Genomic DNA, 144,179 nt, shown 5'->3' with positions numbered 1-144,179 from the left:
CTGGACCCTATGATAACTTCACTACATAGCTGATGCCTGCTGGACTGTTCATTAATCACGGTACTCCATTTTGTTTATTTTTTTGTTTATCTGTCGACCCCAACTCAGGCCCTGTGTGTGGTTAACTGACCCTCTCTGCCCATTCATCGCCATTTTACCTGTTGTTGTTGTCTTAGCTGATTAGCTGTTGCTGTCTTACCCGTTGTTGCCTTAGCTAGCTTTCCCAATCAGCACCTGTGATTGCTTTATGCCTCACTTTATGTATCTCTCAAATGTCAATATGCCTTGTACACTGTTGTTTAGGATAGTTATTATTGTCTTAGTTTACTATGGAGCCCCTAATCCCACTCAACATGTCTCAAATCCCACCTCCCACATATGTGATGATCTCACCCAGCATAACTAGCCCGTCCAGAGACGCAACCTCTCTTATCATCACTCGGTGCCTGGGGTTACCTCCACTGTACCCGCACCCCACCATACCCCTGTCTGTACATTTTGCCCTGAATCTATTCTACCACGCCCAGAAATCTGTTCCTTTTATTCTCTGTCCCCAATGCACTAGACGACCAGTTTGATAGCCTTTAGCTGTACCCTCATCCTACTCCTTCTCTGTTCCTCGGGTGATGTGGAGGTTAACCCAGGCCCTGCGTGTCCCCAGGTACTCTCATTTGTTGACTTCTGTAACCGAAAAAGCCTTGGTTTCATGTATGTTAACACCAGCACCCTCCTCCCTTTGTTTTACTCAGTGCTTTAGCACACTCTGCCAACCCTGATGTCCTTGCCGTGTCTGAATCCTGGCTAAGGAAGGCCACCAAACATTCTGAGATTTCCATCCTCAACTTCAACATTTTCCGTCAAGATAGAACTGCCAAAGGGGGAGGAGTTGCAATCTAATGCAGATATAGCCTGCAAAGTTCTGTCATACTTTCACGGTCTATGCCCAAACAGCTTGAGCTTCTAATTTTAAAAATGAATCTCTCCAGAAATAAGTTTCTCACAGTTGCCGCCTGTTGTAGACCCCCCTCAGCTGCCAGCTGTGCCCTGGACACCATATGTGAAATGATTGCACCTAAACTGGGATATGCTTAACACCCCGACAGTCCTACAATCTAAGCTAGATGCCCTCAATCACACACAAATGATCAAGGAACCCACCAGGTACAACCCTAAATCTGTAAATCTGCACCCTCATAGATATTATCCTGACCAACTTGCCCTCCAAATAAACCTGTGATGTTTTCAGGATCTCAGCGATCACTGCCTCATTGCCTGTATCCGCTATGGGTCTGCGGTCAAACGACCATCCCTCATCACTGTCAAACGCTCCCTAAAACACTTCTGCGAGCAGGCTTTTCTAATCCCTCATCCCGTCAGTCGAGGATGCCTGGTCATTCTTGAAAAGTAATTTCCTCACCATCTTAAATAAGCATGCCCCTTTCAAAAAATGTAGAACTAAGAACAGATATAGCCCTTGCTCCATTCCAGACCTGACTTCCCTCGATCAGCACAAAAACATCCTGTGGCGGACTGCACTAGCATCGAATAGTACCCGCGATATGCAACTTTTCAGGGAAATCAGGAACCAATACACGCAGTCAGTCAGGAAAGCAAAGCAAAGGATAGCTTTTTCAAACATAATATTGCATCCTGTAGCTCTAACATCAAAACGTTTTGGGACACTGTAAAACCCATGGAGAATAAGAGCACCTCCTCCCAGCTGCACACTGCACTGAGGCTAGGTAACACTGTCACCACCGATAAATCCATGAAAATCGAGAATTTCAATAAGCATTTCTCTACGGCTGGCCATGCTTTCCTCCTGGCTACCCCTACACCGGCCAACAGCCCCGCACTCCCCGCAGCTACTTTCCCAAGCCTCCCCAGCTTCTCCTTCACCCAAATCCAGATAGCAGATGTTTTGAAAGAGCTGCAAAACCTGGACCTGGACAAATCAGCTGGGCTAGACAATCTGGACCCTCTCTTTCTAAAAGTATCCGCCGCCATTGTTGCAACCCCTATTAACAGTCTGTTCAACCTCTCTTTATCGTCCGAGATCCCTAAAGATTGGAAAGCTGCCGCGGTCATCCCCCTCTTGAAAGGAGGAGACACTCTAGACCCAAACTGTTATACCTACTGTATATCCATCCTGCCCTGCCTTTCTAAAGTCTTTGAAATCCAAGTTAATAAACAGATCACTGACCATTTAGAAACCCGGTTTCCGAGCTGGTCACAGGTGCACCTCAGCCACACTCAAACTAAACAATAGCATAACCGCCATCGATAAAAGACAGTACTGTGCAGCCGTCTTCATCGACCTGGCCAAGGCTTTCGACTCTGTCAATCACCGTATCCTTATCGGCAGACTCAACAGCCTTGGTTTCTCAAATGACTGCCTCGCCTGGTTCACCAACTACTTCTCAGACAGAGTTCAGTGTGTCAAATCTGTTGTCCGGACCTCTGGTACTCTCTATGGGGGTACCACAGGGTTCAATTCTCGGTCCGACTCTTTTCTCTGTATATATCAACGATGTCGTTCTTGCTGTGGGTAATTTCCTGATCCACCTCTATGCAAACGACACCATTGTGTATATATCTGGCCCTTCTTCGGACACTAAAGCCTGTTATGGCAAGGCGATCCCCGAGGGGAACTCCACCCCCCCATTCAGCTGAAAAGGTGGGGCAGGGAATTCAAAAATATTCTTTAGAAATATTTAACTTTCACACATTAACAAGTCCAATACAGCAAATGAAAGATAAACATCTTGTTAATCTACCCATCATGTCCGATTTTTTAAATGTTTTACAGTGAAAACACAACATATATTTGTGTTAGACCACCACCAAATCAAAGGAAAAATGCAGAGTCACAAAAGCAGAATTAGAGATAAAAAATGTGAAAATCTTCATCAGATGACACGCATATGACATGTTATACAATACATTTATGTTTTGTTCGATAATATGCATATTTATATCCACAAATCTCGGTTTACATTGACGCCATGTTCAGAAATGCCTCCAAAATATCCAGAGGAATCATAGAAAGCTACGCCAGATAACAGAAATACTCATCATAAACTTTGACTAAAGATACATGTTCTACATATAATTAAAGATACACTGGTTCTTAATGCAACCGCTGTGTCAGATTTTTTTTAAACGTTATGAAAAAAGCCTACCATGCAATAATCTGAGACAGCGCTCAGACGTAAATATATTTCTCCGCCATGTTGGAGTCAACAGAAATACAAAATTACATCATAAATATTCCCTTACCTTTGATGATCTTTCATCAGAATGCAGTGCAAGGAGTCCTAGTTCCACAATAAATCGTTGTTTTGTTCCATAATGTCCAATACTAGTGTCCAATTAGCTGCATTTGCTGCATTTCAGCTCACGTGCCCAAAAGCTGACGCTGGTCCAGGACAACTCGCACGAAAACTTCAAAAATATATATTCCAGGTCGAATAAACTGGTCAAACTAAGTAGAGAATCAATCTTCAGGATGTTATTTTCATACATATCCAATAACGTTCCAACCGGATCATACGTTTTCTGCTGCAGCCAAATGGAACGACGGTGGCACCCACAGAGAAATGCAACACAGGGAAATTGCATTCTGCCAAGACCGTGACTATTTCCCCACCCATTCGGTCAAAGTTCACACCAAAAGCTCCATTCCACGTTCTACTGGCTCCAGGTCATCTACAAGTCCATGCTAGGTAAAGCTCCGCCTTATCTCAGTTCACTGGTTACGATGGCAACACCCATCCGTAGCACGCGCTCCAGCAGGTGTATCTCACTGATCATCCCTAAAGCCAACACCTCATTTGGCCGCCTTTCGTTCCAGTTCTCTGCTGCCTGTGACTGGAACGAATTGCAAAAATCGCTGAAGTTGGAGACTTTTATCTCCCTCACCAACTTCAAACATCTGCTATCCGAGCAGCTAACCGATCGCTGCAGCTGTACATAGTCTATTGGTAAATAGCCCACCCATTTTCACCTACCTCATCCCCATACTGTTTTTATTTATTTATTTTTATTTTTCTGCTCTTTTGCACACCAATCTCTACCTGTACATAACCATCTGATCATTTATCACTCCAGTGTTAATCTGCATAATTGTAATTATTTGCCTACCTTCTCATGCCTTTTGCACACAATGTATATATAGACTCCCCTTTTTTCTACTGTGTTATTGACTTGTTAATTGTTTACTCCATGTGTAACTCTGTGTTGTCTGTTCACACTGCTATGCCTTATCTTGGCCAGGTCGCAGTTGCAAATGAGAACTTGTTCTCAACTAGCCTACCTGGTTAAATAAAGGTGAAATAAAATAAAAATAAAAAAACTGAATGAGGACATCTAGTGGAAGGCGTAGGAAGTGCTACCAGATCCATATCTTGTTGGGAAAGGAAGGGGCGATGACGTCAAAGTTGACCCACATTCAGAATTTCACTTCTTGTTTGGAAGATTTCCTGCCCTATGAGTTCTGTTATACTCACAGACATAATTCAAACAGTTTTAGAAACTTCAGTGTGTTTTCTATCCAATAGTAATAATAATATGCATATATTAGCAATCTAGGACAGAGTAGGATACATTTCACCATGGGCACGCAATTAATCCAAAGTGAAAATACAGCCCCCTATCCTCAACAAGTTTTAATGAATGGAGCAAATTGCAGCAGTTTTTTTCCTGTGAGGGAGGAGTGGTTTTTAGTGGAGCGGTTGGAAAGGACTTGGAGCATGAGCGATGAGTGGGATTTCCGACCGCTTTACTCCACTCACATGCTCTGGTTGGGTACAGAGATGAGGAAGTCATTCAAAAATCATGTTAAACACTATTATTGCACACAGAGTGAGTCCGTTAAACATATTACGTGACACATTTTTACTCCTGAACTTATTTAGGCTTGCCATAACAAACAAATACTAATTGACTCAAGACATTAAGCTTTTCATTTTTTATTAATTTGTAAACATTTTGAAAAACATAATTCCACGTTGGTATTATGATGTGTTGTGTGTAGGCCAGTGACACCAAATCTCAATTTAATCCATTTCAAATTCAGGTGTATCACAACAAAATGTGGAAAAAGTCAAGGGGTGTAAATACTTTCTGAAGGCAATGTAGCAATGCTTCAAGAAATACATCTGCTCCAAAAGGACTCATATAGAATAGAGAACCATTTGTACAAACTGGCAGTTTTTTTATCAGCCCCCCAAAAAACTAAAGATGTAATCATAATGATACATAAGCTCAAAATCACCATCTCGGTTAAAGGCAAAGACCAAGAAGGCAGAATCAGTTTCCTTAAAAATCTCCATAAAGGAAAGAAATGTCATTTGTTAATGTGTACGCTTCAAATTCATCTGATCCTAAGTTTTGATTCTCTGAACAGCATATTGTTAGAATTAACTGAATTCCATCTGGTTATTGGAACAGACATTAATGCCATTTTGGACATGCGGAACAAATCTAATTAGACCAATTACAATCCACAGGCAACCAAGGCTCTCCAACATATACTCTCTGATTACAACCTCATTGATGCCTGGCGAGCTCATAATCCTAAAGCAAAAGAGTACACTTCCAACTCAGACAAGAATAAATCATTCTCTCAAATTAATTTCATACTATTATCTACACCTCTATTTTCTTTAACCCCCTAAGCCGTTGGGGGGTTCAAACCGACATATGGAATTGTTTTAAGATGGTCTTACTATGGATCATTTAGCTATTTGATTTAGAATTTCAGGAATCCTTTAGGTACAAAACAAATATATACATACAGTGGGGCAAAAAGTATTTAGTCAGCCACCAATTGTGCAAGTTCTCCCACCTAAAAAGATGAGAGAGGCCAGTAATTTTCATCATAGGTACACTTCAGACAGACAAAATGATAAATAAAATCCAGAAAATCACATTGTATTTTTAATGAATTTATTTGCAAATTATGGTGGAAAATAAGTATTTGGTCACCTACAAACAAGCAAGATTTCTGGCTCTCACAGACTCACAACCTCATGAAGCTGGTTGAGAGAATTCCAAGAGTATGCAAAGCTGTCATCAAGGCAAAGGGTCGCTACTTCTTTAAGAGGCTCCTCTGTCCTCCACTCGTTACCTGTATTAATGGCACCTGTTTGAACTTGTTATCAGTATAAAAGACACCTGTCCACAACCTCAAACAGTCACACTCCAAACTCCACTATGGCCAAGACCAAAGAGCTGTCAAAGGACACCAGAAACAAAATTGTAGACCTGCACCAGGCTGAAGACTGAATCTGCAATAGGTAAGCAGCTTGGTTTGAATAAATCAACAATGGGAGCAATTATTAGGAAATGGAAGACATACAAGACCACTGATAATCTCCCTCGATCTGGGGGTCCATGCAAGATCTCACCCCATGGGGGGGGGGGGATTCATAATATGGTTTAAAATGTACCAGTCAAAAGTTTGGACACACCTACTCATTCATGGTTTTTCTTTATTTTTAATATTTTCTACATTGTAGAATAACAGTGAAGACGTCAAAACTATAAAATAATATAACTTACTCTGGGTCTTCCTTTCCTGTGGCGGTCCTCATGAGTGCCAGTTTCATCATAGCGCTTGATGGTTTTTGCGACTGCACTTGAAAAAACTTTGAAAGTTCTTGACGTTTTCCGGTATTGACTGACCTTCGTGTCTTAAAGTAATGATTGGCTGTCAATTCTCTTTGCTTATTTGAGCTGTTCTTGCCATAATATGGACTTGGTCTTTTACCAAATAGGGCTATCTTCTGTACTCCATCCCTACCTTGTCACAACACAACTGATTTGATCAAACACTTTAAGAAGGAAAAGAACATCCACAAATTAACTTTTAACAAGGCACAGCTGTTAATTGAAATGCATTCCAGATGACAACCTCATGAAGCTGGTTGAGAGAATTCCAAGAGTATGCAAAGCTGTCATCAAGGCAAAGGGTCGCTACTTTGAAAATCTCAAATACAGTGCCTTGCGAAAGTATTCGACCCCCTTGAACTTTGCGACCTTTTGCCACATTTCAGGCTTCAAACATAAAGATAGAAAACTGTATTTTTTTTTGTGAAGAATCAACAACAAGTGGGACACAATCATGAAGTGGAACGACAATTATTGGATATTTCAAACTTTTTTAACAAATCAAAAACTGAAACATTGGGCATGCAAAATTATTCAGCCCCTTTACTTTCAGTGCAGCAAACTCTCTCCAGAAGTTCAGTGAGGATCTCTGAATGATCCAATGGTGACCTAAATGACTAATGATGATAAATACAATCCACCTGTGTGTAATCAAGTCTCCGTATAAATGCACCTGCACTGTGATAGTCTCAGAGGTCCGTTAAAAGCGCAGAGAGCATCATGAAGAACAAGGAACACACCATGCAGGTCCGAGATACTGTTGTGAAGAAGTTTAAAGCCGGATTTGGATACAAAAAGATTTCCCAAGCTTTAAACATCCCAAGGAGCACTGTGCAAGCGATAATATTGAAATGGAAGGAGTATCAGACCACTGCAAATCTACCAAGACCTGGCCGTCCCTCTAAACTTTTAGCTCATACAAGGAGAAGACTGATCAGAGATGCAGCCAAGAGGCCCATGATCACTCTGGATGAACTGCAGAGATCTACAGCTGAGGTGGGAGACTCTGTCCATTGGACAACAATCAGTCGTATATTGCACAAATCTGGCCTTTATGGAAGAGTGGCAAGAAGAAAGCCATTTCTTAAAGATATCCATAAAAAGTGTCGTTTAAAGTTTGCCACAAGCCACCTGGGAGACACACCAAACATGTGGAAGAAGGTGCTCTGGTCAGATGAAACCAAAATTGAACTTTTTGGCAACAATGCAAAGCGTTATGTTTGGCGTAAAAGCAACACAGCTCATCACCCTGAACACACCATCCCCACTGTCAAACATGGTGGTGGCAGCATCATGGTTTGGGCCTGCTTTTCAGTCCAGACCTGAATCCAATCGAGAATCTGTGGAAAGAACTGAAAACTGCTGTTCACAAATGCTCTCCATCCAACCTCACTGAGCTCGAGCTGTTTTGCAAGGAGGAATGGGAAAAAATTTCAGTCTCTCGATGTGCAAAACTGATAGAGACATACCCCAAGCGACTTACAGCTGTAATCGCAGCAAAAGGTGGCGCTACAAAGTATTAACTTAAGGGGGCTGAATAATTTTGCACGCCCAATTTTTCAGTTTTTGATTTGTTAAAAAAGTTTGAAATATCCAATAAATGTCGTTCCACTTCATGATTGTGTCCCACTTGTTGTTGATTCTTCACAAAAAAATACAGTTTTAAATCTTTATGTTTGAAGCCTGAAATGTGGCAAAAGGTCGCAAAGTTCAAGGGGGCCGAATACTTTCGCAAGGCACTGTATATTTTTATTTGTTTAACACTTTTTTGGTTACTACATTATTCCATGTGTTATTTCATAATTTTGATGTCTTCACTATATTCTACAATGTAGAAAATATTTTTTTTAAAGAAAGAAAATCCTTGGAATGAGTAGGTGTTTCCAAACTTTGGTACTTATACTGCAATTATATTTTCTAGTCCATTGCTCTGTCCTCCTGCTATATGAGCCAACCCAAGGCTGGCTGTGTGGTAGATTCTGGCTTTATTTTAGCTAAGTTGCCAGCGTCCACCTGTCCTTGGAGCATTAAGAGCATGAGGTCTAGGGCCAGGAGGGGGGCATTTAGGGGAGGGCCAGCCAGCGGTGGAGGACCAGTGGAGGCAGAGGGGGTATGAGGCAGCTAGGGCTGACTCAGTGCTGTCCTTCTGCTAATTTTGGCCCTGAGATATTATTGTACCCCGGGTCCAGGTCAGGCCTCAGTAAGGTTACAGTGCCCCTCTTAAACCTGTTGTTATCATGGCACTCCATAAATATAACACCTCATAAATATGGCCCACTTTGGGGTTGGTTTACCTTGGAAAACGCCAGCTCTGAACTATGCCCTTTGAACTCATAGTCACTTTGGTCCACCCCTCTGCCTGCCTGCCTGCTTAACTGTCTGCCTGCTTGCCTACTAACTACTTGCCTGCCTGCTAACTGTCTTATTTTCACAGACATAGAAGTCAGTTCAACGTCTAGCTTTAATTTACATTTGATTGAGTTGTCAACTAACGTGAATTCAATGTGAAATCAAATGATTTAGGTGTCATTGGATTTAGGTCCTGAGGGGAACAGTGGTCTAAGGCATTGCATCGCAGTGCTAGAGGCGTCACTACAGACCAGGGTTCCATCCTGGGCTGTATCACAACCGGCCGTTATCGGATGTCCCATAGGGCGGCGCACAATTGGCCCAGCGTCGTCCAGGTTAGGGGAGGGTTTGGCCGGGGCAGGCCTTCATTGTAAATAAGAATTTGTTCTTAACTGACTTGCCTAGTTAAATAACGTTTAAATGAAAATAAAGTAGGTTCAAATTTGTGTCAAAAACAGACAAAAGACAAATTCCCGAAATTCCCCAAAACAGACAAATTCCTGAAATTCCTTTTTCACACCAATTCAATGTCGTCACATAGATTTTTTGTTGTTGTTGTTGAAATTACGTGGAAACAATGTTGATTCAACCAGTTTGTGTGCAGTGGGGTCTGCCTCTCTGACTGCCTGGCTGGCTGGCTACACTGGAGTAGGGGAGCATGAGAACAGGGGACAGAGACAGCTGAATGTGTGAGATCCTCTGTCTGACTCTTCTCTGAGAGGTGTACAGGTGCAGTGTTAATGGGATCACCCTCTAAACTGTCAGTTGTGATTACAATCCCTTGCTGAGGTACACATGGTAACATCACAAGTAAGCTTCCTGATATTGGTATTTATTTTTTCCCTCTTAGTCTAGTGCCGCGTTCACGTGTTAGTCGAGACTCTGAAATTTCCGAATTGCTAATTGGACATTTCTGAGTTACCTAGTTCCGACTAGCATGGGAACGCGGCATTAGTAAAGGTTCATTGATATATTATTTGTATATCAAAATACATTAAATTGGAGAATATTGCATTCAGGTTCAATGCCAATGTATACAGATGTAGGATCTTAATTTGATCACACTAATGCGGGAAATGTTTAACTTGTAGTGCATTTGAGGTTTTAAAAGGCTTCTGAATGAAAGAAATCTTCAACACTGTATCATATTACCAGGCCTCGGGTCAAATCACAGCCCATGTTTTCTTTTTATGCATCATAAAGAGGAGTAAAGAATGGGGTTGATTTGTATCATACATGACTCCCTAGGCCATTGTGGATCACAGACCTCTTTCCAATGCACACAGAAACACACTTTTACTCTCAACCTCAACTAATGAAATAGCCTGGACTTGGCCATAACATTCATGCGTGTCCTATCCATGTAACAAGGCTGATTTTAATAAGGCCTTATTTGTCATTAAGGTGAGTAATGAGGATACTGGCTGAGAGGGCCCAGAGGGGAGCATCAAAACAGTTTATATTGTTTTAGACCATATTTATTCAGCTGCAGAAGCCTCATTACCAAAGTCCTTTTTCCCCCTCTCTCTCTCCCTCCGTTTTCTCCTTCTTTCGCTTCTCAGTGCTTTACGTGGGAACAATAGGTGTACAATTAACGTGTGCCGGGGCCGGAAGGGCGAGTGTTTGATGTCCCCTTGGAGTGGTTGCTGTGGTGGTGAGGCTATAGGAGGACCAGGGATGTCTGCCTGGAATCCTGCTTTACTGGTTTCTCTGAAGCATTATTAGCTCCCAGCACACAAAAGCCAGGCCATAAATAAGCTGCTGGAGGCCACAATATGGCAGAAATAATGTTTATCTTTCCCTCCTGAAGCACAGGGCCCTCATTATCTCCCGGGGGCGTAGGGAGAGAGACGGGAGCCGCCATTCAGCCACTTTACCCCCTCTGCCCTCTGCTCCTCTTCACTGTCATCCTCCTATCTCTCAATTTCCCTGTCATTAGACGCCTCTAGTGTGGTGTAGTGCTGGGAGTAGTGGTGGTGGTGTGATACAATAGAAGTAACTGTGGTAGTGGTACTGGGATGGTGGTGATTCTCTAACTACTCTGATATTCAAACATTCATATCCAGGCTTCCCATTTAAGAGAAGAACCTTATTTAAATAAATGAATAAGTACAGCTCCAGTACATGTCCCATAAAACCATTGGTAAGCATAGAATGGATTTTCCTGGCAGAAGTACATGACCGAAAAAATACTCCATAATTTTGATTTTATATTCTTCCCAAAACAATATCATCTCCCATCAAATTACACAGAAAGCTTTACTGCATTGAAAGTATGGTGATTTATTTTGTGTGTAACCCAAAGATGCTCTATCACATTTGTTACCGGTTACAGGATCTGAGCATTTTGATGCCAGTTCCTACTTCACAGTAGGGATGTTTGAAAAAACGTAGAAATGACTTCTTGAACATGGGAAATTTCATGCGCCTTAATTACAAACTTGTATGGGATCTGTAAATGAGCTATACATACTCTGAGCTATACATTGAGAAAGAAAGGATACTTCCTGGATAGTCATGATTGGCTGCGATAATGTAGTGGTTGGACATACCAAGAGATGAGTCCTGATTGGTCTGTCATGTCACAGGCTTCTGTCTATAACAGAATGGAGGCTTCCCTGGGCAGTATATAGATCATATTTGCTACCTGCAGATTTTTGGGAAGATGTAGCGTTGGACAACTGCAAAACAGTTGCTAGAGGTCTCAAAAACATTGCTGTCTTGAATTTAGCTGGGTTTAACTAGAGAGACTACTTTCTGGAGGACAATGCCATGCTACGGCTTAAGAGGGTGTGTGAACAATGTGAACAAACCTGAATGGGCGTGAACAAAGAACACTTTAGGAACTGTGAAAATCTCATCAAAATCTTTCAAAGGGCATTTCTCATGCTTTTCTCAAGTTGGATAACAAGTTGATCACCTTTTGAAGCGGCATTACTTTCCCATGTTTCCTCCAACTACAGTTTATGGTATACCCTTTGGAAGCTACAAAGGGTGTCCTTTCATAAACATCACTTACAATTGATATAAGTCCAAATAGAGAAATCCGGAAATATTTCACAGTCGTACCTAATAGCTAAAAATGTAATCTGACATTTAATTAATTGATCATGTCAACCCCTTTCAAATACTTATAGTCATTTATCGCTGTGATTTACGCCATCACTGTGGCAATAAGACCATACATAAGACCATACTAGCGGCACCCTGCACATACGGGCGGTAATTCATTGGAAATGACTCATTCAATTCATTGTTGTGGACCAAATTCAATGATTTGATAAGACTACCATGAACCCATAAGTTAAACAAAATGTGTGTAACAGGCCTAGGTCAAAATAATTTGGTTGCAAATGAAACTGAGGTCATGTAAATAAATAACCTTGTGTGACCATGAAAGTCTATAAGCAATGTGCACTGTAAAATCTTGTGGCTGCCCAACTACACCATAGAAGGCTCCCGAGTGGTGCAGCGGTCTAAGGCACTGCATTTCAGTGCTAGAAACACCCTGGTTCAATTCCAGGCTCTATCACAACCGGCTGTGATTGGGAGTCCCACGGGGTGGGGCACAATTGGCCCAGCGTCGTCTGGGTTTGGCCGGTGTAGGCCGTCATTGTAAATATGAATTTGTTATTAACTGACTTGCCTAGTTAAATAAAGGTTACATTATAATAATAAAGAGGCCCATGGTCTTACATCAGGTGGTGTCACTCTTATCCAACACTCATCGCTCAACTGACAGTACAGGCAGAATTGTTGTGCTATCTGACATAAGACAATGCCTTCACCATAGAAATAAAAATGGCTATTGATGCATAATTGTCATGGTAATTTGGAACGATCAGTCAATGAGCATTGTGGGTAATGTAGTCATTCTACAGTTTCCAAATCGGCATATGTTCTATGCATTGTGACAGCACTCATACAAAGTGCTAGTTGCATGTCCCCTGACGACGAGCCTAAAATGAAGAAAATTGGCACATAATTGTAGGATCAGAACCCGCCGCAAGTGTGGCCTACAGTATTATAACATAGATCATTATCACAACCCCTTTCAAATCTTTACTACAGTCATTTATCTCTGTGATTTACGCCACCACTATGTCATCACTGTGGTAATAAGACTCTGTGTTTGAATAGTAATCACGTTCACCTGCTAATAGCCTGATAAGTAGCCATATCCCTGTGGGGCTCAGATGGCCTGCCCTGCACTGACATCCCCAATGTTCTCCATCAAAAGGCCAACCATTCAGAGCTAAAGGCCAGGGTGGGTCCCAGCCAATAGGTTGGAGCAGGATTTCGCGAATGGAAACTCAGGCCCGTAACAGGGCCAATTCATGGATGAACGTGAAACACGGCAAAAGGAAATTGAATTGCATGCTTTGTGAGCGCACAATGACGTCCTGTAACATTTTAGGAGCCATGTGAATTGGTCTGAAGCGGGCTGTTGGAAATGTGCAGTGTTCAGTCCCCATCAGCTTCCCTGGCAACGGAGCACCGGAGCATTTCCATCATCATGGAGGCCAAGTTCATGGGATTTGTTGCATGACAGGGCCCATAGGTTTACTATCATACACATGGCACTTTTGTGTGTGTGTGTGTGTGTGTGTGTGTGTGTGTGTGTGTGTGTGTGTGTGTGTGTGTGTGTGTGTGTGTGTGTGTGTGTGTGTGTGTGTGTGTGTGTGTGTGTGTGTGCATACACTGCCATTCAGTCTTACTGGTGAAACAGGGTACGATCAGCACTGGCAGTTTTATTGTCAAATTTTTCACCACTGTGACCATTTCATGGTGTAATCATACCGTAATGGATTGGAGTGCTCCAATCACTGTAAAGTCAACTGTAATAGTAAAGGAGGAGAGAGTGTTTTCTACTTCATATTTCAGCTAGATAGGTGAAAAGTAGTGTGTTAATGTAAATATCAAGTAAGTGATCCATCCCTGATCATATGACTTTGGCTGATGCTGCCAGTGCAATGATATGCTACATGCGGAAGCAGTTCATGAGGAAAATATGTTTTGTGGTCAATTGATCATATCTGACATTGATGATAATCAACATCTGACATTAATGATAATCAACATCTGACATTAATGATAATCAACATCTGACATCGATTATAATCAGCATATGACATTGATGATAATCAACATCTGACATTAATGATAATCAACATCTGACATTGATGATAATCAACATCTGCATTATGCTTTGCTTGTGTGTGAGTGTGTACGTGTACGTGTATGTGTGCTCACTATATGTGCACGTGTGTATGTGTTTATGTGCATGCGCAGGGAGCTGCTCTGAGTAATCCATTGTCGGCTAATTCATGTCAATCATCTGTCTGAAAAAGCCTTACACTTATTTTAGCCTAGCTTTGTGTGACACAGAGTCTGGCCTCTGTAGAGCTGAAGGTTGTGTTCTGGCTGAACTAAAGAGCCATGCAGCGCACACACACACACACACACTTAAAGTTTAGTGGTGCCGGGTGTTTGTTATAAATTTTGCTCTAACTTCAGTGTGTCTTTGATCTGCGGTGCTGCTGACGGGAGACAGTGTGGGGGAGCGTTTGATTTTGTAAAGGCTGAGGGAGGATATAGAATATGGTACATAAAAGCTTATTTGTTGGGAAAGCAGAGGGAGAGAGTATGGTGTATTGAAGTGCTGGGGTGATGAGGACGGTGTTGAGTCATTCTTCCCATACACACACGCACACTCAGAAACACTCACACACATTGGATGGAGACCTTATTGAGGGGAATATTATAGATGGACCCTGTCTGCCTAGTATCCACAGAACCAGGACTGCGCCTACCTACTTCACAATACCGGCCCAAACAAAGCTTCAGTCGCCCTCAGCACAAGTTGATTGAATTTTACACTGATGGTAAGGAGAACACGCAAGGCAGGAGAGAATGCAATAAAGGCCACCGTGGATGACAAAGGAAAGTGTGATGACATTGAAGGAGATTAAACATTTCAGTGCATAGCCCACAGTGGGCAGTGTTTTTTACCAGGGAGAATGTTTTTTCCGCATGGTCCATCTCTTAAGTGTGCCTAAGAGTTTCCATTCCCCTGTCACATTCTATATTTTTCTTCTCCTCCTTCCAACCCATCCACTCTGGAAGATCCTCTCTAGGCTGAGGTGTGGCCCTTCTCTGGCATATGGGCAGGGTACTGGGGGTCAGGAAGGCTGGAAGTGTGGAATACCTCCTCATGATGGGTTTTATTACTGCAAGACAGGCAAGAGAGAGGGAGAGAAATTAAAAGAGAGAGAGAGAGAGAGAGAGAGAGAGAGAGAGATATACAGTACCTCCATACTGATGTTATAAGGTGTAATTGCACTCAAAGCCACAATGCACAAGAAGTTCAGAGTGCAGTATGGAATGCATGGGTCACCAATACACACAACACAAACTATGAAAAGAAAGCTAAAGTACTGAAGACCATTATACTGCAGTATTATTCAAAACACAACACCACTGTCATGTGCCAATGTTTTCTTCATTATCAGGCGAGGGAGAGGAGGAAAGAGAGAGAGGCTGCCCCCACTCAGGCAGTCCAGTCCAGTACAATCTCTATAATAAATCAGCGTATGCAGCTTGACAACAACAATCCCAAAGAGAGGATTGATTGGCAGGGCCCAAACAAACTAGGAGATGGAAAAACTATGATGTACTTTGCATATGTTTTAATGAAACTAGCTCTATTTGTATTATTGGTGCCAGCTGTTGGACTGTGTACAGAGGTATAAATCAGGAGTCAAATGCCAATACACCCTCTAGCCAGATCTCTCAACCTGATGAAACACAAGAATAATCAGATTTGGAGAGAGGCTTTTCAGAGTGGAGGGTCAGGGTCGCCAAGTCCTGGATGATGATATGTCTGTAGACTGAACAAGAAGTACTTTTAAGGAAGACAGTCCTGGGTAGGTTTTCCTCCAAGGGGGTGTATTGTGACTTGTCACTGAATACAATCCTAAACATAATCTTAAACATAATCAAGAAAACCAATCCAAGAAAACAGGGAAGGGAAAAGCAATGCTGTAGCAAGGGAGCAACCTGAGGTTTTGTGTGCAGATAGGAATGGCAACTTTAAGTTGAGTTTGTGTGTTTGAAAATACGTACACTGTACAGGGTGTATTTTGTGGATATACAGTGCTTTCGGAAAGTATTCAGACCCCTTGACTTTTTCCGGATTTTGTTACATTTCAGCCTTATTCTAAAATTAATTCAATTCAATTCAATTGTTTTTTCCCCTCATCTATCTACACACAATACCCCATAATGACAAAGCAAAAATAGTTTGTTTTTTTTGCAAATGTATTGAAAATAAAAACTTTTGTATTACATTTACATAAGTATTCAGACCCTTCACTCAGTACTTTGTTGAAGCACCTTTGGCAGCAATTACAGCATTGAGTCTTCTTGGATATGATGCTAAAAGCTTGGCACACCTGTATTTCGGGAGTTTCTCCCATTCTTCTCTGCAGATCCTCTCAAGCTCTGTCAGGTTGAATGGGGAGCATTGCTGCACAGCTATTTTCAGGTCTCTCCAGAGAGCAGGTTTTCATCAAGTATCTCTCTGTACTTTGCTCTGTTCATCCTTGCCTTGATACTGACTAGTCTCCCATTCCCAGCCGCTGAAAAACATCCCCATAGAATGATGCTGCCACCTCCATGCTTCACCATAGGGATGTGCCAGGTTTCCTCCAGACATGACGCTTGGCATTCAGGCCAAATCTTGGTTTCATTAGACCAGAGAATCTTGTTTCTCATGGTCTGAGAGTCTTTAGGTGCCTTTTGGAAAACTCCAAGTGGGCTGTCATGCCTTTTACTGAGGAGTGGCTTCCGTCTGGCCCCTCTACAATAAAGTCCCAATTGGTGGAGTGCTGCAGAGATGGTTGTCCTTCTGGAATGTTCTCTGATGTCCACAGAGGAACTCTAGAGCTCTGTCAGAGTGACCATCAGGTTCTTGGTCACCTCCATGACCATGGCCCTTGTCCCCTGATTGCTTAGTTTGGCCAGGCGGCCAGCTCTAGGAAGAGTCTTAGTGGTTCCAAACTTCTTCCATTTAAGAATGACGGAGGCCACTGTCTTCTTGGAGTCCTTTAATGCTGCAGACATTTGTTGGTACCCTTCCCCAGATCTGTGCCTCAACACAATCCTGTCTCGGAGCTCTACAGACAATTCCTTTGACCTTCTGACCTTCTGACTTGGTTTTTGGTCTGACATGCACTGTCAACTGTGAGACCTTATATACTGTAGAATGGTGTGTGCTTTTCCAAATCATGTCCATTCAATTGAATTTACTACAGGTGGACTCATCTCGAGGATGATCAATGGAAACTGGATGCACCTGAGCTCAATTTTGAGTCTCCTAGCAAAGGGTCTGAATACTTATGTAAATAAGGTATATTCAGTGAGCACTATAATTCATTGGACAGTGACAATGTTTTTGTTATTTTGGTTCTGTACTCTAGCACTTTGAGTTTGAAAGGTTACAATGACAATGAGGGTGAAGTGCAGCCTGTCAGCTTTAATTTGAGGGTATTTTCATACATATCGAATGAACCGTTTATAAATTATAGAAGCTTTTGTACATAGTCAACCCCATTTTCGGGCATCAAAAAGCATTGGACAGTTTAACATAATGTAGAATAAAGTATTCACTGTTAATATTTGGTCGCATATCCTTTGCATGCAATGACTGCTTGAAGTCTGCTATGCATCGACATCACCAGACGCTGGGTGTCTTCCCTGGTGATGCTCTGCCAGGCCTGTACTGCAGCCATCTTCAGCTCCTGCTTATTTTGGGGACTTCAGCCTCCTCTTCAGCATGTAAAATGCATGTTCAATTGGATTCAGATCTGGTGATTGACTCGGCCAGTCAAGGATTTTCCACTTTCTGGCCATCAAAAACCCCTTCGTTGCTCTAGCAGTATGTTTAGGGTCATTGTCTTGTTGCATGATGAAGTGCCGTCCAATGAGTTTGAAGGCATTTGGTTTTATCTGAGCAGATAAAATATTTCTGTAGACTTCAGAATTCATTGTTCTACTTCTGTCTGCAGTCACATCATCAATGAAGACAAGTGAGCCTGTTCCACTGGCAGCCATACAGGCCCAAGCCATAATACCCCCTCTACCATGTTTCATGGATGAGGTGGTATGCTTTGGATCATGGGCATGTCTTTTTTTCTCCACACTTTCCTCTTTCCATCACTTTGGTACATGTTAATCTTTGTCTCATCTGTCCACAATTCTTTTTTTCCAGAACTCTTGGGGCTCTTTTAGGTGCTTTTTAGCTAACTGTAATCTGGCCTTTCTGTTCTTCAGGCTTATCAGTGGTTTGCATCTTGTAGTGTACCCTCTGTAGTCCTGCTGGTGTAGTCTTCTACGTATGGTAGACTTTGACACATCTACACCTGCATCCAGGAGAGTGTTTTTGATCTGTTGGACTGTTGTCAGGGGGGTTTTCTTCAACATGGTGAGTATTCTCCAGTCATCCACTACAGTGGTCTTCCTCAGTCTACCGGGTCTTTTGACATAATTGAGTTAACCGGTTGTTTTTTCTTGTTAATGATGAACCAAACTGTTGACTTGGGCATGCCCAGGGTTTTTGTAATGTTCCTGATTGATTGATTTTCATTTCTGAACCTTATGATGGCCAGCTTCATTTGCATCGACACTGCTGTCTTCCTCATGTTGCCACACCCCAACCACAACCTCCAAAGGCAATAGCAAAGTCTAGAATCAATACTATTCATCAACAGCTCTCCTGCATTCACTAACGATACAAATGAATACACCTGCCTAACGACACACATCTGTGAAGCCAATTCAATAAATACTTGTAGTACCTTAAAATGGGAGGACCATGTACAAAAGGTGCTATCATTTCTAAATGGTTCATTAGATATGTATGAAAATACCCTCAAATTAAAGCCGACAGTCTGCACTTCACCCTCATTGTCATTGTATCCTTTCAAACTCAAAGTGCTTGAGTACAGAACCAAAATAACAAACAAAATGGTCACTGTCCGATTAATTATGGTGCTCACTGTATACTGTATTTTGACTGATCTGTACAGGCCATGTTTAGCTTTTATTCTTCATTGTGATCATGGCCTATGTAGTCTTTCATTCAGGTACTTAGCCAATACATGATACAATTGTCCTTTGTCTATTGCTTGGTTTAACCTCTTCTGGGCACATCAGGACTGGTGTACTTTATGGGGCAAATTCAACTTAATATAGACTTTGGGCTCCATTCATTTCAACCTGTTATAGGGAAGTATGTGTGGAAAGACTTCACAACACTGGCAGAATATTATTTTGCCTTATCTGAGAATCTTGATAATAACAGTTTTGATACAGGGCCCAATCCTGAAAAAGATTGTGCTAGGCTACACAATGTGACAGTGTACCATAAAACAAGTCACATTCAGGAGAGGTTTTCAGGTGATGGCAGAGTAACCAATACTGTCTTTGTAACCAATGTTGATCCATTCTGCTTAACTTGATGAATGAGAGAGGAGAACTAGAAGGAGAGAGGGGAGGGGAGGGAAGGGAAATGGAGGAGGAGATGGGAGGGGAAGGGAGGGACGAGAGTCGGAGAGATTCCAGGCGATTGTAATTCGAGGAACATCATTCTGTGGGAATCTGTGATCATTTCTGGGGAAAGATGATTTGGAAACTTGCTTATATCTATCTCTCACACCAAAGTTACTGCACCACCGTGGACTTTGATGTTAGGGAGGGGAGGGCGTTCTGGTTTTCATGCCTGAGCGTGGTGTGTCTGGGTGTGTGTAGGTGAGCAGTATAATGTACACAGCAAAGCAAAGCAAAAGAGCAGAGGTCTTGGCTCATAAAATCTTTGGTGTGGCGCATTTAGAGAGAGAGAGGCAGATACCCAGAGAAAAAACATGTCAAATCTCTTTCTGCACTGTGTCAGATCTGGTTTATAAAGACATATGCCATTTTAACCTGAGACAGGGGATTTAGAATTATGATGCTCAATGAAAGCGAAGGATTGACTTTAAGCTATTGTACTGTATATTTGGGACTGCTATAATAAGAAATAAGAAAAGTTTTGAAAATAGTACCATGTTGAAGTAATGCCCAATAAAGTCAATAGATGGATTCAATACATTGATGCCATTATTAAGGTAAACATAAACATGGGATCATAGGTCATGTATTTAAATACAAAATACATTATTCTTATGTGGGACTTGCCTACATTAGCCTATAGGCTACATCCAGATTTCTTGCTTATATATAGGCATATCGATGTTTGTATTTTGGGGGGCTTTACAAAGGCATAGCCAGAAAATGTGTCTACTTTTTTCCTGTACACTTGACAAACAACAACAGCTAATTAAAGAGTAGACATATAAGGAATATGATTCTTTACATAACAGGGCCCACAATCTATAGACCTTATTGTGACAAAATTCAATATAACCAGCAATGAAAAAACAATACTGCTCTTTTTATCGATCATCCATCCATTAGAATATATTTAAAAATTCAAGATTGGCTTTTAATTTAAATTGCACATTAACACTTGTCAATGTCAAAGTAACCTATAGTCTACCATGACGGCTGCCATTTCTGACACTTGCATTAGTAGCCTTACTAATGATCATTTATATTAGTAATAGTAGCAGTATGGTTTTTGTTATCATTTGGTATGCTATGTGTTTTTCATATGTATGTATGAATATGATTATGATAATATACGGTGCCTTAGCGCCATGCAGTGGTGAGATACATTTTCAAATACAATACTTTTCAGGGTTAGAGACTATGTACATGAACATCTAGTTGATTTATTGAGCACGCGTGTGTAACCTGTTTGTACGTTTTTTTCAAATGAGGTGTAATCTAATTTAATGTTATTCATTCACTTTAATAATGATTTTAATCCGATCTATTAATTTATAATTTATCTAAACAAATATTAGATTGCCATTAGTTTGGATTGTTAAACAGTAGGACTATAGCCAGTATTTGTTTCAATGAATTTTAGGCTATGTAGTTGGTTGAATAGTTTACACTTTTCAATTCATCTTAAATACGAAAGAACACTGTTCTATTGAATTCTACAATTTTAAGTGGATTTAAATGTCCATTAAAGTGTTTCATGAAAATAATCTAAACAAACGTTGATTTATGCTAAAAGTCGACTTTGATGTTGGAAATCAAAAGCTAGTCCTTTGTAAAAATCCATCTGAGAAAAATGGGGTCGATCAAGTATAATTGTTACAATAACTTCACCTCTTCCTGGCCTTTACAAAGAAAACTCAGAAAACCTCTGCCTCGTATATAATGAGGCAATTTTCCTTCACCCCGACACCGCTCCAAAAGTCATTTGCTAGGGAAAGGAGTAAAATGTTAAACAGGACCATTTGAGAATATGTTTTTTTTTCTCAAAATAATTTTAACAAGTTGAGATGCCTCGCTCTCGGAGATCGTTTGAAAATCTGTCTTCTTCAATTAAAGACGACTGCCATTTTGGTGGGCGACTGGGGGTTACAGCAACTCTTGCTTATAATTCTGACACGAGCGCGTTAAACAATGCAGTTCTAACCCGACTGGATTTTACAATTCTAATACATGTCTGGATTAATATAATGTAATATTGCGAATTATATTAGTTACATGATTGTTTTTTTTATTAAAACATGAATGTCTTTATTGTAGGCTATTGTAGCTTATATTTATTATTTTAGCATAGGACAGGGGAATTTTTGCTCGTTTATTTTGCATGTCCTGATTGTTAAATAAATAAGCAGTTGTGATATCAAAATGTCAGTGATATATCTTCTCACACAGCAAAGATCAAAGTGTCCATCCAGAATAAGCAAATTAACCAACTACATATCAAAGGAAGATACTATTTAATTTCGTTTAAGCCTATTAAATGTTAAGCTAATTAGCAATGATAAATTAACAATAACTAGGTCGTGTTGCCTAATGCAGTTTCTCATGCATTTTTTTAATGGTATTAAAACAATAATTGAATCATCGAATTGGAAGCACCGCTAGCAATAATGAAAAGGAAGAATCTCACCGTGAACTATCATTTAGCTCCTGTAGTTATTGACAAGCCAATACTGTATGCTTGGAGCTCCTCTCTGGCCGCATGCCCTGGGTAAATATTTTTTTCTGACCCAGTTTTACAATCAATTGCGGCACAGCCATTCAGGTATCTAATAACACCCTCAGCGTCGTTTTAACTGTCTAACTCTAGACATATGATGCGATGTGAAACGTTTTCTAATTAATAATAGCGAAATAGACCAAAATCTGTTTTAAGAAAAATAGTATTGAAAATTTTCATATATGTACGTGTCTTTAAAAAAATACATTTTGGTCATGTATTTTCCCATACAAAAAATAGAAACAACCGACATAGGATAAAATAGAGAATTATGAGGCATACATGCATCTTGTGGAGGATATAGGCATGAAGTAACCACTTTTTAAAATTCTGGAACCAAGGTGATTCATTTCAGGACAGGTCAAAGTGAAATGAAAACAACAGTAAACTTATAAACTTATCTATCTTCTCTTGATACAGTATATAATTCATTACAACCACGACACATCATGCAACCTAGGGCCCTGTGTATACACTGTATTATACAGTATACACACTGTGCATTAAATACACGTAATTCATACTCTGCTAGATGAGCTATGAAGTCACACAATAATAACCTCTAATATATCAAATGCCTTCAAGTTTTTCTCTGGATTGCGTCTTTGTTCGAGACAAATTAATTAAATGACTCGTCAAGTAGGCCACAAACAGTAAACAGCATTATAGTTACACCCCCCCCCCCCCCCCCCCCCCCCTCTTATTTTTCAGTATATTTTGGACATGGAAAAGTTATCAATTTAAACTGTTTTCACACCATTAGAAGTAGATGTGGAATGGAGCAGAGTAGTTTTGAGTCTGGCGACTATTTCTCACCACATTCTAAAAAATGCTGGGTTAGACTCAACCCAATTTGGGTTATTTGGTAACCCAACGCTGGGTAAATATTGGACAGAACACACACTGGATTATTTTGACCCAGCCAGTTGGGTTGCTGAATAACTCAACACAGTTTGGTTGATCCAACAGCTGGGTCTTTTTTAATGTAATCTATAGGTTATTTCCAGGAAGCATGGCCTATTAGGGGTCTGTCTTTCAAATAATCCATTTTAAACTCCCATACGAGTAAATGTCATTCCTGTTCATCAAGTTAAGTTTATACACTACAATTTTATATATTTTTTCACATTACATATTCTAATATAAAATCCATGTCATTATTATTTACATATCCAACATTTGGATGTGCATAGCCTCTTGAGGAACTCATACACTTGTATAAGCCTCATTAAAGCTTCAAAAGTGTCAGTGTACAACCTTAACATGTGATAGCAATACAACAGAACAGATTAACTGGAATTACATTTACTTTCACGGGTGGCCAAAAATAACTATCTGAAAGCTACGCCCTACTAAGCCACGTCTCCAGTCTTATAAGCTGACCAACTGGGTCATATCTCAATAACCCAGCATCAATATCCCAGCGCTTTGGTCAACCAAACAGCCCAGCATGTGTAACCCCTGGCCAGCCGGCAGAAAGGAGAGACTCCCATGTGCAACTGTTTAAAAGAAGAGAGCTCTCCATCTTCCTTTGTCGGAGGCCCTACTGTTGGTCGGACACATCCATAGAAATAGAGACAGATTACTAAAATTATAGGCAGTCAGAAAATCTAATGTCATGGTAGAGTACGACATCCAAAACCTTAACCTCACTGTCCAACATGTACGAGATAAGATGCTAGAATCTCCAAAGTCTCTCCTTTACCTCTCGCTTGCATCATGCACAGTATACTGTACATCAACTATCGAGCAGACTTTGTTTTCTTTAGATGGTGTGTGTGTTAGTCTGCTGCTGCGGCTGCTGTGTGTGTGTGTGTGTGTGTGTGTGTGTGTGTGCACGCGCGCATGCATGTGCGTGTGTGTCTGAATGCATTCATAGGTGTGTGTAGCTCATCCATGCAGGCCTACAGTGTGTGAGCAACTGAAGCTACCATGTCTACAGTACTGTTTGTTTTCTGTCTTTAATAATCACCCCCTTGCCATTTGATCTGGGAGCAGAGAACCTTTCCTTTGTGTATGTTCCTTGTTGTGTTTGTCCACTTGAGTGAAAATGAATTTTTATGGGCACATTTCACCTCTCAGTTTACGCTACAACGGCTGCTTGGTGATGCTTTTTTGATTAAAACGGCCAAATGAGAACCAGAGAAGGCAGAGAAGAGAGAGAGAGAGCAGAGAGAAGGGAGCTACAGTAGACTGCTAGAAAGCATGAGAAACAAGGCACGGTCGGTGGGACGGATATTTCTGTTATCAATGATGAGTTCTTCTCTAATGAAAGACAAATGGATCTTGTGTTATTGTAATGAGTGTAGACTTTCACTTCAAAGTGCTTTTAGACAAACGGCAAACAGTGGGGCGATGGCACTCCAAAGAAACAATGTATTTTGTTGTTGAATGTCAGCAATCATTGTGGTCACCAAGGCACTCTGGCAACAGTAGTGTATCAGGTGAAATGATTTTGACAAACATTAGTGTTGTTTTACAGTGTAACGGCAAATGCCAACCCAAACGAGGTATAAAAAAAGAAGCTAATGTTCTCTGCTTTCAGTCATGCTGTCTTAGTTAGTTGATTTATCTTTGAAATATAGTTCTGTAGAATATACAAGGAGACAAACCTAGATAATAAATCATTATGTATTCATTATTGTCTATCTATGTAATGATCAGAAGAAGATCCTGGCTTTGATCCACGTTTTCAAATGCAACTTGAATGGACTAGCAGAGAGACAGAGGAGGGACATATTTTTCAGGAGATTGTAGTGTAAGTGCCTGCAGCGAGACCTTGTATTTATGTGGCACTCTGAATTGTTTGCAGCTCTCTCTCACTCTGTGTGTCTGTGCGTGTGTGTGTGCCCGTCCATGTGTGTGTGTGTGTGTGTGTGGGTACGCCGATTGGTCATTTCAAATTTCATTAATTAGAAAGGAAATCATGCGAAACAACTTGATTACCAGATAGCAAGGTGATGATTATTTCTAAAGGAATCCTATCCACTGTGGCTCATCGAAACATAATGGCTCCTCTGTCTGGGTGTGATCTGTTGAACGACAACTCTCCCTTGTGGAGAGATGAAGCACTGTTGGGATATAACACAATGCAATCCTCACAGTCAATTCTCCTGTGGTCTCAAAAACAGAACCTTTAGGATCCAATTCATATGTCAAATTCACATGTCAAATCCATTCAAATACTTGATCTTAAATGAGTATGCATGGTACAATGGAATGGAATAATCCCCAAGGTGCAAATTCCAAACTAAATCAAGCTCATTTGAATGTATTTGACTGTTGTTTTCTAATAACAGGGCTGCTCTTGTTACTGATTTGAGTTTTAAAGGGTTTTCCCTTTACTTAACATCTGTGAAAATCTTGATGTGCAATGTTGGTGTAAAGATTTACTGTAACATTGTACACATTGTAATCTTCACCATCTCAGGAGCACACCCAGGACTGGCCTGATCAAATCCAGTATTTCAACTATTTATGCTTGGCTGTTTAAATTAATTAAATTCCCTGACTCCTTTCAACAGGGGCACAACTTTGGCTTTAGGGGGGGGGGGGGGGGGGGGGGTCTGAGGGTCCTCCCATTTTTGTGGGCATCTAATGCTAATTTCCTGAATTTCTACCTGATCAACTATGACCCATGGCCCTTATAGCCGCCTCTATTTAGAACAACAAAAAGTAAGCCAAAATGCCCTCAGTCATCAAGCTAGGTAAGAGACCAATAGCCTAACAAATTAACAATTCCTACAATTCCTAAAGTACAGACTTAACTTTTGAATGTCTTTAAGACATCCACTATTTCACACTTCAGCCAGACCGCCCAGCCAGCCTGAGCCGCCTGCATGCCCGACCCCCACCTGTCTAGTCAATAACTCTTTAATAAGAAAGTCCACCAACATAGGAATGGCACAATCAAAAGGTACAACGCCCTCGACAACAGAGAACCCATACAAACGCACGGAGGAACAAACAAAGTTCCGACACTCATATACTTCAGAACCCGTGAAAACAAATAACGGTAATACCTTACCGAGCACCTCACAATAAACGACTAATCCCGCACAAATTTAGGCAGGCAACAGGTTACAATTATACACACAGAAATTAACGCAAATGAAACCAGGTGTGAAAAAGAACCAAAGACAAAACAAACAGAAAAGGAAAAAGGGATTGGTTATAGACCGGCGACGCTGACCGCCGAGCGCCGCCCGACCAGGGAGAGGAGCTACCTTCGGTAGAAGTCGTGACAGTACCCACCCCTGACGCACGGCACCCACAGCGCACTGACGCTGGCCTCGAGGACGACCCCGGAGGACGAGGCGCAGGGCGATCCGGATGGAGGCGGTGAAACTCCCTCAGCATAGGTGGGTCCAATACGTCCTCCACCGGCACCCAGCATCTCTCCTTCGGACTGAATCCACGAGGTACTGAAGGCCCCCCACCCGATGCCTCGAGTCCAGTATGGACCGAACTGCATACGCCGGCGCCCACTCGATGTCCAGGGGGGCGGAGGGACCTCCCGCACCTCAGCTTCTTGAAGCGGACCAGCCACCACGGTCCGAGGAGAGACACATGAAACGAGGGGTTAATACAGTAATATGGGGGGGCTGTAACCTGTAACACACCACGTTTATTCTCCTCACGACTTTAAACGGCCCCACAAACCGTGGACCCAGCTTCCGGCAGGGCAGGCAGAGGGGCAAGTTTCGGGTCGAGAGCCAGACCCGGTCCCCCGGTGCGAACACCGGGGCCTTGCTGCGGTGGCGGTCAGCACTTGCCTTCTGCCGCCCCTCGGCCCGTTTAAATATGCAACCAGAGGGAAAAAAACTCTAGACCACCTTTACTCCACACACAGAGACACATTCAAAGCTCTCCCATGCCCCCACATTTGGCAAATCTGACCATAATTCTATCCTCCTGATTCCTGCTTACAAGCAAAAATGAAAGCTGGAAGCACCAGTGACTAGATCAATAAAAAAAGTGGTCAGAGGAAGCAGATGCTAAGCTACAGGACTGTTTTGCTAGCACAGACTGGAATATGTTCCGGGATTCCTCCAATGGCATTGAGGAGTACACCACATCAGTCATTTTCTTCATCAATAAGTGCATCGATGAAGTCGTCCCCACAGTGACTGCACGTACATACCCCAACCAGAAGCCATGGACCAGGCAACATCTGCACTGAGCTAAAGGCTAGAGCTGCCGCTTTCAAAGAGCAGGTCTCTAACCTGGAAGCTGAAAAGAAATCCCGCTATGCCCTCTGACGAACCATCGAACAGGCAAAGCGTCAATACAGGACTGAGATCAAATCGTACTACACCGGCTCTGACGCTCATTGGATGTGGTAGGGTTTTCAAACCATTACAGACTACAAAGGGAAGCACAGCCAAGAGCTGCCCAGTGACACGAGCCTACGAGCTAAACTACTTCTATGCTGAAACCAGCTGTTCCGGAAGACTGTGATCACGCTCTCCGCAGCCGATGCGAGTAAGACTTTCAAACAGGTCAACATTCACAAGGCCACAGGGCCAGACGGATTACCCGGATGTGTACTCAGAGCATGCGATGACCAACTGACAAGTGTCCTCACTGACGTTTTTAACCTCTCCCTGTCCCTGTCTGTAATACCACCATGTTTTAAGCAGACCACCATAGTGCCTGTGCCCAAGAACACTAAGGTAACCTGCCTAAATGACTACCGACCCGTAGCACACACGTCTGTATCCATGAAGTGCTTTGAAAGGCTGCGCATGGCTCACATCAACATCATTATCCCAGAAACCCTGACCCACTCCAATTTGCATACCACCCAAACAGATCCACAGATGATGCAATCTTTATTGCACTCCACACTGCCCTTTCCCACCTGGACAAAAGGAACACCTATGTGAGAATGCTATTCATTGACTACAGCTCAGCGTTCAACACCATAGTGCCCTCAAAGCTCATCACTAAGCTAAGGACCATGGGACTAAGCACCTCCCTCTGCAACTGGATCCTGGACTTCCTGATGGGCCGTCCACAGATGATAAGGGGTAGGTAACAACACATCCACCAAGCTGATCCTCAACACAGGGGCCCCTCAGGGGTGTGTGCTCAGTCCCGTCCTGTACTACCTGTTCAGTCATGACCGCACGGCCAGGCACAACTCTGACACCATCATTAAGTTTTCATGATTACACAACAGTGGTAGGCCTGATCACCGAAAATGACGAGACAGCCTATAGGGGAGGAGGTGAGAGACCTGGCCGTGTGGTGCCAGGACAACAACCTCTCCCTCAACGTGATCAAGACAAAGGAGAGGATTGTGGACTACAGGAAAAAGAGGACCGAGCACGCCCCCATTCTCATTGACGGGGCTGCAGTGGAGCAGGTTGAGAGCTTCAAGTTCCTTGGTGTCCACATCACCAACAAACTATTATGGTCCAAGCACACCAAGACAGTCATGAAGAGGGCACGACAAAACCTATTTCCCCTCAGGAGGCTGAAAAGATTTGGAATGGGTCCTCAAATCCTCAAAAGGTTCAACAGCTGCACCTTCAAGAGCATCCTGACTGGTTGAATCACTGCCTGGTATGGAAACTGCTTGGCCTCCGACCGCAAGGCACTACAGAGGGTAGTGTAAACGGCCCAGTACATCACTGGGCCAAACTTCCTACCATCCAGGACCTCTATACCAGGCGGTGTCAGAGGAAGGCCCTAAAAATTGTCAAAGACTCCAGCCAGCCTAGTCATAGACTCATAGACTCTCTACCACACGGCAAGCGGTACCGTAGCACCAAATCTAGGTCCAAGATTCTTCTAAACAGCTTCTACCCTGAACTTCTAATCAAATGGCTACCCAGACTATTTGCATTGCCCCCCCCCCCCCCCCCTTTACACCGCTGCTACTCTCTGTTTTTATCATCTATGTATAGTCACTTTAATAACTCTACCTACATGTACATATTACCTCAACTAACCGGTGCCCCTGCACATTGACTCTGTATCGATACCCCCCTGTATATAGTCTCACTATTGTTATTTTACTGCTGCTCTTTAATTACTTGTTACTTTTATTCATTATTCTTATCCGTATTTTTTTAAACTGCATTGTTGGTTAGGGGCTTGTAAGTAAGCATTTCACTGTAAGGTCTACACCTATTGTATTCTGTACATGTAACTAATACAATTGTATTTTATTTTATTCGTATCAAAGTGCAATTATAAAAGTTGGGCGAGGGACAAAAATGCAATTTAAGAATGTTGGAGGGTCATGTCCCCCCCGTCCCCAGTGAAAGTTGCGCCCCTGCCTTTCCCTGCGCCCCTTCCTTTCAATAACACCAGGAAAACAGAAACCAGCTCCTTTGCCAAATGTGCAACCTGAGCCCCTGATTCACCTCAGATTTGTGTCAAATGCCATCCTTCATCAAGAATATCAACATCACAGCTGTCTCAACTGTACCTCTCATGTACATTTTCACACTCATAGAAAGGATTCATTCACTTCAATATTTTATTTCCAAAGGAAATGACAGATTGTTTTTGCGTGGGACCTATTTGATGTTGGCGCAGGAGAAGCTAATACTCTGGGCTTTGAAGTCCCCAGCGCTGTTATCTCCCTCTATTTACTTTGGCTGAAGTGTTAAGTGGAGTTTTCGTTTGGCCTGAAGGATGTAATGCACTGCGAATGAGAGATTTACAGGAAGGGAAACTGCGACTCTGCCGCTGCGTACTCCTTTTAGGCCCCGAAACAAAAACTATTTATGCAAATGTGTAGCAAAGCCCGAAAACACTCTCAGACAAAATCAGATGTTTTCCAACAGGCTGCTGAGTTGGCAGATGTTCTGTCGCTTCAACAGGGACCCTGTAAACAAAAGCTGTTGATGGCTCTCTACTTTAAGTGGAAGCACTGCCAGGAGCTAGACCTCCTTGTAGCCATCTGGAAGATAACAGGCCCTAGTCTGCCTGGCTGGCAAGCCACACACAGGGAGACAAGCTCCTTATTGAAATGATGAGAGAGAGAGAGAGAGAGAGTTACATTTAGGATAAGCAATTTACAAAAAGGAACTGTCATGACACTTTTGAATAACAACACATTGATGTTCATAATCTTATATCATATCAAAGCCTATAGAAGGTGCAGAGGTCTGATCCTCTAGGTTATGCTTTACAAGTTGATGGCTGACCATCTTACAACAGTAGCGATTCTAACTGGACATATCAGTTACATAGTAGACATTGGGTCAGGGAGAATGGCCAGTCCCAGAAAGATTGATGACAGTAGTCATCAGTCTTCTTATCAGGCCCTTCAAAGATGACATTCTGGATCTACCTTCCCACAGCGTTGCCTTTGAACAGCAACATCTAAAACGTGTCTGTGCAATATATATGATTACAATGTGAGGCATGGAGGAAAAACCTGCAATGACTCTAAGCAGCGGTCCCTCCAGATCTTAACTCCAGATGTCCTGTAGCAGTCAAGTCCAGGGTGTGTGGTGGGGTGGGGCGGGATGGGGTGTGACTCACAGAGACCAGAGCAGCCTTCTAGCCATGGCTACCCTGACACCGTGTCTCTGTCTATGTGTGTCTGTCTATTTGTCTGCATGGGCGGCCCTTTGGTGTTGGGCTGATGATGAATCAGAGTCTGCACCTGTCACCTTATAAACCCCACAGAGCCCAAACTACTCCAGCCCAGACCCCAGACTACCCATGCCCCCCCCCTCCTGCTATGAACAACGAGCATGACCTGCCACATGGCTCCAGTCCCTCCTCTGACCTCTTGGTGACCCCCAAATCAGACCCACCACGTTGTCCCCGGTGACGAGTGGAGGGTTGCCATGACAGACACCACACAGATATCCGGTAGTGGGGGAGATCCCTGGCTCTTGACTAGACAGACAGACAGACCACCAGCTCTAAAGTGTGTATGTTTGTGGGGGGGGGGGGCAAGCCCAGTTCATCCCAGGTTCACCGCATGACTGCTGTAAGCCAAACACACACACAGATGCACACACACGGGCACAGATACACACACACACACACACACACACACACACACACACACACACACACACACACACACACACACACACACACACACACACACACACACACACACACACACACACACACACACACACACACACACAAACACATACACCTTCGTGTCCATCTCCACACCATAACAGTGAAGCTACAGCCCCCAGCTGCCTCCACATCTGAGGAAGAGGAGATGTCAAAACAGCACACGGCTCTCTCACTAAAGTCACGCCTGGAAGTGAAGCAGTCTCACAGACCATCTGGAGCGACAGCCTGCCTGGCTGAGGAGAGGACAGCATCTCTGTTCACTTCAGGCTCGGTCTGGGAACAATGTAGCAGGCTGGATGGAGTACAGTGCAGTGTACTCCACTAGCAGAGAGAAATGTGTCTAGAGGGAAACAACGTTGTTTTGGAGAAAACTTATTGAAATGTGACTGTCAGGGCAGTTAGTTTATCACAAAGAGATTGGACCCAGATGGGACAGAGTTGCTGCTGATCTGTCTTATCTTCACCTAGCTTTTGACACCAACACTATTGTAGGTAACATGTATGAACAAAGGTCAGACTTCAATCAAATAGTCCCCTATCGATGGTCTATAGATGATACATATCAACAAACTACCAACTGCAAATCTGTTAACATACAACAGCTTTAGGGTAAGGGTTAGGGTTAAGGTATGTATTACTGCTGTAAGTACAATGTATTACCATTCTAAGGGTAGGGTTGGGGGTAGTGGACAATTAGTGGAAATTTATAGTACAAACTATCTTTAGGGGACTTCCTTATTTCAGAAATTGTTCCTTGTGTTCCTGCACTTTTAAATACATTTATATTCTAAATACACATGATCTATCCACAATGAATTCCTCTTTTGTTGGGGGAGGGGATAAAAAGGGCTAAAATGATTGAACCTCTATAGTGACCTCATAAGGTACCATTAGAGAACCTTGTCCCTTTGTTAAGGCCCACATTTGCAGAATGGGATAAAATATAATTGAGTGCTAATTGTATTTGCGCTAATAGCCACATTTTCAGGGACGCTGCTTGGCTCCATTGTCCAGTCTGGAGGCCATTTGGCTGCAGCCGAGTGGTGGTGAGGCAGATAGCAGGTGAATGGACATGGTCTAATAGGCCATCTGTGGATAACGCAACAACTCAATTAGTCATCTTCCTCTTGGGGTGCGGCTGCACAGTGGCCATTAGACAGTCTTGCCACTCCGGGAGTGACTCTTCAGCGCTGGGCTATTCAGTGACCAGTGCCTTTTCACTAGACCTCCTCATCCTCCACTGCTGCCATACAGCTTGAATTTTGTTTGCTCACCATTTTCATGTGATGGCTTCTTTGAAACGCAGGCCCTCTTGTCGAGTGGGCGCTTTCATTTGACCCTGATGCTCAAATGGACTGAGTCTCTGACCTCGACGAAACACTACCGCACTCCTCCCCTCTAACCTGCTCTCTAAAGCCAGAGGATGCGGTGCTTTAAAATAAGTAGATACACTGACAAAGCGTGCACCTTGAACACAGCTGGTCCTACTGAATCAGTTTGTATTTTTCCTTTATCTGATTGATTGATTGATTCTAATATATTTGATGGACATGATCTTACTGGGCTTGTGTGATTCAACACAGCGTGTCACCAGCTCGGCAGCACCACACAGCGTTGTTACCGACCAACCCTCTTTTGTGTGATGAGTTGAAGACATTCAAAGGCAGGACAGCATCTCAATCAGCAAGTTGTTGACTTAATCAAATTTCAGCGGTGCCGCTGTGCCTGGAGCTTTCAGACGCCTTCAGCTGGGTTGATGGATGGCCTATGAGGTAAGTTGTGACTAGCTGGCATTTGGACGTGGCATTGATGTGGGCAAACCTTGTTTTGCATAGAGCGCGTGTGGCACTGACCAGGCACTCTGTCTGTCACGGACATAGACAACTGTCTCTCAGTGTCACTGCTAAAGCGAAGGTCAGTGTAACCACAAAATTATCCCCCAAAAACATGAAATACTTACCACAAAAAAGGAAAGGAGCTATAGTATATAACCTTAGTCCTGATCTATGGCACAGAAATACTGATCTGTATGTATAGGCCCAGCCCCCGAAGTGACTCTTATCAACACTCTACGCAATAAGGTTGTATTTTCTTCTCAGGAATTCAGCCTTCTCTTTGTTCATCTCTTCAAACCCATTCTGTCACAGTTCTGTGAAGCAGTGTGTGCCAGTGGCCATCGAAGGTGAGCATTTTCCCAATGAAATCAGTTACAATGGCGAACTGCAGTCAGGTCAAGACCCTGGTGAGGATGACAAGCAAACAGATGAGCTTCCCTGAGATGTTTTCTGAGTTTGCGCAGAAATTCTTCCGTTCTGCAAACCCCCAGTTTAATCAGCTATCTGGGTGGCTGGTCTCACACGATCCCGCAAATGAAGAAGCTGGACGTGGAGGTCTTGGGCTGGCGTGGTTACACTTGGTCTGCAGTTGTGACGCCGTTTGGACATACTGCCAAATTCTCTAAAACGACGTTGGAGGTGGCTTGTGGTAGAGAAATGAACATTCTGGTGGAAATTCCTGCAGTCAGCATGCCAATTGCACGCTGACTCAAAACTTGAGACGTCTGTGGCCTTGTGTTTATAGTGGCCTTTCATTGACCCCAGCACAAGGTGCACTTGTGTGATGATCATGCTGTTTAATCAGTTTCTTGATATGCCACACCTGTCAGGTGGATGGATTACCTTGACAATGGAAAAATTCTCACTAACATGGATGTAAACAAATTTGTGCACACAATTTGAAAGAAATAAGCTTTTTGTGCAATATTTTATATATATACAGTGCCTTGCGAAAGTATTCGGCCCCCTTGAACTTTGCGACCTTTTGCCACATTTCAGGCTTCAAACATAAAGATATAAAACTGTATTTTTTTGTGAAGAATCAACAACAAGTGGGACACAATCATGAAGTGGAACGACATTTATTGGATATTTCAAAACTTTTTTAACAAATCAAAAACTGAAAAATTGGACATGCAAAATTATTCAGCCCCTTTACTTTCAGTGCAGCAAACTCTCTCCAGAAGTTCAGTGAGGATCTCTGAATGATCCAATATTGACCTAAATGACTAATGATGATAAATACAATCCACCTGTGTGTAATCAAGTCTCCGTATAAATACACCTGCACTGTGATAGTCTCAGAGGTCCGTTAAAAGTGCAGAGAGCATCATGAAGAACAAGGAACACACCAGGCAGGACCGAGATACTGTTGTGAAGAAGTTTAAAGCCGGATTTGGATACAAAAAGATTTCCCAACCTTTAAACATCCCAAGGAGCACTGTGCAAGCGATAATATTGAAATGGAAGGAGTATCAGACCACTGCAAATCTACCAAGACCTGGCCGTCCCTCTAAACTTTCAGCTCATACAAGGAGAAGACTGATCAGAGATGCAGCCAAGAGGCCCATGATCACTCTGGATGAACTGCAGAGATCTACAGCTGAGGTGGGAGACTCTGTCCATAAGACAACAATCAGTCGTATATTGCACAAATCTGGCCTTTATGGAAGAGTGGCAAGAAGAAAGCCATTTCTTAAAGATATCCATAAAAAGTGTCGTTTAAAGTTTGCCACAAGCCACCTGGGAGACACACCAAACATGTGGAAGAAGGTGCTCTGGTCAGATGAAAACAAAATTGAACTTTTTGGCAACAATGCAAAACGTTATGTTTGGCGTAAAAGCAACACAGCTCATCACCCTGAACACACCATCCCCACTGCCAAACATGGTGGTGGCAGCATCATGGTTTGGGCCTGCTTTTCTTCAGCAGGGACAGGGAAGATGGTTAAAATTGATGGGAAGATGGATGGAGCCAAATACAGGACCATTCTGGAAGAAAACCTGATGGAGTCTGCAAAAGACCTGAGACTGGGACGGAGATTTGTCTTCCAACAAGACAATGATCCAAAACATAAAGCAAAATCTACAATGGAATGGTTGAAAAATAAACATATCCAGGTGTTAGAATGGCCAAGTCAAAGTCCAGACCTGAATCCAATCGAGAATCTGTGGAAAGAACTGAAAACTGCTGTTCACAAATGCTCTCCATCCAACCTCACTGAGCTCGAGCTGTTTTGCAAGGAGGAATGGGAAAACATTTCAGTCTCTCGATGTGCAAAACTGATAGAGACATACCCCAAGCGACTTACAGCTGTAATCGCAGCAAAAGGTGGCGCTACAAAGTATTAACTTAAGGGGGCTGAATAATTTTGCACGCCCAATTTTTCAGTTTTTGATTTGTTAAAAAAGTTGGAAATATCCAATAAATGTCGTTCCACTTCATGATTGTGTCCCACTTGTTGTTGATTCTTCACAAAAAAATACAGTTTTAAATCTTTATGTTTGAAGCCTGAAATGTGGCAAAAGGTCGCAAAGTTCAAGGGGGCCGAATACTTTCGCAAGGCACTGTATATACATTCTATAGATACTGTACTTTTTTAATGTTTCAATGGAACCAACCAAAATCATACAATTATTTCATACAAAATACATTTCACCAAAATCAAGATTTCATAATTATTGGCACTCCTCATTTAGTACTTAGTGCCACCACCTCTGGCAAGGGTAACAGCATGGTCTTTTCCTGTAATGTTTAACAAAGTTAAGGAACGCATTTGGAGGGATTTTGGACCATTCCTCTATGCAGATCCTTTCAAGATCCTTCACATTCTTGGGTTTGCACTTATCAACTGCCCTCTTCCACTCAGCCCACAGGTTTTCGATTGGATTGAGGTCTGGCAACTGAGATGGCCATGACAGAACATTGATTTTGTTGTCACAGAACCATTTCTGTGTGGATCTTGAGGTATGTTTTGTGTCATTGTCTTGTTGGAAAGTCCACATACAGCCAAGTTCCTGCCTTCTGGCAGAGGCAACCAGATTGTCAGCCAAAATTGCGTGATACTTGGTGGAATTCATTATGCCATCAGTCTTAACCAGTGCCCCTGGACCTCTGGAATTAAAACAGCTCCAAAACATCACTGACCCACCACCATATTTCACTGTGGGTATGAGGTGCCTCTCCTTGTAAGCATCTCTGTTTCGACGCCAAACATTCCGATAATGTATCTGACCAAAACGTTCAATTTTGGTCTCATCTGACCAGAGCAGATTACGTTTGGCAAACTCCAAGCGCTTGCGTCTGTGTCTAGGGGTCATTAAGGCAACCCTGGCAACTTCTGGCAACCCTTCCAAAGAGCCTGTGGTTGTGGAGGTGGCGTCTGATGGTGCTTTTTTAAACCTGGTGATCCCAAGACGCCACCAAGGCCTGCAATCCTTTCACAGTGATTCTTGGGGATTTTGTTGCTTCTCTCACCAAACTCCTCCCTATCCTGGGGGGCAAAATGCATTTGCGTCCTCTACCCGTGAGGTTTTCAACTGTTCCATATCTTTAGAATTTTATTTATTTCCTGGTTTAATTTTGGTAGATGTTATTTACAATAATCTTTAAGGGTGCCATTAATTGCGAAACCTTGATTTGGAAGACATTGCTTTTTAATTAAATCAATAAATTATTTTGTTGGGTTCCATTGAAACATTCATAAAGTGCAGTATTTTTCACATGTTGTTATTTTGAGTTTATCTCTATAGTTATAGTGTTTTGTTTTTTTAAAGTATTGTTTGTGCATTGCCAGTCATGGGTGCCAATAATTTTGGAGCCCACTGTATATATATATATATATACAGCACCAATCAAAAGTTTTCTTCAAAGTAGCCACCCTTTGCTTTGATGACAGCTTTGCACAATATTGGCATTCTCTCAACCAGCTTCATGAGGTAGTCACGTGGATTGAATTCCAATTAACATGTGTGCCTTGTTAAAAGTTAATTTGTGGAATTTCTTTCCTTCTTAATGCGTTTGAGCCAATCATTTATGTTGTAACAAGGTACAGAAGATAGCCCTATTTGGTAAAAGACCAAGTCTATATTATGGCAAGAACAGCTCAAATAAGCAAAGAGAAAAGACAGTCCATCATTACTTTAAGACACGAAGGTCAGTCAATACCGGAAAATGTCAAGAATTTTCAAACTTTATTCAAGTGCAGTCGCAAAAACCATCAAGCGCTATGATGAAACTGTCTCTCATGAGGACTGCCACAGGAAAGGAAGTCCCAGAGTTACCTCTGCTGCAGAGGATAAGAACATTAGAGTTACCAGCCTCAGAAATTGCAGCCCAAATAAATTCTTCACAGAGTTCAAGTGACAGACACATCTCAACATCAACTGTTCATAGGAGACTACAAGAATCAGGCCTTCATGGTCGAATTGCTGCAAAGAAACCACTACTAAAGGACACCAATAAGAATAAGAGACTTGCCTGGGCCAAGAAACACAAGCAATGGACATTAGACTGGTGGAAATCTGTCCTTTGGTCTGATGAGTCCAAATGTGAGATTTTTGGTTGTAACCGCCGTGTCTTTGTGAGAAGCAGAGTAGGTGAACGGATGATCTCTGCATGTGTGGTTCCCACTGTGAAGCATGGAGGAGGAAGTGTGATGGTGTTGGGGTGCTTTGCTGGTGACATTGTCAGTGATTTATTTAGAATTCAAGGCACACTTAAACAGCATGGCTACCCCAACATTATTCAGCGACTCGCTATCCCATCTGGTTTGTGCTTACTGGGACTATCATTTGTTTTTCAACAGGACAATTACCTAACACACCTCCAGGCTGTGTACGGGCTATTTGACCAATCACCCAAACTCAACCCAATTGAGATGGCTTGGGATGAGTTGGACCGCAGAGTGAAGGAAAAGCAGCCAACAAGTGCTCAGCATATGTGGGAACTCCTTGAAGGCTGTTGGAAAAGCATTCCTCGTGAAGCTGGTTGAGAGAATGCCAAAAGTGTGCAAAGCTGTCATTAAGCCAAAGGGTGGATACTTTGAAGAATCTCAAATATAAATATTTTTTTATTTGTTTAACACTTATTCTACAATGTATAAAATAGTAAAAATAAAGAAAAACCCTGGAATGAGTAGGTTTGTACAAACGTTTGACTGGTACTGTATATAATATACTTATGAATCAAATATTACCCCACTACAATACAGATATATGAATGAAACCAGCATGGTGCAAGGAAACACTATCATTCATGTTTCTGTTTTGTTTCAATAAGTTAGAAGCTGACATATGCTACAACAACGTTCTCAAGATTGTGACAGTGTTAGTGAGCGAACAAGTCATGTCTGGACTTCTACAGTACCATGACAGAGCAGCTCTCAGCATGTCTCCCACATAGTCTCCAATAAGGAGGGCAGATGTGATCGGGGGTCCGAGGTGTTGATCCAATTCACAGGTCTCTGTGGTGACAGGACAAGGGGAAAGCATTGAAACATGATAACAGGCCCTCTCCTCCCCTCTCCTCTCCTCTACACAAATGCAGATAGCAGAGCATTGACGCGCCAGACCATTCCAACCACATCACATGTAGTCCCTTTCACAACATGGCAATGGAATCAATGTCTGAGACTAATCATGCAGCTTGTCTCAAATTCAATGAGTGATCTGAATGGCACTGTCCATAATCATATAAAGATATCAAAAGATTAAAGATTTTAAAGACTCCAGTTTCGAACAAGATAGCATAGAGAACACACACTCAAAGGGAGTTTTTTTTCAAGAGTTTTAATAATTTACTACAAAAAAAGAGTGTAAAAGTCACAGATCTCTTCCCCAAGATAGATCTGTCTCATATTCAAAATGATGGCAGATGTCACAAATTTGCAAACTTGCCCTCTTTTGTACTTGAATGTACATTTCTTGGCAAATACACCCGTGGCTGTATTTTGAATGAGACTTCATATGTATATATTTATATTTAAAAAAGCCCACAGCAAAAAATACTTTATAGGAATCACTTAAAATAAAGTCAATTAAACCAGCATGAAATGTACAGCTTTGAGAAATTCGAGAAAAAACCCAGGTGAAAAGTGTATATACAAACATGCTAGGAATTGTACAAATAGCAGGGCTGTTTGAGTGGAGCTCAAGAAATAGGCTTTTCTGATGGTTTGCTTGACATCATTTAGGACCACCACTGATATAAAGCATATTAGTTAAATATACAACACTCATGTAATGCTCAAATACATACCATTGAAATCTATTGCCTATTTCAAGTTTATTTAGCAGGAGAAGAGAGACACTTCATAAATATATCTTTCCTACAATATTAAGCTCCTTAACTTAAACTCATTAAATAAAACGGCAAAAAGTTGACATTTCAATCATTGAAAAAAATATAAAAGTATAGAACTAAAATACATTTTCTTTGATAAAAGATTTATACTGTATTTGCCTCTTCAAAGAGAAAGTTATGTATAAACCACTATCACCATCATGTGGCTGTTTTAGAGAAGTAATATATGTATATACACACACACATATACATATATATATATATATACACAGATATATACACATATATATATATACACACACACATATATATATATATATATATATATGAGTTTATATGCATGATATACTATATATAAATATGAAATGTTATAATTTTTTTTTATTACAATTTGCTTCAAAACGTCAATTTCCATTTCCGACCCCAAGGTGATTGATATTACATTTGGAAAAGACCTTGATACATTTTTTTCTTCAAAATGTAATTTTAAATATTAAAAATAATTCTAAATTCTTCACAAATGTCAGTTTAACTCTATAAACAAGAACCTCTGTTCATTATTTGTCAAATAGTATTCAGTGTGTTCATATGTACAGCAATAAAATTGTAACTTCCAAAAGTAAGGAAAAAGTGCCATTATCAAATGCTTTGACCTCACAGGAAATTGTTGTGTTCTACGCCCTTTTATGATTGTTGGTATGAATTTCATTACTAAACCGCGAGCCAATGAACTCACAACCACAGTTCCTTACAAACGTGTAAAAGTGTTATTGAAGGTAGGAAGCTGCTGTGTTGCTATGGTCAGTTGGTTCCCTGGTTGTTGGAGTGTGGGGCAGATACAGGACACCTATGCAGGTGACTCCCAGGCTCCCATCCTACATGAGGATGTCTGTATCTCCCAGGGTATCCCTGTTATGGCTGGTAAGGGGGATGGTGCAAGTCTTCATGCAGGACCACACTACAGGTCACATAGTGCACCCTTTAACATGTTTCCTCCATGACTTCAAAACAGTCTGATCTGATAATGACAAGTGTAACACGGAAATGTCCTATTATGACAATAAAAAGGGCATAGCTGGATATCTCCATCTTCTCTCTCAGACGGTACGTGCCTTTTCAGATGGTTGTTGGCACATCACCGCATCTTACAATAACCGTTTTTAAAGGTAAGAATTGCACTGGACTGGTCTCATGGCTGACCATACTGTTCATGTTCAAAGGTCTCTCTGTACTGTACATAGGCGTTTGTTTTCCCAACCAAGGACCAGCACAATCTGTTGTCCTACTGCCACCATTTTGGCCATCAATCCACTGAATTAAAGCCATGATTTGATCACAGATCACATGGTAATACTAGGTATAAAAGAGGTCCATAAGTCTCACCCTATCTGTCCGTTCTGAATTTTGTTAACAGACCTCTGGCTCTCTCTGGTGTCCCAGCAGAGACATTGCAGGCAGGCAGGCAGGCACACATGACCTCAGAGGCCATGGATTGTACAGAACTCAGTTTCCTCAGCTGTCCATTAGTAAGTCCCATTGCTAGAGCATGTTGAGGACGGCATTGTACATCTGTGTGAGCACAGCCAGGTGAACGGGCAGGCAGGAGCGGCGGTCCTGGGTGGCAGGGTTACACGTCAGCCACGAGAGGGCGTTGTACTGCTCCAACACAAACCTACAGCAGGACGCAAGACATGAGCACCAGGGTTTGGGGTTAGAGAGCACATAACATGAACATACATCACACTAAATGAAGTGTTGACCTTTATAGCCTTCAAATGATCCCTGCACATACTCTACTACTTCATCACAGAGGGCAAGTTAGTGACAATAACAACCAATATGACAGAGTAAGAAGAGGAGACGATAGGGTGTTATACAGTAGAAGGTAGGATGGGATGGGTAGTGGATACTGGGAGGGTTTCAGAATTCTCTGGTTTTCCAGAAATCCTGTTTTAATTTTGAGAAAGTTAATGGAGTTTTGTAACCATAGGTACTGGGCATATAGCATAACCTACTAACCTGAGCACGTCAGAGGTGGTCTTGGAGTCCAGAGGGTGAGGTATCCTCTTGGTCGTCTTGTCTGAGCTTGTCTGATTGGGTTCATCTGATTGGGCTGTGGCAATGGCGATGTGGTGGTGTAAAGATGCCTGTAGAGGAGAAACAGGGGTAAGTGTCTGAACACACACTTACACACACACATACACAAAAGTATTCACCCACACGCACACCCATCCCACCCCCCACCCCACACACACACACATACGCACGCATCCCCACCCTCACACACAAAATCAACAAGTACGTGGATCCCTTACCTTGAGAAAGAGTGGACACTGGTTCTGAGCCTGAGGGCAGGAGGCCCAGAACCAGTGAGGCAGGCTGTCGGCCTGGGCAGTGGAGACGTAGTATCCCAGGGCTAGAGGCTGCTGCTTCAGCTCCTCCGGAGGGTTCTCCCTGGACAGAAACCTCTCTCCCTGACTCTGGAGGACAGAGGGAATATGAAGGATATATGGCCACCAACAGTGGATAGTTCAGATGAATTGAGTCACTTAGCCTGGTTCCTGAACTCACCCTGTTATGCTGGAAGTGTGAGCTTCCCCCCATGCCAGAGGGGGAGCCAGGGGAGGGTACGGGGGAGGTGTTGGGGGAGGGGTGCAGGTTGAGAATGTCATGTCCTATGTCATTCTCCAGCTCGTCAGGGAAAGGCAGGTCGAACATGTCGTCTGGAGACAGAAACACAGCAGAGTTATCTATCTAGTCAGTTACATATACATATTCCTCTGAGCCTATTCCAAACAATCCTGAGAGAATTGTACCCTCTGGTGGGGATATTTGTGAACTTCACACAACTTAAATCCAGCAACAGTTACTGTAAAATGCTAATTGCCCATATTAAGCCTTCCAGCTCAAGTATAGATTTTAGATATAATGTTATTGCCGCTAACATATTGGTTGTACTGAATAAACTTGTACACTGCATTCAACATGGAGGTCTAATGTGGAGCCCTTACCGGCGTTATCCTCTGTGGGGTAGGAGCTGGCAGCCAGCTGTGTGGTGGCGGAGGTGGGGAATACCAGGATGTGGGTACAGGAAGCGTCTTGAGGGGTGTTCAGCTGGGACGTCTGCAGGTTGAGGGCTGTGCTGCGACCAAACACCGAGCCCATCGTCACTGCGTCTGCACACGCACACACACACACACACACACACACACACACACACACACACACACACACACACACACACACACAAAAGTGCCATGTGTATGATAGTAAACCTATGGGCCCTGTCATGCAACAAATCCCATGAACATGGCCTCCATGATGATGGAAATGCTCCGGCGCTCCGTTGCCAGGGAAGCTGATGGGGACTGAACACTGCACATTTCCAACAGCCCGCTTCAGACCAATTCAGACCAACTTATTATAAATAGTATGTCATGTAAGATTTACCTCAATAGAGCTTAGTGTGTGCTTGGCAATGACATCCTTTGAGTGTGTTAGTTTGAATTGCTGTGCACAATGTGCTACAGTGCAGTCTATACTGTAAAATCCACTCGGCCTAACCTTACCTCAAAATGCTGCAATCGCCATTATGCCTGCATTACTGTGAGCTGTGAAGTGAGTGTGGCAGCTCGCAGTGCTCCCTGAGTGTGTGGCAGCTCGCAGTGCTCCCTGAGTGTGTGGCAGCTCGCAGTGCTCCCTGAGTGTGTGGCAGCTCGCAGTGCTCCCTGAGTGTGTGGCAGCTCGCAGTGCTCCCTGAGTGTGTGGCAGCTCGCAGTGCTCCCTGAGTGTGTGGCAGCTCGCAGTGCTCCCTGAGTGTGTGGCAGCTCGCAGTGCTCCCTGAGTGTGTGGCAGCTCGCAGTGCTCCCAAAGTGTGTGGCAGCTCGCAGTGCTCCCTGAGTGTGTGGCAGTATTGGGGTTAAACACACTATTACACTGTTCACCCTTAGCTCATAACATCATGTTGTATCTGCAACTCCAGGGCTTACAGAGTGAGCTCCTATAACATCTATTAAATATGTCTATTATATCTGGAAGGTTCACTAAACACATCATCCATGGGCCCAGCAGTGCTGCTGCTAACCTGGCATCACCACGATGGAGCCCTGGGGCTCCATGGCAACCAGGCAGGCACTGAGGATGGAGGGGGAGTCGGCGGAGGAGATGCCACACATACGACATGCCTCCTTCAGCTGGCGACTGATGGAGTGGAGAGAGTGCTCCCCCAGGAGAACGCTCCAGTCTGGAGGGAGGGAGGGAGACTCAGATCAATACAGTGAATTGTTCTACAGTCTACTGTCATCTCCTCTGGATCAACTGAAATACTGAGGCCGAAAATATCGAAACAATAGTTCCAGCAGATCTCACCTTCCACCAAACACCAGGGATATTGAAACAGAGTTAGCTGCACTACGCTGAACTCACCTTTCAGTTCACCATGTCCTAGTCTGCCCAGCCGACCAATCACGATCCTCCATGGGAGTGAGGTCATCTGGATGATGCCGACACACCAGTCCCATAACTTTTGCAGTCCCATCTTCCTGGCTGAGACCTTGGGCCACCGCGCTCTGAGGAGGAGCAGGGAGTGACAAGAAGAACGTTTGGTAATGTCTATATAGCATCATGAACTGTATAAATATAAAGGTTCTGAAATGCTACATTAAAGTGTATTACTTTACTCAATATAATATAGCCTAGCCTACTATACATAATAGATATTATATGATATAATTTAATGAACGACAGGATGAAAGGATTTGACATTATCTAACATTAGCACAGCATCATCAACACCTCATAGATATCCCACACCCTCCCAGACCCTGAGTGATTGAGTAACTGACCTGTTAGGCACATCGATGTTGATGATGCAGGTCTCCAGTAGCTCTCCCTGTTGGTCGGTGCAGGAGACCAGGATCCAGCGCTGGTCGTGGGACAGGCAGTAGCCCACAAACAACACGTTGTACCTGGGAGGGATCTCTGCCCACACCTCCCCTGGCTCCGGTTGCTTGGCACGGGTAGGACCCAGAATGTACGGGGGAGAGTAGCCCTGTAGAGGGCTGGGGTGCTGGGGAGGGGACAGGGGGAGAGAGCGGGACGGGGAGTGAGGAGGGAGGGGGAGAGAGTGGGATTGTCAGACATTTGGAGCATTTACTAATCAGATGAGATGTGTAGGTAGGGTAGGCCCCTATGTGTCTGAGTGATTGTGTTTGAAGCCTGTGTGTGACTTTGAATGGGTGTACATGTCTTTAAATGTGTGTTTGTCCAAGCCTTACCTCTGGGCTCTTGAGCACAGATTCTAGGGTGGAGGCGGGGCCAAAGCCGGTCAGAGACTTGATGTGTGTCTGTGTGGGTAGGATGCGTCTGCACTGGGAGTAGGCTGAGAAGGCCAGGGAGCGCAGGTGCTGCAGGTACAGAGGGCTCTCACCACTGGCTGGCTGGAGCAGGTACTGACATGGCACCACCTGGACAACCCATACAGAATGAATGAGCACTCTTGTATGAGCAGATCCGTGGTAGGACACCCATACAGTGTCTTCTGGCACTCTATTCCATATATAGTGCACTCCTTTTGACTAGAGGGCTCTTTTCAAAACTAGTGCACAATGTAGGGATTAGGGTGTTCCCCCACAGTCTCAGTCACTCATCCATACAGCCATTAACATTGAACCATACAGAAGCAAAGCTATAGGTGGTGTAGGAGGGAGTACAGTACAGTATATGATCCTACCTGTAACACCAGTGCTGGTCTCATGCTCTCCGGCAATGTCTGTAGCATCTCTGTGTAGCAACGCAGCAGCCCTAGTAACCACACACTGCCTGCCTCCACCTCCTCACCCTCCTCCTCCTCTCCTCCATCCCTCGCTCGGCCCAAGCACAGGAAGGGGTCCACCACGTAGATCACGATGGCAGGGGGGTGGGCGTGGCTATCGGCCGAGTCCGCCAGCGTGGGGATGCCGATTCGCTCCCGCTCCGCCACACTGGGACAGGGGGCGGAGACATATATCATGATAACATAGAAAACTGAATAATAATATAGTAATACAATAGTAATAGAGCAGCATAGATGCCCTGGGTCCTCACCTCTCAGGGGTCTCTGGCTGGCTAGGTGGTGGTGGTGGGGCATTGGGGGTATTCTTGACCTCAGTGGACCCTCCTTGGGTGCTCTCTGCTGGACCTGGCTGGCCCGAGGCTGCTGCTGCTGTGGGGGTTGGGGTGCTTTCTGAGCTGAGGGCCACTGGGGGGGCTGTTGCCTCTCCCTCAGCAGGGGCCCCAGGACCATAGGGGGGCTGACTGGAGGAGGGGGCAGGCTGGGCTGAGGAGGGCGTAGGGGCTGGAGGAGGCTGAGGCTTGGGGGGTAACAACAGACTGCTGTCCAAAGACAGGGCAGACAACTGTGGACCTGGATGAAGGAAAACATAGAGGAAGATTTAGAGTTGAAATTAATGGAGTAGTTAGTGTTTAGGGGTGGGGGTGTTGCAGCACTCTCAGCACCCCTACTTCCTGCGGCAATGGTTAGTGTATATACATACAGTACCAGTCAAAAGTTTGGACACACCTACTCATTCCAGGGTTTTTCTTTATTTGAACTATTTTATACATTGTAGAATAATAGTGAAGACATCAAATCTATGAAATAACACATATGGAATCATGTAGTAACCAAAAAAGTGTTAAACAAAGATTCTTCAAAGTAGCCACCCTTTGCCTTGATGACAACTTTGCACACTCTTGGCATTCTCTCAACCAGCTTCATGAGGTAGTCACCCGGAATGCATTTCAATTAACAGGTGTGTCTTGTTAAAAATAAATGCTTCACAGAGTTCAAGTAACAGGCACATCTCAAAATCAACTGTTCAGAGGAGACTGCAAGAATCAGGCCTTCGTAGTCGAATTGTTGCAAAGAAACCACTACTAAAGGACACCAATAATAAGAAGAGACTTGCTTAGGCCAAGAAACACAAGCAATGGACATTAGACTGGTGGAAATCTGTCCTTTGGTCTGATGAGTCCAAATGTGAGATTTTTGGTTGTAACCGCTGTGTCTTTGTGAGACAGAGTAGGTGAACGGATGATCTCTGTATGTGTGGTTCCCACCGTGAAGCATGGAGGAGGAGGTGTGATGGTGTTGGGGTGCTTTGCTGGTGACATTGTCAGTGATTTATTTAGAATTCAAGGCACACTTAAACAGCATGGCTACCACAGCCTTCTGCAGCGATAAGCTATCCCATCTGGTTTGTGCTTACTGGGACTATCATTTTTTTTTCAACAGGACAATGACCCAACACACCTCCAGGCTGTGTAAGGGCTATTTGACCAAGAAGGAGAGAGATGGAGTAATGCATCAGATGACCTGGCCTCCACAATCACCCGACCTCACCCCAATTGAGATGGTTTGGGATGAGTTGGACCGCAGAGTGAAGGAAAAGCAGCCAACAAGTGATCAGCATATGTGGGAAACTGTTGGAAAAGCATTGGTGAAGCACAGGTGAAGCTGGTTTAAGAGAATGCCAAAAGTACTCATATGTCTCAACTGGTACAATGTCCCTTCATCACTTCAGACAATTTCAATCATAAAGTTCAGTGTTTCACCTAGCTGCTTCCTGCAGGTGCGCGCATAGAGTTTGAGTTTTCTGAGGTTGTCGCTGTGTTGCTGTCCAGCCCAGGGCCCTGTGAACCACTGGTCTATCTTCTCCTCCTCATGCCTCTCCTTCTGTTTCTCCTTATCGGTCTCAGTTTCTGTCTCTGCCCCCACACGCACCAGCCCATCTCTGGAGACCTTTGCCAGTGGTCTGTGTTTCCCCAACCGACACGTCTGAAAATGACAAAAAGTAGGGGTCAAGGGCTATAGAGCACATACACAGTATCCCACCCAGTGTCTTCAAACATTCACAGGAGGTGGAGACATCTAATTGGTAATTGTATATTCTGAAGGAATCAACAACTAAGGAATTGCTAGAGGAGAGGTTTGGGATATAGTAGTATAATAGGACTTACCTCGTAGACAGCGCTGAGCTCCTGGAAGAAGGCCTGTGCCCCGGCCAGCAGGGTTTCAGAGTTGGGGCAGAGCACCAGGAAGGCCACGTCCCTCTGTCCCCCATATGGTTCCAACAGCAGCTTCTCCCAGAAGGGCAGCGCCAGGGGTGACAGCGCCAGGAAGTTACGGTCATAGTTATCGTAGTAGCCCAGCAACAGGGTAGGGATGGGAAGGGGCTCGGGCGACTCCTCTGACCCTGGTGAGAAGAAAGATGAGAAGATTTATGGAAGGCTGGATTGGACTGAAAGAGGTCAGGTGATTGTCATGTTCGATTACATTTCGCCAGTTACCCTTTGTACAGCAATATTTAGGCGGCCTACCTGAAATGTTGACATCAAATATAATTTACACAAAAGTGAAGTCACAAACAGTTAATGGGAAATCTATCAGTACATTTCAAATATCTACTGTAGATACGTCAATAAAGAGTGTCCCTGGTGGCTTACCGTAGGATCCCCGGCCGGCCATCTTGTGGAACTGTTGCCATGTGAGTGGACCCTGGACATGCTGGATGTTCTCCCAGGTCCGGCCCGTTCGTTTCTTCTGGATGGCGTCCTGGAGGAAGGGCTGCAGGGACAGCAGCATACGCACCACGTCCTGGGACGACAGAATACTGATGTCCAACACTAGGGAGAGACAAGGACACACACACACACGAGAACACACACACGAGAACAAACACACACACACAGAAATACATACATGACATAAATGAACATTAGGCATCATACACATTGAACGTCACATTGGGGCGGCAGGGTAGCCTAGTGGTTAGAGCGTTGGACTAGTAACCGGAAGGTTGCAAGTTCAAACCCCTGAGCTGACTAGGTACAAATCTGTCATTCTGCCCCTGAACAGGCAGTTAACCCACTGTTCCTAGGCCATCATTGAAAATAAGCATTTGTTCTTAACTGCCTTGCCTAGTTAAATAAAAAATAAATAAATAAGTCTGTATCTAACATGGATTTAAACTTTGGTTTGATCTTTTTTAATTTTCCATTCTAAGAAACAATAAACGACCAAAAGTATGTGGCTCATCTAACATCTCGTTCAAAAATCCTGGCCATTAATATGGAGTTGCTTGCTACGCCCTTTGCTGCCTTAACAGCCTCCACTTTTCTGGGAAGGCTTTCCACTAGATTTTGAAACAACGCTGCGGGGACTGCCACAGGAGCATTAGTGAGGTCGGGAACTGATGTTGGGTGATTAGGCCTGGCTCACAGTCGGCGATCCAATTCATCCCAAATGGGGTTGAGGTCAGGGCTCTGTGCAGACCAGTCAAATTCTTCCCCACCGATATTGACAAAACAGTTCTGTATGGATATCGCTTTGCGCACGGGGGCATTGTCATACTGAAACAGGAAAGGGCCTTCCACAAACTGTTGCCACAAAGTTATAAGCACATAATTGTCTAGAATGTCATTGTATGTTGTAGCATTAAGATTTCCCTTCACTGGAACTAAGGGGCCTAGCCGGAACCACGAAAAACATTATTCCTCCTCCACCAAACTTTACAGTTGGCACTATGCATTTGGGCAAGTAGCATTCTCCTGGCATCTGCCAAACCCAGATTCGTCCTTCAGACTGACAGATAGTAAAGCATGATTCATCAGCCTAGAGAACGCGTTTCCACTGCTCCTGAGTCCAATGGCAGCAAGCTTTACACCACTCCAGCCGATGCTTGGCATTGCACATTGTAATCTTAGGCTTGTGTGCAGCTGCTCGGCCATGGAAACCCAATTCATGAAGCTCCCGATGAATAGTTCAGTTCTGCTGACGCTGCTTCCAGAGGCAGTTTGGAACTCGGTAATGAGTGTTGCAACCGAGGACAGACAATTTTTACGTAATACGCCCGTTCTGTGAGCTTGTGTGGCCTACCACTTCACGGCTGAGCCGTTGTTGCTCCTAGACGTTTCCACTTAACAATAACAGCACTTACAGTTGACCGGGGCAGCTCTACTGGTCAGAAATTTCACAAACTGAATTGTTGGAAAGGTGGCATCCTATGACGTGGCCACATTGAAAGCCACTTTGCAAGTCACTAAGCTCTTCATTAAGGCCATTCTACTGCCAATATTTGTCTATGGAGATTGCATGGATGTGTGGTCTATTTTATACACCTGTCAGCAATGGGTGTGGCTGAAATAGCCAAATCCACTAATTAAAAAGGTGTCAGTAAACTTTTGTATAGATAGTGTATTTATAACTGTAATCAGTTCACCGCAGATAGACAGCCACTATCAGTTCTATCACCACTGTCATCCCTACTGTCATCCTCCAATTACTATCACCCCTTGGCATCCTTCTATCATCCCAGCCGGATCCCTCCTCCTTACCGTTGGTGTGAGGCCAGGAGTGTAGAGCGCTGCTCCTCACAACAGCCGGATCTACTTTCCCCCCGGCGGGGTTATCCACATACTGCTGCCCCTGAACCAGCGCGTTGTAACACTCCACACACGCATCACTGCCATCCGCCCACTGCTTGTCAGCCATCCAGCTCTGGAGCAGTGCCCCCTGGCGGCCGTGGCAGGAGCAGGCAGGAGGGAGGTGTAGGGAGGCCAGGGAGGAGATGGGCTGGGAGCACTGCTCCTGGAGGAGCTCCATGACAGAGGAAGGGGCGGGGGAGGAGTCCTGGGGGCGCTTGGCCCGGGGGTCTCCCATGGGTGGGTCTCTGCGGCACAGCGCCAGCCTCCTCTCGGCTGCCAGGCCCACCTCCGAGCCCCTCCCGAAGATGTCCAGCTCGTCCTCCAGGAAGAGGCCCGTGCCATGGGCCAGCCGGCGGTTGACGATGGCGCTGAAGCCGCACATGCAGCGGTACTGGTCCTCGAGAGTGGAGTCGGGGATGTACACGCCCACGTCGGCGCCCTTCACGTTCATGTTGCAGGCGCAGATGCAGCAGCTGTCAAAGTTGCGATCTTTGAAGACGTTGAGGACTGAGTCAGAGAGGAGCAGGGCGGCGTACAGGCTGTGGGCCTCGGGCAGGGCGGGGCAGGACGCTTGGGGCTCAGTCAGGGAGCTCATAGGAAGGCTGGTGGAGGGCGTGGAGGCAGGGGAGCTCAGCTCTGTCCCGGTGCCCTCCTGCTTCACAGAGCCCTGCCCGCTGGCCGTGCCAACGCCCTTTGGGGTGCGCGGGGTACGAGGGGTGGGGACGGAGAAGCGGGGGGTGGCAGGGGAGGGAGAGGGGAGGATGCCACCGGTGGTGCCTATGGATAGGGCACTGGCACTCATCTGGGCATACTCCTGGTCCCCAACACTGGGGACGTTGCTGGAGGACACACACACACAGTAAACTCAACGTGGTAATGTTTAAGGTACATTTTATGAACATCCATCCAGCTGTAATAGAACCAACCCTGGTACAGTACTTACACATATCCATCTCTGATGAAGGAGGGCGGCAGGGAGGAGTAGTGCTCCATCTTGGGCAGCAGGGCCCAGGAGGGCCGGTAGTAACACTGGTCAGGCACCTTGATGGGGGGCAGACACTGACTGGGGAGGGTCCGCAGCGGCGCAAACATGGAGCAGCCCATCTGTGGCTGGACAGACGGAACACGGTACACAAATGAGAAGTCCTGCAGAGGGGGATGGGGAAGGAGAGCTCATTGTAAATGTGTTCCCACAGTATCACAATGTGTCACAGAGAGACAATTAAGCACTTAACAACGGCACAAGTTGAAACAGGCTGTATGGTGAGGAGCAGTTCAGGTATTTGGTTCCACATACCAGTGAGTCCTCTAGCAGGCCAGCAGGTATAAACATGCTACAGCAACATCAGTCAAGATCAAATGAGACGCTAAAGTTTACATTAACACTGGTAGGCTGCACAGTGCCCTGTAGCTACTTTATTTGAAGCATTTTCACTATTATAACATTCTTCATACGACCACCAGTGTTGGGGAGTAGTGAACTACATCTAGTTCAACTAGTAATGTAACTGTAGCTGTAGCCTGGTGGTAGTTGAATTACAGTTGGCATTTAACACTGTAGCTTACTACTGGAACTACACATGACTTTTTCTTCAAAAAGAAAAAGAAAATGGGGGAAGTAGGCAATCATTTCCTTTCTTTTTTGGTGTCAGACCTGACTAATTCTCACTTGAAACATATGTAGATTTAGAGTTTAATAGGCTAAATTACACATTCTGTTAACATATGACCCCTAAGTGATCTGTCTTGCAATTTGTAGTCAATGACATTACAGAGTTACATATTTTTCACATAAACATACTTTTCACAAAGTGGTTTGGATGTAGTGAACTACTTTTTCAGAGTAACTTTAGGGTAGCTTTAGTGTAGTTTAACTTCTTCCAGTGTGAAGTAATTGGTAGCTTGGTAAATTCTAAACACTGACGACCACTAACCATATTAACCAATTTGAATATATCAATGATGTCACATACTACAGACTTAATCATTTCCATTCCCATTGCTTCTGTGGTGCCTCACCGTAATGTCCTCATGTTTAGGACTGGCCATGCCTTCCTCCACCTCCATCCGGTACTCCTGGAGCTGGGTGGAGGACAGGGGGCCCAGGGGGTGGTCAGAGCCCCCCGAGGGGGCTGGTGGCTCTTGGCTGGGGGTGTCACGGTATGTCATGATGGGGGAGAAGGCCGGGTGCTGCTCCAGGGAAGGGGGTGTGGGGAACATCCGCTGGAGGTCTGCTACTGCTGAATGGAGAGAGGGATGGGGGGAGGAGATGAGGGGAGGAGAGAGAATAAGAGAGAGAGAGAGGGAGAGAGGGATGGGGGAGGAGATGAGGGGAGGAGAGAGAGAGAGAGAGAGGGAGGGATGGGGGAGTAGATTTGGGGAGGAGAGAGAAAGAGGGAGGGAGGGACGGGGAAGGAGAGAGAGAGAGGGAGGGACGGGGGAGGAGAGAGAGAGAGAGGGAGGGATGGGGGAGTAGATTTAGGGAGGAGAGAGAGAGAGGGAGGGAGGGACGAGGGAAGGAGAGAGAGAGAGAGAGAGAGAGAGAGAGAGAGGGAGGGACGGGGAGGAGATGAGGGGAGGAGAGAGAGAGGGGGAGGGACGGGGGAGGAGATGAGGGGAGGAGAGAGAGAGAGGGAGGGAGGGACGGGGAAGGAGAGAGAGAGAGGGAGGGACGGGGGAGGAGAGAGAGAGAGAGGGAGGGATGGGGGAGTAGATTTGGGGAGGAGAGAGAGAGAGAGGGAGGGAGGGACGGGGGGAGGAGCGAGAGAGAGAGAGAGAGAGGGACGGGGAGGAGATGAGGGGAGGAGAGAGAGAGAGGGAGGGACGGGGGAGGAGATGAGGGGAGGAGAGAGCGAGAGAGAGAGAGAGAGAGGAGGAGAGAGAGAGAGGGAGTGAGAGAGGGAGGGACGGGGGAGGAGATGAGGGGAGGAGAGAGAGAGAGAGAGAGAGACGGGGGGAGGAGATGAGGGGAGGAGAGAGAGAGGGGGGGGGAGGGGGAGGGATGGGGGGAGGAGAGAGAGAGAGAGAGGGAGAGACGGCAATGGACAACGAGAGATAAAACAGACAGAAACAGGCAGAGAAGATATGAGAGAAGGAGAAGAATATTATTATTCCCAGGTCTCAGAATCATGCTAAACTAAGCTAAGATAACATGCATAAGATAACAAACAAACTGCTGAACATGTGTACATGTAAAGATAGACTCACTTGAAGGATAGGGCACAGCCACCCTCCCATCCCTTCGGTCTTCACCTCCTGATACCAGGACCCTGGCTGTGTGCTGATTGGGGCAAGCAGTCTACAAATTATTATACAACACATATCTAAGTCTCCTTGGATAAAAGTGTCTGCTAAATGGCATGCACAGTAAAGTATATTATTTATTATTATGATGAGTGTATAGCGCTTTGTTGAACGAGGGAATGAAAATGAAACAGATTTTAGACATCCAGTAATTGTTCAAATGTTTCTCACCCCAAGTTCCTCCTCATCCTCGTCGAAAATGTTCTCCAGGTCTGAGATGAGGACCACCAGATCAGTCTCCCTGGTTAGAGGAGGGTTTTGGGCTTTGGCTGCCTCATCGTCCTGCGGTGAGTCATCATCTAGAAACACACAAACAAGACAATCAAACACAGCGCAAAGAACACACCTCATAATACATGCGTTGTCAACATTCAAATCCTTACCAGCTTTGGGGGCAGAGCTAAAGATGGACATGGCATCTTTCCCTTCAGGCAGTGCACCGTTGCTGATATCCTCTCCCTGGAAGACAGTTATATTCATGAAATGTTGTCAGCAGGTGATTGTCAACCAAATTAATTGATAAACTTTATCAAAACAAATAGGCCTATGGGCTAGGCTACATGAGGTGTGCGGCTATGATTTGAAAAAGTCGTAACGAAAGGCACGTGCTGTTTCTTGCCTTACTGCAGAAATGATATATTATATCATTCACAAGTGATAATATAGGTATCATTCACAAGTGATAATATAGGTATCATTCACAAGTGATAATATAGGTATCATTCACAAGTGATAGGCTAATATTATCACCCATCAGACTATTCTTGATTTAATATTGTCTTTACACATACTAAATAATATATGAGTGAAATTAGTTTGGAATTAGAATGGGCCATTATCATGCACATGTCTCGGAACAGGGGCAGGGGAAAAAATACATGTCATATATCCAGTTACAGAGGCTTGCGAATGTATTCACAACCCTTGGCATTTTTTCTATTTCGTTGCCTTACAACCTGGAATTAAAATACATTTTTAGGGGGTTTGTATAATTTGATTTACACAACATGCCTACCACTTTCCAGATGCAAAATATTATTTGGGGTGAAACCAACAAGAAATGAAAACTTGAGTGTGCATAACTATTCACTCCCCCAAATTCAATACTTTGTAGAGACACCTTTGGCAGCAATTAGAGCTGCAAGTCTCTTGGGGTATGTTTCTATAATCTTGGCACATCTAGCCACTGGGATTTTTGCCCATTCTACAAGGGAAAACTGCTCCAGCTCCTTTAAAAAATATATTTTTACCTTTATTTAACAAGGAAAGTCAGTTAAGATCAAATTTGTATTTATTTATCCTTCAAGTTGGATGGGTTCCTCTGAGGTCTGGGCTTTGACTAGGCCACTCCAAGACATTGAAATGTTTCCCCTTAAACCACTCGAGTGTTGCTTTAGCAGTATGCTTAGGGTCATTGTCCTGCTGGAAGGTGTACCTCCTTCCCAGTCTCAAATCTCTGGAAGACTGAAACAGGTTTCCCTCAAGAATTTCCCTGTATTTAGCGCCATCCATCATTCCGTCCATTCTGACCATTTTCCCAGACCCTGACGGAAAAAAAACATCCCACAGCATGATGCTTCCACCACCATGCTTCACTGTGGGGATGATGTTCTCAGGGTGATGAGAGGTGTTGGGTTTGCGCCAGACATAGCGTTTTCCTTGATGGCCAAAAAGCTCCATTTTAGTCTCATTTGACCAGAGTACCTTCTTCCATATGTTTGGGGAGTCTCCCACATGCCTTTTGGTGAACACCAAACATGTTTGTTTATTTTTTCTTTAAATAAGTAATGGCTTTTTTTCTGGACACTCTTCCATAAAGCCCAGCTCTGTGGAGTGTACGGCTTGAAGTGGTCCCGCGGACAGATACTCCAATCTCCGCTGTGGAGCTTTGTAGCTCCTTCAGGGTTATCTTTGGTCTGTTTGTTGCCTCTCTGATTAATGCCCTCCTTGCCTGGTCCGTGAATTTTGGTGGGCGGCCCTCTCTTGGCAGGTTTGTTGTGGTGCCATATTCTTTCCATCTTTTTAATAATGGATTTAATGGTGCTCCGTGGGATGTTCAAAGTTTCTGATATTTTTTTAGGACCCAACCCTGATCTGTACTTCTCCACAACTTTGTCCCTGACCTGTTTGGAGAGCTCCTTGGTCTTCATGGTGCCGCTTGCTTGGTGGTGCCCCTTGCTTAGTGGTGTTGCAGACTCTGGGGCCTTTCAGAACAAATGTATATATACTGCGATCATGTGACAGATCATGTGACACTTAGATTGCACACAGATGTACTTTATTTAACTAATTATGTGACTTTGAAGGTAATTGGTAGCACCAAATCTTATTTAGGAGCTTCATAGCAAAAGGGGTGAATACATATACAAGCACCACTTTTCCGTTTATAATTTATTTTTATTTTTTAAAACAACTTAATTTTTTTCATTTCACCAATTTGGACTATTTTGTGTATGTCCACTAAATTAAATCCAAATAAAAATCCATTTAAATTACAGGTTGTAATGCAACAAAATAGGAAAAACGCCAAGGGGGATGAATACTTTTGCAAGGCACTGTAAATAGAGTAAATGAAGGACGCTTTTCCCATGGTTCAGTTTCATGCAAGCCAGATAGGCTATACTCCTGTTGTGAAGCAAATAAATGTGCTTAATATTAGGAAAGTTGCTAAAAAAGTATAGTATGCCTAGCCTATAGAAAGCTGATGGGATCCTCTTTTTAATAGAGGCCATCAAAACTCTGTTTTGTCACGCAATTACATAGCCTATAGAAATGTTGAGCAACATGAGCTCATGGGCTCTCATGAAGTGTTTGATTTGATTTTCGATGACATTTGCATTGATGTTAGCGTGATTAGAGGGACAATAGAGGGCTGAGAACCAGGCAGTTAGCAGGTTTGGCCGGCTACTAATGACCTTCAGCAGCATCAGAGCTGGGAGAAGCCTACAGTAGTTACCATAACTAAACAGTCACTTGGAATTGGACTGCAGCAGTAATAATCAAATCAAATATATTTATATAGCCCTTCGTACATCAGCTGATATCTCAAAGTGCTGTACAGAAACCCAGCCTGAAACCCCAAACAGCAAGCAATGCAGGTGTAGAAGCACGGTGGCTAGGAAAAACTCCCTAGAAAGGTCAAAACCTAGGAAGAAACCTAGAGAGGAACCAGGCTATGAGGGGTGGCTAGTCCTCTTCTGGCTGTGCCGGGTGGAGATTATAACAGAACATGGCCAAGACGTTCAAATGTTCATAAATGACCAGCATGGTCGAATAATAATAATCACAGTAGTTGTCGGGGGTGCAGCAAGTCAGCACCTCAGGAGTAAATGTCAGTTGGCTTTTCATAGCCAATCATTAAGAGTATCTCTACCACTCCTGCTAATAGAGTCACTGTAACAGCCCTATCCACCAACAATACTAATCATTGCAATTTGTTTTTACTTACCTTGGGGCCTCTCTTGCTATGGTCTCGGCCTTTCAGTCTCTTGGAGGTGGGGAAGCTGTATTCGATGTCTCCCTCCTTGAAGTCATATGGGTCGTCCCCAAGGTCCCCCAGCCCTTCCACCCCAGGCTGCTGCAGTAGACCCAGGGTCTGGATGTGTTCCCTAACACGCTCCTCGGATATCTTGAAACACTTCTCTGTCTGTGCAAATAGTCTGGAGGGAAATTAGATAGGAAACTTAGAGTGATCCTCTGAGTGTGTGTGTGTTTGTGTGCCTGCCTGCGTGCTTGTGTGAATGCTGGCATGCTTGACTTTAGTTTCTACATTTATGAACTGGTCTCTCTCTCACCTTTTCAGTGCAACTCCCTCAGTGGCCTGTGTCTCTGTCTTTAATTCCACTCTGTCACTGGGCAGCTCTGGAGGCCTGAACTCAGCCTTATCAGCCCTAGGAGTCCTGAAGCCCCTCCACCAGCTCGCCCCAGCTTCCCTCTCTTTGGGCCCCAGAGGGGCTGCATAGAGAGCAGTCGCACTGGGCTCCATCACCCCCAGCCCTGATGCCCCATCTGGACAGGGGGCCATGCCCACAGGAGCATCCAGTACCTCAGGGTCCTGCCCCACCCGTGGATGGGGGCTGAGCGTGGGGGGTAATGGGGAGACAGGAGAGTGGAGCAGGGACTGGGGGGCTTTCCTGCCAGCTGAGAGGGGCTTGGGGTACTTGCAGGTGGGCATGGGATCCAAGAGAGGGTCCAGGGCGACTAGGCCGAGCTGGGACCCTCCAGTGGAGTCTTGTTCCAGGCAGGTCTCCTGGCCCACAGAGAGCCGGTGGTGGAAGGGGGTCATGGCGGCGACCCTCTTGGGCTGTTTGTCGGGTTTCTCGGACTTGTCCGTGGCCTTGTGCTTAGGCAGGGAGGGAGGAGGAAGTGCTGGGCCCAGGGAGGGGGTGGGGTTGGCACCAGACAGAGGGTTGGCAGAGGAGGTGTTGGTCGGCTGCTGCTGTTTCTGCTGCTTTAACCTTCAGGAAGAGAAACAGGATCTGATGGCAGCCAGAACTAGCGTGGCAGGTGAGGTTTCTGTTCTTAAACATATTGAACACTTTCAACTATGTGTAGCAACTTGTGAGGACTTGTCTACATCATATCAACACAGTATATTTAATACAAATACATACACTACATTTTCACAATGTTCACATTATTTCTACATAATCAATACGCAATATTCAATTTCAATAGGCTTCACATAAGTAGCACCAGTCTTTCGGTTAAAAGCAGTGAAATGCCTTAAAATGAAGTTCAGATGTCTAGCTGGGTGGTGCCATGCTCCAGTACTAAACGGCTGGAGCACTACCCCCAGATGCCAACCCCTGTGCCAACCTGGAGCAGCTGCAGGGCGCCCTCTCGCCCGAGTCGATAAAGTCCCAGGTGGTCACCCCGTTTGGCGCCTCCTTCTTTGGCGTCACGCTACTGGGCACACTGCATCTGGGGGCACAAAGAGAGGCGTGAGGGCGCCAATCGTGTCACTGCACATCAACACTAACAATCCCACCGCAAATGCCAAGAGATAAACAGTGTCTGTAGCTGTGCCCCGGTTAGCCAGCAGCCTCTCTAGACACTCACTTGTGTTGCAGTTGGTTGAGATAACACTCCTTCCATGCCTGATGCACCACCTGATTGGTCAGTTTCTTCCCAGAATGCTTTGGGCTGTGGTTGGTGGCTCCAATGGCCCTCTCCTGGTCAAGGAGGATGCTGGACACTGTCACAAAGCCACTGTCTGCTGAAATAATCAACAGATTACATTATTCACTGGAGTTTGTTCCCTTTGGCTGTGGGTGGATGTCTTAAAGGTGCACGGCAGGAGACACTTTACTAGGACTCTTGAGATATTGAGAAATTGCAATCGGACACTCAAGAACAACTGCAGCTACAGTACAGCATCATTAGTTTGTTTGTATCAGCTGTTTTATTTCTTAATTTATTAGATATTCATCAAGTAGACTTCATTCAATGTTGATTATGGATTTTATTGCATTTAGAGTTGGGTTATGGATTGCAGTATTGAGTTGTTTTGATGTTGTGCAAGTAGAGCTGAATCAGAGTCATTTTGGGTATGTAATTATTCAGGGTCAAGTTCTGGAGTTTATGATGATGAAATGGTGTGGTGGTAGAGGCATCCAGTACCTGAGCAGGGCTGTTCAGGTGAGGTGGGCGGTGTGAGGGGGATGCTACAATGGGAGGGGTCTCTGCTGAGCCCATGGGCTCCGGGGGCAGGTTGGGGCTGGTCCACAGGCAGGTCGCCATGGGCAACCAGCACAAAGGCTGCTGGGTAGACCATCCTCACACCACCTAGAAGAAGATGAAAGAGTAGTTTAAATCCCCTCACACTCACACAGATGCACTCATATCCACCCCACACACTCCTTCTGGGGCCAATACACACTGGATTGGTTAATCATTGTGTGGCCTACAGCGGCTGGCTGGTACTGGGCTTAGGGAGGTCCGATTTCAATCAGTTCTAATCAATGATGAGGGCTTAGGCATCCAGTCGATGGGCTTGGCAGCCAGTCAATGGGCTGATTACACCATGCTGTGTATCCGTCACTCCCTGGAGCTTCACTGAGCTCCTCTCTTCTCCTCCTATCCCTGGAGCTTCTCTCATCTTCTCCCAATCTCTCCTCTTCCCTTCTCCTCTCCTCCTCTCTCCACTCCTCTCCTCCCCTCCCCTCCACACCTCGCCCCTTCTCTCCTCTAGTCTTTCCTCCTTACCTCAATGCACTCTGAGAGACATAACACTTCTCCCTTGAGAGCACTGGATCCACCACTAATTAACCACCTCCAGTATCATTTAGCCTCAAACAGACAATGAATGTGCAATCAAAGCTGAGACTAAAATCGATGAAGAGCTGTTGTTCTCTGTAGTTCCCTCTTTAGGTGTGATAATGATAATACATTTCAGTAACACCATATCAAATAATTTTGCCAATAGCCTACTGTCACCCATAGCCTATTGTTCATGCGTGTGCACAGAGTGTACAAAACATTAGGAACACCTCCCTAATATTGAGTTGCATCCCTCCCCCCTTTTGCAGCATCAATTCGTTGGGGCATGGACTCGACAAGGTGTCGAAAGCGTTCCACAGGGACGCTGGCCCATATTGACTCCAATGCTGTGTGTCAAGTTGGCTAGAGATCCTTTGGGTGGTGGACCATTCTTGATATACACGAGAAAAACCCAGCAGCGTTGCAGTTCTTGACACAAACCGGTGCGCCTGGCACCTACTACAATGCCCCGTTCAAAGGCACTTACATTTTCTGTTTTGCTCATTGACCCTCTGAACGACACATATACAATTCATGTCTCAATTGTCTCAAGGCTTAAAATCATTATTTAACCTGTCTCCTAACCTCATCTACACTGACTGAAATGGATCATAGCTGGATTCACTTGGTCAGAGCTGGGAGGATCGTCAGCTGATGTGGCGCACCTGGGCATGCTTAGCCTGCAGGCTATAAAGGGAGGCCACATCAGCCAACAATCTCTTCCCTGACTGGCAGGCTGGTTTCCACCACCTTTAGTGTTCTTGTTGTTTTCACCATACAACACCCTCTCCACACATCCACACACTGCATACACTACTGATCCTACAGACGTCCACAGCTTGTGTTACATTTTTGTATTTGTTATTAATTAGTTGAATTCCTTTTTACATTTAAGTCATGCGTGGTCTCCCTTTGTTGTTACGAACTATGAGCCAGGTCGTAACAATGTATATACTGCAAAGTGTGTACATTAAATTACATTCAAAGGTAGCAAGCAGGGCCGGCTCCAGGCATACGCAACATAAGTGGTGGTTCCCGAGTGGGAACTCAGTTTAGGAGTTTAGGAACTCAGTTGGTTATAACTTACTGTTGAGAGTTAGAATAGTAGAATACACAAGGTGCAAGTTCGACATTTGGTTGTGCATCAGCAGTTTATCTCTTGTTTTGTCAGACACTGACAGTCAGTCAATCAGATAAAAAAAAAATAGATTGGTAGGTTAGTCTAGCTAGTTATCTAAACTTACAGTAATCATGGCGGAATACTGACCAGGGCACATGTCCAGGGGCCCTGACATCCAGGGGCCCTGACCTCCAGGGGGCCCACATTGATTTAGTCACTCTCACTCAGATATCAAATAAAAAAGGCTAATATTTCTCTACACCCCATGGCAAAAAATGGGCAGATTTTCAGGAAATTAGGTAGCACAAATGTGCCCGATTGGTGAGGGGCCCCACAACCAAATCTCGCTTATGGTCCCCAAAAGGCTACAGCCAGCCCTGGTAGCAAGTGTTTTGAACGTTACCAAACATACCTACGATGACCTCGACGGCCACATGACTGTTGGGGTCAAACGGCAGGTCAGTGCCCTCCCTCTCCGCACCCATGCCCCCCATGCCGGCACCTCCTGTTCCCCCCTCTCTATGGCACTGCAGCACCATGGGGTAGAAGTAGCTCCACTCCTCCATCAGCTTCCTCACAGCTTGGTCACTCATCTTATAGGCCTGGCCCGTCAGAGAGCCCGACAGACCATACGGACTCAGGATCACTGCAGTGGCAATGGGTGGAGGGATGGACAGACAGAGATAGAGTCAGATAGATGGACATACAGATGGGAGCACAGACACATATATAGGTAGAAGTAGACAGACACATAGATAGGTAGAAGTAGACAGACACATAGATAGGTAGAAGTAGACAGACACATAGATAGGTAGAAGTAGACAGACACATAGATAGGTAGAAGTAGACAGACACGTAGATAGGTAGCAGTAGACAGACACGTAGATAGGTAGAAGTAGACAGACACATAGATAGGTAGAAGTAGACAGACACATAGATAGGTAGAAGTAGACAGACACATATATAGGTAGAAGTAGACATACACATATATAGGTAGAAGTAGACAGACCCATAGATAGGTAGAAGTAGACAGACACATAGATAGGTAGAAGTAGAGACAGACACATAGATAAGTAGCAGTAAAGACAGACACATAGATAGGTAGCAGTAGAGACAGACACATAGATAGGTAGCAGTAGAGACAGACACATAGATAAGTAGCAGTAGAGACAGACACATAGATAGGTAGAAGTAGACAGACACGTAGATAGGTAGCAGTAGAGACAGACACATAGATAGGTAGCAGTAGAGACAGACACATAGATAGGTAGAAGTAGACAGACACATAGATAGGTAGCAGTAGAGACAGACACATAGATAGGTGGCAGTTGAGACAGACACAGATAAGTAGCAGTAGAGACAGACACATAGATAGGTAGATATAATATAATAGAGAGTCAGAGAGAGGAGCACAGAGGTGCAGGATATCAGAAAGGACCACTCATGTTCAGATTCAGAGATTTGATAATACACATAGTTATGACATTGATGCTCAGGTTAAAACAGAGGCGGGTAAAGACATCCAGTGTATTGGATCTTACGTCTCTCTCTTACCCTGGCTGTTTCTCACCTTGTACGGGGGCTGAGGAGGTCTGGGCCAGGCGGATGTGGTCATCAGTGATGTGGTAGGCAGGCTGGTGTTGGGCAATCTCTACGCTGGTGCACACATTACTCTCCCCATGCAGGAAGAAGGTGAAGGAGCATGATAGGTGCTCACTATAGACAGAGAGAGAGACACACAGAGACAACGTCAGTCACATACAGTCGCTATGCAGTAAATACTTTTCACTGCAGTGAGAGAGACAATATAGAGACAACATTTCTGGCACTTTGCACTAAGTTGCTGTTATACCATGTAGTTACTATGGTAACAGGGATGGCATTAGCTCCCCATGGTAACTACTGATTAGTAATCGTGAGCTGCACATTTGTACATACAGTACATGTAGAAAACAGACTTAATGTGTCTTTGAAAATACAAAGCTTTTCATAAAATCATATAAGCTTATCGTTCATCGTCCAACATATACGGTAGGTCCTTATTGCAGGAATAAATCCTAATTTCCCTATGATTGATTAACGTGACATAATGTTTATGTATGGCTTCTACTCTTCAGTATACTTCTTGGTACAGTTTATTACGGTGGTCTTTGTTTTATCACACATGTAATAGCTAACCCATTATTGTGACCTATAACTGAGGGTGGGCAGGACATCATTAACCACCAGATGTTAATGATGTGCATTTTTTATCTATAAACCCCATCGCCTGTCTAGCCAGGTTTATAAGCCAGCAGACAATAAACTCAGCATGTAATCTCCATGTGATTACCGTGCTGCCTAGTGCCTATGCAATATATCTGTACCCTGAAGAAACTGGCCTATGTTAGAGCCGTAATGGATCATCAATTCAATACAGTGGCCACTTCCAAAGCCACACACGGGCTATTTTGGAATAGAACTAATGATAATATCTCAGCATCTGTTATTCACTGTTGATGTGGCCTGAAGATGGCGCTGAGTGATTGCGGAGAGAGACCAGTTTCTTAGCTACATAAACATTCCTCAAGCTCACCAAGAAAGACATACCATCATAACAGCAGGCGGTTCCAGCACTGCCATCCAGACACACACACACACGCACGCACGCACGCACGCACGCACGCACGCACACACACACACACACACACACACACACACACACACACACACACACACACACACAAACACACACACACTTCCTGATGTTCCGGCTGCTGCATCAGGCCATGAAACTCAAACTGGCTTCTGTTCTACAGTACTACATCTCCCATCTCAATAATTTAGCTCTCTACAGCACATGTAATATATATATATATATATTTTAAATAAAAAAATCTATGTTGCTCCACTCCACCCCCTTACTTAACGCCACATGAAGAGCTATTTATAGCCGTAAGGGGTGCCTTCGGGGGATAGTCTGTAGTGAAGAGTCCAGCCCACCAACACACACACACACACACACACACACACACACACACACACACACACACACACACACACACACACACACACACACACACACAGACACACACACACACACACACACAGACACACACACACACACACACAAATGCACATATTCAGCCAAGTTGGACCTACTGTATGAAAAGCATGTGTTGTTGTCTGACGCTGCTTCCCTATGGTGACTTTGCATCACTGCCCAGTGTGAACTCATCCATATGAGTGGACAACAGGCCTTTGGGATACAGTCATGTACAAAATAATGCAATAAGATGAAAGTAGTTCCCTACCATAGGGAACAGAATCATGTAAGAACGACAGTAAGTATAATTGGACGGTTTCCTAAATTTCTAAATTGTCAGCTCCAGTTGTAATAATTCTAATTTCTATGTGGCCAAATTAAACAATTACTTAAGACAAAATGTTTCTCTATTTGTATTGTTCCCATTAATTTCACACACTGAAAATGCTTTGTTAACCAATCATAAATACAATCTATAACTTTTACATCTGTCTTCTGATACACTTTCTATCACTTCTGGAGAGTCTCCACTTGGACTGCCTCTATACACTTTTAATAAGCCATGTGTAAGGAGCTCCCACAATTTCCTCCTCACATGGGTCATCCTATTTACTCAACAGTCAAGCGCCCTATTTATACTCAAGCAGGAGACAATCTCCTGGGGTGCTAATTTTTTTACGAGAGCCGCATACAAAAACACACATTAGTCCTTTCCATGACCCCCCCGTGACCCTTTCTCCAGACCGCAGTCAGAGCAGGAGAGGGAGGGAAATCTTAATGAAAAATGTTCCGACATAAAAAAAATCACCGCCCAGCTCACTAGCTGGCTTCTCCCCTCCCTCCTTGTCTGTACTGAGCGGGTGGAACATCCAGCAGTCAGAACACTGGCTGAGTCTTTTCATATTTCAACATTGTGGCAGGGGGACCTGAGCTGAAAGTCTACTGTACAGACTGACTTGCTAACAGCACCTTGGTATAGAGCACATACAATGGTTATACTGTACCAAAAAATGATGTCCACAATATAGGGCATGATAACAGTAATGACAATGTACTGTAGGTAATCACAACAATCATAATATAATGTTTTGCTCCATTTCAGACAACAACACAGACTGAGTACGTTTACATGCACAGTAATATTTCAATATTAAACTGATTGTGGCAGTAGGCAGATTACGCAATAGTCATGTAAACACCTTAGTCTGTTTAGCTTAATCCAAGTAAGGTCATAATCGAAGTTAGCATACACTGATTAAAACACATGGTTTTCTGAGCAGTCTTTCAAATTATTAGGACATGTAAACACCTTTACCTTTTACTGCAGTGGGCTAAATCAGGGTCTACTTTGAAACAAAAGTATACACCTCACACACATGGTTATGAGCTTAAAAAAAGAAGACACCTGTATCATGTTAAGTTTAAATGTATTACATTTTGAGTTTGCATTACGATATTCCACTTCATATACACCACAGAAGACTGAAATATAACAAAACCGTTTGAAATAATAATAATTTTATATATGTTTATAATTATGAAATTATGAAAAATATTCATAACATTCCACCCATGAGGCCGCTAGGTCATTTTACTGTTGGAAAGGCTACTAGGCGTTCCAGTGGTGTATTTGATCTGCACATGTGCTAGCACCAGCCGAGAGCCTCCCTCTTTAGCACCAGCCGAGAGCCTCCCTCTTTAGCATGAGGGAAGTGAGTTCAGAACAACTGAATGTATGAGTCTTAGAAGTAGCTTTCACATACAAACTTTATATCTCCCAACTCAGAAGGAAATATGCTTCTCAAAAAGAACATGGTCGATGTGCAAAAAGGTTTATTTTGATTGGTGACTTTCTGCATTTACCAGAGTGCCATCAGGTAGCCTGATGTCAGATGTGTCCATGTAAACAGGACTATTATCATGCAACGCCCGTACGAACTCGGGAGAAGTGAAGGTCGAGAGCCATGCTTCCTCCAAAACACGACCCTGCCAAGCCACACTGCTTCTTGACTCACTGCTCGCTTAACCCGGAAGTCAGTCGCACCAATGTGTCGGAGGAAACACCGTATACCTGGCGACCGAAGTCAGCGTGCATCCCATCACAAGGAGTCGCTAGAGCGCAATGGGACAAGGACATCCCGCCGGGCCAATTGTGCGCCGCCTCATGTCGCAGCCGGCTGGGATCGAACTGTAGTGACACCTCCAGCACTGTGATGCAGTGCCTTAGACCGCTGTGCCACTCGGGAGGCCCGCATGTACAAAAGTATTCATCCCCCTTGGCGTTTTTCCTATTTTGTTGCATTACAACCTGTAATTTAAATGGATTTTTATTTAGTTTCATGTAATGGACAACCACAAAATAGTCCAAATTGATGAAGTGAAATTTAAAAAATTACTTGTTTCAAAATGTTTTTTAAAGAATTTAAACAGAAAAGTGGTGTGTGCAAATGTATTCACCCCCTTTGCTATGGAACAACTAAATAGGATCTGGTGCAACCAATTACCTTCAAAGTCACATAATTAGTTAAATAAAGTTCACCTGTGTGCAATCTAAGTGTCATATGATCTGTCACATGATCTCAGTATATATACACACATCTGTACTGAAAGGCACCAGAGTCTGCAACACCACTAAGCAAGGGACACCACCAAGCAAGCGGCAAAATGAAGACCAAGGAGCTCTCCAAACAGGTCATAGACAAAGTTGTGGAGAAGTACAGATCAGGGTTGGGTTATGAAAAGATCAGAAACTTTGAACATCCCACGGAGCACCATTAAATCCATTATTAAAAAATGGAAAGAATATGGCACCACAACAAACCTGAAAACAGAGGGCCGCCCACCAAAACCCACAGACCAGGCAAGGAGGGTATTAATCAGAGAGGCAACAAAGAGACCAAAGATAACCCTGAAGGAGCTGAAAATCTCCACAGCGGAGATTGGAGTATCTGTCCATAGGACCATTTTAAGCCGTACACTCGACAGAGCTGGGCTTTATGGAAGAGTGGCAAGAAAAAAGCCATAGCTTAAAGAAAAAAATAAGCAAACACATTTGGTGTTCGCCAAAAGGCATGTGGGAGACTCCCCAAACATATGGAAGAATATACTCTGGTCAGATGAGACTAAAATTGAGCTTTTTGGCCTTCAAGGAAAACGCTATGTCTGGCGCAAACCAAACACCTCTCATCACCCCGAGAACACCATTCCCACAGTGAAGCATGGTGGTGGCAGCATCATGCTGTGGGGATGTTTTTCATCGGCAGGTACTGGGAAACTGGTCACAATTGAAGGTATGATGGATGGCGCTAAATACAGGGAAATTCTTGAGGGAAACCTGTTTCAGTCCTCCAGAGATTTGAGACTGGGACAGAGGTTAACCTTCCAGCAGGACCATGGCCCTAAGCATACTGCTAAAGCAACACTCAAGTGGTTTAAGAGGAAACACTTAAATGTCTTGGTATGGCCTAGTCAAAGCCCAGACCTCAATCCAATTGAGAAAATGTGGTATGACTTAAAAATTGCTGTACACCAGTGGAACCCATCCAACTTGAAGGAGCTGGAGCAGCTTTGCCTTGAAGAATGGGGAAAAAAAATTCCAGTGGCTAGATGTGCCAAGCTTATAAAGACATACCCCAAGAGACTTGCGGCTGTAATTGCTGCAAAAGGTGGCTCTACAAAGTATTGACTTTGGGGGGGTGGGTGAATAGTTACGCACACTTAAGTTTTCAGTTTTTTTGTCTTATTTCTTGTTTGTTTCACAATAAAAAATATTTTGCATCTTGAAAGTGGTAGTAGACATGTTGTGTAAATCAAATTATACAACCCCCCCCAAAAAAATCTATTTTAATTCCAGGTTGTAAGGCAACAAAATAGGAAAAATGCCAAGGGGGGTGAATACTTTTGCAAGCCACTGTAAATGTTTTAATCAAACTATTATATTAGAGTTTTTTTCAATTGTTAACATGCATTGGTCAAAACTGAAGTCACAATGTCAAAACTCTTCACACAGTAAGCAAAACAGAAGTGTATGTGGACCAAACTGTGAATCATTTTTCATTGCTTCCACACAAAATGCATTCAATGACCACAATCTCCGAAATCCATGAACTCTTTTCTCATTCATACCCCACCACCTGCAAAACTATATATTTGCAGCACTTGTTTTCAAATGCTGACACACTGTTTCCAAAACTGTTAAAAACACATGCAAAACAGAATGATGGTAAATGTCACGCATTTTTGCAGTTACCAGACTGAAACATATAGAAAATCTCAGCAGAATATTGAATCATTCCAAACACAGCTAATTGCAATTTCAGCTGAAAGCCTTCCCAAGTGTCCTGTTTTTAGTCTCGTTACCAAGCGGACAAAAGAGGATGGCTGTCACGTCCCGACCATAGAGAGCCTTTATTTTCTATGGTGGAGTAGGTCAGCGTGACTGGGGGGTTAGTCTAGTTTATATTTTCTATGTGGGGTTCTAGGATGTTTTTTCTATGTTGGGGTTTTGGTATGATTCCAAATTAGAGGCAGCTGGATATCGTTGTCTCTAATTGGGGATCATAATTAAATATGATTTTTTCCACCTGTGGGTTATGGGATTTTGTTTATGTTTTGAGTTAGTGTTGTAGTCACGGTTCGTTGTTTGTTAGTTTATTGTTTATTATTTTGTCTTTGCTAAAATGTAACTTCTTTAATAAATTATGTGTAACTCAACATACGCTGTGCCTTGGTCCGTTTCTACGAACGACCGTGACAATGGCTTCAGAATGATTTACAGTTTTTTACAATGGCTAGGAGTAGAGGTCGATTTGTATTCTTTTTCAACGCTGATACCGATACCGATTATTTGAGGACCCAAAAAAGCTGATACCGATAAATCGGCCGATTTTTATTTACATATTTGTAGTAATGACAATTACAACAATACTGAATGAACTTTTATTTAACTTAATATAATACATTAATAAAATCCATTTAGTCTCAAATAAATAATGAAACATTTTCAATTTGGTTATAAATAATACAAAAACACAGCGTTGGGGAAGAAAGTAAAAGTGCAATATGTGCCATGTAAAAAGAGCTAACGTTTAAGTTACTTGCTCAGAACATGAGAACATATGAAAGCTGGTGGTTCCTTTTAACTTCTTATGGCTGGGGGCAGTATTGAGTAGCTTGGCCCGAATAAGGTGCCCAGAGGTGCCCAGAGTAAACTGCCTGCTATTCAGTCCCAGTTGCTAATATATGCATATTATTAGTATATTTGGATAGAAAACACTCTGAAACTGTTTGAATGATGTCTGTGAGTACAACAGAACTCATACGGCAGGCAAAAACCTGAGAAAAAATCCAACCAGGAAGTGGGAAATCTGACGTTGGTCATTTTCCCAACTCATTCCCTATTGAAGATACAGTAGGATATTGGTCATGTTGTACTTCCTAAGGCTTCCACTAGATGTCAACAGTCTTTAGAACCTTGTTTGATGCTTCTACTGTGAAGTGGGAGAGAATGAGAGGGGAATTAGTCAGAGGTCTGGCAGAATGCCTTGAGCTTGTGACGCTAGTTCACATGAGAGCGAGCTCTGTTCCATCGCAATTCTACAGACAAAGGATTTTTCCGGTTGGAACATTATTGAAGATTTATGTTCAAAACATCCCAAAGATTGATTCTATGTTTGACATGTTTCTACAAACTGTAACGGAACATTTTGACATTTCGTCTGCTCCTAGTGAACGTGCTTCGTGAGTTTGGATTTGTTTACAAAACGCTCTAACAAAAGTAGCTATTTGGACATAAATGATGGAACAAAACAAACATTATCGAACAAAACAAACATTTATTGTGGAACTGGGATTCATGTGAGTGCATTCTGATGAAGATCATCAAAGGTAAGTGAATAATTATAATGTTATTTCTGACTTCTGTTGACTGCACAATAATATCTTTGTGGCTTGTTTGGGCTCTGAGCGCCGTACTTAGATTATTGCATGGTTTGCTTTTTCCGTAAAGCTTTTTTGAAATCTGACACAGCGGTTGGATTAAGGAGAAGTGTATCTAAAGTTCCATGTATAACACTTGTATTTTCATCAACATTTATTATGAGTATTTCTGTAAATTGATGTGGCTCTCTGCAAAATCACAGGATGTTTTTAGAACAACTGAACATAACGCTCCAATGTATACTGAGATTTTTTTATGTAAATATGAACTTTATTGAGCAAAACATACATGTATTGTGTACCATGAGGTCCTATGAGTGTCATCTGATGAAGATCATCAAAGGTTAGTGATGAATTCTATCTCTATTTCTGATTTTTGTGACTCCTCTCTTTGGCTGGAAAAATGGCTGTGTTTTTCTGTGACTTGGCTCTGACCTAACGTAATCGTTTGTGGTGCTTTCGTCGTAAAGCCTATTTGAAATCGGACACTGTGGTGGGATTAACAAGAAGTGTATCTTTAAAATGGTGTCAAATACTTGTATGTCTGAGGAATTTTAATTATGAGATTTCTGTTGTTTTGAATTTGGCGCCCTGCACTTTAACTGGCTGTTGTCATATCAATCCCGTTAGCGGAATCTCAGCCCTAAGAAGTGTTTAACATGAGTCTTCAATATTCCCAGCTAAGAAGATTTAGGTTGTAGTTATTATAGGAATTATAGGACTATTTCTCTCTGTACCATTTGTATTTCATATACAGTTGAAGTCGGAAGTTTACATACACCTTAGCCAAATACATTTAAACTCAGTTTTTTCACAATTCCTGACATTTAATCCTAGTAAAAATGCCCTGTCTTAGGTCAGTTATTTCAGCTTTTATTTCTTTCATCACATTCCCAGTGGGTCAGAAGTTTACATACACTCAATTAGTATTTGGTAGCATTGCCTTTAAATTGTTTAGCTTGGGTCAAACGTTTTGGGTAGCCTTCCACAAGCTTCCCACAATAAGTTGGGTGAATCTTGGCCCATTCCTGCTCATAGAGCTGGTGTACCTGAGTCAGGTTTGTAGACCTCCTTGCTCGCACACGCTTTTTCAGTTCTGCCGACAAATTTTCTATTGGATTGAGGTCAGGGCATTGTGATGACCACTCCATAACCTTGACTTTGTTGTCCTTAAGCCATTTTGTCACAACTTTGGAAGTATGCTTGTGGTCATTGTCCATTTGGAAGACCCATTTGCGACCAAGCTTTAACTTCCTGACTGATGTCTTGAGATGTTGCTTCAATATATCTACATAATTTTCCATCTTCATGATGCCATCTATTTTGTGAAGTGCACCAGTCTCTCCAGCAGAAAAGCACCCCCATAACATGATGCTGCCACCCCGTGCTTCACAGTTGGGATGGTGTTTTTCAGCTTATAAACCTCCCCCTTTTTTCTCCAAACATAACAATTGTCATTATCGCCAAACAGTTCTATTTTTGTTTCATCAGACCAGAGGACATTTCTCCAAAAAGTATGATCTTTGTCCCCATGTGCAGTTGCAAACCGTAGTCTGGCTATTTTATGGCGGTTTTGGAGCAGTGGCTTCTTCCTTGCTGAGAGGCCTTTCAGGTTATGTCAATACAGGACTCATTTTACTGTGGATATAGATACGTTTGTACCTGTTTCCTCCAGCATCTTCACAAGGTCCTTTGCTGTTGTTCTGGGATCGATTTGCACTTTTCGCAACAAAGTACGTTCATCTCTAGGAGACAGAACGTGTCTCCTTCCTGAGCGGTATGACGGTTTATACTTGCTTACTATTGTTTGTACAGATGAATAATTTTGCACGCCCAATTTTTCAGTTTTTGATTTGTTAAAAAAGTTTGAAACATCCAATAAATGTCGTTCCCCTTCATGATTGTGTCCCACTTGTTGTTGATTCTTCACAAAAAAAAATACAGTTTCATATCTTTATGTGTTTGAAGCCTGAAATGTGGCAAAAGGTCGCAAAGTTCAATGGGGCCGAATACTTTCGCAAGGCACTGTACCTTGGCTCCTTGCTGCACTCGCGTAACAGGTTGTCAGCCTGCCACGCAGTCTCCTCATGGAGAGCAATGTAATCGGCCATAATCAGCGTCCAAATATGCTGATTACCGATAGTTATGAAAACTGAAATCGTCCCTAATTAATCGGCCATGCTGGGCTAAACTGTGGATATTTTTTCATTGCTTTGGCACAAAATGCATTCAATGAATACATCTTTCAAATTTCATGAATTCACAACCACCACCAAAACTCTATGTACCTACAGGCCAATTTGCACATGTTTACATATTCTCTTCAAAACTGTTAAACTTAAGTTCAAAACCTAACGTAACACAAAATTAAATAAGACAGCAATTTGCTACATTTCTACAGTAATACTGTATTGAAATATATTCCAAATAAAAAATATGAAAAATATGAAAAACAATTAGACCAACCACAGCTGATTCCCATTGTAGCTGAACACCTACAGCCAGGTGTTAGTCTTTCAATTTCATTACCATCTATACTAAAGGGGACATTTTAGGAATAATTTTGTACTGTAATGTAAACATGGACCCAGCCAGAGATAGAGAAGCGGCTGACAGAGGAAGAAGATTGGCTGGGAGAGGGAGAGGGAGAGGGGACGGTGGAAGAAGACTGAGAGGAAGATCAAGAGCTGTAGTCTCAAATGAGATTAGGGCTACTATAATTGATCATATAATAAATCATGGTCTATCAATGAGAGAGGCTGGTCTGAGAGTGCAGCCCAATCTGCAACGCTCAAAAGTGGCATCTATTGTGAGAAATGTCTGGCAAAAAAACAGGTAAGATGTGCATTCCGCAAGGGCATCTGACTGAACTGCACATTACAGAAGTAAATTGAGCAAAACCCCCAAACCCACTTGTGTGTAATTGTTTTTGTATTTCTGCTAAGGACCCAACGGTTACCTCCCACAGGCGGGAGAGGTAGGATTTTCACTGTTGTTCAGGAAACTGCAATTGTTGATATGGTCATCAGAAACAATGGCATAAATCTCACAGAGATTCGGGACAGAGTGTTGGCAGACAACATTACATTTGGAAATATTCACAATGTAAGCATAACAACTATTTCTAGAGTCCTGAAACAACATCAAGTCAGGATGAAGCAGTTGTACACTGTCCCCTTTGAGAGGAACTCTGAACGAGTCAAGCAACTCAGGAACCAATACGCCAAGGTAAGATGACTATAAAATACAGAACTGGTTATGAACAAAACCAAACAGGGCTGAGTCACACAATGGCATGTTTTTAGGTATAATGTAAACTACAGTAATAGCCTAACTCTTATGTTGTTAGTGTTGTTATCATTTTTTAGGTCATTGTTTTATGAGTGACTGTCACGCCCTGACCTGAGCATTCTTTGTTTTCTTTGTATATTTTGGTTAGGTCAGGGTGTGACGAGGGTGGTATGTGTGTTTTTGTCTCATCTAGGGTGTTTGTACTGTCTAGGGTTGCCTAGATTGGTTCTCAATTAGAGGCGGGTGTTTATCGTTGTCTCTGATTGGGAACCATATTTAGGCAGCCATCTTCTTTGGGTATTTTGTGGGTTATTGCCTATGTGTAGTTGCCTGTGTCTGCACTCGTTATCATAGCGTCACGTTCGTTTTGTTGTTTTTGTTCTTCGTGTTCTTCATTAAATAAAGAAGAATGTATTCTAACCACGCTGCGCTTTGGTCCCCTCCATACGACGATCGTGACAGAATAACCCACCAACCAAGGACCAAGCGGCGTGGTAACGGGCAGCAGCAGCAGCGGACACAAGACTCCTGGACTTGGGAGGAGATATTAGACGGCAAGGGACCATGGGAACAGCTGGGTGAATATCGCCGTCCCAAGGCAGAGCTGGAGGCAGCGAAGGCAGAGAGGTGTTAGTATGAGGAGGCAGCACGGCAGCGCGGCTGGAAGCCCGTGAGGCAGCCACGAAAATGTATTGGGGTGGGCACACAGGGAGTGTGGCGAAGCCAGGTAGGAGACCTGCGCCAACTTCCTGTGCTTACCGGAGAGAGAGAGAGGAACCGGGCAGGCACCGTGTTATGCGGTGGAGCGCACTGTGTCCCCGGTGCGTGTGCATAGCCCGGTTCGGTACATTCCAGTTCCTCGTATCGGCCGGGCTAGAGTGGGCATCGAGCCAGGTGCCATGAAGCCGGCACTACACATATGGTCTCCAGTGCGTCTCCTCGGGCCGGCATACATAGCACCAGCCTTACGCATGGTGTCCCCGGTTCGCCAGCACAGCCCAGTGCGGGCTATTCCACCTCGCCGCACTGGTCTGGCTACGGGGAGTATACAACCAGGTAAGGTTGGGGAGGCTCGGTGCTCAAGAGCTCCAGTGGGCCTGCACGGTCCGGTCTGTCCAGTGCCACCTCCACATACCAGCCCTCCGGTGGCAGCCCCCAGCACCAGGCTGTCTCTCCGTTTCATCCCTACATGTGCTCCCTCCTGTCCAGCGCTGCCAGAGCCTTCCTCCTGCCCTGAGCTGCTAGAGTCTCCCGTCTGTCCTGAGCCGCTAGAGTGTCCCGTCTGTCGTGAGCTGCTAGAGTGTCCCGTCTGTCCTGAGCTGCTAGAGTCTCCCGTCCGTCCTGAGCAGCTAGAGTCTCCCGTCTGTCCTGAGCCGCTAGAGTCTCCCGTCTGTCCTGAGCCGCTAGAGTCTCCCGTCTGTCCTGAGCCGTTAGAGTCTCCCGTCTGTCCTGAGCCGCTAGAGTCTCCCGTCTGTCCTGAGCCGCTAGAGTCTCCCGTCTGTCCTGAGCCGCTAGAGCCGCCAGTCTGTCCTGAGCCATCAGTCAGCCAGGACCTGCCAGAGCTCTCAGCCAGCAAGGAGCTGCCAGAGCCGTCAGTCAGCCAGGAGCTGCCAGAGCCGTCAGTCAGCCAGGAGCTGCCAGAGCCGTCAGCCAGCCAGGAGCTGCCAGAGCCGTCAGCCAGCCAGGAGCTGCCAGAGCTGTCCCTCAGTCCGGAGCTGTCCCTCAGTCTGGAGCTGCCCCTCAGTCCGAAGCTGCCCCTCTGTCCAGTGGGGTCTTTAATTAGGATCTTAGACCCTAGGTCGGAGGCGAGGGTCGTCCCTCTGAAGAGGCCCTTGAAGAGGGCAATGACTATGGTAGAGTGGGGTCTATAACTTTTGAGAATGTGAATATGGTCAGAACAACAACAATTTTCAGAGTCCCAGAGAAACATAAAATAAGGATGAAGCAGTTGTACACTGTACCCTTTGAGAGAAACGGTGAACGGTGTGAAAGAACTCCGGTATCAATATGTCCAGGTAAGATGTTTGTTCAATAACCAAACAGGGTACATACACAGCTATGCATAATGTTAAGTACTGTAAAACTGTGGATTTACTGTATTTTACAGAGTAATGGAGATGGAAGCCAGGCAAACTGCACATACATTCATCTTTGTGGATGAAGCTGGATTCAACTTAGCAAAAACAGAACTAGAACCCTCCCAGTACTGTACAGTATGAGTGATTATACTGCACATGTTGATGAGAACTAGAACCCTCACAGTACTGTACAGTATGTCATTATTATTGCAGCCCTGGAATTTCAGCAATTTTTTTTTGTTTCAACTTCATATTTTTCACAAGTAAATTACTATATGCAAAGATATAGAAAAAATAAAGGCTATTGAAGCAAATTGCTGCATTTCTGATTAATTCCTGTTACATTTACTTAATTACAGTCAATAAAGGGAAAGGTGTTATTCTTATTCTATAACAAAATACCGATTTACAAATCAATTTCCAAACGCCTGAAGGTACCACGTTCATCTGTACAAACAATAATACGGAAGTATAAACACCATGGGACCACGCAGCCGTCATACTGCTCAGGAAGGAGACACGTTCTGTCTCCTAGAGATGAATGTACTTTTGTACGTTACCTTGGTGCGAAAAGTGCAAATCAATCCCAGAACAACAGCAAAGGACCTTGTGAAGATGCTGGAGGAAACAGGTACAAAAGTATCTACAGTGGGGAGAACAAGTATTTGATACACTGACGATTTTGCAGGTTTTCCTACTTACAAAGCATGTAGAGGTCTGTCATTTTTATCATAGGTACACTTCAACTGTGAGAGATGGAAACTGTGGATAGGGGGGTTCTCCCTCTGCTGTTTCCTGAAGATCACAATAATCTCCTTTGTTTTGTTGACGTTGAGTGTGAGGTTATTTTCCTGACACCACACTCCGAAGGGCCCTCACCTCCTCCCTGTAGGCCGTCTCGTCGTTGTTGGTAATCAAGCCTACCACTGCAGTGTCGTCCGCAAACTTGATGATTGAGTTGGAGGCGTGCATGGCCACGCAGTCGTGGGTGAACAGGGAGTACAGGAGAGGGCTCAGAACATACCCTTGTGGGGCCCCAGTGTTGAGGATCAGCAGGCTGGAGATGTTGTTTCCTACCCTCACCACCTGGGAGTGACCCGTCAGGAAGTCCAGGACCCAGTTGCACGGAGCAGGGTCGAGACCCAGGGTCTCGAGCTTGATGACGAGTTTGGAGGGTACTATGGTGTCAAATGCAGAGCTGTCGTTGATGAACAGCATTCTCACATAGGTATTCCTCTTGTCCAGATGGGTTAGGGCAGTGTGCAGTGTGGTTGCGATTGCGTCGTCTGTGGATCTATTTGGGCGGTAAGCAAATTGGAGTGGGTCTAGGGTGTCAGGTAGGGTGGAGGTGATATGGTCCTTGACTAGTCTCTCAAAGCACTTCATGATGACGGAAGTGAGTGCTACGGGGCGGTAGTCGTTTAGCTCAGTTACCTTAGCTTTCTTGGGAACAGGAACAATGGTGGCCCTCTTGAAGCATGTGGGAACAGCAGACTGGGATAAGGATTGATTGAATATGTCCGTAAACACACCAGCCAGCTGGTCTGCGCAAGCCCTGAGGACGCGGCTGGGGATGCCGTCTGGGCCAGCAGCCTTGCGAGGGTTAACACATTTAAATGTTTTACTCACGTCGGCTGCAGTGAAGGAGAGTCCGCAGGTTTTGGTAGCGGGCCGTGTCAGTGGCACTGTATTGTCCTCAAAGCGAGCAAAAAAGTGATTTAGTCTGTCTCGGAGCAAGACATACTCGTCCGCGACGGAGCTGGTTTTCTTTTTGTAATCCGCGATTGACTGTAGACCCTGCCACATACCTCTTGTGTCTGAGCCGTTGAATTGCGGCTCTACTTTGTCTCTATACTGACGCTTAGCTTGTTTGATTGCCTTGCGGAGGGAATAGCTACACCGGTCATGTTTCCGGTCACCTTGCCCTGGTTAAAAGCAGTGGTTCGCGCTTTCAGTTTCGCGCGAATGCTGCCATCAATCCACGGTTTCTGGTTTGGGAATGTTTTAATCGTTGCTGTGGGTATAACATTGTCAATGCATTTTCTAATGAACCCGCTCACCGAATATTCGTCAATGTATTCGTCAATGTTGTTGTTGGACGCAATGCGGAACATATTCCAATCCACGTGATCGAAGCAGTCTTGAAGCGTGGAATCAGATTGGTCGGACCAGCGTTGAACAGACCTGAGTGTGGGAGCTTCTTGTTTTAGTCTCTGTCTGTAGGCTGGAAGCAACAAAATGGAGTCGTGGTCAGCTTTTCCGAAAGGAGGGTGGGGGAGGGCCTTACATGCGTCGCGGAAGTTAGAATAACAATTATCCAGGGTTTTACCAGCCCTGGTTGCACAATCGATATGCTGATAGAATTTAGGGAGTCTTGTTTTCAGATTAGTCTTGTTAAAATCCCCAGCTACAATGAATGCAGCCTCAGGATATGTGGTTTCCAGTTTACATAGATTCAAATAAAGTTTGTTCAGGGCCATCGATGTGTCTACTTGGGGGGGAATATATACGGCTGTGATTATAATCGAAGAGAATTCCGTTGGTAGATAATGCGGTCGACATTTGATTGTGAGGAATTCTAAGTCAGGTGAACAGAAGGACTTGAGTTCCTGTATGTTGTTATGATCACACCACGCCTCGTTAATCATAAGGCATTCGCCCCCGCCCCTCTACTTACCAGAAAGATGCTTGTTTCTGTCGGCGCGATGCGTGAAGAAACCTGCTGGCTGCACCAACTCCGTTAGCGTCTCTCGAGTGAGCCATGTTTCCGTGAAGCAAAGAATGTTACAGTCTCTGATGTCTCTCTGGAATGCTACCCTTGCTCGGATTTCATCAACCTTGTTATCAAGAGACTGGACATTGGCGAGTAGTATGCTAGGGAGTGGTGCGCGATGTGCCCGTCTCCGGAGCCTGACTAGAAGACCGCTTCGTTTGCCCCTTTCACGACGTCGTTGTTTTGGGTCGCAGGCTGGGATCCGATCCATTGTCCTGGGTGGAAGGCAGAACACAGGATCCGCTTCGGGAAAGTCATATTCCTGGTCGTACTGATGGTGAGTTGACGTTGCTCTTATATTCAGTAGTTCCTCCCGACTGTATGTAATGAAACCTAAGATTACCTGGGGTACCAATGTAAGAAATAACACGTAAAAAATAATAAAATAGTGCATAGTTTCCTAGGAACGCAAAGCGAGGCGGCAATCTCTGTCGGCGCCGGAAGTACTGTATTTGGCTACGGTGTATGTAAACTTCAGACTTCAACTGTTTGTGAAAAACAAACCCCATCATTTATGTAATGCTCTCTGTTGTTAGTGTTTTTTAGGTCAGTGTGTTATGAGTGACAATGTATACTTTCTGAGTGACAATTGTTGCCAGTGTTATGGTCGAACGAGCTTATTTTGAGACATGTGAAGTGTTTTGGTGGTTTAGTGAGTTTTGGAGGTGAGAAACTGTTTGGCCAAGATGTATGTTGGTAATGCAGACTGCGAAGAGTTTTGAAAAAGTGGCTTCAGTATTGATCCAGGCTTGTTAGCAATTGAAAAAAACTGTAATCGGACTATCCAAAACAATCGCATTATTGTGTGTATGTAACCGTACTCACTGACAAGATGAAAATGGCACTTGACTGACCACGTGAGGATCTACAAAAGCAGAGGGTCATACAACAGTGAGATTGATGCAGCCTGTCCTTTGCAAATGGCATTTTTCTGCACAGTAAGCGTGTGTGTGTCAGTGTGTGTGGACATTGGGTTCCTGCCTCTGAGGGGGTGCTTAGGCAGTGCTGTGTGCCTTACAATGCTCAGTGGCAGGCAGGCCAGCAGGCTAGGCGGAGATGTGCTGTTTGCTGAATGAGCCGGGTATTAATAAATGAACAGGAGTGATGGTGGAACCTAGCCCCGGGGCTGACAACACTGGAGGTAGGAGAGAGCGGAGAGAGTGGCGAGGAAGCGACAGCAGCAAGAAGAGAAAGAGAGAGCTAGAGAGAGGAGAGAGGGGGAGGTGAATAATTCAGCGCCACACACTCTCAGATTCCTCCACACTTAATGCTGAGATCACAGCCAGGTTTAATGGCTTGATACTGAGCACAATTAATGCTTTTATGCTCAAATCAATCACACACTGCAGAGCAGGAGAGAACCCATACACAGTCACTCCATCTACTGTCCCCGGGACCGTTTGTGTTTGTGTGTGTGTGTGTGTGTGTGTGTGTGTGTGTGTGTGTGTGTGTGTGTGTGTGCATCTGTGAGTGTGTATGTATTTGTCTTACCTAAGAGCCCTACATATCACAGCAAGGTTGTTTGAACACATGTACGTGTGATTCAATGCATACACCGAGCATGGCTTTGTTCTGTACGAGAGCCACTGGTGATGTCTACGAGGTGACAACATTTGTTCCGGTGTCAATGGCACCACACTGAGCAGCCTGCCACACAACATGGACCAGCACCACTGGGGGGTCTGAATAATGGTGAGTGAGTGAGAGAGAGAGAGAGAGAGAGAGAGAGAGAGAGAGAGAGAGAGAGAGAGAGAGAGAGAGAGAGAGAGAGAGAGAGAGAGAGAGAGAGAGAGAGAGAGAGAGAGAGAGAGAGAGAGAGAGAGAGAGAGATTTTGTGTTCTGGCTAGATTTCATTATCCACACTCATATGCATACTAAGCACACCACGTGCATTTAGACAGACTAGCGCAAATGTGAATCTCCATGCGATGATCCCCACTAATCTGTTCCACCACTTCACTGACCCGACTTTGGCTCCCCGCACCACTGCCGAATCTCAATTGTGAATTATCTTAATCTGTCTGGGTGATAATGACTGTTACTAGACGAACGGGCTGCTCAAATCTGCTGTGACCTCTTTACAGACTGACAGAACAAGGCTGAAGCCCGTAGCATGACAGTGACCAGTAGGAAGACCCTCTGTCTCCTCTCCCATCCCTTCCAAACGCCTCTCATTTTAACCAGGAGATCAGGAGAATGCAGCCACCCAGCCCTACATTATTAATTGGCTGCCTGGTGAGTGGCCTTAGCCTTTGTTGCTGCTAGCTAGCACAATGTTATAGCGCTTAAACAGAGAGCTATCAATTTATATGGCTGCTGCTGTTGAATAAGGTGTCTCCTGGTTCAAGGACAAACTATTGTACATGTCATGCACAGTACACATACAGGTCCTTTCTAAGCACCACACAATGATATCAATTGGAAATAATGCCAATTTATATTTTATTTGAGTGTTTTTAGTGATCAGTGTTGTAGATAGACATAGTGCAAACTGGAACAACATCCATTATTATATGCTCCATATAATACAACACAGGAACCAGGGGCTTAAGGAAAGTCTCTGTAGATGGTAAATAGCCTACAGTCAACAGATCTCAGAAAGCTAGACAGACTTTACCTATACATTGGAGAGCACAGCTAGCTATACAAGGAGGATACGGTGGCTGCTGTGCTGGTGTATATAAAGCCTTTATTTCTATTGATCCCCTCTCTCTCCTCGGTGACCGAGGTGTTTACATGGCACTATTTCAATCACAGAGGATAAAGGAAATGTTTCCCTCTGCTGTTTGTAAGTCAATAAATGGGCCTATTAAAGGATTGTGAGTTTGGAGATGGGGAGGTAGGGAGGTGAGGAGGTAGGGAAAAGGGGAGGTGGGGAGGGGGGAGGTGAGGAGGTAGGGAGAAGGGGAGGGGTGAGGAGGTAAGGAGGAGGTGAGGAGGAACGAGGTGGTGAGGTGAGGAGGTAGGGAGAAGGGGAGGTGGGGAGGTAGGGAGGGGGGAGGTGAGGGGGTGGGGAGGTAGGGAGGTGGTGAGGTGGGGAGTTGAGGAGGTAGGGAGGTGGGGAGGTGGTGATGTGGGGAGGTGGTGATGTGGGGTGGTGAGGAGGTTGTGATGTGGGGAGGTGGTGGTGATGTGGGGAGATGAGGAGGTGAGGTGGTGATATGAGGTGGTGAGATGGTGAGGTGGTGATGTGAGGTGGTACGGTGGTGATGTGGGGAGGGGTGGTTATGTGGGGAGGTGAGGAGGTGGTGATGTGGGGAGGTGAGGAGGTGGTGATGTGGGGTGGTGATGAGGTGGAGAGGTGGTGATAGGAGGTGATGTGAGGTGGTGAGGAGGTGAGGTGGTGATGTGGTGAGGTGGTGGTGAGGAGGTGGTGAGGAGGTGAGATGGTGATGTGGGGAGGTGGGGAGGTGAGGAGGTGATGTGGGGAGGTGAGGAGGTGGTGAGGAGGTGAGATGGTGATGTGGGGAGGTGAGTAGGTGATGTGGGGAGATGAGGTGGTGATGAGGTGGTGATGAGGTGGTGAGGTGGTGATGATGTGGTGAGGTGGTGATGTGAGGAGGTGAGGTGGTGATGTGAGGAGGTGGTGAGGTGGTGATGTGAGGAGGTGAGGAGGTGGTGATGTGGGGAGGTGGTGATGTGGGGAGGTGAGGAGGTGAGGAGGTGGTGAGGTGGTGAGGAGATGAGGTGGGGAGGTGAGGAGGTGGTGAGGTGGTGATGTGGGGAGGTGGTGATGTGAGGTGAGGTGGTGAGGTGGTTGTGATGTGGGGAGGTGGTGAGGATGTGGTGAGGAGGTGAGGTGGTGAGATGGTGAGGTGGTGATGTGAGGTGGTAAGGTGGTGATGTGGGGAGGGGTGGTTATGTGGGGAGGTGAGGAGGTGGGGAGGTGAGGAGGTGGGGAGATGAGGAGGTGGGGAGGTGAGGAGGTGGGCAGCTGGGGGACAATGAGGGCGCGATAGGAAAAATAAATAAATATGAGACAGGAGAAAATTGGAAGTATATTCCTAACTGACAATTAATAGCAACATTTTGCACGTAAGAAATTTCTGGTAGAATTGAAACAGTTCTGACCCCAACCCTGATGGTGTCTAAAACAAGTCTAGCATTATCACAGGTCACTGATGTGGTATTGCTCCATTCCCCAGTAGTGTTGTTGTTCAGCTGAACAGTAATATGTCTGGGAGTCACCATGATGAATTGAGCCACTCAGAAATAAATCAGGGTGTGTTTTCTAGGATACTTTCATCCCACCAATTACAATGCTGATGTGAACCACAATGATTTAACCTGATCACATACAAATGAACAGAAATGAACAGTAAATAACTGCGGATGCCATTACTATCATTCCTCAGCAGTAGTATGTACTGTAACAGGCTGGTTGGTAAATTACTGGCAGAAAAAGGCGAAGTATGTTCTCGGCTTCTTTCCCTTCACACTCTTCAGTCATCTTCCACTTGAAAGGGGCTAAACTGAGCAGTATCCCATGAAGAAAGCCCAGCGGTTAAAAAGAGGGAAACTTCTTGTGAAGTGACTGAGCCACTCAACCATACCCTACGAGTCAATTGCAATGGAAACCATTGGATGCACATGCCTGCGCTGCACCAGGACCCCTACACAAATGTGTGCAAACACAAACACACACCTTAGCCAGGTTCAGCTCAGAGCAAGCCCTCCTTATCCCTTAGGAGTGTGCCACAATCACTGAGGCTTCAGAGCAGTCAAACCAGTAGAATGAACTGCCAGTGATCTGTTCCATCCTCTCAGCCACACGCAATGGGAAACAATTAACACGCCACTCTGAGATGCATCTCTCCGGATGTGAAGGTGTGTGTGTGTGTGGGGGGGGGGGTCTCCTTTATTTGACTTTCCTGAGGTAATCGAGTGACCTTGTGATGTAGCCTGACACCAAATGTCCGTTGCCAGGGAGATGGTTAATGTCTCAATGTCATTGGCTCCCTCCTGGCTGAGGGGAGAGGGGAGTAAGGGAGGCCATCCAGACAGCCTCATACTAGGAGCACACACACATTATAAGACACATGCACACACTCACATACATACTAGAGGTCGACCGTTTAATCGGAATGGATGATTAATTAGGGACGATTTCATGTTTTCATCACAATTAGTAATCAGCATTTTTGGACACCGATTATGGCCTATTACATTGCACTCCACAAGGAGACTGCGTGGCAGGCTGACTACCTGTTACGGGAGTGCAGCAAGGAACCAAGATAAGGTGTTAGCTAGCATTAAACGTATCTTATAAAAAACAATCAATCTTAACATAATCACTAGTTAACTACACATGGTTGATGATATTACTAGTTCATCTAGCTTGTCCTGCATTGCATATAATCGATGCGGTGCCTGTTAATTTATCATTGAATCACAGCCTACTGCGTCAAGCGGGTGATTTAACAAGCGCATTCGCGAAAAAAGCACTGTCGTTGCACCAATGTGCACCTAACCATAAACATCAATGCCTTTCTTTAAAATCAATACACAAGTATATTTTTTTAAACCTGCATATTTAGTTAATATTTCCTGCTAACATGAATTTCTTTTAACTAGGGAAATTGTGTCACTTCTATTGAGTTCAGTGTATGCAGCAGTTTGGGCCGCCTGGCTCGTTGCGAACTGTGTGAAGACCATTTCTTCCTAACAAAGACCGTAATTAATTTGCCAGAATTGTACATAATTATGACATAACATTGAAGGTTGTGCAATGTAACAGCAATATTGAGACTTAAGGATGCCATCCGTTAGACAAAATACCGAACGGTTCCGTATTTCATTGAAAGAATAAATGTTTTGTTTTCGAAATTATAGTTTCCGGATTTGATTTGACCATATTAATGACCTAAGGCTCGTGTTTCTGTGTGTTATTATATTATAATTAAGTCTATGATTTGATAGAGCAGTCGGACTGAGTGGTGGTAGGCAGCAGCAAGCATTCATTCAAACAGCACTTTCCTGCATTTGCCAGCAGCTCTTCACTGTGCTTCAAGCATTGCACTGTTTATGACTTCAAGCCTATCAACTCCCGAGATTAGGCTGGCAATACTAAAGTACCTATTAGAACATCCAATAGTCAAAGGTATATGAAATACAAATGGTATAGAGAGAAATAGTCCTATAATAACTACAACCTAAAACTTTTTACCTGGGAATATATTGAAGACTCATGTTAAAAGGCACCACCAGCTTGCATATGTTCTGAGCAAGGAACTTAAATATTAGCTTTTTTACATGGCAAATATTGCACTTGTACTTTCTTCTCCAACACTTTGTTTTTGCATTATTTAAACCAAATTGAACATGTTTCATTATTTATTTGAGACTAAATGTATGTTATTGATGTATTATATTAATTTAAAATAAGTGTTCATTCAGTATTGTTGTAATTGTCATTATCACAAATATATATATAAAAATCGGTCGATTAGTCAGTATCGGCTTTTTTTGGTCCTCCAATAATCGGTATCGGCTTTGAAAAACCATAATCAGTCGACCTCTTAATACATACACACAAACACCATGTGCATGCAATATACACACACACCAATATTCATACACCCATTTGCAGTGTTGGTATGTAAAGAAAATGAATTATCCCTCACACTACAAAAGTACCTAAAAAGCGTAATTCTTTGTCTGCCACACATCAACAGACAGTGAGTTGAGAGGACCAGAGAATAGCACCTAATCGTGAATATACAGATGTAGGATCTTAATTTCATCACCCTTGTTGCAGGAGAACATTCCTGCGGGAAATGTAAAACTAGTCGTGTATTTTAGGTTTTAAAAGGCTTCTGAAGCTTGTGATTTCCACTTTGATATTTCAGAAATGTTCCTACGAAAAATGTATCAAACCCCCAAAAATGTCCATTAATTATAATGCACATAATAATTCACATTTCCTGATGATGCAGGATTATTTTCCTGCTGTAGCAAACTGACTCAAATTAAGATCCTACATCGGTATTGTACAGTGTCTGTATGCATGAGCATATGGATAGAAAATAATGCATATGAATGAAGGTAGTGCAGCTGAATACATGTCTATGTTTAGCATGCGTAGAGTACAGGAGAGGAGGAGAAGCCCTGCTGCCACATCTATACACTGCAATCATTCAGCTGTCTCTGGTAATGCTTCATTTATTTTAATTTTTTTACTCTCCACAGCTATCTCTTTCTTCATCTCTCCCTCCCTTTCTCTTCCTCTCTCTCCTTGATCTCACTCCTTCTCTCTTATTTCTCTCTCTCTCTCTCTCTCTCTCTCTCTCTCTCGCTCCCTCAGCATCTGATGCAATCCGTAACCAACACACAGTCTCTTCCTGGCTCTCAGACACAAAGAGAGGGAAGAGTAGGAAAAGAGGGAGCGTGTGCCGTCTAAAGGGAGGGGGGCATCTCTTCATAGATGTGCCAATCCTCCTCATGCCCAAGGGGCACATGGGAATAAACACCAGAGACTGACAAAGCCAGCGCTAAGGCACGGAACAAGGGCAGACAGGTGGATACAGTCCATTAGCGCCCCCTATGAGACAGAGAGGGGATAGCGCTTCTCAATGGAAGTACATACAGGACAAGGCAGTGAAGGCACAAAGGAGGCAGCACCAGTGGCATGATGTCACTGGTAACTGGGCTCTGTGAAGGCTGACCTCTGAGAATTGTGTTGTGGGTTGGTCATGTCAAGTGTGTGTGCGTGTGTGTGCGTATGTGTGTGTGGGGGGGGGGGGGGTAATGTGTGCATGTTTGTTCAGTGTGAGTGTGCATTTGCTTCTTTGCACGTCTTTGTTCAATTGTGTGTGATCACGATAGAGGAATGATGCTGTATTTTCCCAACTTTCTCTCTCTCTCTCTCTCTCTCTCTCTCGCTCTCTCTTTCTCCATCTCTATCCCTCTCTCTCTGTCTCTCTCTCTCTCTCCCCAGAGCAGTCTGTTCAATAACTCACAGGGAGGCAGTGGGGCAGGCTTGGCAGGGGGTGCACCAGCTGACCGTGTGCACAGACAAAGCTGTCAAACTGGAGAAGAATCAGGTGGGTGCCACAGGGGCAAGTCCCTCTTCCCTCACATACTGTAGGACGCCCTCTCACACACAGCACGTGGTTCCAGCACTGCTATCCAGATTCACACACACACACACACACACACACACACACACACACACACACACACACACACACACACACACACTGGCCTCTCAAAGCCCAGCATGGGGGCTAGCCAAATCTGGTCTCTCTGGAAAAGTCCTGCACTCTTGAAGCCCCAGCCCAGTCTCCCCGAGCCTCAGCAAGACACTCAGCCCCCTCTCCCACTTCCATACACACCCCCAGCCTCATAACCCTCTCCTTATAGCTCTAAGGAGTGTCAAGAGGGGGTCACATTTGTCCAACCCCCACAACTCCACTCCTCTTTCAAAGCAGAGGGGCCGTGATGTTCTATAGGGACTACAGTCTAGCGGTTTATCCCCCCTCCACTTAAAACAGACACATCATCATCACACAGCAGCAGGAACACACAGATTCCGTCACTGGAACTCAACACATCTACCATTCCCCTTGTTTAGGACAGTTTCCTCTCCTCCTTCTCACTTCTTCACTCACTCGCTCCTGCTCCAGCACTCCTTCAGAGTGATACAGTTTCTCCTCTCTGTCCTCCAGCTCTTCCCTGAGTGGCGGCACGCAAGCGTTTTCTTTTCTATTTCCCTCTCTCCCTCTTCTCCTCCTCACTTCTCTCCACTCTCCCTCTTCTCCTCCTCACTTCTCTCCTCTCTCCCTCTTCTCCTCCTCACTTCTCTCCTCTCTCCCTCTTCTCCTCCTCACTTCTCTCCTCTCTCCCTCTTCTCCTCCTCACTTCTCTCCTCTCTCCCTCTTCTCCTCCTCACTTCTCTCCTCTCTCCCTCTTCTCCTCCTCACTTCTCTCCACTCTCCCTCTTCTCCTCCTCACTTCTCTCCACTCTCCCTCTTCTCCTCCTCACTTCTCTCCACTCTCCCTCTTCTCCTCCTCACTTCTCTCCTCTCTTCCCTCTTCTCCTCCTCAGTTCTCTCCTCTCTCCCTCTTCTCCTCCTCACTTCTCTCCACTCTCCCTCTTCTCCTCCTCACTTCTCTCCACTCTCCCTCTTCTCCTCCTCAGTTCTCTCCACTCTCCCTCTTCTCCTCCTCACTTCTCTCCACTCTCCCTCTTCTCCTCCTCACTTCTCTCCTCTCTTCCCTCTTCTCCTCCTCACTTCTCTCCTCGCTCCCTCTTCTCCTCCTCACTTCTCTCCACTCTCCCTCTTCTCCTCCTCAGTTCTCTCCTCTCTCCCTCTTCTCCTCCTCACTTCTCTCCTCTCTCCCTCTTCTCCTCCTCACTTCTCTCCACTCTCCCTCTTCTCCTCCTCACTTCTCTCCACTCTCCCTCTTCTCCTCCTCAGTTCTCTCCTCTCTCCCTCTTCTCCTCCTCAGTTCTCTCCTCTCTTCCTCTTCCCTCTTCTCCTCCTCAGTTCTCTCCTCTCTCCCTCTTCTCCTCCTCAGTTCTCTCCTCTCTCCCTCTTCTCCTCCTCAGTTCTCTCCTCTCTTCCCTCTTCTCCTCCTCAGTTCTCTCCTCTTCTCTCTTCTCCTCCTCAGTTCTCTCCTCTTCCCTCTTCTCCTCCTCAGTTCTCTCCTCTCTCCCTCTTCTCCTCCTCAGTTCTCCTCTGTCCCTCTTCTCCTCCTCAGTTCTCCTCTGTCCCTCTTCTCCTCCTCAGTTCTCTCCTCTCTCCCTCTTCCCTCTTCTCCTCCTCAGTTCTCTCCTCTTCCCTCTTCTCCTCCTCAGTTCTCTCCTCTCTCCCTCTTCTCCTCCTCAGTTCTCTCCTCTCTCCCTCCTCCCACTTCTCCTCCTCACTTTGCATCAACACTTGAGCTGACTGATCTCTCAACGACTCCCCCTTCCCTCCCTCTTCCTTTCTATCTCTCTTTCTCTCCCTCTCTCTTCCCCTCTCCCTCTCACAATTTTTTCTCTACACAGTCAAAGCAAAGACAATGCCGTCTTAATAGGCAAATTAATTAGCACGCTGCAAACTCATTAAAAACTGAAGCAAACTGTGGCACAATGAAGACAATGTTCACACTAAACGCAGCGCAGAAGACGACATAATTTAGAGAAGACATCGCATCCATGACAGTTTAGGACGCCCACACACTTTAATTGTGATTGCTTGGTAGAGCTGCCATAGCTCAAATGACAACGAGGCAACGGCGGTGTTATTTTGTGAGACTTCATTTCTCGTTTGGTTAGAGGATGCTCTAAAAGCGCTGCGACAAACAGAGGCTGAGTAGTGGGCTTATGTTTTTATGCACCCGTGTCTTTCTGTTATCTGCCTTCTCTCCTCTCTCTCTCGTTCCTATTTCCTGCATGCTGTGTCCTAACCTAGGAACGAGTTTCACTTGATTCCTTCAACACCTTTGGAATTGTGCCACAGCGGGCATCTTCATTGCTGGCTGGAATCTCCACAGCTACATAGGAGAGGATCTCACTCCTAAAAACACATTTGGCTTACTAGATATGGAGAGGTTCTCAACTTTCTCAAAATGTCACTCAATGTAATTGCATAATTTGAACTATTTAACAACTTAAGATATGTCACGATTCTCTCTATATTACAATATTTTATACCAATATCAGTATTCCAATATTTTAGATGATTCGTGTCTTTGACTTAATTGTTTCCTGTAACCTAGTAGATATTAATATGTCTCTAATTGATGCACAGATGGAATTATATCCAGCTTACTGTACATAGTGGGTATTTTGAAAGAAAACTAAAATAATACACCGAACTCAAGCAAAGCAACAAGTAGAGCTACAGGGCAATTCCACGATAACAGAATTGCCCTGAGACTCAGATGTTTCACTTTAAAATGTATGACAAACCAAAACCAGTGATTTTAAAGTTTAAGAAACTAACAACGATACGCACAAGGACTACTTCTAACAGTATAGACTGAACATTTCACAAAAACACATTACTGTGCAGATGCAAAGTTTAGTGACAGAATTTCGGTAAAATCTCCTTCAGTTTTTTATATCACCACGTTTTCCAAAAGATCTGCTGCAAATGAAGATTGAAAGATGTCTGCAGAAAGAAGGGTGGTCCACTATGACACCTTGACTTTGAGCTGTTGAGCTGGTTGAACTACAGTAAGTGAAGTGGATTTATACCCGGTAACAGAATTACCGTAGCAGAATTTCATCATGGGTCCCTGATCTGTACTATACAGAAATGTATAATTATGGATATGAATGTCATTCTCTTCATGGTGATGTATCCTGAATAGGTACAAAGGTAGAAATACGCACTATCCTTTTGCATATTTGGGTATTATTCTACACGTTGCTATTATTGTAATGAGCTCTGACCCCAAACAAGACCAAATTTGGTTGGTCAGGACAGGACCAAATCTGAGCCAATCATAGACGTCTGTTTCACAAGTTTAGAAATCAAAGTACAGTACAGTAGAATAGAGTTCAGTGCAGTACAGTATAGTACAGTAAAGTATACAGAGTACAGTACAGCACAGAACAGCACAGTAGAGTAGAGTTCAGTATGGTATAGTACAGTAAAGTACTCTACTGTACTGTACTCTACTGTACTGTACTGTACTCTGCTGTACTGTACTCTACTGTACTGTACTCTACTGTACTGTACTGTACTCTACTGTACTCTACTGTACTCTACTGTACTGTACTGTACTCTGCTGTACTGTACTCTACTGTACTGTACTCTACTCTACTGTACTGTACTCTACTGTACTGTACTCTGCTGTACTGTACTCTGCTGTACTGTACTCTGCTGTACTGTACTCTGCTGTACTGTACTCTACTCTACTCTGCTGTAATGTACTGTACTCACCTGTACTGTACTCTACTGTACTCTACTATACTCTACTCTACTATACTGTACTGTACTCTACTGTACTCTACTGTACAGTACTCTACTGTACTCTACTGTACTCTACTGTACTCTACTGCACTCTACTGTACTGTACTCTACTGTACTCTACTGTACTCTACTGTGCTTTACTCTACTGTACTGTACTCTACTGTACTGTACTCTACTCTACTCTACTCTACTTTACTCTACTCTACTGTACTCTACTGTACTCTACTCTACTGTACTCTACTCTACTGTACTCTACTCTACTCTACTGTACTCTACTCTACTGTACTGTACTCTACTGTACTCTACTCTACTGTACTCTACTCTACTGTACTCTACTGTACTCTACTCTACTGTACTCTACTCTACTGTACTCTACTGTGCTTTACTCTACTGTACTCTACTCTACTGTACTCTACTCTACTGTACTCTACTCTACTCTACTCTACTGTGCTTTACTCTACTGTACTCTACTCTACTGTACTCTACTCTACTGTACTCTACTATATTGTACTCTACTGTACTCTACTGTACTCTACTCTACTGTACTCTACTCTACTGTACTCTACTGTACTCTACTCTACTGTACTCTACTCTACTATATTGTACTCTACTGTACTCTACTGTACTCTACTCTACTGTACTCTACTCTACTGTACTCTACTATATTGTACTCTACTGTACTCTACTGTACTCTACTCTACTGTACTCTACTCTACTGTACTCTACTCTACTGTACTGTGCTTTACTCTACTGTACTCTACTCTACTGTACTCTACTCTACTGTACTCTACTCTACTCTACTCTACTGTGCTTTACTCTACTGTACTCTACTCTACTGTACTCTACTCTACTCTACTGTACTCTACTATATTGTACTCTACTCTACTGTACTCAACTGTACTCTACTGTACTCTACTCTACTGTACTCTACTCTACTGTACTCTACTGTACTCTACTCTACTGTACTCTACTCTACTGTACTCTACTCTACTCTACTGAACTTCACATGTTGGTGCTCATGGGTTCCTTTTACATGGAAATGCCCTACAACAACCATGCCCTATTGTGCTATTGTTCTCTGTCAATCTCTGACACACACACACACACACACACACACACACACACACACACACACACACACACACACACACACACACACACACACACACAGCCCCTCCTCTGCTCAGCTGTCACACCTCGCCACCATTCACTACCCTGCTCTCAATAGTCTCACGTCCGGGCAGCCTGGCAGACCAGCACTTGCACTGTCACACACACACACTTCGGACTAGTCGTCTGTCTCACAGAGCGAGCCGTTCCCACCTGCAAGCGTGATGACATGATCCGAGGGGCTCACAGCCAGGTGCCTAGAGGCAGCCAGAGGTGTCACCACATCCCAGATGGGGTGGGAGCAGCCGCCGCACGGCAACCATTCACACCGCCTGTCTGTCACACTCCCCCAGAGCTCCCCAACGCTCCCTTAACGCCACGCTAGTTATCACCGTGTCAGAACAACGTGGCGGGGATGCTGTGAGGAGGTTGTGTGTGGGATTGAGAAGGATGGTTAGCTCACCTGGTGGCCAGAGGCTTCTCCTCCAACTTGTATGGCTTGACGAACCACTTCCCGATCCGTACAAAGTCCTTGTCCAACAAACACCTGGGGGATGGGAGACATTAAACAACTGTATCACACACACACAGGTAAAGGACCATTAACACACAAACATACATGCACATAGACACAGACATTCTACATAGAGATTGTCACACATGTACCCAATCGGGGAAGAATAGAGAATATAATACATGTATTTTCATACATCAACACTCACATCAATGGAGTTACACAGTTCCTTGAGATACATGTTCTATAGAAGGCTTCATGACAATCCAATATAGTGCAGAGGTATAGAGTTGGAAGAAAGGAGGAGGTAGACTCAAGGTAATAAGGTTCATTCAGCCTGCCCCTTATGATGATCGTTGATGTTTAACTTAATTGAGAACAAATATATCCTGGTTCATTTAGCAGATGGGAAATGTTTATTGGAGTCATTGATTCAGTCCAGGTTATAATTTGATTATCACTTGAAGTCTTTTAGCCATTGGTGGTTTGGTATTCTTGCCAGAATTCTTTGCTGTCTTTCCCCAGTTGGTCGGAGAAGAAATTGTTATATGAGCAGAAATAGCCAATAACTAGACTGGGAATATTCAGCTTACTTTATGTGATACTTTACATCCAGACTATATGACACAGGGCGTTTTCCAAGCAGCTCATTGTACTGTACCTCTCCAGCAGGTTGTGAATGGCCTTGAACAGGAGGGTCCGGCATTCATATGACAGCCCACACTCCCACTGTCCCTCCTCAGCCACTGGAATACAGGAAGTGAAGATGGGTTAGCAACTGATGGTTACAGTGAGATCAACACAGTTCATACACTCAAACACAGTACACAGTACACAAAAACTACAAGGACCACTGTGGGGCACTGTGGAAGAAACTACAAGGACCACTGTGGGGCACTGTGGAAGAAACAACAAGGACCACTGTGAGGCACTGTGGAAGAAACTACAAGGGCCACTGTGGGGCACTGTGGAAGAAACTACAAGGACCACTGTGGGGCACTGTGGAAGAAACAACAAGGACCACTGTGGGGCACTGTGGAAGAAACTACAAGGACCACTGTGGGGCACTGTGGAAGAAACTACAAGGACCACTGTGGGGCACTGTGGAAGAAACTACAAGGACCACTGTGGGGCACTGTGGAAGAAACTACAAGGACCACTGTGGGGCACTGTGGAAGAAACTACAAGGACCACCGTGGGGCACTGTGGAAAAAACTACAAGGACCACTGTGGGGCACTGTGGAAGAAACTACAAGGACCACCGTGGGGCACTGTGGAAGAAAATACAAGGACCACTGTGAGGAACTGTGGGTGAAACCACTGTGGGGCACTGTGAAAGAAACTAAAAGGACCACTGTGAGGAACTGGAAGAAAATACAAGGACCACTGTGAGGAACTGTGGAAGAAAATACAAGGACCACTGTGAGGAACTGTGGGTGAAACCACTGTGGGGCACTGTGGAAGAAACTAAAAGGACCACTGTGAGGAACTGGAAGAAAATACAAGGACCACTGTGAGGAACTGTGGATGAAACCACTGTGGGGCACTGTGGAATAAACTATGAGGACTACGAGGAACTGTGGGTGAAAGTACAAGTACCACTACAAGCATGCATGTTTACATTAAGTGCGTGCATCAGAGGAGGCTGCTAACGGGAGGACGGCTCATAATAATGGCTGGAATGAAGTCAATGGAGTAGTATCAACCACATGGAAACCACGTTTCAGCCATTATTATGAGCCGTCCTGCCTTCAGCAGCCTCCACTGGTGTAGGTGTGTGTGTGTGTGTGTGTGTGTGTGTGTGTGTGTGTGTGTGTGTGTGTGTGTGTGTGTGTGTGTGTGTGTGTGTGTGTGTGTGTGCGTGCGTGCTCCCTGTGCCTCTGTACAGCTGTCAGGTCCTGTCAGCTTCATTTAGTCAGCGCTGGGAGAGACAGTGTTTGTGTGTTTGTGTTTGTGTGTGTGTGTTTGTGGCCGCACAGGGAGTCAGGAGAGGAGAGACAAGGAGAGGAGAGACAAGGAGAGGAGAGACAAGGAGAGGAGAGACAGGGCGGGGCGGCACCACGTGCAGAAGCCAGTCCTGACAGCCCAGCAGCAAACAAGAGAGTCGTCAGGTCGACAGCGCTTAGTTCCAGTTCCTGCCATGTCAGCAGCCAGCTCAGATGACCTGTGTGGGGTAGTGGATGGATCTGATTCCTACCACTACTGGCTCCCTCCTCATTCCTTCTTCCCAGAAGAGGAGCAGCTACTGATAGCTCTAGTGTTCTTTGTTCTCTACCATACCTGGAGAACGATTGGGAGGGATAGGAAGCTTTGTGAGTGGGTGTTGTGTTTACTTACAGGGTGGCGGCAAACAAAAAGCACCGGGTGCGTACACAGAGGGAGGGAGGGAGGGAGGGAGGCGACAGAGCCCAGGGGAGGGGTGGAGGACTCACAGAGGTTGATCTTTTTCTTTTTCTTTTTCAGTTGTGTATTTCTTTTTTTTCCATCTTTCTCTTTCTTGCTTTGTTGATATTTCCCTCCCTTTCCTCACACTGACGTGAATGAAATTTCCCTACTTGCCAGAATTCCCCGGTAACCATGGCAACACTGGCTGTGAGAACACAGCTCCTCGGCATTCAATTCCACCACCGCCCGCTGCCCGCCCTCTCCCTCCCTACCTGCCTCCCTCCTCCCACCCGCTCCTTCTTCCTCTGTTCTATTGCCTTCCAACACCCCACCCCCCTTTCCTCCCCTCTCTCCCTCCCTCCCCTCCCTCATTCATTCCCGCTCCAGGGCTCAGACAGGAAGCTCAGTTCCAGCCAGCTATTCTACAGGGAAGAGTGCTCCATGAGCGGAATGCCAAGTCTCCAGCAAATCCAGCTCATTAGCTCGCCCCTTTCTCTCTCAAATCCCTTTTCCACACTGCCAATCCACCGCCAGTCGTCTTCATCTATCTATCCCACCACTTCCCCCCCTCCCTCCTTTCCCCCTTGTCTTCGCTTCTCTCTCTCTCACTCAACCCGACCCACCACCACCACCACGGAACACGCCCAGGTTTCTCAACCCCTTTTCACCCAGGTTTGAGTCACCCTGCCTGGGGGGAAGCTTGACATGACCCCCCCCTCCCAGCCAAATCCAGCCACAGCCACACAATGAGCTCCCTACCTCTGAGAGCCAGGGGAAAGAAAGCTGAACTGATATGATCACCTCATTGCTTATGTCTCTCTGACTGGTGTAGTTTAAAGCACTGACAACAGCAGAATGTCACTCCTCAGAGTGTAGGTATCAACTGATGCTATCCCAAGATTACAACATGTAACAGACAAATCTGGAATTCCACTTGCCGCTCCCCAGCAGCAACAACATGTGAAAGTCATTACAGCTATTGTTTACATTGTAGTCACCGAGGAGCTGGAGCTGCACCTTATCAAGCCCTAAACACAAGGTGTGGCTATTTCCCTCTTGTATACAAACACACACACACACACACACACACACACACACACACACACACACGCACGCACGCACGCACGCACACGCACACACAAAAAAACTTGAGTGTGAAATCTGATCTGAGATATTGAACTATTCAAATCCTTACGGGACCTGTGGGGCTTTATGTTTGACAAACAGCTGCAGAATAGCAACAAGTCACCACCATGGAATAGTGATTGCTGTGCTTAGAGAGATGAAGTGTGGTGAGGTGAAACGTATAGACCTTTATCTGGATGAGTGTCGTCTCTGCTCCTCTCAGCAGGGCCTTATTAGGGCCTCGGCAGACTCCTGAGAGGTGGACGGAGCACCACCTCACAACTTCAGCTGTGGATGATAACCGTCAAGGTTATCTCCATTTTAGTGTGTGCGTGTGCGTGCGCGTGCGTGTGTGTGTGTGTGTGTGTGCGTGTGCGTTTGTGTGTGTGTGCGTGTGCCTCTGTCAGATGGCACAGATAAGGAGAATGAGAGAGAAAAGGGAAAAGCATGCTTTGTGTTCAAGATGTGGGTGTGAACTGAACTGAAGGAAAATGTGATATCACGTTTTGCATGTGCATGAGAGCTGTGCCACTTTGTTTGCACCTATGAGTTGTTTTGTGTGTAAAAGTATTTGTTATCATGCTGGGTGAACTTGTCTGTGTGAATGGGTTCATTCATGTAGTGTGGACTTGTGTGTCTGTGTGTGTGCATCTATCCGGGCCACTGGCGTACTGGCTTGGGGGTAGAAGCTGTTTAGAAGCCTCTTTGACATGATGCTCCAGTACCGCTTGACGTGCGGTAGAAAGAGAACAGTCTATGACTAGGATAGCTGGAGTCTTTGACAATTTTTAGGGACTTCCTCTGACACCGCCTGGTATAGAGATCCTAGATGGCAGGAAGCTTGGCCCCGTTGATGTACTGGGCCGTACGCACTACCCTCTGTAGTGCCTTGTGGTAGGAGGCTGAGCAGTTGCTATACCAGGCAGTGATGCCAGTCAGGATGCTCTCGATGGTGCAGCTGTAAAACCTTTTGAGGATCTGAGGACCCATGCCAAATTTTTTCAGTCTCCTGAGGGGGAATAGGTTTTGTCGTGCCCTCTTCACGACTGTCTCGTTGTGCTTGGAAAATGATAGTTTGTTGGTGATGTGGACGCCAAGGAACTTGAAGCTCTCAACCTGCTCCACTACAGCCCCGTCGATGAGAATGGGGGCGTGCTCGGTCCTCCTTTTTCTGTAGTCCACAATCATCTCCTTTATCTTGCTCACATTGAGGGAGAGGTTGTTGTCCTTGCACCACACGTTCAGGTCTCTGACCTCCTCCCTATATGATGTCTCATCGTTGTCGGTAATCAGGCCTACCACTGTGTGTCAGCGGCAAACTTAATGATGGTGTTGGAGTTGTGCCTGGCCGTGCAGTCATGAGTGAACAGAGAGTACAGGAGGGGACTGAGCACGCACCCCTGAGGGGCCCCCGTGTTGAGGATCAGCGTGACAGATGTGTTGTTACCTACCCTTACCAACTGGGGGCGGCTTGTCAGGAAGTCCAGGATCCAGTTGCAGAGGGAGGTGTTTAGTCCCAGGATCCTTAGCTTAGTGATGAGCTTTGAGGGCACTATGGTGTTGAACGCTGGGCTGTAGTCAATGAATAGCATTCTCACATAGGTGTTCCTTTTGTTAAGGTGGGAACGGGCAGTGTGGAGTGCAATGGAGATTGCGTCATCTGTGGATTTGTTGGGGTGGTATGTAAATTGGTGTGTGTCTCGGGTTTCTGGGATGATGATGTTGATGTGAGCCATGGCCAGCCTTTCAAAGCATTTCATGGCTACAAACATGAGTGCTACGAGTCGGTGGTCATTTAGGCTGGTTACCTTAGTGTTCCTGGGCACAGGGACTATGGTGTTCTGCTTGAAACATGTTGGTATTACAGACTCAGACAGGGAGACGTTAAAAACGTCAGTGAGGACACTTGCCAGTTGGTCAGCGCATGCTCTGAATACACGTCCTGGTAATCCGTCTGGCCCTGCGGCCTTGTGAATGTTGACCTGTTTAAAGGTCTTACTCACATCGGCTGCGGAGAGAGTGATCACACAGTCGCCTGGAACAGCTGATGCTCTCATGCATGTTTCAGTGTTACTTGCCTCAAAGCGAGCATAGAAGTTATTTAGCTCGTCTAGTAGGCTCGTGTCACTGGGCGGCTCTTGGCTGTGCTCCCCATTGTAGTCTGTAATAGTTTGCAAGCCCTGCCACATCCGACATATGTCAGAGCCAGTGTAGTACGATTCAATCTTAGTCCTGTATTGACTCTTTGCCTGTTTGATGGTTCGTCGGAGGGCATAGCGGGATTTCTTATAAGCTTGCGGGTTAGAGTTCCGCTCCTTGAAAGCGGCAGCTCGACCCTTTAGCTCAGTGCGACTGTTGCCTGTAATCCATGGATTCTGGTTGGGGTATGTACGTGCAGTCACTGTGGGGATGACGTCATTGATGCACTTATTGATGAAGCCAGTGACTGATATGGTGTACTCCTCAATGCCAATATGTGTAGAAAAGCATAAGATTAACTATACAACACATTTTTCTATCTGCCACATCACCATTTGAGTAGAATTGCAGGAAAGGTATTTAAATATGCAACATTCTCTCTTCCTCTTTGCAAAATGTGTAGAATAGCATGAGATTAGCTATGAAATAATGTTTCTCTCTAACCCATGGCAAAATGTGCAGAATCCTCAGTCGGCCATCATTGTAAATAAGAATTTGTTCTTAAGTGACTTAAACAGCTACATTTCAGCCTCATTGCAAAAGGTGCAGAATAGGATGAGATTAGCTATAAAACCACACATTTTCTCTCTATGTGTACAATTGCAGGAAATTAGCTTTAAAAATGCTAAATGATCTCAGCCTCATTGCAAAATGTGTAGAATAGCATGAGATTAGCTATAAAACCACACATTTTCTCTCTGCCCATGGCAATATGTGTACAATTGCAGGAAATAAGCTTTAAAAATGCTAAATGATCTCAGCCTCATTACAAAATGTGTAGAATAGCATGAGATTAGCTATAAAACCACACATTTTCTCTCTGCCCATGGCAATATGTGTACAATTGCAGGAAATTAGCTTTAAAAATGCTAAATGATCTCAGACTCATTGCAAAATGTGTAGAATAGCATGAGATTAGCTATAAAACCACACATTTTCTCTCTGCCCATGGCAATATGTGTACAATTGCAGGAAATTAGCTTTAAAAATGCTAAATAATCTCAGCCTCATTACAAAATGTGTAGAATAGCATGTGAGCACCCAATGGGGGGGCTTGTTTAGACCTTGTGATATGCCACTGATCCATGCATGCATGTGTGTGTACACATATGAGTGTGTGTTATGTGTAGTGAATACACGCTGCTACAGTTTGTGATGGCTGCACTTCCAGTGCAAACACATGTTTATTTCATATGTCCCGCCCCTGTCACCACAATGCTGCTCTGCTCAAACACAAATAAACTGTGATGGAACTGGGTCGCAGCATCTCTCACCATCTCTCTCACTCTCTCTCTCTCACTCTCTTTCTGTCTCTCTCACACTCTGTCTCTCTCTCTCTTTCTCTCTTCCTCGATCGCTCTCTCTTTTCTCCCTTCCCCTCTACCATTGCATCCATCTTCCCCCTTCCACTCTTTCCCTCTTCCTATTTATCTACCTCTACCTCCTGCCCCTCTGTCCTCAATCTCCCACTCTATCTTCCTCTCCCCCTCCTTGCCTGGCCCTGCCTGTCTGACTGCATTAGCTAAACACAGTCACTAGGGGGAGTGTCCACTGGTAACAGACTACTACACACAAAGATGCTATTGATCAGAGAGAGAGAGAGAGAGAGAGAGAGAAACAGAGAGAGACAGACAGAGAGAGACCACTATTAGGCAGTTTCCTAGAGCAAAGGGAAAAGGGAGGTGGGGATTGGGGAGGTGTGCTCTCTGTCTCTCTTCTCTCCTGCACTCATTTTTCTTGGATCGATAAAGCCAGCGTCTGGAGGTGTGTCTGTCTATGTCTCTGGCTGGGCATAGACGTGCGTGCGCACATGTGGGTGTGTGTGTGGGTGCGTGAGTGAGTGAGTGTGCAAGACACACAGCAGCTTTATTAATGACCTGCCTTACACTACTGTAGGTCTAAACAGATGCAGGTGGAGAGAAAGAGAGAGAGAGAGAGGGCGAGAGAGAGAATGAAGAGGCTCATATCTCATGGGTGGGCGTGTCAGTGTGAGACCCCTCATTCACTAATGGGCCGACAACGCCATTAGAGCAGATTACCAGGAAGGGTAATGGGACAGTACACACCGCGCCACGGTGTGTGTGTGAGTGTGTGTGTGGAGGGAGTATCTAGAGTTCCCACATGTAAGCAGACAATGCATACTGGCAGGTGTGTAATGTTCTCTGATCACATTCCTGGGATAAAGACCCATGCAGGGGTTTTGACTTCATGGAGAAGATGCAGCTCTGTATAATAATCTCATTGGATGCTCAACATCTTCTAACTTAACGGATGTTAAGCTCTGACGATGTGTGACCACTGAGGCTCCATTCAAAATGAGTGTTTCAAGCAGATAAAATGAAGCAGAGTAGGATCTCTCATTTCTGGTTGTACATGACATTTAATCCACACGTCATGTCTATTTGAGCCTGTACTGACAAACTTGGGACTGACTAACTTGGTACTGACTAACTTGTCAGTTACATGAGATTATAAAAATACATGGTGATATGTACTACAAGTTAGGGTTGGGTTTAGCATCACAATAGGGTCCATGGCTTTAAATTCCAAAGTGGTGAACAGTGTTGGAACACTATAGAGGCAGGACACCAAAATGTATGTGGTGACTGTATATCCATTTAGCAGCGGCCCAGGGTCACTGGCTACACTACAGCCCAGTGGTGTAACAAGCACTAGACAACTGCTTAAAAAAAGGAGACAGCGCAAAGCAAAGTTGGCCAAAAGATGGGGGGGGGGGGGGGGCTGTAAATGGTTCTGGATGGCCCTGTAGACGGAGGGAGAGAAGGAGAGGCAGAGAGAAGAAGATGAGAGGAACTCCCACTACACTCCGGTGTGCGATCCACCAGCTCTTAAACACTGAGCTCAACAGCAGCAAGGCCTAAACCAGCAAACAATTGAGTGCAGAACAAACAGGGCGCTGCTCCCCTGACAGAGAGAGGGTGAGAAAGCAGTGGCTGCTGGCACACGGCCAGGAGCGCTGACGACGACAACGTCACTGAGATCCGTTGGGCCTCCAGAATCCACCACTTTGCTTTTTAATTTTCAACAAGAATTAACTGGGGATTTGAGCTCTCGCCCGGCTTTCCCCCAGCGTCTTGGCAAACGAAGACACTCACTATCTCTCTTTATCTTTTATTTCTCTCCCTCTCTCTTTAGCTCAGACGCAGCTCCTTCAAAACACCAATAACATGTGTGTTTGGTTCAGATGGGAGCATTTGGAGTACTAATGACGCATATTGGACGGCTTGTACATCTGCATTGCTTGCTGTTTGGGGTTTTAGGCTGGGTTTCTGTACAGCACTTTGTGACATCGGCTGATGTAAAAAGGGCGTAATAAATACGATTGATTGATTGACTAGTTCTGTGCGGAGATGAAGGGCAGTTTAACGGTATTGACTGTCCAGATGACTGGGGTGGCGGACACTCTGCCCACGGCCCCTCACATGTCACAGGGTTTAATACAGGGGGGAGCTGAGGCCCACCCCCTCAGGGGTCAGGGGGCATCCTTCAGCAACACCTCAACCCCCCACCACACACACACTACACACACACACACCCTCCAGCCCCCCGTCTCTGACATCAGCACAACAGACATAGAGGTGCAGCTGCAACAGCATAGACCCCCCCCCCCCCCCAGCAAGAGTTGCCCTCTCATATCTCTATCTCGCTCTCTTTCTCTGTCTCGCTTTCTCTCCCCCTCTCCTCCTCTCCCTCCACAGAAACAGGCTAGCAGCATCTGTTCTTTCTGGCTTGTCCCCCAGCTTGTTGCTTGTTGCAGCTTTTCTCAAAAGCATTGTGCAACAACTGCCTCTCTCTCTCTCTCTCTCTCTCTCTCTCTCTCGCTCTCTCTCTCTTCTTCCTCCTCCTCCTTGTCGGAACGTTTCTGTGACACTCCACAACACTGCCCGCTTCAATGTAAAAAAAGCTTTCCTCTACCATGTTTTGAGTTTGATGTAGAAGTTCTTAACGTTTCTAAAAGTTCTCCTGAAATGGGATAACCCACAGCTATGCTGTCATTCCCAAACAGTTATGTAGCTATTGAGGCTCGCTAAATAGTTTTATTGTAAACATCTTTTTGATAGGAATCATTCAGATGGACGTTTTCTGGTTCTGACCTAGGAGGAAACAGTATAGGGAGATTACTTAAGGAGGTACCAGAGGGGAGTTCCAGGAAAATGGAATGATTGTTCCATTCTGTTCTGTACCGTTCCGCCACTACAAGGGTTGTCTCATCTGTCAGGCTCGGCCTACAGTCAAGACCTTTCACGACACATGGAAATACCAGCGCCCTCCCCTCCCCTCTCTCTCTCGCTCTCTCTCCCCACTCACTCACCCTGCCTTTGAAGCCTACAGAAGGATAGGGTGGGCGCCCCAGACAAAGATCCTGCACACACACACACACACACACACACATCATACACAGAGACCCAGAGTAAAAGAGGACGACAGAGGAGGAGGAGGAAAAGGAGGGAAAAGAGGGAGGAAAAGAGGGGGAAATCTGGAGTCAATTAGGGGAGCGAGCCAGAGCTCTTACATAGTTGTGTGAGTGAGTCAGTCAGGCGGTGGAGAGGAGAAATGGAGGGGGTCTGTTCCCTCCCGCTACTCAGAGCCACACGCCACCATTCTGGACCAGGGGGAGTCACATTACACACAACCCCTGGCTCTGCCCTCCTGAACAGGGATCAGCGCTGAGGGTGAAGGGGGTGGCTGCTGTCTCTGATCAAACAAGCAGCATGGAGGAACAAGAGGTTTGTCGAGCATGTGCTTGTCTTTTGGGCATAAAAGCTGGCTTTGGGAGACCTATCAGGCAAGAGGAAAGACCCATCAAATACAAACCGATGGGTCTCCCTCTCTCACACACACACATTTTACCAGGATGATGTGTTGTAAGGCTGGCTGAGAGCCCCCTAGGGGCCCACAGGGGCCCGGTGTCTTCAACTCTGACTGGGAGATCTATGGAGTCCCCCTAACAAGAGCTAATGTTATTTTATTCATTTCACCATCCATGCTGCCATGATCATTCCTACAGCATGGCACGCCACTGGCCCCGGGTGATGACTTCAAGTTGGTGGTAAAGCATGCTGATGAGTAAATAGCATATAGGAGGAGAGAGGGGGAGAGAGAGAGAGAGAGAGAGCAAGAGACACACATACCTACACAAATAATGTAACAAACTGGACTACATGTAACTTACTTTGAAGTGATGGTGATAGAGAGAGAGAGAGAGGCGCACACAAGCACACAATTGAAATAATTTTTTGCAGTACTCAACGTGAACAACACATGCCTAACTCATTCAACAGCTGCCAAATCTGCCAAATATCAATCCTCTCAGATACGATCTGATTTCCACCATGTTTAAGAGAAAAGCCAACAGAGTTATCTAACACGGTTACATCATTTGACAGTCACTTATCTTCTCTGTCCCAGCTCAGCAGAGATCGCAAAACAGACATACACACACACCGTCTGAGAGTGACCCAATTTCCTTCAGAGCTGGGTGTTGAGTGTGAATTTAGACTTTTTCCTGTAAATAAATCAATGCAACATAGACGCTTGTCTTGATTGACGAGGAACAGTACACTGATTCTTACATACTATGTCATTATAACTAGAAAAGAAAGTGCTATGGACGTCACCAATACAAGACAAGCATTTATGTTGCAATGATTTATTTACTGGAAAACGTAACAACCAGGTTTGAACTTACTGACCTGCTGCCTTGTATTCTTCTCCTTTAATACCAGGTTAAACACACCACTACAGGGCTACCAACCCTTTATACACCATATCACTTGTACATACATTATAATGCATACCATATGGAGCCTTCTGTGACAAGCAATATTGTCTGAATAATAAATAGATCATCAGTAATGTATTGTAACAGTATATTTAGAATACATGTACGGTATATATAGCAGTATATAACAACTACCACACTATTTAATATGTAACCATTAATATACTATATTAGCTAGCACAAGACCACCAAGACAGGATGGAGAGGGCCCTCCAAGCTGGCAGACAGCAGTGAAGCCTCCTCACAGTCTCTAGCTAAACACTGGGACTGCAATGTGGAAATGATGTCTGGCAAGCCAATTAACCGCATGACAAAAAGATCAGGCTTAAAATACCAAAACGTGTGGCAGTTAGCACACCACAGGTCAATGGAAACACATTCACATCCATTAACAAGGTGGACCAGGGCTGGACCAAGTCCCCAGTCCCAGTTCCACCATTTCCAGTCAATTCAGGAATGTTAATGGTCCCCGACAGACACGTCAAACTCCCCGAAACACACACTGTCACGCATGCAAGAACGTACACACACACACGTGCACGCACGCGCACGCACGCACGCGCACGCACACACACACACACACACACACACACACACACACACACACACACAGAAGGATGCACAGTAGAAAGTCAATGGTACCCAATCAAAGTCCCATCATGATGTTAGACATGAAATAACAAGTCAGGGGAGTCTTCAGACTAGCACACCTCAATGACTGCTCTGGACCTACTTCACTGTTTTCTCACTCAATCCAGTCAGTCAACTCTTTAACACACACAGGGCCTGCTGATGCCTGCTCAGACCAGGAACCAAACAAATATAATTAAAAGAAGGTGTTACTTTGACCTTCGCTATGGGAAGACTGTGCTCTTTGCCAAAAGGCCTGAGTCCAACAGGGAGGAAAAACTGATGGAATTTAAGTATTTAAACATGAACATATTGTGTTTAACATTTGGCTGATGTGCTCTGGAAGGACTACATGTGAAGTGTGAAAGTTAAGTGGGCTTCTTTTGTGTGGAATACCATCTTGACCATATCACAGCCTCAGTTGGCCTTAGTCAGACTCTTCATATCCAACATTGCATTGCAGTGAAGTGATGCTTTCTTCAACATCCACTCAGCTTGACATTCCAGAAACACGTTAAGTACCTGGATTCAAGCTCTTGTCCTAAGGCACTAATGGACATGCACAGACCTGATGATAATGGACATGCACAGACCTGATGATAATGGACATGCACAGACCTGATGATAATGGACATGCACAGACCTGATGATAATGGACATGCACAGACCTGATGATAATGGACATGCACAGACCTGATGATAATGGACATGCACAGACCTGATGCTCCAGGAGTACCACAGTAATAACACATGTTGCTTCCTATTACAAAGGTTGGCTATGTTCATAATGCAATGGCTTCATGTCTACGTCCCAAGAGTGGTGTGTACTGCCACAAGTCTTGTGTACACATGCAACATTAATACCATGTAAATATTATATCTGTGTAACTACTATGTAAATCCAAAAAGGATGAATATTCATATGTATGGTTGATTTTGGGAGCACAGGGTACTTTACATAGATGAAAATAAACATTACAAATGATAAATGGTAGAACAAATGTCATGAAATAATAAAGAAACACTATTAGGCTACACATCCCCATCTATTGTTCTGCAGTCCAATGTGATGGAGAGCTCGTTCTCCCTCTACATTGACTTTTCTGGGGCCACTTCATTACTTCATTACCTCCCAATGGGTCTTGAAGTGTTACCCAGGCAGGGCACTAGAGCAGCCACTGAGGTTAGTGATTCCACAGGTATCCCCTGTTCCCGTGTCTGTCTCTCTCCACTAGAGGGGCTGGGGGGAGCTGGACAAGAGAACTCAGCCAAGCGGAGAGAGAGAGGGGGATAGAGAAATCCAGAGAGAGAGAGGGAGAGGGAGATACAGAGACAAACACAGAGAAAGAGAGGGAGAGAAAGAGGGAAAGAGGGGGGGCTGCAATATCCTCTTGCCAAGACTCCCCCTCATTCCCAGCAGAGTGGATGGGAGGAGAGCTGAGCGCCAGCAGAGAGGAGAGCTGGCCCCTGGACAGGATCCACTCAGACACACAGCATGTTCACAGCCCAGACCAAGGCCAGGCAACAGATAGACCTCCCCGAACAGCACAGGTCCTCCTGGGTCTCCCTGCTGCACTCACATTCACCTTGCACTGTAACACACCTATTAATGCTCTGCAGCAACAATACAGTCAAGGAATGACGGGGCCTGTCTACCACTGTTTTCCAGGTGAATGTGTTCAGGCTGCTCATTGTGGTTAAGGTGTAAAATGAACAGCTGAGTGATTCAGCTGGTATAGCAACAGTCAATGATATGCAGTCACATTCAAGATAACACATAGATTGCCAACCTTTGCAGAATGCAAAAAGGGAAAGAATAAAGTACCCATTTACCGTTGTTTGAATATTAAAAAGCATCACTGATTACACACTTATAAAACCTCAGAATGTGTTGGTTTTCACTATCCAGTGGTGTTAATTATATACTTTATGGTAATTACTGTATTTATTAATACATTACTGCAGTATATTTGAGGGAATAGCCTGATACGGTAGAATAGTTGCTGGTGATATTATTGCAATGGAATAGTCGTTTTTATTATGTGATAAACCATTGATATTGATTTGTGGGGAGAAATCAATGGAGTTCTTATGGGCCATTCTGGCTGAGGAGTTATGTCCACTAGGCAGGTGGAGTCTAGAAAACGCAGTGAAGAAGAGAGACATCAGTAGAATAATAACAAAACACAAATGCATTGATTGTGTATCTCTGGCACTTTCAAATGTATGATGAGGCATGAGATGATATACAGAAATCTGAAAACGACAGTACGTACCAGAATGTTAGGACTTTAAGATTTGTGCAGGCCACAGTTTCATGCCATAATTAGGGCATTCAATTGTAACATTAATTTTTAAAAACGTATGAAATGTGAACGACTGTCGATCTATTCCTTGAAATTACAAATTCAACGGAAGACAGATCACTCAGAAGTCTGTTCTATTCCAGGGTTTCCCAAACTCAACCACGTGTGTCCCCACACAACACACACACATTCTCGATGTGTTCCTCTGCTGTCGGATTAGGCATGAGAGACGTAAAAAGGGTTCTCTAGATTGGCAATCTCTCCTCTCTAGGACAGAGCATGGAAAGAGAAAATAGAACAACAAAGTACAGCAAGTACTGTAAACATGGGCCCAACCACACATACTTCAATCCTGCCACTGGCAGACCAGCAGCTCCTTCCTCAGTCTGTCTGTCCCGCCTCTCCTCCCCCTTCTCTCTCCTCCCCTCTTTTCCTCTCACTTTTTACCCAATCCCAATTTGCACTCTCTGCTTCTCTCTCTCTCACACACACACACACACACACACACACACACACACACACACACACACACACACACACACACACACACACACACACACACACACACACACACACAAAGCCCTCATTCTTTCAGTTGGTGGCTTTTCTTTCAAAACCGAAAGCTTGTGGAGGGGAAATGTACACTCCTCCCTCTGTGCAGCTGGGAACCGTCTTCCCTCTACCTCGTCATCACACACTCTCTCTCTCTCTCTCTCTCTCTCTCTCGCTCTCTCTCTCTCTCTCTCTCTCTCTCTCTCTCTCTCTCTCTCTCTCTCTCTCTCTCTCTCTCTCTCTCTCTCTCTCTCTCTCTCTCACACACACACACACACAACTCTGAGTCATGGGGTCACAGACCATGCCTGTGCAGCCTGCGAGAGGAGGGGGAGAAAATCAGAAACACTCAGTCCCTCCTCGTAAATTCACGTACAAATAAACATCACTGAGGCTGTTTTTCCTCCACTTGTCCTGCTCTTTTCACTCCCTGCTTTTCTCTTCTCTCTCCCCCCTCCTCCCTCGCTCTTACCCATCTGTCTCTCCCTCCTTCCCTTCCATCCCTCCTCTCTCTCCTCCCTCTCCACCCCTCCCCCTCTCACTCTGTCTTTTTTTGCTGTCATGGAATCTTAATTTTCCACATGTGACTCACTGTTTCACCAGCCAAGGCCAAACTGTAAAAAGTCTGAAGCTGTAGGCAGCAGACTCACTCCTCTCGGCCGCGTGCATTCCTTCAGGGGGCTCTCAATTATCTCGACAGGTTCTGTTTGTTGGGGACAATTATCCGTAGTTTCCTTTTCTACATGACTTCTCGCTCAAAGTCCCATTGTGACATATGTCACGGAGCGACCTAGTTCACAATTCAGGCACAAACACAGGGTATTATTCATACCTGTTCTGTTCTGTAGCTCCCCTCACAGTCACTGTCGTTTGAGTCAACCTCCAGGAACAAACATGGCCATGTTGTTAAATGTTGTGAGGGTTCCCTGTTCAGAGTACCCTGTCGCTTAATGCCATAACATCACAGAAAACCAAAGAACAAAGGAGGAGGGGAAAGAAAGCCTGAAAGAACGCAAGCCTGAAAAGAGTAGAGAATGGAGGGCTGAAAGGGGTGATCGGCAGGCAGAGACGCCCCACACGGATGGATGCCAAGTAAAACTCATTGACACAGAAAAGCCAATACTTCATCAAGTAAGGCCTGTACTGAAATCAGATGAAAGGGTCTAGTCTCTCGCTGGGATCCCCTCGGCTCCAGAGGAGTAACAAAATGGAGTAATACATCTACTGGTGACTCAAGGGGTCTGCAGGTCCCGAGGGGGTTGAGGAGTAACACAGACTAAAATGATACTACAGAATACTACAGGGTTTCTAAGGTCTAGGCGGGGTTTTAGACTGTGACAATTGAAGAAGCTCTGTTGAAACGCAATGACACAGAATGTCAGTCATTGATGTGTATAATGCCAAATGAAATGATTTATCATGAATAGATACAGAACTAAAATCCCTGAGCCTTTCTCTCGCTCTCAAATTTGGTTTCAGTTTCATTTCTCTGCATAAACTAGCAAAGCACAAAGTTAACCATTTAAGTACATGTCATCGATATTCAAATACAGTTCTAGAAACAGGGCTGGAGATTGAATTATGAGAGTTTTCCACTGATGGACATTTGCCAAACAGTGGTCATTGTCCATAAGATATTGTATACCCTGAACATGTTTCTTTCCAGCCCATACAGCAGCAGTGGTTCCCCCTCGTTCAGCCCCTTCCTGGGGTTGATCCATTACTTCTACTGGACTGTTGCCTTGTTGACCTTGTCTCTTTCATCCAACCTCCACCCCTCTTCACATCTCTACCTTCACGAACGCTTTCCTAGCAGCACAACAACACTTCTCTGAAAACACTCTCCCACACACACCTTATCAGGCCCCAGTCAGAAACATGAACAGGATATCCTGCCAAAGCACAGACACACCATTCCCCGTTAAACTTTCAATGTGGTTCCAGACAAGATCTGTTAACAGTGTTTAGACTGAATATAATGTGTTTAGGGGCATCAAATCCCACCGTGACTATGTGTGCACTGCAGGCAGGTAAAGTCCAGCCCACTATGACTAGGAGGGGGGAAAGCAACACTGTCTGGCATTTCACCTCGGTAATGCCTAGGTCACATCTCCCAGCAGCTGTCTATAACATTCAACTGGCTCACAACTTGTAGACGGAAAGACAAAATAACACATTGAGGGGAAGAAAAATACAAAACTTGCAAAAGGGAAGAGCCCAGTGTTTTTATTCCTCCCTCCCTCCATTTGTTCATTCTCTCTTTACTTCGATCATTGATTTGCTCAAGGAGCTATATTCAGCACATCATGTATGGCAGTGAGATCACTGAAACAATGGCTGTGTCTCAGACAGCCGGATAGGCAGAGAAAGGAGGGGGGAGAAAAGAACAGAACGGTAATGGACTCATTAGATAATGACACTTCTTTCTGTCCATAGACACATGAGCAATGCCTGTACATCCCAACGTTGCAACAACGTTGAGAGCCCTCCATACTGTGTATGATCTTCATCTGAAATAACGTTGAGAATCCTCCATACTGTGTATGATCTTCATCTGAAATAACGTTGAGAATCCTCCATACTGTGTATGATCTTCATTTGAAACAACGTTGAGAATCCTCCATACTGTGTATGATCTTCATCTGAAACAACGTTGAGAATCCTCTATGCTGTGTATGACCTTCATCTGAAACAACGTTGAGAATCCTCCATACTGTGTATGATCTTCATCTGAAACAACGTTGAGAATCCTCCATACTGTGTATGATCTTCATCTGAAACAACATTGAAAATCCTCCGTACTGTGTATGGTCTTCATCTGAAACAACATTGAGAGCCCTCCATACTGTGTATGATCTTCATCTGAAACAACGTTGAGAGCCCTCCATACTGTGTATGATCTTCATCTGAAACAGCATTGAGAATCCTCCATACTGTGTATGATCTTCATCTGAAACAACTTTGAGAATCCTCCATACTGTGTATGATCTTCATCTGAAACAACGTTGAGAATCCTCCATACTGTGTATGATCTTCATCTGAAACAACGTTGAGAATCCTCCATACTGTGTATGATCTTCATCTGGAACAACATTGAGAATCCTCCATACTGTGTATGATCTTCATCTGAAACAACGTTGAGAATCCTCCATACTGTGTATGATCTTCATCTGAAACAACATTGAGAATCCTCCATACTGTGTATGATCTTAATCTGAAACAACGTTGAGAATCCTCCATACTGTGTATGATCTTCATCTGAAACAATGTTGAGAATCCTCCGTACTGTGTATGATCTTCATCTGAAACAACGTTGAGAGCCCTCCATACTGTGTATGATCTTCATCTGAAACAACGTTGAGAATCTTCCATACTGTGTATGATCTTCATCTGAAGCAACATTGAGAGCCCTCCATACTGTGTATGATCTTCATCTGAAACAACGTTGAGAGCCCTCCATACTGTGTATGATCTTCATCTGAAACAACATTGAGAATCCTCCGTACTGTGTATGATCTTCATCTGAAACAACGTTGCGAGCCCTCCATACTGTGTATGATCTTCATCTGAAACAACGTTGAGAATCCTCCGTACTGTGTATGATCTTCATCTGAAACAACGTTGCGAGCCCTCCATACTGTGTATGATCTTCATCTGAAACAACGTTGAGAATCCTCCGTACTGTGTATGATCTTCATCTGAAACGACGTTGAGAATCCTCCGTACTGTGTATCATCTTCTTTTGAAACAACGTTGAGAATCCTCCGTACTGTGTATGATCTTCATCTGAAACGATGTTGAGAATCCTCCGTACTGTGTATGATCTTCATCTGAAACAACATTGAGAGCCCTCCATACTGTGTATGATCTTCCTCTGAAACAACTTTAACATTTAATCAGAGACACTAGCTGGGTACATTAAAGTGTTTTTTTTATTTAAGTATTTTTTCATCAATGAGAAATAACACAAACCTTATGTTGTATTTATTGTCCTTTATAAATACAGATGAAAAATCTATTTTTCAAGGGAGACCAGGACAGCAGCAACAAAACAAAACTACTAGTAGAATCTAGCCAGCACTGAAAATTATAGCCATATAAAGATACATATAGCCACGATAATCATATGCACTAATCTAATGCCATTCCGGCAAGTGGAGCAGGTGGTGGGCAGTGGGCAGCAGTGGACAACAGTGGGCAGGACCTTGGTACAGTACAGACTGAACACAGAAGATTATGTGATCACAGTGAGATAGGACAGGTGGAGACAGAGGTCATCCTTCCTCCAGCACTCAAGTACACACACAAATTTGGCATCGTTTATTTCAGAGAACAATTAACTGGGAACCTTATGACCTCTGGCAGCACAGAAACTCCTGCCAATTACGGACACACACACACACACACACACACACACACACACACACACACACACACACACACACACACACACACACACACACACACACACACACACACACAAGCAAACACACACACACAAGCAAACACACACACAAACACACAGCCCCTGGGGTTTCACAAAGCATTGCAGGCGGCTCTCTCCTGAGGTCCATAGCCCCTAGCTCCAGCGCTCTGCTCTGACAGAGGACACGTGTCTGTCTGCTATCTGGCACGGCTTTCCATGCTGTTGTTGTGAATGAGAAGCCGCCAGCCATCTCTCTCTTTATTTCGTTATCATTGATTATTTTTCTTAGAATTGTCAGTCTAATCCACTTGTTGTGTTAAGATCTTTGTTATGCCATCCCATCCTACTGATAACAATCCTTTTCTTTATCAACACCTTTCATCACCTACTTTCCATTTGCTGCTTTCTTCATTTGCTCTCATTACTGGTGGGCAAATAAAAATACACCGGAGAAGCCTGGAAGAAGTGTTCTAGTCAGATAATGAAAAGTGTAGTCTCTACTACAGTGTTTTTACAATTGGGATGAATTTGAGCATACGCATTTGGTTAAAGTTACAGTAGCCTAACTGTACTAATTCAATAACGTGTTGAATGTTCTTTCCACATTCATGACACCTGAGTGAACAAGCTGATGTGGCTCCTGATCCTGACGTGATGAGATGAATCCTTAAGTTCCTCTCCCCCTCTCCGTTCACTTTGGCCACATGCTGTTCAGGTGGAGGAACAGGAGCACTACTGGTTGGTGCTCAACATCAACCATCAGGTCATAGTGCCCTTCAGCATGCTGCCAGAGCCTCCAACACAGTGGAGCCCACCATGTTGTCATACAGTGTACCTCCCAAAGGCCCTCATTCTTACCAGACTTCACCTTGAAAACTGATCTACACACCACAGTCCCATTGTCAACCATTATGAGGTGAACAACAAATCTGACTCTAGACCAGTGAAGGGGATCAGATATTACAATGCGAGTCCAAGGTATGGCAAAGCAGAGCCCACAGACAGGGCAAACTGGGTTATGGGAGTCATGAAAACACAAAAATCAACAGTCCCACAATGAACACAAACAGTCCTAATCATCAAATAACCACACAGTCAAATGTAATAATTACAGTAGCAGCACTGTAGGTTAAGATAGTCAGTGTGCTACGAGGTCTTGACCGCATGTTCGTGGACACAGAGTGACTCATCTCACAGTACGGCGCATCACCGCCTCTCAGGCTGCTCATGCATGACACAACCCACACGGTAGGGCACAGCACATACTGATAAATCACTTCTCCTCCACACGCAAAGGCCCAGAACTACTTCTGTCTGTCCCTTCACCAAAATCCATTTCTAGATCAGATTACCCCCTCCCCATGCTACCAAAAAAGAAAAACGTAATATGAGATTCTCATAAAGCATTATTATTGAGATAGTGAAAATATAGGGCAATTCCACCAGGTCTTAGGACCCTGGGGAGGCTAATCACAGCTGTATGTATTAGGCATGATGTTTAAACACTCCACTGGTTCGACATTGAGACAATGACAATGGCATACAGAGCCGAGAGAGAGAGCCTGAGACACTGACACCTGAATCTAAATAATTACCTTAATTACCTTAATAATCAGCAACTTTAATATCCCTATAAAAACGTTCAAATGCAGAGTTAAATTATGTGCCAGTAACTGAATAAATATGAATTGACCTCATTCCCCATTATGTACTCCTTGAAGCGAAAACTGTGTAAATGTTGCAGTGGTGTAACAGCATATTACATCTGGCTCACATGGCAGCTCTCTGCACACCACACAGTGACCATGGGCTAGGTCAGAGGTCAATCCTTCTAGTGGCGGATTCCATCATCCGGATTAAACAGAGAAATTATATTACTGGAGCTCTTTTGTCAATTACATGTTTTCTGAAAACCAGATATTCCATACTGAAAATACAAGCTATGAATAATGCCATTATCATGAAATACAGTACATCATCAACCTGATTACCACTTCAAAATCTAAATGTGGACATACAGTATGCAATGGTATCACTGTAATTAATATTGCATAATATTATTACATAATATTGCACTGTAAAAAAAAACAGGCAGATTAGGAAATGTCCAATATTTCATGAAATCATCATTAGATAGACCATATCTCCTCATCTTTATCTACACCATATCTCCTCATCTTTATCTACACCATATCTCCTCATCTTTATCTACACCATATCTCCTCATCTTTATCTACACCATATCTCCTCATCTTTATCTAAACCATATCTCGATCTAAACCATATCTCCTCATCTTTATCTAAACCATATCTCCTCATCTTTATCTACACCATATCTCCATCTAAACCATATCTCCTCATCTTTATCGACACCATATCTCCTCATCTTTATCTAAACCATATCTCCTCATCTTCATCTACACCATATCTCCTCATCTTTATCTAAACCATATATCCTTACCTTTATCTACACCATATCTCCATCTAAACCATATCTCCTCATCTTTATCTACACCATATCTCCTTATCTTTAGCTAAACCATATCTCCTCATCTTCATCTACACCATATCTTCTCATCTTTATCTAAACCATGTATCCTTATCTTTATCTACACCATATCTCCATCTAAACCATATCTCCTCATCTTTATCTAAACCATATCTCCTCATCTTTATCTAAACCATATCTCCTCATCTTTATCTAAACCATATATCCTCATCTTTATCTAAACCATATCTCATCATCTTTATCTACACCATATCTCCTCATCTTTATCTACACCATATCTCCTCATCTTTATCTACACCATATCTCCTCATCTTTATCTACACCATATCTCAATCTAAACCATATCTCTTCATGTTTATCTAAACCATATATCCTCATCTTTATCTACACCATATCTCCTTATCTCTAGCTAAACCATATATCCTCATCTTTATCTACACCATATCTCCTCATCTTTATCTAATCCATATATCCTTATCTTTATCTACACCATATCTCCATCTAAACCATATCTCCTCATCTTTATCTACACCATATCTCCTCATCTTTATCTAAACCATATCTCCTCATCTTTATCTAAACCATATCTCCTCATCTTTATCTACACCATATCTCCTCATCTTTATCTACACCATATCTCCTCATCTTTATCTAAACCATATCCCGATCTAAACCATATCTCCTCATCTTTATCTAAACCATATCTCCTCATCTTTATCTACACCATATCTCCATCTAAACCATATCTCCTCATCTTTATCGACACCATATCTCCTCATCTTTATCTAAACCATATCTCCTCATCTTCATCTACACCATATCTCCTCATCTTTATCTAAACCATATATCCTTATCTTTCTCTACACCATATCTCCATCTAAACCATATCTCCTCATCTTTATCTACACCATATCTCCTCATCTTTATCTACACCATATCTCCTCATCTGTATCTAAACAATATCTCCTCATCTTTATCTACACCATATCTCCTCATCTTTATCTACACCATATCTCCTCATCTTTATCTAAACCATATCCCGATCTAAACCATATCTCCTCATCTTTATCTAAACCAAATCTCCTCATCTTTATCTACACCATATCTCCATCTAAACCATATCTCCTCATCTTTATCGACACCATATCTCCTCATCTTTATCTAAACCATATCTCCTCATCTTTATCTACACCATATCTCCTCATCTTTATCTACACCATATCTCGATCTAAACCATATCTCTTCATGTTTATCTAAACCATATCTCCTCATCTTTATCTACACCATATCTCCTCATCTTTATCTACACCATATCTCCTCATCTTTATCTAATCCATATATCCTTATCTTTATCTACACCATATCTCCATCTAAACCATATCTCCTCATCTTTATCTACACCATATCTCCTCATCTTTATCTAAACCATATCTTCTCATCTTTATCTACACCATATCTCCATCTAAACCATATCTCCTCATCTTTATCTACACCATATCTCCTCATCTTTATCTAAACCATATATCCTCATCTTTATCTAAACCATATCTCCTCATCTTTATCTATACCATATCTCCTCATCTTTATCTAAACCATATCTCCTCATCTTTATCTACACCATATCTCCTCATATTTATCTAAACCATATCTCCTCATCTTTATCTAAACCATATCTCCTCATCTTTATCTAAACCATATCTCCTCATCTTCATCTACACCATATCTCCTCATCTTTATCTAAACCATATATCCTTATCTTTCTCTACACCATATCTCCATCTAAACCATATCTCCTCATCTTTATCTACACCATATCTCCTCATCTTTATCTACACCATATCTCCTCATCTGTATCTAAACAATATCTCCTCATCTTTATCTACACCATATCTCCTCATCTTTATCTACACCATATCTCCTCATCTTTATCTAAACCATATCCCGATCTAAACCATATCTCCTCATCTTTATCTAAACCAAATCTCCTCATCTTTATCTACACCATATCTCCATCTAAACCATATCTCCTCATCTTTATCGACACCATATCTCCTCATCTTTATCTAAACCATATCTCCTCATCTTTATCTACACCATATCTCCTCATCTTTATCTACACCATATCTCGATCTAAACCATATCTCTTCATGTTTATCTAAACCATATCTCCTCATCTTTATCTACACCATATCTCCTCATCTTTATCTACACCATATCTCCTCATCTTTATCTAATCCATATATCCTTATCTTTATCTACACCATATCTCCATCTAAACCATATCTCCTCATCTTTATCTACACCATATCTCCTCATCTTTATCTAAACCATATCTCCTCATCTTTATCTACACCATATCTCCATCTAAACCATATCTCCTCATCTTTATCTACACCATATCTCCTCATCTTTATCTAAACCATATATCCTCATCTTTATCTAAACCATATCTCCTCATCTTTATCTATACCATATCTCCTCATCTTTATCTAAACCATATCTCCTCATCTTTATCTACACCATATCTCCTCATATTTATCTAAACCATATCTCCTCATCTTTATCTAAACCATATCTCCTCATCTTTATCTAAACCATATATCCTCATCTTTATCTACACCATATCTCCTCATCTTTATCTAAACCATATCTCCTCATCTTTATCTACACCATATCTCCTCATCTTTATCTAAACCATATATCCTCATCTTTATCTACACCATATCTCCATCTAAACCATATCTCCTCATCTTTATTGACACCATATCTCCTCATATTTATCTATACCATATCTACTCATCTTTATCTACACCATATCTCCTCATCTTTATCTACACCATATTTCCTCATCTGTATCTAAACCATATCTCCTCATCTTTATCTACACCATATCTCCTCATCTTTATCTACACCATATCTCCTCATCTTGATCTAAACCATATCTCCTCATCTTTATCTACACCATATCTCCTCATCTTTATCTACACCATATATCCTCATCTTTATCTACACCATATCTCCTCATCTTTATCTATACCATATCTCCTCATCTTTATCTAAACCATATCTCCTCATCTTTATCTATACCATATCTCCTCATCTTTAACAAAACCGTATCAAAACGTGGGGGCTAAATAGTTTTTCCCTCTCAAAAGCATTATCTCTGGTCTCCCTCCCAGAGACAGAGGTGTCCCCAGCCAGCCCATTACAATGTTTTTGTCCTGCGCTCTATTCAAGACCCTCGACCTTTGGCTCCTTGTGTCTCCCGGGCCAGCTGCACAGAGGTCTCTGTGTGGAGACATGCCAGGGCATAATGGAGGAAGAATTGCAGGGGGAGAAGAGAGGGAGAGGAGATTAGAGGAGGGGAGAGGGGATGGTGGGGCAACCAAGGTCTGGAAACCCTTGAGTTCAGAGCTGATTCAGAGGAGTGGAGGGATGAAGGGGGTAAGTATGTTTGGTTTGTGAGTGACCGAGTGAGGTGGACTGGATCTCTTGGTAACGGAGGCCACAGTATAGCAGTCCAACGCTCTGCACTGACCGTTCGTCACACACGTAAAACCTCCGCTTTATTTTCTCCCACGCTTCATCTGATAAGCAGGAAGCCCTGCCTTCCCTCCCTGCTCCCTGCCATAAAACACACACACAGATACAGAGAGAGGACACAGGCATCCCCTGCTAAGAGCAACCACTGAGCTGGTGGACTGCCTCTGCAGCAGTAGAGAGACATTAGCAGCGGTGAAATCCTACAGAGGTTATGCAATCAGCAGCAGCACCACACTGTTTTCTCCTGCATACACTATTTTGGCCAATGATGAGAATCGATGAGTGTGGCCCAGTGGCGATTAACGACAAGCCTGGAGATTAGTGGACTAACCTCATGCTGTCCTCCTCCTCCTCTCAGCATTCCATCTCATTTCATTAAATGCATCAGAGACATAGATGCTGTTGCTTTATGTAATCTCCGGATCAGGCGTTGGCCCAGCCTCAGAGAGAGAGAGAGAGAGAGAGAGAGAGAGACTGTGTGGGGACAGAGACTGTGTGGGGACAGAGACTGTGTGGGGACAGAGACTGTGTGGGGACAGAGACAGTGAGAGAGAGAGAGAGGGGGGGGAGAGAGACTGTGTGGGGACAGAGACAGTGAGAGAGAGAGAGAGAGGGGAGAGATACTGTGTGGGGACAGAGACAGTGAGAGAGAGAGAGAGGGGGGAGAGAGACTGTGTGGGGACAGAGACAGTGAGAGAGAGAGAGAGAGAGAGGGGAGAGAGACTGTGTGGGGACAGAGACAGTGAGAGAGAGAGCGAGAGAGAGAGAGAGAGAGAGAGAAAGAGAGAGAGAGAGAGAGAGAGACAGGTGAGAGAGACTGTGTGGAGAGAGAGAGAGAGAGAGAGAGAGAGAGAGAGAGAGAGAGTCACTGCAGCCCTAAAGAAACAGGGATATGATGCCCCCCTCGGATACCAAAACGGACACTACGATTGTTCTTCCAGTCCCCCATCAAACAATTTAACGGATTCCACATTATAACTGCAAATTAATTAGCAAAGAATGAATCTACCCCTTAATTAGCGATTAATTTCTCACTTCTAAAGTGCTGTATTGTCTACTATTATTAATAAGGCTCACTCAAGGCAAATATTGTAAAAGAGGGTAGACGTGTGACATGTTGTGAAGAATATTATCATAATGTGATGCAGAGTGAATGTTTCTCTCTGTGGCTTTTGATGATTTTATAAACAATCCTCCTGAAACAACATATCCTTTGTTTAATTGGGCATGTCAAGAGGATCACAAGAAATTCTTATTAACAATCCAGATGCTCATAAATATCAATAGCTGTAACTTTGCACATATTAATGCATTTCACTACTTTTCCAAGATGGACACACTTTCGGAATTTTTCTTTCACTGAAGCGTTGTCTGTCAATATCTCCGGGATAATGTGTATCTCAAAATAAACTCACTTCCTAGTGTTGAAATTGCCAACAACAACAATGGATACAGTAGAGGTTACAAATCTGTGATTTCATGATGTGCAGTCCGTTTACACCACAGCAGGGAAGACACACACCCAAACAAGTTAAACAAACTCCTAAACAAGATCCAGCGACGTTGATCCATACAAAGGCATCACCGTTCATTCATGTCACCTTTCCTGTCTTCTCATCACATCTCTAACTCTCCACTACACCCCCCTCTATCTTCTCCTTCCTCCTCTCCTCACCTCCCCTCTATCTTTCCCTTCCTCCTCTCCTCACCTCTCCTCTCTCTTCCCCATCCTCCTCTCCTCCTCTCCTCACCTCCCCTCTATCTCCCCCTTCCTCCTCTCCTCCTCTCCTCTCCTCTCCTCTCTCTTCCCCATCCTCCTCTCCTCCTCTCCTCACCTCCCCTCTATCTTCCCCTTCCTCCTCTCCTCCTCTCCTCACCTCTCCTCTCTCTTCCCCATCCTCCTCTCCTCCCCTCTATCTTCCCCTTCCTCCTCTCCTCACCTCCCCTCTATCTTCCCCTTCCTCCTCTCCTCACCTCTCCTCACCTCTCCTCTCTCTGCTATACTACCCAAACCTTTCCATAAACCAATGCTTCTCTCCTTCCTCTCGTTCCCTCTCTTTTCACTCTCTTCTCCTGGCTTAGTCAATAAGCTAGGGTTCCCTGCTGCACATGTGCAGCCAGATAATGCAAATGCTTCTATAAATAGAGGCGATAGTGCTGACAGTGGCACTCTTTAGGGTGAGATATCTTTGGGTAATGCACACACACAGACACGCAAGGATCCGAACAACGGCAAGACAAATCCACTTAGGTAGTCTGTTACTGTGTGCTTCATCACATAGACTCTCCTGAGCCAGTACAATGCTACACGACACGACACAGTACATCACACCAGACAACACAATGCTACACAACAAACAATACTAAACATAAAATCTCAGATTCTGTCACAATTTCTAACACGTATAGACCCAGAAGATGAGCATCTCTCAGCAGCGGGGGGGGGGGGGGCTCACCTTCCAGCTCGTGATGGATGACGTCAGAGAGGTTGGGCTCGTCACCCCACCAGAAGATCCACAGCTCCTTGGCGTCAGGCTTGACTTTGCGGCGCCACACACACAGGAGGTTGGCCTGCACGCAGCGCATGAAGCTGCGCAGCACCGGGTCGTCCTGGGCTGGTGCCGAGATCACTGGCCCGTACTCGCCCCCGCCACGGAAGCTGTAGCACCTCCACTTGATGCCCGTCAGCTCTGCCTGGAGCAGAAGCAGAAGAGAAAGAGTGTGTTATTATTACTTCTGTATACTGTAATTAGTATCAATAAAGTTCATTGAATTACAATACACAAAGAGAGACAGAGTGTTATTATATTAGTATACTGTAACCTGGAGCTCTATGGCATTCCTGCTAACAGGGCTGATTTCTGCCTTGTAACCGGGAATAAATCCACTGCTACTAGGCAGTGCTGTACTGTTCTACTCAAACTGTTCTACTCAATCATATTGTCTTCACCATAGCCGTTGTAAAAATGAATATACTCTATAGTATGACACCCGAATAGGCATGTGTGAGAAAGAGAGAAAAGGAGAGAGGGAGGGAGAGATTAAGAGAGAGCAACAGAGAAAAAGAAAGGAAGACAAGGAGCGAGAGAAGAAGGGGGAGAAATTGTGTCAGGGTCAATCACTTGAGCACAGTCAGTGTCTGACATCTTCTCAATTTCATCTGATGGAATGTAACACGTTTATGTTGCCTATCAGAGGGCTAGGGGAGTGAGGCAGTCAACCTTGTCAAATAGGACGTTTGTTCAATCTATCGATGAGCAGTAAAAAGGACAACCCCACTGTACCGGGGAGAGGGATCTTTAAACAGACGCGAAGACACACCAAGGACATAGAGGATAGATTTTCTCAGACAGGAAAATAGTCTGGCCAGGGTGGAATATTGCCGTCATGTGTACAGAGTCTGTCGTTCCACTTCTGTGGGTTTTATTTATATACAATAAACAACGGACCGTTGATCCGCATTAGGAAATGATGGTTGAAAACCGTTAAGTCTCTCTCCACAAGAGACATTGATTTAGCTTTTGAATGCAACTCAATATCACAGAGTCTTCAAATTAGGCTCCAGTGTGGGTGTCTATGAAGAACAAGGCTAAGAATGAACATCTTACAAAGGCTGCGTTCAATACCCACTGAGGCTGATTTGGCAGGATAAGGGAGACCTCTCGGAGAGTCACGCTGCCAGGGCTAGGCTCCTCTCCTGTGTTCAGCCAGCTGTGAGGGCCTAGCTTGGCACGCCGTCCTGGCTGGCACCATGCCACCCCTCGCCAACTTTCAGAAAATAATACTGTCTGTCCCATTGGAGCTTGATGGAAGAACAGGCTACAAGGAAACACGCAGCAAAATAGGGCACCTTGCAGGAAAAATAGATCTCAATGTGCTTAGGTGGTTGGAAAGATGGGGTGGAGGGTGTGAGGGGGTGGAGGGGTCAGAATCTCACTCCTGCCAACATGTGACCACCATGAGCCTAGGGGAAGGGACGTTCCCTCCTGCAGCTGCTACACTGTGTGTGTGTGTGTGTGTGTGCGTGTGTGTGTGTGTGTGTGTGTGTGTGTGTGGGGGGGGGCGGGGTGTAATTGTCTTTCTGTAGTCGGTACAGTATAGCATACAAGTGTTTTTGGTGGAACAGCCCCTGTGAAAAATATGCCTCGTAATTACAAGGCCACTCTTCCATAATGACAGAGTGTGTGTAATCTGAGATATAAACATTGGCAAGTCGATAATCTGGCCTAAAAATAGGCCCGGATGTGCTTCTTTCAAAGCAAAGGAGCAGACATCCACCATCCGCTGGAGTCACTCTGTGTGAATGTGAAAACCTTAGACACAGAATCTGACAGGGGTCACTTCTAAACCTGAAACAGGTTCACTGGGAGGTCATGTAAGGTGTCTGTATGGCTGAGACTGCACTGTACCCCCCTAGCATCACTAAGGTAGCTGGACTCTGTAGCTACATTCAAATTACCGTATCAATTACCCTCATGAACTCCTGCTATAGGCTAATACATTAGCACAGTAGGGGACAGTGGGGTAAATTGAGCCACCCTGGTCTATAGGAAACCATACGCAAAATGAACTGTATCATTTGACCAAATATTTAGGAAAAGTTGATCATTTCATGTCTGTGAAGTCTGTGAAGTCTGTGAAGGAAGAAACCACACGGAAACAGTGGAAAGCAAGTTAAGTTAGGTCCAAAAAAGTATTTTCACCAAGTCAAATGCATTTATTGTGTTAGAGGTTTCATGATGCTTGTTTCTGAACCAAAGTAGATAGTTTAAGATTGTTTTATACATCAGTTGAAGTCTATATAAGCTTCAATATGAGGTCCTAAGCCTAGCATGAAAGTGAATCCTTATAGGTGTGTGGGCTAATATAAAGTACCAGTCAAAAGTTTGGACACCTACTCACTCAAGGGTTTTTCTTTATTTTTACCATTTTCAACATTGTAGAATAATAGTGAAGACATCAAAACTATGAAATAACACATGGAATAATGTAGAAACCAAAAAAGTGTAAAAACAAATCAAAATATATTTTATATTTGAGATTCTTCAAAGTAGCCACCCTTTGCCTTGATGACAACCAGCTTCATGAGGAATGCATGAGTTCCCACACAAATGCTGAGCACTTGTTGGCTGCTTTTCCTTCACTTTGCAGTCCAACTCATCCCAAACCATCTCAATTGGGTTGAGGTCGAGTGATTGTGGAGGCCAGGTCATCTGACACAGCACCATCACTCTCCTTCTTGGTCAAATAGCCCTTACACAGCATGGAGGTGTGTTGGGTCATTGTCCTGTTGAAAAACAAATGATAGTCCCACTAAGCGCAAACCTGGTGGGTTGGTGTATCGCTGCAGAATGCTGTGGTAGCCATGCTGGGTAACTGTGCCTTGAATTCTAAATAAATCACAGACAGTGTGGGAACCACACATGCGAAGATCATCCATTCACCTACTCTGCGTCTCACAGAGATACGGCCCAAAATCTCACATTTGGACTCATCAGACCAAAGGACAGATTTACAACGGTCTAATGTCCAGTTCTCATGTTTTCTGGCCCAAGCAATTCTCTTCTTCGTATTGTAACTTGTTCTCAACTAGCCTACCTGGTTAAATAAAGGTGAAATAAATAAAAAATAAATACAAAATTGGTGTCCTTTAGTAGTGGTTTCTTTCTGAACGGTTGATGTTGTGATGTGTCTGTTACTTGAACTCCGTGAAGCATTTATTTGGGCCGCAATCTGAGGCTCGTAACTCTAATGAACTTATCCTTTGCAGCAGAGGTAACTCTGGGTCTTCCTTTCTTGTGGCGGTCCTCATGAGAGCCAGTTTCATCATAGCGCTTGATGGTTTTTGCGACTGCACTTGAAGCAACTTTCAAAGTTCTTGACATTTTCCGAATTGACTGACCTTCATGTCTTAAAGTAATGATGACTGTCGTTTCTCTTTGTTTATTTGAGCTGTTCTTGCCAAAATATGGACTTGGTCTTAGGGCTATCTTCTGTATACCACCCCTACCTTGTCACAACACAACGGATTGGCTCAAACGCATTAAGAAGGAAAGAAATTCCACAAATGAACTTTTAAATGAACCTGTTAATTGAAAAGCATTTCAGGTGACTACCTCATAAAGCTGGTTGAGAGAATGCCAAGAGTGTGTAATGCTGACATCAAGGCAAAGGGTGGCTACTTTGAAGAATCTAAAATCTGTTTGTTTAACACTTTTTTGGTTACTACATGATTCCATATGTGTTATTTCATAGTTTTGATGTCTTCACTATTATTCCACAATGTAGAAAACCGTTTAAAATAATAAAGAAAACCCCTTGAATGAGTAGGTGTGTCCAAACTTTTGATTGGTACTTTAGTCCAAATGTTTGTCTTGGGGTAAATTGAGCCAATGGCCATGGGGTAAGTCTTTTGCAAAGAGACAACTTTTTTTAGACAAGCTATGTTTTCAAAACATCCTGAAATATATGTAGATATCTTTGCTAGAAAGAATACTATATTTCTCTTTACGGAGTGATGCTGATTATTTAAACAATGTCTCAACTTACCCCACTCTCCACTCCTCTCCTCTACCTCACACACACACACACACACACACACACACACACACACACACACACACACACACACACACACACACACACACACACACACACACACACACACACACACACACACACACACACACACACACACACACACTGAGTATACCAAACATTAGGAACACCTTCCAAATAGCATGGACTCTACAAGATGTTGAAAGCGTTCCACAGGGATGCTGGCCCATGTTGACTCCAATGCTTCCAACAGTTGTGTCAAGTTAGCTGGATGTCTTTTAGGTGGTGGACCATTCTTGATACAAATAGGAAACCGTTGAGCGTGAAAAAGCCAGCAGCATTCCAGTTCTTGACACAAACCCGTGTGTGTGCCTGGCACCTACTACCATACTCCGTTCAAAGGCACTTCAATATTTTGTCTTGCCCACTCACCCTCTCAATGACACATACACAATACATGTATCCATTGTCTCAAGGCTTAAAAATCCTTCTTTAACCTTTCTCCTTCCCTTCATCTACACTGATTGAAGTGGACTTAACAAGTGACATCAATAAGGGATCATAGCTTTCACCTGGATTCATCTGGTTGGGTCTATGTCATGGAAAGAGTAGGTGATCTTAATGTTTTGTTTACTCAGTGTATACACACACCAGAGCTGTGATGCAGATTAAGGGTGTTTAAAAGCAATGCCTCGCTTCCAAAGGCCCAATTTCTCGTTGTCGGTCGGCAAGAGTAATTTTATCCAATGATAACAGGAGTGATGTGTTAATGAGGTGTGTGTGTGCAGGCCCAGGGCAGGTTTCTGTGTAACCTGGGAGCCAAGGAGCAGCTGCTCTATCTACCACTAGTCTAGAAGGTCTGAAACTACTCCCAGTTGACCATAGGCACAGATCTAAGATTAGCTGAAATCAAATAACCCTGTAGGGGCCAACCTACTGTAGTCTATACTACAAGTCATTAGTGAACAATGGGTGAGTCCCAGTTTCCCATAGGCATATATCTAGGATCAGCGTAACCTCCCTAAATCCTGGTCTTTACTAATAGTGAAAATATGCCAAACTGACCTTAGATCAGTGTCTAAGGAACCCCTCATCTTACTTTGACTCACGCCCGGTCATGACAACCCAGACAGAGCTAGTGAGAGGGCCAGTGCCATTTTATCCCTCATAATACGAGGGAACACAAATCACTCATAACACCCGGAAACAACCTGAGTTTCTTCCACTCCACTGCCAGTCAGCTAGATTGTATTTGTTTACCATGGCTAATAAAAACAGCACTGTTTCAAGCACCTTGTTTACCGGCTCTTAGTTCTCCCATCTCTGAATGAACCAAACGCAAAAAACAGGGATTTTCCTCCAGTCACAGAAAGAATTTGGAGGTCTGACCTTCCTCTAACCTCCACTATCTCACTTTTCTCTTCTCTTGCACTCAATCTCTCGCTTATCTGTGTGGCAGGGCTGCTTTTGTGTTATAGACCCTGTGATTGACAACAGCAACAAGTGAGAAGCGCGATCTCTCCCCGATCTGTAGAGAAGAAGAGATTCATCTAACTGTGAGCTTTCAGTGGATACAGTTGAAGTCGGAAGTTTACATACACTTAGGTTGCAGTCATTAAAACTAGTTTTTCAACCGCTCCACAAATGTCTTGTTAACAAACTATAGTTTTGGCAAGTCGGATAGGACATCTACTTTGTGCATGACACAAGTTGTTTTTTCCAACAATTGTTTACAGACAGTTCATTTCACTTACAATTTATTGTATCACAATTCCAGTGGGTCAGAAGATCACAAATAGTTGACTGTGCATAAAAACAGCTTGGGAAATTCCAGAAAACGATGACATGGCATTAGAAGCTTCTGATAGGCTAATTGACATAATTTCAGTCAATTGAAGGTGTACCTGTGGATGTATTTCAAGGCCTACCTTCAAACTCAGTGCCTCTTTGCTTGACATCATGGGAAAATCAAAATAAATCAGCCAAGACTTCAGAAAAACAATTGTAGACCTCCATAGGTCTGGTTCATCCTTGGGAGCAATTTCCAAACGCCTGAAGGTGCCACGTTCATCTGTACAAACAATAGTACGCAAGTATAAACACCAAGGGACCATGCAGCCGTCATACCGCTCAGGAAGGAGACACGTTCTGTCTCCTAGAGATGAACGTACTTTGGTGCGAAAAGTGCAAATCAATCACAGAACAACAGCAAAGGACCGTGTGAAGATGCTGGAGGAAACAGGTACAAAAGGAAGAGGCCACTGCTCCAAAACCGCCATAAAAAAAAGCCAGACTACGGTTTGCAACTGCACATGGGGACAAAGATCGTACTTTTTGGAGAAATGTCCTCTGGTCTGATGAAACAAAAATAGAACTGTTTGGCCATAATGATCATCATTATGTTTGGAGGAAAAGGGGGGAGACTTGCAAGCCGAAGAACACCATCCCAACCATGAAGCACGGGGGTAGCAGCATCATGTTGTGGGGGTGCTTTGCTGCAGGAGGGACTGGTTCAATTCACAAAATAGATGGCATCATGAGGATAGAAAATTATGTGGATCGAAAATGATGTGGATCTATTGAAGCAACATCTCAAGACATCAGTCAGGAAGTTAAAGCTTGGTCGCAAATGGGTCTTCCAAATGGACAATGACCCCAAGCATACTTCCAATGTTGTGGCAAAATGGCTTAAGGACAACAAAGTCAAGAAATCGGAGTGACCATCACAAAGCCCTGACCTCAATCCTATAGAAAATGTGTGGGCAGAACTTAAAAAGTGTTTCGCTACCCAAAACGTTTGACCCAAGTTAAACAATTTAAAGGCAATGCTACCAAATATTAATTCAGTGTATGTAAACTTCTGACCCACTGGGAATGTGATGAAAGAAATAAAACATGAAATGAATCATTCTACTATTATTCTGACATTTTACATTATTAAAATAAAGTGGTGATCCTAACTGACCTAAGACAGGGAATTGTTACTAGGATTAAATGTCAGAAATTCTGAAAAACTGAGTTTAAATGTATTTGGCTCAGGTGTATGTAAACTTCTGACTTCACCTGTATATAGTACCAGTCAAAATTTGACACACCTACTCATTGAAGGGTTTGTCCTTATTTTTACTATTTTCTACATCATAGAATAATAGTGAAGACATCAAAACAAATTGGAATGCATTTCAATTAACAGGTGTGCCTTGTTAATGGTTCATTTGTGGAATTTCTTTCCTTCTTAATTTGAGCCAATCAGTTGTGTTGTGACATGGTAGGGGTGGTATAGAGAAGATAGACCTATTTGGTAAAATATGAAGTCCATATTCTGGAAAGAACAGCTCAAATAAGCAAAGAGAAACGACAGTCCATCATTACTTCAACCTCTTGAAGCTAGGGGGCACTATTTTTATGTTTAGAAAAATAACGTTCCCAAAGTAAACGACCTATTTGTCAGGACCAGATGCTTGAATATGCATATATTTAATATATATTGACAGATTAGGATAGAAAACACTCTAAAGTTTCGAAAACTGACAAAATTTTGTCTGTGAGTTAAATAGAACTGATATTGCAGGCTAAAACCTGAGGAAAATCCAATCAGGAAGAGCCCCTGTTTTTGAAACCTCTATGTTCTTAAGCATCCTGTAACGGCCGATTTCCTCCTCTTCGTCTGAAGAGGAGTAAGGATTGGACCAAGATGCGGCGTGGTAAGTGTTCATGACGATTTTAATAAGAAAAGCACTGAAATACAAAAACAATAAACGAATACGTGAAATAACAAAACCGAAACAGTACCGTGTGGCGACAAACACACACAAACCAACAGTGAAACCCAGGCTACCTAAGTATGATTCTCAATCAGAGACAACTAATGACACCTGCCTTTGATTGAGAACCATACTAGGCCGAAACAGAAACCAAACATAGAAAAACAAACATAGACTGCCCACCCCAACTCACGCCCTGACCATACTAAATAAAGACAAAACAAAGGAAATAAAGGTCAGAACGTGACACATCCCTATTGCCCATTTAAAGGGATATCAACCAGATTCCTTTTTCTATGGCTTCCCTAATGTGTCAACAGCCTTTAGACATAGTTTCAGGCATTTATTCTGAAGAATGAGCGTGAACGACCACATTGCGGAAGTGGATAAGTGGGGGCTCTCAGAGTGAGTGCGCAAAAGAGAAAGGCGGCCATTGTTACTCCCGGTCCTAGTGAAAAGCCAAAATTCCCGGTTGATATATTATCGAATAGATATTTGAAAAACACCCTGAGGATTGATTAGGATTGATTATAAAAACCGTTTGACATTTTTCTGTGGACATTATGGATATAATTTTGAATTTTTGTATTTGGATATAAAAAATATCTTTATGGAACAAAAGGAACATTTGTTGTCTAACTGGGAGTCTCGTGAGTGAAAACATCTGAAGATCATCAAAGGTAAACGATTAATTTGATTGCTTTTCTGATTTTCGTGACCAAGTTACCTGATGCTAAGTGTACTTATTGTTTTGTTGAGCGATCGATAAACTTACACAAACACTTGTATTGCTTTCGCTGTAAAGCATCATTTCAAAATCTGAGACGACAGGTGGATTAACAAAAGGCTAAACTGTGTTTTGCAATATTGCACTTGTGATTTCATGAATATGAATATTTTCTAGTAATATTATTTGACTGTGGCGCTATGCTATTCAGCGTTGCTGATGACAATTATACCGGATCCGTGATGGGTGGTTCAGAGAGGTTAAGACATGAAGGTCCGGAAAATGTCAAGAACTTTGAAAGTTTCTTCAAGTGCAGTCGCAAAAGCATCAGGCTCTCATGAGGACCGCCACAAGAAAGGAAGACCCATAGTTACCTCTGCTGCAGAAGATAAGTTCATTAGAGTTACCAGCCCAAATAAATGCTTCACGGAGTTCAAGTAACAGACACATCTCAACATCAACCATTCAGAGGATGCATGAATCAGGCCTTCATGGTCAAATTGCTGTAAAGAAACCACTACTAAAGGACACCAATACGAAGACGAGAATTGCTTGGGCCAGAAAATACGAGAACTGGACATTAGACCGGTGGAAATCTGTCCTTTGGTCTGATGAGCCAAAATTTGAGATTTTGGCCGTATCTTTGTGAGACGCAGAGTAGGTGAACGGATGATCTCTGCATGTGTGGTTCCCACCGTGAAGCATGTAGGAGGAGTTGTGATGGTGTGGGGGTGCTTTGCTGGTGACACTGTCTGTGGTTTATTTAGAATTCAAGGCACAGTTACCCAGCATGGCTACCACAGCATTCTGCAGCGATACACCATCCCACCAGGTTTGCGCTTAGTCGGACTATCATTTGTTTTTCAACAGGAGAATGACCCCAAACACCTCCAGGCTGTGTAAGGGCTATTTGACCAAGAAGGAGAGTGATGGTGCAACTTAGATAACCTGGCCTCCAAAATCTCCCAACCTCAACCCAATTGAGATGGTTTGGAATGAGTTGGACCGCAAATTGAAGGAAAAGCAGCCAACAAGTGCCCAGCATATGTGAGAACTCCTTCAAGACTGTTGGAAAAGCATTCCAGGTGAAGCTGGTTGAGAGAGCCAATGTGAGTAAAATATTTAAATATGTTAACCCTCGCAAGGCTGCAGGCCCAGACGGCATCCCCAGCCGCGTCCTCAGAGCATGCGCAGACCAGCTGCCTGGTGTGTTTACGGACATATTCGATCAATCCTTATCCCAGGCTGCTGTTCCCACATGCTTCAAGAGGGCCACCATTGTTCCTGTTCCCAAGAAATCTAAGGTAACTGAGCTAACGTAGCACTCACTTCCATCATCATGAAGTGCTTTGAGAGACTAGTCAAGGATCATATCACCTTCACCCTGCATGACACCCTAGACCCACTCAAAATTTGCTTATCACCCCAAAAGGTCCACAGACGACGCAAGCATGTAAGAATGCTGTTCAGCATTTAACACCACAGTACCCTCAAAACTCGTCATTAACCTCGAGACCCTGGGTCTCGACCCCGCCCTGTGCAACTGGGTCCTGGACTTCCTGACAGGCCGCCCCCAGGTGGTGTGGGTAGGTAACAACATCTCCACCCCGCTGATCCTCAACACTGGGGCCCCACAAGGGTGCGTGCTCAGCCCTCTCCTGTACTCCCTGTTCACCCATCACTGCGTGGCCATGCACGCCTCCAACTCAATTATCAAGTTTGCAGACGACACTACAGTGGTAGGCTTGATAACCAACAAGGACGAGACGGCCTACAGGGAGGAGGTGAGGGCCCTCGGAGTGTGGCGTCAGGAAAATAACCTCAATGTCAACAAAACAAAGGAGATGATTGGGGACTTCAGGAAACAGCAGAGGGAGCAGCCCCCTATCCACATCGACGGGACAGTAGTGGAGAAGGTGGAAAGTTTTAAGTTCCTTGGCGTACACATCACGGACAAACTGAAATGGTCCACCTACACAGACAGTGTGGTGAAGAAAGCGCAGCAGCGCTTGTCACCAAAAACACTTTTACAGATGCACAATCGAGAGCACCCTGTCTGGCTGTATCACCGCCTGGTACGGCAACTTCTCCACCCACAACCGTAAGGCTCTCCAAAGGGTAGTGAGGTCTGCACAACGCATCACCGGGGGCAAACTACCTGCCCTCTGTGACACCTACAGCACCCGATGTCACAGGAAGGTCAAAAAGATCATCAAGGACAACAACCACCCGAGCCACTGCCTGTTCACCCCGCTATCATCCAGAAGGCGAGGTCAGTGCAGGTGCATCAAAGCTGGGACCGAGAGGCTGAAAAACAGCTTCTATCTCAAGGCCATCAGACTGTTAAACAGCCATCACTAACATTGATTGGCTGCTGCCAACATAGTGACTCATCTCTAGCCACTTTAATAATGAAAAATGGATGTAATAAATGTATCACTAGCCACTTTAAACAATCCCACTTTATATAATGTTTACATACCCTACATTACTCATCTCATATGTATATACTGTACTCTATACCATCTACTGCATCTTGACAAAGCCGTTCGGCCATCGCTCATTCATATATTTTTATGTACATATTCTTATTAATTCCTTTACACTTTTAAGTTCATAAGGCAGTTGTTGAGAAATTGTTAGGTTAGATTACTTGTTAGATATTACTGCATGGTTGGAACTAGAAGCACAAGCATTTAGCTACACTCACATTAACATCTGCTAACCATGTGTATGTGACAAATAATATTTGATTTGATTTGATTCGATTCGATTTGAGAATGCCAAGAGTCTGCAAAGTGATCATCAAGGCAAAGGATGGCTACTTTGAAGAATCTCAAGTATAAAATATATATTGATTTGTATAACACTTTTTGGGTTACTACATGATTCCATATATGTTATTTCATAGTTGTGATGTCTTCACTATTCTTTTACAATATTCTATTCAATGTAGAAAATCGTAAAAAATTAAGAAAAACCCTTGAATGTGTAGGTGTGTCCAAACTGTTGACTGGTACTGTATGTGTCAGTATACAGACAGGTGAATGACTATACTACAGTGTTTGTGTTCAGATATCAACCAATACAATATCCTGCAAAAGGGTCAAACAGAAGACACTCGACATCTGGTTGTAATCAAACACATGAGGGAGTCAAAGCGTCTCCTCTGGTGAACCTTTGGCACACACATAGCTGAAATTGCAAGTAGCGGCCAGAGTCAGACACATAACTTAGTGAGGATAAAAGTCAGGCACATACAGTACAGGCACAGTAAGACACTGTAGATGTTACATGTAGTGTGTTGGACTCACTATATAGAGCCTCAGCAAACCAGCACAACTCACTCAGTAAGGTGATAGTGAACCTACTGTATACAGCCTTAACACACAACCCAATAGAAAACCCATAGACTCTAAACAGGAGACAAATAACAACAGGGAAACCCCCATAATATAATTACAAGGTTTCTGCACAGACAGGAAAGCACAGATGACTCAATCTACACCTTTGAGGTCAGCGGCAGACAGAAAGGCGAAGCCACAAGAGGTCTTGTGGAGTGAGAAAACATTCACATTATTGTCCTGCCTTAACAACTTGGGGTGTTGGGGAATAGCTTCACAAGTAATAATGAATGGATTGTTTGTATTTGACCTCCATGTCGCAAATGTAATTTTTCCTCTAGACTGATACACATACACACACACACACTAGTGCAAGGCACTGCAATAGCAAGATTGTAATAGAAATTGGGAGAAAAAAGGGGAGAAAATACACACAAAAAACAAATAGACGTACATTGACGTACAAGGTCATGCATGACAGCACAGGCAGAGACATGACTGTATAGTGGGCAGAGCACTTCCTTCTAGGATTGGCATCCAGATTTTCATATCGTCATACCATCCTTCTCTCAGCCCGGGATTTATGGTATTATCGGCGTGGTACACAGAGGGGTGTCAAAAAGATGCAAAAAAGACCATTGGGCGTCTAATACCAGAATGCTATCAAGTAATTTGTAAAAGTAATTAAATATGCTAACGAGCGCAAATGAAAATAAACTAATTGCAAAGACAGGCAATCTAGCTCATAAAGTTATACATATATAGGTATGAGCTACCGAATGTCATTTTTGGTGAGTTTGACATTTACAAGCTAACAGAAACGAGAGACATCGTGCAAATGGTCAAAGTTTTGACGCATGCAGTACTGGCTCTCCAGCAGCATGTCTACATACTGTGTCTGAGCAACGGCTTGCCTGCTTGGAGAAGAGGGTAGAGGAGCAGACGGCCAAGAACTGAGAAGAGTAAAAACGCAAGGAAATCAAGATAACAGTGGCAGCTGTACAAGTAACTCCCCCAAAGGGCTTTTACTTCTCAAACACGGCAGAAAGCTAAAACAATATGATGCCCCGTCACCTTATTAATTCAGCCACTTACTTAGATAGCAAGTTAAAGGGGTTGTATTAATGCAAAATGCTGTGTTTTTCACGCAGGAAAAAAAGATAAAACACGTAAGAAATATCTTGCTGGAGTTTTGTAAACACAGATCTAAAATGCTTCTTAATGTAACTTCTGCTCGGCATCAGACTCATTTTGTGCTTCAGTTGCCCTTCTAAACTATGATGAGAATTCACAAATAGGCATTCAATCAGCAGACAGCACTCCAACTGATATGTAGCTTCTTTTCTCCAGTACTACGGTGAAATGCAATATTAAAGCAGAACATTAAGAAATATAGCTGGCTACATTCTTTCTATGATAGGCCTAAACATTAGGTTTGATGATGGCCATGCATCATTTTAGAAAAAAAAGACCTTGCTTCTTCATTTTAAGCTCATTTACGTGTGGCTGCCAGCCAAATAGAGTTGCCCTTCTGTTGTCATCTGATGAAAATGGAGCTATTTTCATACTAACTAACTTTGGAAGTATGCTTGGGGTCATTGTCCATTTGGAAGACCCATTTGCGACCAAGCTTTAACTTTAACTTAACAAACCGTAGTCTGGCTTTTTTATGGAGGTTTTGGAGCAGTGGCTTCTTCCTTGCTGAGCGGCCTTTCAGATTATGTCGATATAGGACTCGTTTTACTGTGGATATAGATACTTTTGTACCTGTTTCCTCCAGCATCTTCACAAGGTCCTTCACAAGGTCAATCTGGGAAAGATTTACACTTTTTGCACCAAAGTACGTTAATCTCTTGGAGACAGAACGTGTCTCCTTCCTGAGTGGTATGACGGCTGCGTGGTCCCATGGTGTTTATACTTGTGTACTATTGTTTGTACAGAAGAACATGGCACTTCACTTCAGGCATTTGGAAATTGCTCCCAAGGATGAACCAGACTTGTGGAGGTGTACAGTTATTTTTCTGAAGTCTTGGCTGATTTCTGGCTTAATTTTCCCATGATGTCAAGCAAAGAGGCACTGAGTTTGAAGGTAGGCCTTGAAATACATCCACAGGTACACCTTCAATTGACTCAAATGAGGTCAATTAGCCTATCAGAAGCTAAAGCCATGACATAATTTTCTGAAATTTTCCAAGCTGTTTAAAGGCACAGTCAACTTAGTGTATGTAAACTTCTGACCCACTGGAATTGTGATACAGTGAATTATAAGTGAAATAATCTGTCTGTAAACAATTGTTGGGAAAATTACTTGTGTCATGCACAAAGTAGATGTCCTAACAGACTTGCCAAAACTATAGTTTGTCAACAAGAAATTTGTGGAGGTTGAAAAACGAGTTTTAATGACTCCAACCTAAGTGTACGTAAACTTCCGACTTCAACTGTATATATTTACAAAAAATATATATTGGGGGATTGAAAATGATGCAGACAATTGCATTGATGGAAGCTACAATCTAGCTGCAATATTAAACCTGATCTACCCCATAGAAAAATTTAAAATAAATCATTATATTTTGTAATCTGTGACAGAAACATAAAGCACAGAGTAACCTGGAGTTCTCAAGGAGCCCAGAGGACGTCACTGTACACTCTGACTTGCTATCAACACCCCATGCTATCTCTTCCATCTGAATGTTAAGTTCAGTTTAGCAAACAGCTTGACTTTCTAAAAACTCACTTACTATCAAAGCCTTTTAGTCTTTAAGAATGTGGGTCACTTGAACAGGTGGGTCTCCTCACCAGTTAGCAGATGGGAACCTGGTATCAAAGCATCTCATGCTGAAAGATGAAAGAGTGGAACAGAGGTGCCACTCTGGGATTCTTGTAGCAACGTAAGAGCAATAGAGTTGGACAGAGGAGAGCACTTTAGGCAATTGAGAGACAGCTTATATCAGCAGCTTTACCTATCACAGCTTCTGTGAAACACTTTCTGTCAGGGTGGCATTTACAGCCCGTCAAATATCTGAAGACACTTGACATGCTGCCAATATTTGGGGTTTGTTCAAAAGACGGTACTGGAGACATGACTCACGTATCATCCCAAAATCCTCTACAGCAAACGAGTCAAATCCATTTAGCTCAAATTCCAAAACTCTTCTGAAATTCAAGTCATAAATAGATTTCACATTATTTTTTATTTTTATTATTGCTCAGCTCCTGAACTGATTTGAATTGGAAACTGAAATTACCTCAAACCTTGAAACCAGCCTGTTTCACAGTAGCAAAGTGTTGAAAAATCTAACTACTATGAAAACCAGAAAGAATCTCTTTTCCATATGAGGCATGGTGGATTGCTCTGGAAATGCTGAGAGCCTTCGAGAAATAAGAACAGGCTAGATCCCCCTTCTTCAGTTAGCAATTGAAATCAAATGAACTCATATTACTGCCTGCTTTTCCCCCCTCTGGCATTTTACAGTGCACAGGGACCTCTGCACATAGCAGCATAGCAGAGGGGAGAAGAGAGGGACACAAAAGCACAAAAACAGGTGCAGAAAATGGCCTCTAGGGCTCTCAGAACTAAACAGGTGATTTTATTCTGCCCTCTGCCGGCACCTTTACAAGGCCCTACAAAGGAAGGGGCGTCTTGATCGTGTGTCTGTTGTAGGAATCGGCCCTGGGAGGCAGGCAAGCCAAGTCACCTAATTAGAGCTGCAACCCTCCCCGGGGCAGAGTGACGGAGGCGCCTGCGCCTGCCAATCAGCTATGGCTCAAACTGCAGAGAGCTAAAATGAACCTCTCACCTGATGCAATGGGAGGGGGGCGGGACATGACAAGGGGGAAGACCAATGAAGACAGGTGTTTGGTGTTTGTTGTGACAGACAACGCTGACAAGATCCCACTCCAATGGCAAACAAAGACATGGAGTCATGCTGTTGGGTTTTCTCTTAAATGGAGGACCAACCTAAAACAGTGGCCCTGCTTAACGTGTATTATTAATGGACAAATAAATAAACCAGTCCCTCCATTACCAGCCGTGTGTCTCCAGTGCAACTTAATTGACTGTGACAGACCCGAAGAAATACACCAGGAAAAAAAGAGGGAAGTAAAAACAGTTGCTAGGCAACATACAACATCTGTAAGACTTCAGCAACTTATTCAATTTTCGAGATTCTGTCTCCAGGGTTACGGCGGAAAGATAACATTTCAAGCAGTTTAGGGGTCTTTTCTTACATAGGGATGTAATTCTCCATCTCTCCCGTCCCCTCCTCCCTCTCCAGTAACACCTCCATTGTCTGCTACCATGCACCTGGAATTCACAGACTCTGATTAAAATGTAAATAATTACTATATCCAGCATATAATGCATGTCAGGAAAGCCCCTGACTTACCAGAAGCAACACATTCATATCCAACCACTAGATTAGTCTGAAGCTTATGACTGTGCGTTTGTTATGAACAATTTTACATTATGCAGATGTACTTACTTTACTGAGCACTAGCAGGGGGCAGCATAAATGTGTAAAGCTATTTAATTGGACAAATGCAAATAAAAGTCTGACATATGATATAAATAATTGGACGTAGCCTACGTAATTAAAAGTTAATTAAATTGTAATGACTTCAGAACAAAAACAAGTCCTATGTCCATGCATTCAACTTGACTTGCTTCATTATTCTAAGTAAAGTCAATCTCAGTTAGAACAACAGAAGCAGACAGCAGTAACCCTCCTCTCTCTGTCTGCAGTGCTGGCAGTACAGAACCCTGCAGTAACTTTACCCTGACACCAAGTGGGAGTGGCAGCATGGAGAGCCCTTCAAAGAGATGAATCAGAGAAGTGACTGCACTGAGTGACTGTCTTGACTTCCAGTCTCTCACAACATCTTAACACAGCCAAACATGACCTTAAAATACCACTCCTATTCCCTCAGGGCTGCTTCTCTTACAGATACAACAGCTTGTCTTGTTCATAACACAACATCTGGGGCTCAATATGCACTGCATGATTAGTCATCGTTGACTACTGTATATTGACAAAAACATGTCTCCATATCATATTGGAAATCTCATCCCCAGTGTTTGCCAGGGCTGAGATGAGCGGTGCAAATGTTCATTACCATGTGAAAAGGCCGGATGTCGGCTAATTCAAGATGAGAGCACACTTGTGGCAGCAGCATGGCGCAAATCAATACCCTGCAATGGTTATCAAATCAACAATCTGGACCTAGAGTGTTTGTTTACGAGAGGGATAATTTCTCAATAAAACATGACCGCATGCTGATTAGAATTCACTAACGCACAACAACAAGTATTTAGAATAGCCATTCTATTCCAGACACTTTTGCTTTAAACCAGCCTTTAACTTGAGTATAACTGTTATTGAACCTCAGCCAACTACTATATCGGTTAAGCTGTCAGACGAAAAGAACACATACCAGCTGAGAGAGATAGCTCCTTTACAAGGAAAAGCTCTCGCTATCAAGATCGTTGGGTCAATTATGGTAATTACAAAGGGATTTTCAGTGCTGCAGTAACAAAGACCACAACGTCTGTATGACGTCTCCGGAGCATCTCTGGAAGACACCTAATCCTCTCACAATCACAGCGTGTTTATCTCCAAAGGAAGCTTTAAAACACAGTGTCAAATTTACATATGAGAAATCGCATTATGGAAATCATGATAACATATTTACAAAAGTCAGCGTTGTGGTGGAAAAACCGAGTGGTGAAATTATATTAAGTTGTGTGAAAAAGAGTGTGAGGGAAAAACTCAACGTGTCACTGGAACAGTTGGAGTCCCTGTAATGGAGATAAAGACAGCAGCCCTGAATGAGGAGAGTCACAATGCTAGACATCCCCTCAGTAGCAGCCACGGCAGCGGACTCTCTACAGCTCATTCCTGCCAATTCCCCTTTCCCACTCTCCCCTCTGTCGCCCTGAATGCAGGAACACCAGAGGGCTAAGAATAGCACACAGCTGGCACTGCAGGACTTACATATTTCACACTCAAGCCACAGTGCTCCAAAATATCTCCCCCCTACCCCATCCCATCTCTGTCCCCATCCCTGTCCCACTTCAGGACCAGGGTGGCTCCCTGTCCCTTCTCTTTTATCCGTACTTCACCTCTCTGGCAGGGCCGAGACAGGTCCTGCTCAGACAAGATCCATGGCTCACCACCCAGGATTTATATCAGGGGATTGGTAGCAAAGAGAGGCCTCTTTCTCTGCCCTCCCCTCCCTCAATCATTGTGCCTCGCCCCCTTGGGAAGCGACAAGGCTCGTTAATAGATCGATTTGTAGTGGAGTAATTTATTGGGCCCAAGGTGTGTGTGTGTGTGTGTGTGTGTGTGTGTGTGTGTGTGTGTGTGTGTGTGTGTGTGTGTGTGTGTGTGTGTGTGTGTGTGTGTGTGTGTGTGTGTGTGTGTGTGTGTGTGTGTGTGTGTGTGTGTGTGTGGTAGGGGGGGGGGGGGTAAGTGGGTCTGTGTTTAGCTAAGGATGTTATCCCCGAAGGATGATATAGAGGGACCAACCCCTACTGAGTTGAGCCCTGTTGTGTTGACAGGGATCCCCATTCAGTGATAGAGGGAGATTAGCCAGCTCCCCAAACAGCCTCTCCAGGTGAGACCTGCACTAACTGTCACTACGCTAGCAGGGAGACCAGCCAAAGAGGGCTGGAGGAGGTTGTGTTTTGGCTACTAGAGCCCTGAGAGATAGAGCTATAGCTGGCCAGATGGAGAAAGACCACAGGGCATTGGACTGGAGATCTAGAGTTGGCGTCCCAGAAACCCTGGCTGGATTCTCTTTTACTCATTAAAGGACAAGGTCCCGGTTAGGCATGTAGTAGTAATCCTTCAACATTTGAATACTGGCCACTAATATAGCTCCTTCTGAGCAGGCACACTAAGTTACCTAAATATAGTGGGCCCTCCTGTTCAATTGTATTACACAGCCCATTTCTTATTTTACTTCCCTCTCTCTCGATCTTTCGCGGTTGGTTATCATTATACATGCATGGAGCTCTATTGGAATACAGTTTGTCTAATGAGCACCTCTTAGCTGATCACATTATAACTCCACTTGACGACACTTAATTACCAGTGTTTCACTCCCCGCAGCCCTGTCTGGGGGACAGGAGAACTCTTTTAATTAAAGCAAGACAATTCAACCTGTTTGTACACGCGTACATGTCCCTGTGTGTATGTCCTAGTGTGTTTGTGAATATTTTTATGAGTATAATATGATATGTTTTTGTGTGTTTTTGCAAGCTTGTCTCTGTGTTTGCTTCCCCCTCTGTGTGTGTGTGTTAGGAGGAATGTGTGTGCACACGCTGATGCTCCCTGCATCATAGGCTGTGCGCTCCTTGCGTTTCATATTTCAGCAGTGACTCGGGCATGAGTCATTGTGAAGAACCTGCCCAGCCTACAGAGTTACGGCCATGCTCTCTCTTTCTTTCTCTCAAATGGGCTGAGGCTAGTGCTCAGGAAATGCACATCAAACATAATACTTTCCTAAAAGGAAAACAGATTCCCCATGCACTCTCTCACTCTCAAACCACTTTTTTTCCCAGCAATAGAAAGAGACACATTATACTGCTTCAAACAAGACTGCTTAACTTCTGTCTTCATCCCTCTTTCCTATGCTCCTAGCTTCCCAGATATCCGTTGTTTCTGTCCTACCAGCTATTAATGATGCTGAGATGAATGTGAAAGAGATGTGTCTAGCGGTTGGGCCAAAAGTTTGCTCGTTTGAATCCCGAACCAACTAGGTGAAAAGTCTGTCGATGTGCCATTGAGCAAGGCACCTAAACATAATTGCTCCTGTAAGTCGCTCTGGATAAAGATCATCATTAGTGTTCATCTGACTCTGACTATCTAACAGTCATCACAGTGACTAACTGCACAACAAGCAGGTAGCTCTTCTCCCTCACCTTTCTAAAGCTGTTTACACAGATAGAGAGGGCATGTAGCCTTGCCAGCCCTCTGCACAGCATGATAATGGAGGGGGGAGTCTTTTGGAGGGAAAACACAGTGCTTAGAAAGTTGACGAAAACATAATCACTGTTTTACTCTGTTTCCACAGCTGCGCTGAGAGAGAGAGCCTGACAGAGGAGCTCTGTTCACTACACTTAAAGCACTGAGATTTGATCGGATTAAATTCATGTATACCAACAGAGAGCAGTAAATCAATCAGGAGGGCTTTTCTGAATTTGCGCGGCATGGGATAAAACTCCCGCAAAGGTTTCCCTCCTCTCCACCAACACTCGCTGGCTGAATTGGTGGAATGGCTCACCTGCTGCCACAAACCCTCACAAACCACACTGAGAGCTTGACTGAAACAGTGCCGTGTCAGAGGCATACTGCAGCTATAGTTGAACATGACTACCAGCATCATAATCTAAAACGCCCCCAAGAACCCTATTGTTGTTGTGGCTCCAGACCCCATGCCCAAACTCAATCCAATCCACATGCCTTTAGTGCATGGGGCAGCAGGTAGCCTAGTGGTTAGAGCATTGGGCCAGTAACCAAAAGGTTGCTAGACGGAATCTCAGAGTTGACAAGGTAAAAAAAAATCTGTTGTTCTGCCCCTGAACAAGGCCGTTAATCCACTGTTCCTAGCCCGTCATTGTAAATAAGAATTTGTCCTTAACTGACTTGCCTAGTTAAATAAACGTTAAATAAAAAATGTATAAAGTTAACTCAGCAAGTGCAAGGTCTCCCTCAGTGAAAAACAATGTTGAGGAAAGTTTGGGATATGGAGGATTGGAATAGCTTCAAGGCAATAACAGAAAACTTGTGAATTCCGCTAATGCATGTAAGATGAGAGGTTTGTTTGGTGATCCGAGCAAAAAGTTGCCTATATTCTTCCAATAATGACTTTGAAAGTGGACATTCTGTTGTCAACTTGAGAGATGCTACTGTCTGACAGACATGCTCATGTTTTCCTTCTAGTACGGAACACATGACTTTACCTCCACTTTGAGCAGGGGGTTAAGGGTTTAATAACTTGTGTTTGGATGCCTCTCGTTTCACATTAATCCAGATATACAAATTGCCCTTCTGTGTCATCACCTGCTACTGTTGAATGCTCTGTTGTGTTTGAGCAGTAGCCTATGCATCGCTACAATTATACAATTATTTGCTGAACATCAAGATATGCCTTGCAGTTTCCCTCCAACTCAAAAAATCAGTGAGAGGTTACAGTGGAAAGGCTCTTTCCAAATCAGTTGTTGAGAAGTGAAGTTAGGGGAAAGTGTTCCAAATTTGAGTATACACCCTAAAAAGCTTATTCATTATTTCGGTCTGTCTTGATTTTGAAGTAGGCCTATGTCTGCTAGTTCAATGTGTCTTTACACAATGTCACATAACTATGCTGCCTGACATAATTTGGATAATTTAAAATAAATTATAGACCTACAAATTAGTGTAACATGAATAATAAACTGACAATATTACTATTTATGAGGCTGCATATATTTGAACAGGCTACAAAACAATGTGGTGTTAAAGCCTCTAAAGTAGTATATATTATCATAACACGTTTAGTGATAAAATATGGTCGTTTTCCCGGCCCAGTAGCTCGAGTTAATGATTGGCTCATAACAGCACCGACAATTGGTTCACCTTTGTACCGCGAGTGCAGATCTAAGCGTGCCTACTACCGTATCACGCCTCGTTCGTGTGTCTTTATGTGTACCCATTATTTGTTTTACTGTACCAGAGAGAAGAGGTTGGAGTGGCAGTCTTCAAGGCTTGCCCCGTTAGCCACCCAATTCGCTGCCGTAGTCATAATCGTCCGCCGTTCGGGTCGTCAGTACTGGGCATGTCGAAATCCTTGATCGGTAACAAGACCGAGCAGTGGTGGCAAATCGGTTCCGTTACAAGTATACCACACCACCGCCAAAAACACGGGTAATTGTCTAACAGATCAATGGCTAACCTTAAGTAGCCCAAATATTTTGTCAACTGTCATAAAAAAAATAACCCGGCTGAACAGAGGGTGTACTCAAAGAAAGGATTCTAAATATATCAATAACCCCCTTTGATTGTATAGCCTACCAAAACGAATGGTTTGTTTTTGTACATCCAAGTGTGTTCGCAGATCAGAACATTGTTACTGTCCAGCTCAGGCGATCCAAACCTGATCATTTTCAAACGCAGAAAGCATGTAGGCTAGGCTAAAATGTATCCGTGTCTTAATCCATGGAGAAAAATGTCCATCCGTGTCCATGCCAGTCTTTCCGATGATACTTTAATGATTAAATAATAGTGTAATCCATGCGAAGTAGATCTATTATTTTCTTCCTGAGCGCAAAAATCCATCAAAATGCGTGGTTAGTCCGAAAACTTCTTATAGAAAAACGCTGTAGTTTATTACGCGTGTATTATCCACTGATTAAACACTACTAAATGGACCGTTTAGGTGTCGAAGACCAGTCTGTTGCAAATTGCATGCAAGAAATCTGAATTCGATTCCGTCAGCCCCCACAAGGCAAGCTGATGCACCAGTTGTGATAGTTTTCGAGAATTGCATGAGCTATTAATAGCTTTCTTTCTTAACACCACCGTTCCCCTCACAATGTAGCCTACCACATACAACAGGCAACTGTGAACAGGAATGTTTAATCCTTGTTTCACTTTGCAAATAACGTCAGACTGCAGACAAGCGAGGCTAAAAAAATAAAGCTTGCTCTTTCGTCGGGTAATCCAAGGTGGACCGCAAGAGAGTTGATGGTCTCGCAACCAAAAAGGCTATTAAATGTGTCAATATTAAATGTTTTCGTATTCTTCATCGGAAAAAAAGTATGCTCCGTCCAACAGCAGGAAAACGGCAGCAGCAGACCGAGGTTAAAAAAAGATCCTTCCTTCCTTTCTGTTTTATATAATTACGAAATGTCCTCCCAGTCTCCCAACAATTAACTGTAGACCTTACAATATTTGTTTAGCTTGAAATAACAGTAGATGCAATAATGTATCCAAGAAAACGTTGATAATCCAGCAATGGTGACAATCCTTATCTGACGTTATGATGATCAAATAAATGTTTCACGCTGGTCAGGAGTCCAGTCTCGTTATCTCCCTTTGAAAAACATACCTTTTTTTAAAAACGTGTTCCCTTTTAAGGCAAGATTTATGATTGATTAAAATTATTCAATTAAAACGTCGATTATATGCGATGTTTCTCATCAAGGAATTCAGAAGCAACGAATCCCATTCCAGGCATTGTTTATGTCTCAGTCAGTGTCTTTTCTGTAATATTCGTATGAAAGCGTATGTGAGTAGGCTATGTATAAATATGTGTGGCTCACTCTGTGTGTGTATGTGAGCGTGCTGAGTGCTTACGCGAACAGCCGCTAGCAGCGTCGTGCACTCTCTGCCAGCCCACCACGCATAGAAATGTAATGGCGGCCGGCAGTTTACGAGAGACTCGCTTTCCCATTTGGCCAAGTACAGTCCTCACGTGATCAAAGCAAGGGATTACAGCACTGTTTAGAATCTTTGATACAGGCTTTGATGCGACGCTAGAGGCGCCAGTGGCTTTCACTAACAATCAGCTGTCATCGAAGCAAATCACACATCATCTCCCTAACTGTTACAGTGTAGTCTATTGACCAGAGTGTTACATTGTTACATTGTTACACCTAACAATATAAGACAATATAACTGTGTTGTCATGTGTTTCTGCCTTGTTATGTTGTTGTCTTAGTTCTCTCTTTATGTAGGGTTGTGTCTCTCTTGTTGTGATGTGTGTTTTGTCCTATATTTATGTTGTTTATGTTATTTATTTATTTTAATCCCAGGCCCCGTCCATGCAGGAGGCCTATTGCCTTTTGGTAGGCCATCATTGTAAATAGGAATTTGCTAACTGACTTGCCTAGTTAAATAAAGGTTAAATAAAATAAATAAATAACTGGTGAAGTAAATGTATCAATGGAATTATTACCAGGCCTACACATGTTATTATTACATCACAGTTCTATTTCCTTCATTGTTAAATGGTAATAGACTGTTGCATTATGATTATTACATAATGTAACCAGTCACAGTAGAGCATATCTACAGTGACCCCAGGGCCAGGGGATGTCATAATCAATGACATCCTTGAGAGTGTCACAGCAAGTGTCACTACACCTGGTCATCTTTCCTTTTTTTTGCCCTCAGAGCAGCCTCAATTCATCGGGGCATAGGACTCTACGAGGTGGCGAAAGCGTTCCACAGGGATACTGGGCCATGTGGACTCCAATGCTTGTCAAGTTGGATTGATGTCATTTAGGTGGTGGACCATCCTTGATACACAGGAAACTGTTGAGAGTGAAAAGTGAAAAACCTAGCAGCGGTGCAGTTCTTGACACAAACCGGTGCGCCTGGCACCTACTACCATACCCATTTCAAAGGCACTTAAATCTTTTGTCTTGCCCATTCACCTTCTGAATTGCACACATACACAATCCATATCTTAATTGGCTTAAAAATCTGTCTAAAAAGTCTAAGGGGGGGGGGTTCTACTAAACTGACATATGGAATTGTTTTAAGATATTTATACCATGGATCATTTAGATATTTGATTTTGAATGTTAGCACCCCCGTATGTATTTTAAAAAATATGTACAAAAACTATATGATAAAAAATTGCATTTGGCCCATAGAAATGCATTGAATAATACATTCCTAAATAGCAAAAATATATATATACAGTTGAAATTGGAAGTATACATACACCTTAGCCAAATACAATTAAACTCAGTTTTTCACAATTCCTGACATTTAATCCAAGTAAAAATTCCCTGTCTAAGGTCAGTTAGGATCACCACTTTATTTTAAGAATGTGAAATGTCAGAATAATGGGGGAGAATGTTTTATCACATCTTTCATCACATTCCCAGTGGGTCAGAAGTTTACATACACTCAATTAGTATTTGGTAGCATTGCCTTTAAATTGTTTAACTTGGGTCAAACGTTTTGGGTAGCCTTCCACAAGCTTCCCACAATAAGTTGGGTGAATTTTGGCCCATTCCTCCTGACAGAACTGGTGTAACTGAGTCAGGTTTGTAGGCCTCCTTGCTCGCACACGCTTTTTCAGTCCTGCCCACACATTTTCTATAGGATTGAGGTCAGGGCTTTGTGATGGCCACTCCAATACC

At 44.0% G+C, this 144,179-nt stretch overlaps 1 protein-coding gene across 6 annotated transcripts; it reads right to left on the bottom strand.

Moving 5' to 3' along the window:
• Positions 1-38,861: 38,861 nt before the first annotated feature.
• LOC110523581 (mediator of RNA polymerase II transcription subunit 13-like) lies at positions 38,862-142,451 on the bottom strand. Of its 6 annotated transcripts, none has more exons than XM_036977231.2 (31): positions 140,756-142,451; positions 119,108-119,345; positions 91,835-91,919; positions 91,123-91,206; positions 62,110-62,255; positions 60,952-61,185; positions 58,781-58,945; positions 58,220-58,376; positions 57,977-58,081; positions 56,953-57,615; positions 56,607-56,817; positions 53,542-53,617; positions 53,330-53,457; positions 53,063-53,153; positions 51,875-52,095; positions 50,799-51,001; positions 49,766-50,694; positions 47,876-48,055; positions 47,390-47,625; positions 46,985-47,207; positions 45,476-45,794; positions 45,123-45,372; positions 44,668-44,856; positions 44,236-44,459; positions 43,817-43,959; positions 43,476-43,634; positions 42,403-42,567; positions 41,963-42,114; positions 41,707-41,871; positions 41,411-41,538; positions 38,862-41,063 (listed from the first exon to the last, which is right to left on the bottom strand). In XM_036977231.2, exons 1-31 carry the CDS (start codon positions 140,825-140,827, stop codon positions 40,931-40,933), a joined length of 6,474 nt encoding a protein of 2,157 aa, XP_036833126.2. In that variant the 5' UTR covers positions 140,828-142,451; the 3' UTR covers positions 38,862-40,930. The 6 variants fall into 6 exon arrangements, with proteins under 6 accessions (XP_036833126.2, XP_036833127.2, XP_036833129.2 ...); XM_036977232.2 differs by having other exon boundaries at positions 51,875-52,092; XM_036977234.2 differs by having other exon boundaries at positions 53,063-53,135.
• Between the last annotated feature and the right edge of the window lie 1,728 nt (positions 142,452-144,179).

The sequence above is a fragment of the Oncorhynchus mykiss genome, chromosome 5 (assembly GCF_057628025.1).
Source record: "Oncorhynchus mykiss isolate SJ-2025 chromosome 5, ASM5762802v1, whole genome shotgun sequence".
NCBI classification, from domain to species: domain Eukaryota; kingdom Metazoa; phylum Chordata; class Actinopteri; order Salmoniformes; family Salmonidae; genus Oncorhynchus; species Oncorhynchus mykiss.
This window is presented reverse-complemented; position numbering and strand designations above follow the sequence as displayed.

What these genes read in the sequence shown, in the direction of transcription:
- LOC110523581 (XM_036977231.2), bottom strand. Translation starts at nt 140,827, where the DNA reads ATGACTACGGCAGCGAATTGGGTGGCTAACGGGGCAAGCCTTGAAGAC. An exon ending in ATTCACAACCTGCTGGAGAG is followed by an intron (nt 91,207 to 91,834) that starts GTACAGTACAAT and finishes CCCATCCCCCAG; the next exon opens with GTGTTTGTTGGACAAGGACT. An exon ending in GCGCCCTGCAGCTGCTCCAG is followed by an intron (nt 57,616 to 57,976) that starts GTTGGCACAGGG and finishes CTCTTCCTGAAG; the next exon opens with GTTAAAGCAGCAGAAACAGC.